Here is a 102,665-nt window from a genome sequence, read left to right on the forward strand (position 1 = left end):
AAACAGTGCCGGTGTGTCATTGGTTTGATATTTTCGAGCGCAATGCCGATGCATATGGATTAAGTGAGAAACAGAAATATGTGCAAGCGCGCGGAAAAATGGTAAAGACAGCGCAATTATTCCTTGAATCTATGTGCATTAATACATATCACGAAATGAAAGAAGCACTGTTAGCTGAATTTCAAAAAACACTAAGCAGCGCTGAAGTACATAAGATGTTAAGTGAGCGCAAAAAAAAGAGAGACGAATATGTTTTAAATATGAAAAAAATTGCTGTTCTGGGTCATGTGGAAGTAGAATCAGTTATTCGATATATAGTTGATGGTCTATATATCAAAAACGAATACAAATTTGGTTTTTACAGCTGTAAAACATACCAAGAGCTCAGAGAGAAATATGAAATATTCGAGCGGGTAGGAGAAAGCAACAAACATGAGAAGCACCAGTTTAAGGGTAACGAGAAAAACATTGGCAGTTTTAAAATAACACATTGTTTTAATTGTGGTTCAACACAGCATAAACGTGCACAATGTAAAGAAGAAGTAAAATGTTTCAAATGCAATGGCAATGGCCATATGGCAAAAGAATGTACAACTATAAAATATAGTGTCAACCTAATAACCTGCGAGAGGCGAAATAAGTTGATCAAAATTAATAATAAAACCGTTAAGTGCTTAATTGATACTGGTGCCGATGTATCGCTGCTACGAAAGAGCGTATATAATGAAGAATTTAGCGGGTGTACACTACAAAAAAGTGGCGCTGAACTAATTGGTTTGGGCAAGGCGGCTACTGCAGTTATAGGCGAGTTCCAGGCACAAGTCAAAATCGACGAGTTGCAGACGGTACACACATTCTTGGTAGTAGCAGATGCTAGTATAAATGTGGATGTAATTGCTGGATTCGACTTGCTGCAAAAATTTACAGTCACGCTACAGGCGGAGGGATACAAATTTTCACCGGCTACAGAGAACGACAGCGCAAAGCATAACATTTACAATGTGATAGAGAGTAATGCGGAGCAGCAATATAAACCAGCAGTAATACAGATGATTAACTATAAGCCGTTGAAGTCTCCGATTAAGTTGAATATTAGACCAAGCTGCAATGACGAAACACTCTGCGAGCATCCTATTGGACTATCAGCACCTGAACGAAAAGCAGTACAAAACTACCTGGAAATGAATGCTGCATTAAGTGTGAACAACTTAATTGAGGACGATAAGAAATGCTCAATGAATGAAACCTATGATGATAAACAGTTAAAAGAATTACGAGTGAATCATAATACAGATGATTTTTCTGAAAGGAAGATTGATATTTTGACCTTAAAAGATAATGATGTCTTGAATGAGAAAGATGGTGACACGTTGATTAACCTTAATATGATTGATGATGAACATTATTGTAAAAATGTGCACAATAAAAAACTAGATCCGATTAATGATGGCTATGATGTATATAAAGAACAGTATGATCAATTCAGTTATTCTACTGATCGTAATATTTTAGAAAAATCTGACAAGGATTTCGATGGTAAGAAAGGAAAGAAAAAGAATTTTGTGATCAACGAAAAGTTAGTACATGAGCAAGGGCATCGTAAAAAATTATTGGATATTAAAACAAAGTTAACTGGAGAATATTTGGAAACTTTAGATGATATCCTGAAACTGGTTGAGAGCGAAGTTATATCAAATTACGACAAAGATCGGCAAGAGTTGAGAGCAAAAGCTAAAGATGGAATAATAGCAGCACAGAATGCGTACAAAAAGCAGTTTGATAGCAAACGGAAACAAGAAAATGTGTATAACCTAGGCGATTTGATAGCGATAAAGAGAACACAGTTTGTGGCTGGACGAAAACTAGCCAGCGAATACGTGGGTCCTTATAAAGTGACTAAAGTGAAACGCAACGGAAGATACGAGGTGGAAAAAGCAGCAAATACCGAAGGTCCTAACAACACGTCAACCAGTTGTGACAACATGAAATTATGGAGATATATCATTAACGAAGAAGATTTATTGTCATCAGAGTCTGATGACGATGTGCAGGATGGCCGAGTGTAAGTTATATATGAGAGTCCAGCAGTGGTAAAGCAGTCAAGTATAAGTCGGTTAAGCAGTAATGGCAGTAGTAGTGAGGTCAGCAGTCAGCAGTGAGCAGTCAGTGGTCGGCAGTTGAGAAGTACGGTCGTGTGCGTTTGTAGTTGGCGATTATCTTTTACATTTCATAGTTTTATTATTTTTATTGTTGGCGTGTGTGTGAATTATATTATATTGACTATTTAAACTTACCTTTTACATATATAATAAACTTATCTTTTACATATATAATAAACTTACCTTTTACATATATGGTAAAGTTAAGCATTTAAATAGCATTACTCACGCTAAAAAAGGTGTGCTCTCTCGCGTCTACATTGTTAAGTCCTTATCTTTAAGTAGAATGGGGAAATAATCAAACTTTAGATCAATAAGAAAGGCCTGGAGACCTCCAGTATGTTCTCTTAATTGGGCTATAAGAGTAATGGCTAAAATTTTTAGAAAAATTGAGATTAATCTTCCAACTGATACAGCAGTGATATATATAAGATCAATACTGATACAACGGGGATGGGGATATAATAACCTGTAGACAACACTAGAGTGTTGGGGAGACACTTTTGGTGGAATTTTTGAACCAAGTTCTCAAACCAGGTTTGTTCAATATCAGGACTTACTACAACGATGGTCTGCTTCATAAAGAAGCAGAAACCGTGAATCTCATTTTGAATATGGTGCAGTGCGTGTTCTGAGCAAGGGCATTTGAACCCAAAATAGGCAGGTGGAAGAACTCTATTCTCTGAAAAGAAGGACTTTAGCTTGTTAGCTAAAAATGTTTCATAGAGTTTGCTAGAAGAATAGAATAAATGAAGAAATATATTTAAATAAATGAATAATATCTTATTTATTTACTATTTAAGTACATATTTTGTTTACTAGTCAATATTGATTTCATTATAATAAAATAAATAAAAATATTTAAAACCACCACCATGCACCATTCGTTACTTGAATGTGCCAGTTTTAAACGTAGCAGCAAATATTCACACACACACCCAGCACAATAAAAAGGTTGATGCTCGCGGCATAGTCATTAATTTGCAGTGCAATGCAAGTTAATCACACTTGTGCGTATGTGCATGCAATAAACGAAATGAAAGTGCTTTTTCATATAAATAGAGGACGAATTTGTATGGAATATCATTTAGCGTCAGCACACCGAATTCGATAGACACCTGCACTATTGCTACATTTCTAGGAAATTTTTACACCAAAGGCGTTTTGACACCACAGGCTGGATAAATTATAGATTAGTACTTTATAACGCTACTGGCATTTTGAATCTAAAGGCTAGAAACGTTTAGATTTTCGTAGCATATTGGATAATGTTGGGAAAACGGTTCCATTGCGCGCATATGTCAGTCTGTTGTAAGTGCAGTTTTTCTACTAGCTTTCGCTAGTCCTTTTTTATGACACATAGACGTGTGCGGATCTGGGTTGCAATAATGATTCGAGTCGATGTTGGCTCCTAGGATAGTACGTACATCTAACACACTGGAATCATGCTTTCCGTCTATCACAACGTGATCAATTTGAGATCTTGTGTTTTGATCAGGTGACAGCTGCAGTGAAATCAATCAGCCTTTTTTAATTTTCAGAAGTTTTTGTATGGAGGCTGAATTTTCCGACAGCAACACCAAAGATACTTTTTTACCCATCTTTGCGTTGAACTTTTCTACAACGATTTTGATGTCATGATGAGGACAGCGTTCATATGCTTGTTCAAGCTGTTCCGCCAGTTGGAAAGGTGCCTCTTTCCAACTGGCGGAAGCCCTTAATAAATTTAAGGCTGACATCACCGACATACAGGAAATGCGGTGGACAGGACAAGGCTGCTCCAAAAGAGGAAACTGTGATGTATACTACAGCTGCCATGCGATTAGGTATGAATTTGGGTGCGATTTCGTAAGTAGCAAGAGACTATCAAAATCAATCGCCGACAGAAGGACGGGACGATTAAACAAAATATACCTTCTACGCGAGACTCAAGGAAATTTATGACCGCAATCCCCCTACGACATTAAAATCAAGGACATTAATGCAAAGGTTGGAAGAGAAAAAGTCTTTGGTCTAACTGTCGGAAAATCAAATTCCAACAATGGTCTGAGGCTAATTGATTTTACTTCGGCGCGAAATATGGTAGTATGTAGGACCAGATTCTCACACCGTGATATTCATTAGGCAACGGGGCTATTTCCTGATCAATTAAACAAAACAAGATTGATCATTTCGTGATTGACGCAAGGCACGTTATATGTGTGATGGACGTACGTTCATTTCGTGGTCCAAATATCGTCTCAGATCACTACTTTGTTGCGTTCAAGGTACGTATGCCGGTTTGTACCGCCAACAACCTACGCTCCCGTATGCAGGAAAAACTAGACGATATCAAGCTGCGATTACGAGAGACAGCGAAAGTCTTCGCCGCACAACTATTTAGCCGATTACACAACTGACCCTCCCGTCCCGATAATGCCGATAGACAATGGGAAACGCAAACTGTGCGTGAACAATATCAGCAGATGAGGAAGGTAGAGAGGCGTCTATTCAGACGGAATAAACGAGTTTAAGAAAGGCGCAAGCGAGAGAAAATCTAGGTGTGTAGAAGCAGGAATGATGCCCGTAAACGACCATTTGAGTCATTGATGCTTTAAGCCTGGTGCATCAACCTGTAAGGACGAAAATGGTAGTCTGGTTAGAGATACACAGAATGTACTGAAAGTATGGAAGAAAAATTTCTCCAAACTACTATCTGGCGATAATAACATAATTTCCGCCTGTGCAGAAATTCTCTTTGTGTCCCCAATTGAAAATGATGACGTTGAAATTCCAACACCTAACCATTACGAAGTCCGTATTGCTATACAGCTACTTAAGAACAAGAAAGTGGCAGGTGCAGATGGCCTTCCTTCGGAATTATTCAAGACCGGCAGCGATATGCTGATAGGGTGCTTGCATTAGCTTATCTGCAGAATATTGGCAGATGAAAGTATGCCCAGCTATGGGAATCTCAGTAATTCGTGGGCTCTTGAAAAAAGGTGACCCGACGATTTTCGCCAACTATTCCGGGATCAGTCTAATACCTGCTGCGTATAAGGTATTTTCAACTGTACTGTGTGAAAGGTTGAAGCCACATGCCAACTCACTGACCTTGTCGTTTTGCCATTGATTAGATATTTACACTGCGATAAATCCTGGAAAAGCCCACGAACATTGCCCCATAAGGGATCGCGTTTACGCTACAATGTCTGAGCTCGGTATCCCTGTAAAGTTAATACGACTCTGCAGAATGACGTTGAGCAATACCCTTAGCTCTATCAAGGTAGGATCGAGTCAGTCCGAACCTTTTGATATTGTGCGAGAATTCAGACAGGGTAATTCCTTACGATGTGATATTTTCAATATCTTCATGGAAGTGATTAGGGGCAGGGCAGGTATTCATCGTAGTGAAACAGTATTTTACAAATGTGTCCAACTCCTTGCTTACGCCGGCGACATTTACATCATTGGGCGTAGCAAGCGTGATATTACAGCTGTTTTTGCTGCTATCGAAAAAGAATTTGCAAGAATTAGCTTACTGGTAGCTCGGACGCCGAGTTAGGGCTGGCGATCATACTTTTGAATCTGGAAAAAATTTCATTTACCATTTACCTCAGACGAAAAATCACCATCGCTAATAGGTGTTCGTATGGGCTCAATAGGCAATTGGGATGTATAACTTTCTCTCGACAAAAGAAACTTACGCTCTATAGGTCCCTCATCCACTCTGTGCTTCTGTATGGCGTAGAAGCATGGACGTTATCACAGAATGATGAAGAGGCGCTGGTGGTGATTACCTCATACGAATAAACTACGAGCTGTACGAGCGTTACCACGACATTGATATAATTCAGCGGTTCAACATCCAGCGGCTTCGCTGGCTTGGTCATGTCGTGGGAATGGATAAAGATGCTCCATCGAAAAAGATGTTTCAAGCAGTAGTTGAGGGAAGAAGACGTAGAGGTAGACCGTGTCTTCGGTAGAGTGATCAAGTCGGGGGATCACTAACTGAACTTGATGTACAAGACTGAAGGCGCACGTGCAACAGAGGTGCCTGGGGAGAAATGCTGTATCAGGCTGAAATTCGGTAACGGGTTGTTATGGGCCAATAAGTAAGTAAGTTAAAACCAAATTTCTCAACTTCCGGCTTACCGTAAATTCGACTCCGAATTCGTACGTTGGTGCATGACAGCTTAAGTAAATGGCAAAATGTTCTCGCTTAGAGCATCCTTGTCCTGTTCATCGCATTTTCTGGAGGGCGTAATGACAGCCTTATATTTCTTCAGGACATTACCCAGCTGATTAGATACACCTTCTCTGTAAAGAGTTTGAGCATTCCAGGTGTTTATTTTTAAATTGTGTTCCTTATAACGTTTGCGATTGTCGTCATTGGTAAATCGTTTTCTTATCCATTGCTGGTTCTTCGTTTTCTTTGGAGTTGTGGTATTACATGGTAGGTTTCGCACAACTTCATATATCCAATAAGAGGATTTGACTGCACACATAAGTTCAATACGCACGGATGATTGAAGCTATTCAGAGGGGCTACGTGGAGACTATCTGTCAACTTGGAGGGAAGAATGACAAGGATCGCTTGCATTTACTATGTTAAATACAATAGACACTTTACCTTGTACGTTCACTGCATTCATAAAACATTGACATACAATTGGCATTGTTGGCTTTAAAGGACGTTATATACGAACTAAATAATCAAATGAGCGGTATAGTACAAAAAGTGGAATCTCTGTAGACGGAAAATCAAACGCTCAAACTAGAAATCGAGCTACTAAAAAATGAATGAGCGGCGGACCGCAAGGAACTAAACAAATTGGTTAAAAAAAGTAAATACTGGAACGTTATATTTAATGGTTTTCAAAGAAATTGAACTACAAAGAGTCAGGTAGAGCATTTATTCGTTGAAAAATGGAGGTTCCGAATATATCAATCCGCGAAACACGTATATTATACAAAAAAGAGGACAAAGTTCGTGTAGTTGCGGAAATGGAGACTGCAGATATGGCCATAAATACACTTAAAAATGATACTAAACTAGCAGGAACCAAGATTTTTACTGAGAAAGATCTCAGCACAGAAAAACTAGAACAGAAAAATCAATGACATGCACATTTATAAAGATTTTGAATACGTTGGTAGTTGAAATGAAGATAAGAAACGAACATGTTATACCGCTATATCTCATCTGTAATAAATGGGCTGCAGATTACGAAGAGTTGTACGACACCATTATTCAATTGAAACCAGAAAACGTGATGATCGTAGGAGATCTAAATGCCCGCATAGGCAGCAGCCAAACGTTAACGGAATGTATATATACAGCTAGTGGATATGCAAATACTCCTTGAAGTGCGAATGACAAAACAATAGATCAAAACGACAAAAAACTCATTGAGCTATGTGAGTCTTTTAACTTAACAGTACTTAATGGTAGAACACGAAGCGACACAGAAGGCAGCTACACTTATTATAAAGCTCAGGCTGCATCAACCATCGATTTCTGCTGGATAACTGGCAAATGGGAACACTATGTAACTGATTTCCTAGTCCAAAATGAATCTTTCTCCAATCACATGCCTCTATGCATCAACATCAACATGCAAAATGTTCAATGTGTGGATGAATTACAACTCTTACCCAAGCTAAGATGGAGAGAACAACATGCGACAAGATACAGGGAGAAGCTGGGCAGGATCACTGATCAACATGTAAGCGCTGTCGATCAAATACAAACTGATGATCTGCTGCAATGTATCACGAAAGCAGATGTACTTTATGCAGACACCTACCAGCACAATACCTCGTCAACCCTGGTTTGATAGTGAATGTGGGGAAGCACGCAGAAAATCGCTGAAATTCCTAACGCTGATGAGGAAAACATCATCAGATGTTTTCAAAATAAATTATCATGCAGCAAATAAAGCTTTCAAAGAGATATATAAACGGAAACATCAGAAATACTTTAAGCATCTAGAGGTAGTTGTAAATGAAGTTACAGACAGTAAAGATTTTTGGGCTCTAGTCAGAAAACTAAATGGATCAAAGTCATACAAACCTATTAAGGTGGATATATTAGTATACTGACTAGCTATTACAAAGGTATACTATATGAAAAAGTGTCGGTAGTACAACATAATTTCGCGTTGCCCAACTCTGCTGTACAAGAACTGGATCTTGAAATAAGCACAATCGAAGTAATGGCCGCTATAAAGCGAAGTAAAGACAGAAAAGCACCAGGTGTAGACAGAGTACCGGCAGAATTTTTAAAAAATGCCACAACGAATTTCGTAAATTATTTGACAGCTGCCTACAATAATAACGTTCCTGATAGTTTCAATAAAAACATTATATTTCCCATATTTAAAAAAGGCGATGTAAGCGACCCATCTAATTACAGAGGTATCTCTTTTCTAAATGTAACCAACTGGGTGGAAACATATCACTTACTGAGCGAATATCAGGCAGGTTTTAGGAAATCATACTCTACCGTAGACAGTATTTCTGTGCTGACGTCAATTGCAAAGGAGCTCCTCCAAAGTAAACGCAAATTATATATATTTTTAGTAGATTTCAAGGCGGGTTTTGACACCATCGATAGGCGTAGGCTCTTTCTGAAATTAAGTGATATTGGCATCTCAACGAAAATGTTAGGTGTAATTCAAAGCTTATATATCAAAAACTAAACTGCGGTTTGGGATAGTAAATATCTATCAGTCTGGTTTGAGTCAAATCGTGATGTCAAACAAGGTTGTCTTCTAAGTCCACTACTTTTTGCGCTGTATGTAGATAACATATCGGGTATTTTGCCTGGTGGAGTTTGTTTAGGTTCACAATGTTTTAAAGTATTAATGTATGCGGACGATATTCTTGTGAAAGACATCAGAGGTAGAAAAGCAAGGACCGATAGTTGGAACTTAAATGGGGTAGAACTAGAGGTAGTAAATGAATTTAAATATTTGGGAGTACTAATGACGTCGAATATGAATTTAGCAAATCACAGTCGACAATTAATCTCTCTATCTATTTCATTTACTTTTTGTTAGGATCATTGTATTATAAAAACATATCTGTAATAGCGATAAATTAAAAAACTTTTAAGGCCCAGTTAGACGGTAGGTAACGTAAGAAATTAATTCAAAGCGAAATGCACAACCAACCAAACCTGCGTATTTGATTGGAACGATATAAACAAAAGTGGCGAACTTAGACACAAAATGGAAAAATCAAATTCAATTAGATTTTGAAGTTAAGCACATTTAAAAATTGTGCTCAGTTGCTTGCGAAACCTTGATGAGGGTGAGTGCGTTGCAATAATGTGCGGATTATGTTTATTACAACTAGAGTTGATAAAAAATTAAGAACTCTGGTTTGATTGAGGTTTAATATAAAACTCAAAATGATTATTTTCCTTATAATACAATTAAAATTATAGAAAATAATAATGTTTTGTTTGTTTTATTTTCAATTTAAACATATGAAAGATAATGTCATTAACAATTTGTCTTCAATTTTAAATAAAATAATTTCGTGATTATTTTGACATTTTATTATTTTAACATTTTGAAAATATTTTGTTTACAAGTTCAAATGTCTAAGACCACCTTAATTTAAAGCAAAATTTTCATTTCGTTTCTCCTTAATTTCCTACCTTACCTACCGTCTAACTGGGTCTTTACTTACTTAATATATTTATGTATAATAAATATAAAATAATAATATATAATATATTATAATATATATATTATATATATAATATAATATTTGTAATATATTAATGATATATAATATATTATATAATAATTATATAATATTTTTATAAGTATATAAATTTTAATTTCAACAAATAATCGCAAATGGTCAACTATAACATGAGTGACAGTGAATGTGTCAAACACGCAATAGTGGGAATTGGAATTAGCGGGAAACGTCTGGTTGGCATTCGTTGCGTTGAGCTGTTCACCATAATATTCTCTATTAAAAATTTTATATACGTTTATTTTTGTAGTATTACTATATCATCATTAAAAGTTATATTAAAATATATTTTTAAGCAATAGCTTTAAAGCTAATTAACTTTTCTTTGCCACTGCTGCGTTTAATGCGGCAATAGCTGCTGTTATGATTTCTTTTTGCACCAATATCTTGTACTTTCTGTTATTTTCGTATTCAAATGAAATTGTGCAATTAGATACGATAGCGATTAACAGCTGTTAATGTTTTCCCTGCGAAATCAATAGCATAAATCAACTTATAACCACGAATTAAAATGGATAAAACTTTTTTTGAACTACTTTTGTGCAATAATATCAAAAATCGTTAAAACTGTCTTTTGTTCTATCATTTAAATATCTTTCGAAAGACGTTTAACAATATGCGTTTTCGATGACTCGCTAAGCGAGACATTGGCATCACTGTTGCAATTTGTCAAGTGTTATGTTTTGGCAGATAAAAAATCTTGCGTATGTGCACATTATGCAAACATATTACATTTTTTATAAAAATAAATAATTAATTAAATTAAATTAAATTGAAAATAAAAATGAGTACAGAATTAAAAGGAATGGCAAAAATGTTGAAAATTTAAAACTTTGAAATTTTTCCTTTTTTTCCAATTTTCATATATATAAAATTTTTGAACTTTGTTTGAATTTTTGTTTATATATAATTTTTGACATATATATATATGTCAAATTCGTTGGAATTTTCAATGAAAGTTCATAATAGTTCGTTTAATGCGTTGGTAACACTTTTTTTTTTACTGGCTGTAGTGTGTGGCTAGTATACCTAGATAGAGAAAATTGTATTATCGTTAGTATAGGCCAGCAACTTGCTATTTTTTGCCATACTTTTGAGCCACCGAAAACGCCTGATCTTTGCTAAAATTGTCCTGTAAGTATGTAACAACAATTGTATGACATTTTCTTCCATTCTTATATCAATTAATTCGATTTATTGGAATAATATTAGGCCTTTTCGGTGGCTCGCAAGTACGGCAAAAAATGCATGTTGGCCTATGTTGGCCACGCGAGTCATTGGCATCACTGTTGCAATCTGTCAAATGTTTTGTTTTGACAAACAGCAGATCTTGTATATGTGCATATAAATCAAATATATATTTATAAAAATATTATAAAATTAAAATGAACACGGAATTAAAAGGAATGGTAAGAATATTGGAAATTTAAAAATAAAACACTAAGATAAGTAAATTTTTGTAGGTACTGTCGATGTTGGGAGAAGGAAGCAACGTTTTGCAGTGGCCGAGGGATGCAAGTTGTTTCACGGATTTTTTTAAATGTTATGAATGCCGCAACAACCTCCTCTGAAGATTCTCTTCCTTTCGTGTCAAGTAGCCTCTAGAAAACAATTCGTTTCCTTTGTGGTCCATAGTTTGCGTGTATTTCTATAAAAAATTTTTTAGAAAAACTTCAAAAATTATGTTTGTTTATTAATTTTACGTATGTAAACTACAAATTAAATGAAATAAAATAAATGTTACTTGGGAATAACTAACATAATAAAAAATTCAATGTGCTTAATACTTACGATTTCTCCATTCTTATTATTTCTTCATTACTTTTCAAGATTTTTCAAATTTTTGAATTCTGTTTGAATTTTTATTTCCTCAATTTTTGACATTTGATTGCACTATTCGTTGGAATTTTCAATGAAGGTTCACAATAGTTCGCTTATTGCGTTGGTAACATTTTTTTTTTTACTGGCCGATGTCGTTGGCCAGCATAACTATGCTGGCCGAGGTAGAGAAAATAGTGTTGTTGTTTTGCATACATTGCGGCCAGTATAGGCCTGCATAGGCCAACAACTTGCTGTTTTTTGCCGTACTTGCGAGCCACCGAATACGCCTATTAATTATTGCAATTAATGCTGCAGACTGATCAGACTATAATGCCATATGTTGATGTAGATACTGTTAATTGAAATGAGTAATGGAGTTTAAACAGACTACTGCTCTCAGTGAAAAAAACAGAATCCGTTCCTGTACAAGTGTTCTTTGACCAATATAATCCACCATATGCTTGTTTTTGTTTACGTAACAATCATAACTTATAACATACCTGTACAAAAGAGATAACAGCCCAGAGTTAAAAACAAGTGTTCTGCTTCATAAAACCGTGGCAACATATCAACATCAGTGTGTTGTGTTTTCTGTTGGAGTGCAAAGTTCATAATTGTTATTGAGTTCAATTTCGTAAAAATGATAAAAGCAGGCTTAAACAGGAATCTTTTAAAAAATTCGACAATAAAGGATTATTATAGAAATATTTTGAGGTAAGTTAATAAATGAAACAAGTGTAGAAGAAGATAGAAATTAATGTTAATGAAAATTAACATGGACTTCTTTACTAAAATAGTTGGAGGTCATATAAAATGATTTATATTTTTACTGGCAGGTATTAAGAAATTTTTTTATTTTGTAATATTGCAATTATTAATTAAAATTTGATGTAAATAAAATAGTTGCTCGGACGGACAGACGGAGTCAACTCTTTCGGATATGATAAATCATAATTAGGATTAACATGTAAACATTACTATATGTGAACTATTTATGTTAATTGAAGGAAATTAGAAGTCCACAAGCGATGACACATAATGGTTAATATGTAATAAATAATCTTGTACGCGTTTGCGAAGGACCACGTATATTGTATATATATATATATTGACTCGGAACTTATGTTCAATTAATTTATTTCACTGTAATCCTAGCGATAATGGCTCCGTTGTCTGCTTATAATAAATATGATATTAATAACAGTTTTGCAAGCTTTTACAGAGAAGCGAACACTGACTCCAAAATTGTATACATATTTTTCTTTAACTTTCACCATTGTTTAGTTTACGTTTTATATTCAACAATAGACGATTTGAAAGTTTGCACTAGTTACCACATTAAATTATATGAAAACATACATATAGAACAATTATATAACATAATTTATTACTGATTATTTTTAGATGCCAGGCTTCCACATTGCCGAAAGCGAAGCCAAGTGCAGAACCAAAAGTTGAAAATACTTCGTTTATGGCTAATATATTTAGAGGAAATTTAGTTTCTACGCAAGTATTTCCATATCCCGATGTCCTCACAATAGAGCAAAAAGAATTAACAGCAAGCTTGATTAATCCATTTGAAAAGTTTTTCTCTGTAAGTTTTTTTTAAGTTTTATAAATATTGAATTAAAATAAATTCATTGTATTTTGTAGTTGATTTTTTATTTTACATTAAAAAAAAATATCACTTTCATATATATACTATTCAAAATTCTTTCTGTTAGTATATAAGATCATTAAGTTTTAACTGCATATTTCAAATATTGAAAATTAACTTTAAGTATATAAAACATGCAAAATATATATACGGGGTAATACTGCTCTCTGCGCAGATTGCTTAAAGAAGCATTTTCTACTTTTAAATTCTTATTTGAACTGTTGTCAGTTAAATTATTTATTCGCTTAGATACAATATTAGCATAATGCATAATATAATAATACGAATAATATGTAATACTTTATTTCAGGATGTTAACAACGCTGCTGTTAATGATGCAAATTCTCAAATTGAGGAAAATACTCTTGAAAAATTATGGGAATTAGGTGCGTTTGGAATACAAGTTCCAAATGATTACGGTGGACTTGGCCTAAATAATACTCAATATGCACGTTTGTGTGAAATTGTTGGTGCTAATGACTTAGGTTTAGGAATTACTATCGGTGCACATCAAAGCATTGGGTTTAAGGGTATTTTACTATTTGGAACAGATGCGCAAAAGGAAAAATATTTACCAAAAGTATCAACTGAAAAAGTCTATGCTGCATTTGCATTAACAGAACCAAGTTCTGGATCTGATGCGAATTCTATAAGATGTCGTGCCGTGAAAAGTGCTGATGGAAAATATTTTATTTTAAATGGTTCAAAAATTTGGATTTCAAATGGAGGTATTGCGGATATAATGACCGTTTTTGCACAGACAGAACAAACTGATCCTAAAACTGGCAAAACGGTGGATAAGGCAAGTTAAAAAAAGTACAAAATTATTTGACAATTAGTTTTCAGTTTTTTGCATTTCAAGTTAGAGATTCTAAGAAAATTTTTAGAAAAAATTTTTGAAAACAACTACAAGTTTTTACTATTATTAAAAAATTAATAGTTTTATATGAATATTAAACGATTATTTTAAAATTTAATAAAAAGATATATCACAAATACGTTGTCCGACGCTAGGTCATTCCTTATACTTTTTTAAATATTTATATTTAAATGACATGATTAGATTAACCTTGTGATCATCATGCCCTTCATTTAAATGATAAATAACTACATAAAGATATCTGTTTTTTATATAACATATTCGAATAATTTCAGCCTTCTAATGAATGTATTATCCACATTTTTCATTTTCTTATAGGTCACCGCTTTTATAGTCGAAAGGTCTTTTGGTGGCGTAACTAATGGACCTCCAGAGAAAAAAATGGGCATAAAAGCTTCAAACACAGCTGAAGTTTATTTCGAAGATGTAAAAATTCCAATAGAAAATGTGTTAGGAAAGGAAGGAGAAGGTTTTAAAGTGGCAATGAATATATTAAATAATGGAAGATTTGGAATGGGAGCAACATTATCTGGTACTATGAAAATTTGCATTCAGAAAGCGACGGAACATGCTAATAATAGAGTTCAATTTGGTAATAAAATAAAAAATTATGAAGCTATTAAAGAAAAGTTAGCCCAAATGAGTATGGTACAATACGCTACTGAATCGATGGCTTATGCAATATCACAAAATATGGATGACGGAAGTGAAAATTATCATTTAGAAGCTGCTATATCAAAAGTATTTGCATCTGAATCAGCTTGGTTTGTTTGTGATGAAGCTATACAAATTTTAGGCGGAATGGGTTTTATGAAAGACACAGGTTTAGAACGTGTTATGCGTGACTTAAGAATTTTCCGAATTTTTGAAGGAACTAATGATATACTTCGTCTTTTTGTTGCTTTGACTGGTATTCAATATTCTGGATCTCATCTTAAAGAATTACAAAAGGCTTTAAAAAATCCAACTAATAATTTGGGTCTTCTTTTTAAAGAAGTGACGCGACGTGCATCAGCTTCTGTTGGCTTAAGATCAACTGATTTAAGCCCATATGTTATTAATGAACTACAACCTTATGCCAAAAAAACAGCCTTGTGTATTGATTTATTTGGCGAGGCCGTTGAATCACTTCTAATTAAGCACGGTAAGGATATTATTCACCAACAATATGTGTTGAAGAGATTGGCTGATGCTGCAATAGATATCTATGCAATGGTTGTAACGCTGTCTCGTTCTAGTAGGGCTGTATTATTAGGATATGATTCAGCACAACATGAAGTTATGTTAACAAAAGCATGGTGTATGCAGGTAATTTATTTTTTTACATCTAAAGTAGATTACTAAAAATATAACAAATCTAAATGTAGATTAGATCTGCCGTAAAAGTTTTGTGCAATAGTTTTTGCAAAATGTAAAACATTAGAAAAAAACGGAAATACTATATAAAATTATTTTTTCTAGTCAATTTAATTTTTATTTTCCATTTCAGGCTTCTGAACGTTGTGAAAATAATCTCAAAAAAACATCTTCGAGTACGCAAATGGAACTAAATTCAAAAATGACAATAATTGCGAACGAAATTTTCGAAAATAATGGAGTAAAAGCAACTCATGTTCTTGATAAATTTTAATAGTTGAATTTAAACGTTAATATGATAAGTGTATATTAAAAATAGATAGATAATAGTTTTTAATAGTCAATTGTTTATTTTTTTATAATACATATGTATGATATATATTCATTTCTTACTAACCATGTATACAATAACAAAAGTTTTTTAAATAAAATAAGTTCTTATGAATCAAATGTACCTTCAAACCATAGTTCCCATTGTTGTTATTAAAAGTTTTTTGTTCTAAGCAAAATTTTAGCGCACAAATATAAATATATAATATTATATGCATTTTTGACCTATGTTATCGAAACTATAAAAGGACTCAGCAAGAGCTGTCTTGGCGGAATTGAACTCAGGTATACTTTAGGCTAAACAGATACGCATAATTATATTAATTTTCAACATATACTCCAACTGCCGTTCTTGTCCTCTTGATATTGATCTATATCAATTGATGCTCTATTGATCTTTTGCTTAGTCTCATTAAAGTAGTTCGGTTTCTTCGTCTCAGCCAGGCTAGATTTATTTAAATTTCACTAAATTGGTATTCCAAATATTCGGAATAAAATATTAAACAATATAACTCGTATTAATATGCAGTACACTAACAATTTTAAAATTAATATTATATGTATTATCAATGCGAGGTAAAGTTTTAATCAAACTTATTTAATAACCACCTATAATAGTGTTAATGTTTTAAGCTTTTTACTGCAACATTGGACCAATTTCCGTCAATTTTGATGGAAATGCTATTGAGCAACTCGAATTTTTACCTCCTGCAGTTAGATTTACAGCCTACCCAATGGAATTAGCTACTCATGGTTGTTTTAAGACAGAAGAGATTGAACATCATGTAGGAAAACACCACTCTTGAGAAATGCTTCAAACATACCTTCATTATTTCCTTTTAAAAGAAAGGACAGAAATACGGACAAGGATGTTCATTGTGAAAAAGTTGATAAGTTAATTGGCAGCAAATATAAGATAAAAAAATAAACAAATTAATAAAAACAAATAAAAACTTTCTTATCAATGGTTTGAAATCACACTTTTTGAATTTTAACACGTTTTTGTTAGAGACCCTGATAGCTAGAAGAAATATGAATTGAAGACATCAGCAATCCAAAAAAAAAAAAAGATAAAGTATAATACTTCTGTGGTATATGCGAATAATTTAATAAAATTTTATTCTGATAAAATTCCTTTTTTACAATTTGTTATACGTATATGCAATATAGTTTAAAATTTTTACTAATAACTTAAAATGGACACATAAATAGACAAAATCAAATGACATATAAGTAAATTAATTAATTTTTTACGCTAACAAAATTTTATTTCAGAAAAAGTTTTTCTCTAATAATTTCAGAAGTATATTTATTTACTTACATATCTTTAAAGAATTTAAAACCAATAAATAATATAATACAAAATTAACTCATAACGAATTAAAATAAAGAACTTTTTCAAATTGCATTAAACAATTAAATTTATATTGTGACGTCACGATTAAATTCTTAAACAGAAAATAAGAAGACGTAATGACATTGACCTCAAGATCAAGTTAAGAAACCTTACCCTATACATTGAATTAAGACAATTAACTGATATAAAAAAGATTCAGATTTTAAAAGTTTTTACCAACCTGACCTTAGCGATATTTAATTGATCTCAGGTCAAAGTTTGACAAATTAAGACTAACTTTCCCACACCTTCCATCCTACCCCATCTATGCGTCTGCAACAACAGAATTAGTATATTAAAATTAAAGTAAATTTAAAATTATTAATTAATTTAATAGAGAATTTTAGAGTTTTTCTACTGAATACTGAAATTTCTAATGCACTGCGGGACTCCAATGTTTGATTTTAATATTTTCACTGAGTATTTTGAAGAATTCTAACATCAGAAGTACTAACGTAACCCATCAACAAGATAATATAGATAACATTGGTTTTATAATGTTGGTATATAAAAATATTTATATAACAACTTGCTGATAATGAGCAAGGACTTGCTGATAATGAGCAAGGACTTGCTGATAATGAGCAAGGACTTGCTGATAATGAGCAAGGACTTGCTGATAATGAGCAAGGACTTGCTGATAATGAGCAAGGACTTGCTGACAATGAGCAAGGACTTGCTGACAATGAGCAAGGACTTGCTGACAATGAGCAAGGACTTGCTGACAATGAGCAAGGACTTGCTGATAATAAGAGAGTGCAACTTTAAGGATTAAAGCTTGTAGTTTTTTGACATTAATATGTGCTTGCCTGCCTATGTTAATGTCTAGGTATTTTATATTATCTGTTTGTGAGATGGAAACGTTATTTAACTAATTTTTTTTCAACTATTCATATAACACTTAAGGTATTAACTATTGAAACAACAGCTACATACACATATATTAACTTAATAATTGTAATTGATTGTTTTTATAAAATTTTATCACTACGAAGAAATATTTTCTACAAACAAAAAGTAAATTTAATAGTGGTCATTACGAATTGTTATTGTAACGAGTTCTAGAAATTATGATTCTTGTCCATCTATGTCCTACTTAATTGAATTTATATTAATTAAGAATAAAATTCTATCACTTATTGCAGATAGTTTATTATATACATTTGTTGTATATATTTAACATACAATAAATATGGAATACAAACATTTTAAACATTTGTTGTTATTGAATCTCTCAACACAAATAAGTATGTATGTATATTACAAAGCGCGAAATAAAAATACCTAACTCAATCAAACACAAAGATTTCGTTAAGAAATCGAAATAAGACGAAAGCTTTGGTTTTGCTTAAAAATTTTTGAAGGAAACCTATTTTTAATTTCTTTTTTGGGCTACTGCAACTACTTGATGTTGTAAGCACTTAATTTTAATTGAATATTGAAATAATAATTACCAAATAAATCAATCTTTGCATTGAAATTAAATCAAAAACCAGATTTATAGTACCAATTAATTTTTTTATATTTTGCACCGAATTAGTTTTGAAACGTTAAAACTAAACATGCACTTCTCTTAGATTTTATTTAATGCTTTTATTGTTCTTATATTTTTATATACATTAAAAGTTGCTAGAAGCTGAACTATGTGGTATTTGTTACACTGAAAAAATAAATTTTTTCACTCTACCGAGCATTATTTATTGGTAAATTTGTATTGTGTGCTTCGTAGTCCATTACTTCTTTATATATAAGTTCTTTCCATTGTTCTACTGAGTGTTCTCTTTCGTCTACGCTATGATCGTATGGCTCAGGTGCAGGCTAAAAAAAAAATTTATTATTTAAATATTAAATAATTTAACATGTTTTTGGTTTAATAAATTTTAACTAAAATACTATTTGTTCCTCTTATTAAAATGTTATTAAAATGTGTAGTAAGTAAAATAAATCAAATTTTACTCATTTCACTTTTTAAAAGTAATATTTTAATTATTGACTTTTTGTGAATAACTAAAAAACTATTTGTTTTTAATTTTTTGTATATTGTATATAGTTATTTTATATTTAACAAATAAAATACAAATTTTATATGCAAAAAGAAAGAAACAATAATTGTCTTACTAAATATCTGAAAAATTGTTTAAAATATAAAAATAAAAACAAAATACATTAACATTATTTGAAGATATAATTCTAGACCTACCGCATTAACTTCTTCAGCATCATACCAAACGTTAATATAGCTATGAAGAAGTGCTTCTTCTACTGAGATACGTTGCTCTGGATCTATAACAAGCATACGGCTTAAAAGATCTCTTGCTTCAGAAGCTTTTCGTCTGCTTTGTTCATTATTATCGCTAGGAAATAAAACATCCGGAAATAGCCTATCAAACGAATAACCAGAATATCGTGGTCTGTTCTCAACATAATTACGTACTGTTGGCTGCAGGCGTTGCATAAACGATGTGGATGGTGTACCCAATTGTTCTATAAAAAAAAAATTTATACTTTATATCACAAGAGCCGAATTTACAAAAAAAAAACTGATTTACCTATAATCTTATTCCACTGATCAATATGATCGGTGCCAGGAAATAGAACGCCACCACGTATCATTTCACCCATAATACATCCTACTGACCAAATATCAACATTTTCGGTATACCCCATTCCTAAAATAACTTCAGGAGCACGATAGTATCGCGTTACTACATATGGCGTCATCATAAAAGTTGTTCCAGCAGTACGTGCCAGACCAAAGTCTAGTATTTTGAGAGTACAATCTGCTTTAACGACAATATTCGATGGCTTCAAATCCTAGTAAAAATAAAACAGAGTATTATATTTTAAAAATTGAATAAAATAAGTGCTGTTTGCTTTAACTTCTATTTCAAACTCAATACATCCACTCAGGTAGCGTTTAGGGGAAAAACAACAAATATTGATGATAATGATATTATGATATCATTTAAATTTTTTTATAATACTTACCGATATCAATCACGACTTAACCTTTAATATATTAAAGGTGTGTTAATTATAAAAAAAATTATAATAAAAATTATAAAAAATATTTGGAGACTCTATGCTCCACTAAGTAAATAAGTAATTACAAAAAAAAAAAATAAAACATCCGTCAAAAAAACTTATTAAAAGAATAAAAATATGCCAGAGGTAGGCTTGGACTATGAATGTCCAAAGAAAGCATATAATTTGTTCACAATTTTTAAAAACTTTTTATAAAAGAGTTTTCTCTTTAGATAATGGTAGTATCCAAATAATATATTGAAATAAAAATTTGATCGAAATGTTAATCACAAGTGCTAAAAAAAAGTGGATAACCCTATATAAAGACTTCGTCTGACTCAGACTTTGTCTTCCACATGCTATGTCCGAGATATAATTACTCTTTTTTAGGTATGTTTGTAACCAATTTTGAAGTCTAACTAAGTCTGTGTAAAATCTAAATTTTTTAATTTTGAGTTAGACATGAATGTAAGTTTGAGACCAACTTTTCTGACTATTCCTGAGTTTTCATCTCTTTTTATAAAATTTATATTGTATATTAATAAACTATTTTAACAAGTAACAAATGTATTACTTGTAATTGTAATTGTAATTGTAATTGTAATTATAACATACTATAATAAACTTATTCTTTAACTTTAAAATTATAATAGGTAATAAGTATTTAATTTCTCAATAAATATACAATAAAATTAAAAAAAGGGCACTATATTAATTTATACATAACTTGTTATTTCATTTTATTTTTTAAAGTAGAAAATTTCTAAGCATACGAAAACTTCCGGTATTGACAAAAATACTGAATAATGAAGGGCACGGGTATACTGAGAACAAATCTGATTGTGTAGATAAAAATCTTAACAAGATCGAAGACAAAGTCTGACCGTATGTCATCAGTTTCGTGCACAAAAAATCCAAAATTTTTTGTCTAAAAATTATGATCGTTTGGACATCTACATATATGATGCAGTTATTCCAGTTACACAGAATAACTGAATTACATAAAATTCATTGGAAATTTTATGTGATATATTTACTTAAGTCTTTTTTATAACTTTAATGTTTAGTTATATAAAGTAGTACAATTATAAAGTATTAGTTATTAATAACATGACTGCATTACAAGTTAAAAATTAAGGGCAACTTTAAATTCTTTTTTATCTAGTTATGCTCAAATATGAAAATATAGTGTGATTACATTTACAAATATACAAATTCAATGGTTAAATTAAATGAGAGATGTGAGATGATATGAAATATATTTCAATCATCTAGTTTAAAAACTGAATTAGTCACTTCTTTTTTGTGATCTATACCATGTATACGTACATATATATTCATATATATAGGTATATTAAATATTTATGAGTTATGAAGACTAATCTAATTCAATTCGGTTAGTTAATATTGATTAATTTGATATAATATGTACGCCCAATAACAAAATTATTCAATGTCTATACAAAAGGTTCTTTCAGCAGCTCGCAAGTGTGGCAAAAAACAGCAAGTTGCTGACCTGTAGTCGCTAAGCAAGATAATGGCATCACTGTTGCAATGTGTCAAATATTAGGTCTGTTCCATGAGCTACTCATAGTAACTTCGAGTAACCCTGTGTATACACAAGTGCGTTCCACTAGCATATTTCCGAGTAAAAGAGAGCCTCTGAGAGAGTGTAAAATCTCTGTTGAAATTTGAAAATACTAAACAAACTTTTGTTGTACATTTTATTTGAAGTAAAATTTATGTGATGTGTGAATCAGCTGTTTGGATTTGAATTTAAATTTTTGTATTGTTTATTTGCGCGGCACAGGTGTTCTAAACAGATTTTACACAAAGCTGCGGCTCGTTTATGTTACTTTCTCACTTCGTTTTCTCGAACGATTTTTTGACAAATACTTCGAGTAACTAATTGTCAAAAGTGAGAAAATCGGCCGAGAAAACGAAGTGAGAAAGTCACATAAACGAGTCGCTGTTCCATGAAAATCTGTGTAAAGAGCATAATTTGGTACTTTATTTATATTACGCACTTAATTGGTACTTTGCTTGTGTTTTACTTGACTTTTACTACGAATAGCTCGTGGAACAGACCTATTATATTTTGGCAAATAGCAAATCTTGCATATTTCCACAATTATCAAATTTGTGAAACTTTTTAATTTTGTTTGCATTTTTATTTATAAATTTTTGAGATTTGATTCGAATATTCGTTGAAATTTCCAATGAACGTCCACAAAAATTCGCTTATTGCGTTAGTAACATTTCTTTTCTTTAGTGGCTAAAATGTTTGCAACTATAGACTAGCAACTTGCTGTTTTTTGTGAAACTTACGAGCTTCTGAAAGCACCTAGAAATAAACAGTATTAGATCTTTTATATTAACTAAATTATAAAACATAGATTGTGCACAAATATTAACGATGGTTCATATAAATTACTAGGAGATAATATTTGAATATAATACAGGTACATATATTGCAATACAAACCGGTTGCTAGAATTATATTCTTTTAATAAAACTTTAATAGCCGTTTTTGTAAATGCAACGTAAAAATATAGTTTTTATTTCTAGACAATACCCACCCTGTGAATTATTCCAGCAGAATGTAAATGTTTAATTCCACAAAGCATTTGATAAAGCAAGTATGACATTCTGTCATGATCTAAATCCATTTGGATTACTTGACATAAATTTGCGTCCATTAATTCCATCACAAGATAAACATCTTGAAACTCTTCCAAATTACGCTGAGGTGTAAATGCATTAAGTAATCCAATTATCTAAAAACATATTCATTTAGTATATATAATTCAGTTTAAATTTTTAATTATTTACATTTTTATGATTTACTAATTTCATAAGCTTAAACTCTCTGTAAGCTCTTTTTGCATGTGTTACATTTTGGAATGGTCGCGATAACTTCTTAATTGCTACATTTTGTTCTGTGACGGTATCGTAAGCGGCACTAAAATAATTGAAAAGAATTTTAAAAAATTATATTACAAGAGTTACACAGAAGTCATGGCAAATAAGTTTAACTAATCCACTTCTTAGATATATATGATATTAGTTCGATGAACAATCGCGTTTACAGTGCCTAGTATTGTTTCAACATTCTGCTTAATCCTAACATTAATGGAATCCTATTTAAGGTAAAAATTTGTTGAGAACTGATGTTGTTCATTTATTCTGCATTGACAACAATTCGGTTTCAAGTGACCATACACACATACATACATTTCGGCTTTTCTTAAATTTTTTTATTAACGACTACTGCAATTTAATTTGTTTTATATTCAATAATTGTTTTAGTTAATGATTCGCTGACAACGATATTAAGTGCTTACGTCAACTTATGTCATATCGTGTTCAAAATTTAAACAGTTACCATTGAAAAAATCTTGATTTGTCTTGATATCTTGAATCCTGAATTTCTCTAGAATAAAATTACACACAATTTACATATATATTAATATTACTTATATTATATTAGGGATACTCATCTTAACAGATAAATGCCTTATAACCCTTAAAAACATATAAATTTATCTGCATGATAAATGAAGTGTCAAATTTTGTACGAAAAATAATTGCACACACTTAATAAATTTACATATAAACTTTACGGAATAAAATTATATCATATAAATTTATTTGTTGTCACTACAGAGTCACATTCCAACTCAAGCAAATCATTTACAAAAATATCTTTGCAAATAGTTTTTAGTTTTGACTTTAGCTCAATTTAGCTATTTTATTTTATAATTTATTAATAGCGACACAGTTGATCAACGAAGTTTGCACAAATATTTAAAACTGCAATGATATTGGCTAAAATATAATGCTGTTGAACATTGCATTTTGTACTGTCCTAATTATTGCTAATATAAATAGTGCTATTATACAGCAGATTGACAAATTTACACAAATATTTTACTAAGTGCGTTCATATAAGCATGTACGTAGTAAACGCATAAAATTATACTTTTGATAAATTTATATGCTTGGATAAGTATCCCTATTATAATAATATATATTTACACATATACATAAATATACAATATATTCAAAAATGAGAATATATCATTGCAAGACTTGACTTTTACTAATCTCTTCACATGCCAAAAGTCTATAACTACATAGTTAACGGATCGTATTTCGATTGTAGGTTTAGCTGTTTCGAACAGTCACTCTACATTTATTTTAACACGAAAATGTAACAATACTTAAAACTTGATTTAATAATTAATAGCTTAAGACTGCCTTATCGTAAAGCAAACCCAACTTTTTTAAAAGGTAAAATGCATGTAGTGAAAGAACTGTAAGACTTGCTCTTGAGAACTGTAAGATTCTTGAGCCGTGACCGTTTTACTTTACATTTTTACAAGTTTTTAAGTTAGTTTTAAGCTTCTTTTGTATATAAAATCAAGAATATTAAAAAATTTCGAAAAAATTGTTTTTTAAAAAACGTCCAAAATACATGAAAAATAGTTTCCTACTTTGAAGGGCATTGCGGCTACGCGTTAAAATTAGTTTGTTTTCAAAATATTTTCCACATTTTTTTTTTTTATATTGATGCACTAGAAAATGATATAGCCAATAGGATCAGAGAAAAATTTTTCCCTATACAACTAAGAGTTACTGTAATGTAATTCATCGTATAAAGGCAGTTGCTGCACAATTATATATCAAATCAAATAAAAAAATATCTGGTTAAAAAATAATAATATATTAAGAAAAAGCATCACTTGTATAACGTACTGGATTCGCTATTTTTCTGGATATCATCTTAATATAAAATAAATTGTTCACTCTATGTTTACACAGATTAGTAAGATTTTTTTAAAAATCGAAAAGTAAGAAAACAGACGTAGCTAACAGCTTTCAAGCTAGATGACAAAGACACAATATATGTGAACGCATATCACTTAACTCTAAATACACTAAAAATGTGTCAAGTTATGGGTATTTAGGATATTTTTAAAAAAGTTCTGATCAGCATCTTTTGTTTTCTATCAAAATTAATAAAATGCTTAAGCAAAGTGTAAATAAATACTAATAATTTTCACTAATTCACGTATAATAAATTTACACATAAGGAATATATGTATGTATGTGTAGTTTATCATTTAATGGTGAAAAAGTAAAAGTATTTTTTTTTCTATATAAGCTATAAAGTCGTTATATTATATCCAGAGAAGATTTAAACTGTTACCATGTTTTATAGTGTATTTTCTCCATTGGAACGTATTTAAAATGAAAGCAATATTATATAAACGAATATGTGCGACAGAAGGCAACTTAAAATATTATTTTACTTACCACACTATTCCTTGAGCACCTGAACCAATAGGCTTCAAATTTTGATACCGATTCAAAATAGTAAATTTTGTATCTCCCACCTCGACGGTGTATAGAGGATAACGGGAACTCATTGTAGTTATATTATCGTTATAATTATATAAAATATATCATGTTGCCCTGAAATTAAAAATATTATAGATATTATTCTTTAGAAAATAAATTGAAATCATATATACATACAACACTTAAATAATAATATAAAGTATTTAATCAAAACAAATATATTTACTTATTTTTAAAATAAGAAGACTTGATTTTATATAAAAAGATAAATTATCACATGTTATTGTTATAACGATGTGTGTCTTGACGTCGTGACGATAGATCCAGTCCGTCTCACAGGAGACAGGACGCTTGTGAGCTGAAAAGTAGGCTCATTAAAAATGTTTAAAACTCACTGACTATAACGCATTTGTGGGTCAATACACCCCAAGGTCGAACCGGAGAGCCAATTTGTCGTTTTAATAAAATGGGTAATGTAAATGAGCAATAGCTTCATTTTTTTCCTAACAAATATAGGATTGTGTAGAAATGAATACACGACATTAAAATTGACCTATCCTATGGAGCGAAAGTGCAAAAGTCATTATATACTTATATCTCGAAAACCGCTAAGTAAATTTATTATTTTTTAAAAATAAATGTTTGAGAAATCCCTAAAAGAGGTGAATTTAATGAAAAAATAGATAATTGCATTATGTTTGCATTTTGTTTACTGTGTTCCAAGTAAACAGAACTTTTGTGAGGTAACAAAAAAAAAAATAAACAATTAAGAAAAGTTTACGTACTTTTACATACGTACCAGTTTTGCAAAAAACTGCAAAGAAATAAATTCAAAAGTTTCATAATTCAACAAAAGTATAATTACTAACTAAAAAGTCTACTAATAGGTCTATCACAAAGTCACATAAAACAAAATTAACGAGAAGAGCTATTTTCTTCAATGTTAAAGTTTTAAATCAACTTGCTTAACATTAATATTAAAGACGAAACTGCATCTGCATACTAATCGACTGCTAAAACATTCTCACTAAATTTGGATAAAATAATCGAAGAAGGAGATCACACTCGTGATTAAGGCCTGATTAGAGACGAAATTGGTCTATTTTGGAAAAAAAAAGCGCAACAGAACTTCGCACCAGAAAATCGCACCAACTGCTTGCGGTTTAAAGACAGCTAAAGATCATGTAAATTTGACTGTAATGTGTCGGGAAAACGAATGTTAAAACCATTGCTTATTAATCGTCTTTAAAGACTACGATCAATTAAAATCGTGAACTTCAGTAAATTCACTTCATTGGATTGCAATCAAAAATGCCAGTGTATGCACTGGAATTCTGTATTTATTGAATTGTTTGGAAAGTGTTTCAATTTGGATATTTTAAACTTAATTAAAAACATTCTTAATCTAAAGTTGTTTTGATCTTAAATAGTCATCATTATTTTAACCCATCAAAACTTGCAATTTTGTTACTTGCCTCCTAATATCCTTATTTTTAGCACTAGACTAAGTATTACGTAAAGTTGATCTTTCAACGCATTTTGCACAAACTGAATAATGAAAAGCTAACAGTCGTTAATGCGTGAAAAAAAAATTTTAAATTATGGATTTTATTAATCATATTAAATTAGCTACGATTGAATAAAAATGATCAACTTTTATTGCATTTCCAGCATGCATTTATTATGGTGTTCATCATTCAGAATCTTTTAAGTGGCTTTAGCCGTAATTTTTTTTGTTTCAGAGTAGGAAAAAAACAACACTAACTCTGGTTGAAGGAAATTGACAGCACTTTTAAAATATGTTGAATGCTTTTGTTTGACATATGTTATTTGTTGTGTTGTATACAGTATGACATGATACGAAAGACTTGAATTTTGCATTATATTTTCAATGAACATTCACAATAGACTTTAGCCTTAAATTATATTGTAAGTAAAATCTAACTCTAAGAAGTTTAAGAGCATTATTGTTGCTTCATATGTTTTCTTTCGTAAGTTGCGAGTATTTTTATGCAAGTCTGAAAGAAAAACATGAATTTGTTGTATGTAATAGATTAAATAAAGACGAAATAATAGAGATTGCTCTTACGACAAACTATTCTAAAGAGAGTTCTGATAACGATGAAAAAAAATAATGCTAGAGAAAACAAACAGACTAAAATAAATTTAAATGATTATTTAAATTATTTTTAACAATTGTTTAGTTTTGATAACAATCATCAAGATTTAAATTAATATAATATATTTTTTTAACACAAATTTTTTGGGAAAATGTTTCTCGTGTAAATAATAATTTTGTGTATTCATAAATTCAAAATAAATTAATTCTAATGAAAACAAACAGAATAAAAAAATAAATTTAAATGAATATAAATTATTTTTAACCACTTTTTAGATTTAGTACCAGTCAAGAATTCAATTAATACAATACATTCTTTTACATATATTTTTTTTAACACAAATCTTTTATGAAAGTATATGTCATGTAAAAGCAGAATTAGGTGTATTTTTGAGAATTTTGAGAGCATTCCCATTATGGAACAAATGCGGCATTCAAAGTCCCAATCATATAGGCCACAACCAACAAATGCGATAAACCATAAAAAGACAGCTACAATGTACCAAACTTTAACTTTGTAATCATAACTTTCACTCAGATGACTAGCAATATACAATCACTTGCGAAAAATTATAAATACAAAAAACATAGATATATTCTCGTAGTCTACATTGGGCCATCACATCGTGAGTAATCTTTTCTCTTTACCGCTATGGACGTTGGTTCTTACGTTACTAATGATTTTTTGATTAACATAGAATTAACATAGAATATTTAAAGTCGAAAAAATTGATAAAAAACTGTTTAGAATGTTAGAACTTTATAAAACCACTAAGTTAAAAAAAACAATATATTGTATACTTACTTAGGGACTTTTAAACGTTTTAAAAGGAGGTATATTGTATGTAACAGATCTGCATATAACAACTATTTTGAGAATATTATGCAAAGTTAGATCTAGGAAGAGAAAGACTTAATAATAACTTTAATAACGTAACAGTTATATTGAAACGTAACACAATTGAAATCGAAAATAAATACATTATACACATACACCTCAGCAAAAAGAACAGAATACATTAATCACAACCCATCGTGTTTGCACGATATCATTAAAGCAATAAAAAATTTACATTAAAACAGCAAATTACACAATAGTTTCTAAAAGTAGAAAACTTTACTATCTGACTGATTATAAGGTATCTAAATTATAATACCAGCAATATTATCGCGGTATTACTCTTCATTCAATCCAGTGTTTTCTAACATATTTTTAATCAGTTTACGAAATGGTTTCAAAGCCAACAGATATTGCACTAATCACATTAACACCTCAGTCATTGCCGTCGAGCAGATTTGAGGATGATAGACTACATTATATCTAGTTTTCATCGATGATACCATTGCCTACAACAAATTGATTAATAAAATTTAGAGAACCCGTAGAAATATAAATATGTTTATTGAAAATTGATTATTCAAACACTGGCAAAGAAGCACACAATTGAACTTCACCAAACACCTTGAAATTTTTGAATACACTGTCGATGTATGCCGCTTTACGTCAATGGAATACTAAACCATGAAGAATAAAATCGACGACATAAATGCAGAGTACAATAAGGCTTCAAAGAAAAATTATGAAAATAAATGCGTTAAATTCAAGCAATTTTAATGGACATAAAAATTAGATCAATACATCAGTTTCTCTATCTAAAATAATTTATTATAATACAAACATTATATAATATCTAGCTAAATATCAAATAATAATAATAATAGTAATATTTTAATTAAGTCTGTGCGTTGCTGTAAATGTATAAAATCCAAATAGTTACCGTTACTTATTGGATAATAAGTGAAAATTATAATCCTCATATTGTTTAGTGAATTGAATGTTTCAAACCTTAACTGATGTCAGTTATTAATTATTAAGTGAAAATTATAATTCTCATTTCATTTAGTGAGTTAAAGTTATATAAACTTCAAACCATTATAGTAGTTTGTGAGTTGGAAAATGTTAATATAAAGTTGTACGTTCTCAGTCAGTTAAAAGATACTAGAATTTATTCTACAATTTATTTGTCTGTATACTGTAATATGCCTTTTAATACCTTGTAATAGATTCACAAGCTATATATATTGGTTTAGCGCATAAGACGATAGCATCATTTAAAATAATGTGGTATTGTTGTTTTAAAGTATAGCAAGCTTTCGCCTAAACTTAAGTACTCTTCACAGATAGTTATTGAGAATTCACTAATAAAAATTGCAGAGATTTAATGTGAAATTGCATGATAGCTATATCCAATCTAAAGTGCTCCAAATATAAATAACATAATGTTCAGTTTATATAGTAATTATTGATATGGTCTTTGATTTTGATCACTTCGAGAGAGTGACAAGGTTTGGTCAAAAAACTTAACCACGTATTCAGTAAAGTTGTAAAACAATACACGTTGGAATGTGCATCTTCTCTCCTTCAATTTCTCTTATTTAAAGTCGTAAAATTTAACTATTTAATCTTATTGTCATGAAAAAAACAAAAAAAAATATAAGCAAAACATTTAATTCATTACATATATCATCACATATATATATTACTTTGTTGAAATACTTCAAATTAGATTTCATTACTGTGTAATACAATAATAAGAATCAGCTGATGTTTCACTTTATACCGACAAACTGTCAGACTTGATATCTTGAAGTGAAGGAGTTAGCTTTGCGTTTATGTAAGAAAAGAATGTAAATGTACTTTTTTGCCAAAACTTGCTAATACAGTGATCCAGAAGGTGTTAGTTACGACAATCACACTTCAAATTGCTTCTTCATTCAAAATATTCGCCAAATTAGAACCTTAGCGACTATTATCTGCTCACGTGTATGAATTTTTACGCCAACAATAAAGTTGTATTAAGTTTTGGAATTATTGTGTTTCTGTTAAGGAAGATAATATTGATAAATACAATAAATTAATAAAGGGGGAAAAAAAACTGTCCCTTTTTTATTTTTAATTAGACTATTGGTTTCACATTTAAACTAATAATTCAATTAAATTTACTATTGTAATTCTTCATGCTCCAATATCATTGACAATACAATATTACGGAGAGAAACATACTATAATCGAATCACTTTAATTTGGAACGTTGATTCTGTATTACCTGTTCTTCATATTACATCAATAGATCTGATGTAATGTAAGGTAACAGGCAGCATTAAAAAGGCGGTATTGTTATAAAACATTTGCCAGTTGAAAAAAAAAATCTGAACATAATAATTCACATTATTTATATATTTGAATATATTACATTATGTTTTTATATTTAATAAGTAAATGAAGGTGATTTTTTTAAATCTTATTACTATAAGAATCACGTCTTTTTTCGTATCTCTTTTTTACAAATAAAATTTTGTGTTTCTTCTTCCAGTATCAATATTATCTTATTTTATAAATGTTGTTATTGAAAGGGAGTGGTCCGGTACTAAACACTTTTGAGACAATACTTTATATATTGCATAATAGACAATAAGTTATTACATACAGTTTTAAAATACTTAAATAAATAAATAAACATATTTAATTGAGTTAATTGTTAGCTCCCTTTATACATATAACTGTTTCAAAATTTAATATACTAATTTTAATAACATTATTATTTAAAAATCATTATTTTCAAATTAAATATATACAGAAATACTTCGCTCCTTTGAACTTTATCAATATTAAAAAGTCAGACAAGTTGAATTTATATTCCAAAAAGGTTAAATTAGAAATGTCTAAAATTTACAGAGAGTAAAATTTTGTTACCCGACCAGCAGCATTATTTAAGGGGTTGTAAACCAAAAAAAATATATTTCGAAGTATTTAAAATTTTTTAATCTTAAATATTTGCAATTATTAATATCAGTAAAATTAATGGTTTAAACCTAGTATGTAAAGTTTATATAAATAGTAGTGTTCCTTTTTGGATATATAAAAAATGATTAAGATGAATATGTTCCTAACCACTAAATCCAAATATAAATGCATATACATACATGCATTAGATATTTACATACATATTTGTAAACTATGTCTATATATAATATATATATATATTTATATACATTTATATGTCTGTAAATGTAAGATTATATAGAAGTACATATAATTAAAATATATTTACTTTTTATGAAATTAAGTCTAAATTTTTATTGTTTTTTTAAATATATTTTTTATGTCATCCTTTCTTGGAGGTTATATGAGGACGTTTTATTAGATATAAGGACACACACATTATTTTTATTAATATATTAGATTTAAAACTTTATATCTTAAATAATCGGTAATGTAATAACAGCAAATTTTGTCTTTATGCTTCACCAGAATTAGTTTTACTATTGCAAAAAATAAATTTTAAAAACTTTTTTAATGTCGATAGCTCATACAAAATGATTTATATTCCACCGTATACTGAGACTACGTATTGAAAAATGAACTTAACAGGGTTGTGATGTCGACGCTCTTCGCGCATATGAAACTAAAATTTTGTAAGTTGGATGAATTTTTCTATTTGACAGAGATTCTCATAAGTATATGTACATAGAAGTATATATATGCATTTTTAACATTTTCATATATTTTGAAGCGGCTTTTCATTTTATTTTCAAATAATTTTTAATATATCACAAACTTTGCCATATTAAGAACACACAAACAACCTATTTTACTAAATTATGTACTTTTAACACCTGGACAAATCGATACCGATGACAGCTATTCCTTGAAAAGAACGAGTTATATCTAATAAATCAAAAGATTGTAACCATTTATTTGAAATGAAATAATACTTTTCTTTTAGTTAAAATATTTTGCAACCCCTGTTTATATACACAATTTATATATATTACCTTTGCAAGGTATATATATTTTAAGTGACGGCTAAACGATTACTTTATTTTACTAAAACAATGCTTTGATGCAAAACCATTTCCTTTTGCAGATACTATAAATTCTGCAAAGTTTATAATTTTTTAAATAACACTAAATTACAATTTTTTTCACTATAAACACATTGTAAATGAGTAAGACTATTGGTCTCTACACAATGATGCAAAACAGTTTTATGTCAACTTGGAGTTGCCAAGCAAAATAAAATGAGTTTATCCTAATAGACGACAAACCTGATTGAAGTACAATTGTACAAATTTGGAATTGAAACATATAGAATATTCATATTTAAAATTTTTAATTTTTTATGAATTTTTTTTGTTTAAAAAGTAAACGCAATATAAAATGTTTGCTACATGTGTTTTTAAATTTTTAAAAATTTGTGAATGACATATACATATAATTGTCTGGGAAGATTTGATGAAGTTTTCTTTTTCCAAATTAAACCAAGTTTAAATTGAAAGGATTGGTTGGTAATAGATACGATCTCAGATATGATCAGATACGATCTGTTTGATGCGTTACTTTTAGAAACAATAGGAACTAATTAGCTATTGGTTAATGCGTTACTTTGGAAGTGTCTTATTATTTCCTAATATATACAATCTGTGCAAATTTGCAGTTTATTTCGACAATTCCACGTACCATTCAGATACTTTATTTCATTTTAACACTCTGAGAGAGTCTTTTATTGGAACAGAAAAAAGATTATATTTGTACCTTTGAGAGAGTAATATAATCACAATATTATTTAGGTTAATTATCAAAATTATTTTCGCACATGAGTTCAGAACTTTATGTTAAGAAGGATGCAAACCGTAATAATATTTACTGTATATTATGTTCTATGACCATATTAATTTAAAAACTATCATATCCATTATTAGAAATCGAAACAATAGTGCAAAAACCGCGCGATAGACAGAATCTTGTGTAGCGCTTAGGTTGTCGAATTTCCCGATTTGTTTAAAACAAATATTCCCATCATGTATTATTTTATTTATCACTGAAATATGGTTTTCAAATTTCTTCTTTTTGCTTCACGACTCTGGATATGGATCAGAGAGCAGCAACAATTCATAATTTTATTACTCAGAGTACACCCATAAAAAACCAAATTTAAATGCGTATAAATGTTTTTCTCACACACTATTTATATGCATTTACAGTTTCATAAAAATGCGTATACATTTCTAAGTAGAGTAGCGTAAATGGCAAATGATTCATGAATCATAGCATATACTCAGGTGAGTTTGAATATACTCATCGAAAATGAGCAATGCAATGCTCCAATTAAAATGCCAAATAAGTATATCTGCAGATGAGTATCGTAACTCTTAGGAAAGATCTTCAAGGTAAATTTTCCCAAATCCACTTAAGGATCCATTTTGCAAAAAGGATTCAGTCCTAATCAAACACTAATTCGAAACCGAGGCTGTCTCATGTTTTCAAACAGCTAAAACTCAAGGGAACTGCACATATCTGACTGAGTCGGATTATGCTTCAGCATTCGTCCCGCCAGACGATTTTAGACCAAACTCTGATAAACACATATTTTGTTCTTCAACAAACGAACAGTAAGAAGACTCTAAGAAATAAGGCCAAATCCTGATGTATATAAAGGAAAATGTGCTTTCAAATTCACAGCTTTTACAATAATGTACAAAGCCATTACCAGCAATAAATAAAGTTTTGTATTCGTAAAATAAAAAATTTGGGGTGTGTATACAGTTGTTATATAGTGTAGAAATTTGGAAAACTTAACAATACATTACTTTATATCTAGACTAACTTCAAAAATGTGAAGTGCGTAAGTCGCAGGGGCACTTGGATCGCGTCCCACTATGTTTTACTTTACCGACTATCAATTGACAATTACATTAAACAAACGGCTACCCTTAGTGTACTAAGACTTATTTGGCATTCGATTTGGCTAAAATATTACAATATTCTATCAATTTGTCCAAGTATCGGTTGTAATGAATTAGATTTAATTAGATTAGATGACCTCATCTATACTTTAATAGTAACTTTGCTGCCCGAAGTACTGCAAAAGAAATTTGAGAAATAGGATTTATTATATCGTAAGAAACCATAACGATTTGTTATGACGAGTTGAAGATGGAAAAAAATACGAGAGCTGGAATACACTCCATCGATTTACAATTGCTTTACAATTCTTATCACCTTTGCAATTTTACTTCAATAATTCAGGCAGACGTTTTCGTCATTCAAAGAGCCTATTCTCTCACTATAAACATAGACATTTCGATAAATAGACAATTTTCAAAGGCACTCCATTCTGATATTACCCAATTACATAATTGGCTAATATTGAAAATAGATATGCATTGCATGTAGTTTAAACTAAAGTACAACTTACCACATATTTTAAAAAAGATAGTTGGTAAAAATACTAAATAATTTCGTAACCTAAATAACTCGCTCATGGAACACCATATATCTAGTTTAAGCCAAGTCGATTTGTAAATACATAGACGAAAAATGATCTTGTCTAAAATATGGATCCAGAATCCATAATGAAATATGTTTTATAAAATATGTTCTATCTATAACTTGAATAAAATCAAAACCTTGCAGCACTTTATGGGATTTTATGTTGTACTCCACAAAATAGGATTCAGATATCTTAGAGCAAGATTTTGAAATTAAATAGATATTACTGATCAAAAACAGAAATAATTGTTGACTAGCATATTTTAATAAACTTTGTTAAAAAATCGTTATAGTACGGAAATTTGTTATTCTTTTAGTTTAATTCTTAGTTTACTGAATTTTAATTTTAATCTCTAAATTTTTATTTTTTTTTGCTCTCTTTTAATTTTTTACATTTTTAATCAAATTGTATTTTTTCACTTTATATAAGTGTAATATATATTTAAATTAATAATGAGAAAAAAAATAAACTATCTAATTATATATTCTTTGGGTTTCAATCACATTGTCTACATGTGAAATAAAATAAGTTATTAATGACAATTTTATCTTCAGAAACATACCATTGTAGGTTGTTTGAGTATTGCCGATATAGCATTTTTATAGGTATATTTACAGTAATGATTAAAGCCAACAACGGTTTTAAACATTCGTGAGATATGGTCTTATATATAAAGAATTATGTGAAATGCAGATTCTGTTGTTTCAGGATTATTATTCATCACTAATTACATACAATAATTTATCGACCAAAAATCTTTATAACTTATATTTTTCTCCAATTTGAAATCTTACACTTATTAAAAGAAACTTATTAAAAAAATCTTGTACTTATCAATATAATTTAAAACTCTTTAATTAATATAAAACGATTAATTAAACGCACAAAATTCAACTAAATAGTGGCACATGCCAAATTGTGTAACGAAAACAACAACAACAACGCCATATATTTTTCATTTTCTAGCATGGAGCACCTTCTTGTAAGCAGTGCATGAGGTCTCATGAGCCTTAGTTCGTACTCTTGCTTACGAACGTGAAGCAATTTATAACTTTATGGTGGCTCTTGCTCATGACCGTGAGCTCTGCAATTGGGCTCGCTCGTAAACATGACCAATCGTATGAAAAGAGTTTCTTGTCTACTCATGAGCTGTGAGCACAATGAGCATAAAAGATCCGCTCATGGGTACGCAAATACGAACTCTGTTTTCAACCCTTATAATTTTTTATTACTTATTGAAAAATGATCATTTTTAGGATACGTAGGATTGAGTACTTACTTAGGATACGTATATTGTTATTATTTGTGTGTAAAACTTTTACAATTTTTTATTAATAGAAAGAAAAATGTGTAAAGAATCAGAGCCTTTTTCACTTCTTTATATGATATCAAAAAAATATATATCTAAGTTTTTCAATAAAATTTACCTACTAATAGCAAAATGTTAAAGGTTTACAAAAAACAAAAATTTCTTATTAGCAGTCTATGTTTTATACGCACTCTATGTTATATTTCGAGTCTCAGAAATTACTGACAAATTATGCAAAATATGACCATCAACAAACCTTATATATTTTTACAAAAATCCAGTAAGTGACAATATAACGACATTTATTATATTATAAATATTTAATTTGCTTGTATTTCAAATTTAAAGCAAACTGCGAATAATAAATTGTATTTATTAATGAAATTTCTACTAATAAATTTAAGGTAAGAGGAACAACCATATTTCCAGAACTTAATACAAATCATTATAAAGTTGACGATAGTATAAAATTGACTAATTCCGTATTGATTAATAAACTTCAACTTTCTAACCGTTTAAATTAGTTAAACAAAATAAGTCTGAGGAATATAATCTATCTCCAATCAATAAACTATATATCTATAAATTTATTAATTAATCTATAAATTTATAATATGTTCTTGTTAAAACAATTCCTATACGATCAATAGAAAAATCAACCATAAATAATTTTAAATCAACTTGACACAATTTAATCTACATAAAATTCCTTCAATTTTAGAAAATCTATGTAATAAATGTATAATTAAATCTGGATCAAGAAAATAAAATAAGAGAAAATTAAAAAAGTAATATATAAAATAATAATTTATAATAATTGTATGGGAGCTGAAACCCGCACACGTATTACTTAATATATATTAAGTACAATTTAGCAATAGTAATAAATTAACTAATAGTTAAGATTGTACTTCTCATATCCATTAAAGGATGTTATTAAAAAAAAAATTTACACAATTATTCAAAAAATAAAAATTTAAATTTCCTTATTTTTCATATAGATAAAAAATTCTTAATAACATCTGCAAAAACGCAAACAAAATACAAAATAATAAATAAATCCCAACTTGAAAACGTTCAGATTGGTGTCCTCATTCTAAAATGAATAAACTTGGAATATATCTATCTCCAAAATATTAAAAAAATAGAAAAAATATTAATTTTGGAAAATGTTAAAATCAAAAAAATTAATATAAAAATTACCTTAACTGTAAATAGATTGTTATAATTTTTAGATATATTAATTTTTTATTTAACTATAAATATAAATATTACTATTTATTATTATAAATATTTATTACTATAAATATTATTATTACTATAAATATTATATACCTAAAATCTTATTAAAATTAATCCATAAGAAATTATATCATATTCTAAAAAACAAGAATATAAAAAAAATAGAATAAATAAAAAAAATATGTTGTAAACTATTTAAAATATATTATTAAAAAGACAAAAAAAGGGAATAAAAATTTAACAAAAAAAATACATTTTAAATTTGTAAAATTCTAAACAATTGAAAATAATCATAAACAGGATTATCAAAATAATCTCTAGCCACACGGGTCGATACGCAGATCTTAGCTTTTGAGGAATACATAAATTAATCAGTGTGAAGGGTGGGACTCTGCAGAAACCCCCCAGCTATCAAAAAGTAAAAGTGCCCAGATGTACTAATTCGGAAAAGACTGAATGCGTATGAGAACAGTCTTATACGTTTTTATGATTGCTTTTTACTTGCTAAGTATTGAAATTATGACTATTTGCAGTTCTTTGGAAATAATAATAATAATTCTGCAAAATCTATAGTATTTTCATAATTTTATACGAACAAAAAAAAGTTTCATACGTGCTGTGAGAATCGAATTTATGTAACGAACATAAATTTTTGTTAAACTTTTATGGAATATGTATCAGAAGTAATACTGGAATAAGAAGATTTTAGTTTTTTGCATCGGTTCTAAATTGAAAACTGAATTCCTTTTCGGGTTATTACTCTATAACTTACATACTTAATGCATTTACTTTTGATTTGTTAGACCCATGTTAAGAAGAGTGTCACGGGCACGTCAAAATCAAAATTGTTGTTGCTTTCAATGCAAATTAAGACACTGAGAGTGAGAGAAAAAACATATGTCGGTTTAAATTTGGTCATGAGAGCCGAGGCTATCTGTGCTTCGTCACTCAGTCAAGTCCGTGTTGTATGTATGTATATATGTATATATTTCCTTTAAAATTTAGGCACAGCCAAAAGTAATAATAAAAATATGTTACGAAATTGACAAACTCATGTGACACTCACTATAACAAGCATTTTCGTCATAGCCCGAAAGAGTCAATTTTGATGTGCCCGTGACACTTTTTATAACATGGATCTTAAGTGCAAAATATTCGAAAACTTAAAAATGTGATTTATATTTTATTTATTCTTTATACATGCTTATGTATAGTTATTTTTTTATATTTTAATGAACTCATTAAATTCAGTAAAAATATATTTTACATTTGAATTTTTACAATATTATATACGTTGGACGGACAGACGGTTTTAATACCTTTTCGATTATTTCCTATATATTGTATTTATTTTTAAAAGTACGATATCTTAACTACATTAATTGTAATATGTATATTTATGTCAATAAATATCTTATAAGTAAACGTTGTAAATATAAGATAAGAATAATAAGTTCTACTACCATTATAAGGTGTATAAAATAATAAAATACAAATAATTAAGATCAATAAAAAATTGCTAAAAAATTATAAAGTGGAATTAATTGCTTGTTAAACACACTTTTTACAAACTTAATACATTAAGTATAAATATTTTTACTTATTATTAAATATTGTTCATATAGTTTTGTATTTATATCTTGAAAAAAAACCTCTTACGTTTTGACTCAAAAATTTAAAATTTTCTTCTTTGTTCTCTCTTATATTAAAGAAGAATTATTGCAGAAATTTTAATTTTATCATACAAATTGCTTTAATTGCCTATCAATTTTCATTAAATTAAATTTAAATCATTAAATAATCAATAAATTTACAATAAATTCCGAAACAAATTTTTTGAAAGATTAAACTCAGTTTGGATATCTGGAATATACTTATCCCTCTTAACGCAATTTTTGAAACTTCTGTCACTACACAAGTATAACGTCTTCAATAAATGCATAGGTTAATAATTATATGGTGTTTCCATTGGCAAATCATATTATTTTAAGAATGGCTTTAATGAGAAAGGAAAGTGAAGTCGATTCTGTGGTCAATAAGATATCGATATATCCAAAAGACATCGTATTAGAGAAGCACTGGAACGAAAGGTTACCAACATAGAGTAATGATGTTGGTGACCTATCAAAGGTGAAGTTAGTCTGATGGCGCTCATTTTTCCCTTAAGTTATTCAAAAATTCACTCTGGCTGTATTCATTGGTTTCGTCAATGCAGAAATATTTGTTATATAATGTCTATATTATCTTTATTTGGCCGCTCCGAAGTGGGGCCAACAAAATACAGGTCTTGATAATAAAGTCTCTTATTTGTACGCAAAGCGAAGACGATACTTTCTTATTTTAACAGACTAACGGTTTCTACTTATCTAATAAGCAGCAGAAAAATATGTCCCCAAAGCATTGAAAGTTTCGACGGATGTTCTAGCCATCTGTCAAAAGGTGCCTGTGAACAGCAATTTAAATAAAATAAAAAAATTTTACAAATTTGAAAATTTTAAAAAAGAAATATTTTAAAAAGATGCAAAAATTGTGTGAAATAAATATTTAAAAAAAATACAGAAAATTTTTATGAGAACACGAAGAAAGTATGATTAAATAGCACATTTCAATTTTAACTTGTTAGTTTATTGTAAAAGGATACGACGAAATTTCCTATATTGTTGTCATTATTTTTAATATACTATTCGTTTTAATTTCAAATTTTTAATTAATATTTAAATTTATGTAAAATTTAGTTTACCTTAAATATTGCGCACATACGTAAGACTTGTTAATTGTGAAAATATAATATTTGACAGCTTGCAATAGTGATGGTAATATGTCAGCAAGAGACTTTAGTAAGAGACTTGTTGTTTTTTTGGTATTGCAACTGATTGAAATGGTGTCTTGTTTTGTTTGTTTACTTTTGCTGTTTGGCAATTGATTAAGATTGCACACATCACAGAGATATTCCGCTGCGTGTTACCAAAAGTATTTCCCCTTTTTTAACATTTAACAAAATTATGATGTCAAAGATTCACGTTAGCAAGCAAATGCTTTGGAATATTTTGAAGTATATAAGAAAATGTATTCCCCAGCAGAAGTAATGGTAACATTTTTTTATATATATATGGAAGATTAGTAAAGATTGTAAGATTAGTTTACAATTATAGGTTCACTTTTCTGCTTCTTACTTCAGCAAATGTTTTCAATTACTTATAATGTTATGCGACCTTTTGCCACCTTTTGACAGATGGCTAGAACATCCGTCGAAACTTTCAATGCGGGACTACAACAGAACGCTTTTCGCTTTGGGGACATATTTTTCTGCTGCTTATTAGATAAGTAGAAACCGTTAGTCTGTTAAAATAAGAAAGTATCAGATAGTAGGAGATTTGCATTCCAATTAACTTTCATTTTCTAAGTATTTTATCTTTTACTCTATTTATAAAGTTTATACTGGTAAAATTACGGGATCATCCCTATTATTTTAATGGATATAACTAATAAATACACAAAAGTAACAAAATTTAACCACAAACTACAAACATAGTTTTATTAAGTTGTCACAATAAAATTTCTTTTTTTTTTAATTTTGCACTCTTTATATTTTCTAACCACATTAAGAGAGTAAAAAAATATAAGAGCGTTTAAATAAAGTTTACATTTCAAAAATAAAGCGTAAACTGAACTTCTAAGTTTTAAGTTCTGATTTTTAATCAAGTTTAAGCTTTCAGTGAGAAAGCTTATTTTAATTTTTGTAAAGAAAATGATATTTCTATTAGTTTTAAACATTATTTAATTATTTATTAACAAATATTATCATCAATGGAAAGAATTTAGTATTCAAATAATATAACAAAGGTGATGGTAATAAAATATTTCAGTATATATGCACTCTCAAGCAATGTCAGGCTTATACATTTCGCTATTCGAATTATTAAAATCAATGTTGTTATTGAATTTATTTACCTAACTGTTTGTTTAATATGAGCTTAAAATATAATATTTTCTTGTTTTTTATGTGCATCACATGTTACAATACGTCAGCAAAATATTGTGCACAAATAGAGCAAGAATCACTTACCGTTATCCTTGGACAGGCATATAATCCCCGATACATGAGTATTGTCCACCCGGGAATTTCATATGCGACAAATTCAGCAACGGGTAATAAAAGATCATACGAAATACCTTTTTATGCAGATGAAGACGTAGTATCAACGGGAGATTTTCCAGCATGGGAAACTAATCACTTCAGTTATTATGAAAAGAAATCAGACTACTCTTCCAGCACATTTAAACGGAATATTTCTCCTGACAAAACGTCGAGTCAAACCCAAGATAGCAAATCTAGACCATGGCAATGTACATCGAAAATAAAATGGATTGATTTAGGACTTTCATTTTTTCCTAGGTATATCAGATCCGTAGAATGCATTTCAAAAAAGTGCTGGTATGGACATTATATATGCAAACCTAAATCATTTTCTATTAAAGTACTTCGTAAAAAAGATGACTCTTGCATACGAGTAAGTGAAAAATTAATGACTATGACGTCTCAGACATTTGACAATGATTTTGCTGATCTCTGGATTTGGGAAGAAATCGCCATAAATTTTTGTTGTGAATGTGTTATGATTTATTAAAAATTGTAATCATAAAAGAGTAAAAATTCTAAATGTTACTTTTTGTATTGCATTTAAATTATTTTATAATGTTTAACAAATTCCAAATAAAACTTTAAATTTAGATCAAATTAATTGTTTGTATTACGTTAAATGTAAACTAAATTTTATTCCAACAAATATTGAATACCATTTAAACTAAATTACAAAAAATACAAAAACAGATTATATTCTTAAATCTTCGTTTAAATATCAATATAGATCTATCTTTAGTTACTGTTTAAAATATTTGTTTGAAAAACCTAATTTCAATAAATTTTCAAAATTCTTTCAACTATTTGGACTATAATTATCAGACTGATTTTTGTTGGTTTGAAGTTTTTAACTTATTAAGTATTTAATATATACTGTTTCTTCACGTTAAGAAATGTTTTTAGTATGTAACAAATCTGTTTCTTATATGGACCTTATACCATATTTATATATGCATGTGCTATATTTATAGGCAAAATCGAAAGTGCTTACTACACCAAAAACGCGCACAATTATTTCGCTATGTTCAATAATTTCAAAAAACCTAAAAGTAAACATTTTCAGTTAACATTAATAATTGTATATTAACTTACTTCTCAATTATAATAAAATATTTACTACTTACGAATTTGGTCCTTAAGAGTACCAGCGTAAAGTAAAGAGGAAATGGCAGTGTTGACAGTGACCAACGTCCGCATGCGGTCTAAAGTCACTTCGTAAAGTCTTGTATTTATTAAAAGTATTTTTCTCTAGAAAAAATTTTTTTTATCTAATTAATTTAATTAACTCTCTTTTAAAATACCTATATAAATAGTATGTATACATATATAAAACTCATAGGCTCGTAGACAAAACAAAGTATGCACTCAAACTTCCATAATTCAAAGTACCATTTTGCAAAGAAAAGGTTTGACTTATGGAGACTTCAAGTTAGAGAATTTTTTTATTTTCGAAAAAAGCTAGAATCATATTTAAGAATATATATATTTATTTGAAATCAAACACAGCACAGAAGTTATAGTGAAGTGAAACATTCAGAAATTAGGGTTTGGGATTTCAATTTCTTTTCTTTTTTTCAGTAAAAAAAGATTCAAATTTATTCCAAGCCTTATAGTGATCAACATTTGGAGTATCATTCATTTGGAATTAAAAATTCAAAATTTTGAAGGAATCTTTTACTTCATTCTTGGAAGGCTAACGAACAATTTCATCCACCAAACCCTTATCATCACTTTCCGTTGCACTTAGAATCGGATCCACTAATTTAGATCTATAGTACTTAATAATATTGTCATTTGTAGGAAAGCTTGATGAACAAAATTCATTGTCAAGACAATATAATCGTTAAGAGTAGCATTCAAGTTATAGAAAATTCGAGTTATGGAAGTTTGACTGTAATTATATTTTATGTTTTGTTTAAAAATGGGTGTTCTTTTATTCAATAGGTTTAGCATTTAACAAATAAAGTGTATCAAGAAGTAGAAAAAATGATCTGGCTACTTAAAATTGTCGATGATTGTGATATTATAAGGGTGTTAGAGTAAGATTACTTAATATTAATTCTAGAGCACACAGTAGGTTTTCTTTTTAATCAAAAACGTAATTTGTGTTTATAAATCTCAGCAAACATTAGGATATTGTAGAAATAAATTTGAATTGGCTTTAACATTTTTCTCTGAAACAAAATGGAAGAGGAGAATGAAAACAGTAAAAAGGATATTCTTGATGATGTCATCGAATGAGTAAATGACTTGAAAAATAAGTCTGATAAGCAGTACTGAATGTATATGAACTTTTGAGTTTATTGTGGAAATACACATATGATACAAAGTCTCACTATGTGTAAACAATTTAAAAACCCTATTGCAATCGGCCAAAGTGAACTGAAGTACCAAAATACAGATTTGAAGAAAACGTAATTACAAATATGTATCTCAATTCAAACAAAAAAAAAAAATTCCAGACATATGCATTAATAAGGCTATGGTAATGCGGAACAGATTCGTATTTTAACACAATATATGCTGATATATTTGATATATGCTGAAATTTGACTGAAAATGGTCAATTATTATTTTGAACTTGGTTTTAATTATGACAATTACTTATAATTTGATTAGCAAGAATATATTCCTGCTTACCTTGTACTTATTGCATTATACATCTCATTAAACAATGAATCAGAGTTGGAATCTACAATTAATTAGAGAAACTTAATATCTATATATTGCCAATTATATTATAAAAATGGTGTACAAGAAAAAAAGAGATGACTTTATATTTTATAATTTATTTTTGTACTAAAAACATAATGTCGATGACATTTAGCTCCATCTATAATGAGCATAAGCTCTATTCTTTTCGCATTGGATGTGCAAATCATTTTTTCTCTTTACAACTCTTCCTGTGCCATGAGCGGCATCTATCACTTCCCAAGCAAGTTTACGAGGCAAATGAATCTTTCTATCTTTTTCTCGTGCTGCTTCCAATAACCATTTCATTGCTAGAAAATATGATGTTTTTTCGGAAACTGGTATAGGAACCTGATATTTGACTCCACCTCTTTTTATGGCTGTCAATTGTAGTATGGGTCGACAATTTTCAATAGCTGTTATCAAAAGCTTTTCTGGATCCGTAATAATTTTTAGCTTTTCATCAGCAGAAGCGATGTGAAAACGTTCTAACTGCATTCTTTTAATATTTTCCATACTTTGCTCAAGCAAATTTCTAGCCAATTCTTTGTTGCCACCCTTGGTTATATAATTTACCATTTTCTTCACAATTGGATGATAATATATGGAATCTGACTCGTCATTTTTCGCCGGTTTTGTAGGTGTGTGATTTAATTTATACAACTCTTCGGGGCTCAATTCTTTCTGTCTGTTTTTCATTACCGAATCAACATATCCTGGTGGAAAAACCGACATGCGGCGATATAAACAGTTGGTGGAACTAAATAGACATTTAACAGTATTAAAAAAATAGGATATTATGCATTATTATACCTGAATAATTTGCATTCTAAAATCGTTCGAATCATTTTAATAACAATTTAACTCAATTTAAACTTTTTTTTTCAAAGTTTTTCGAAGTTGGTGAAGACTTTTATGTCAGAACAAAACAAAACAATACAAAACAGGATGCTTCATAAACGTAACAATTTACCATGTGCCTTTGGTAAATTTATTAAACACGTATACAGCAAACATGTCAAACATGATTTAATATTTTTGTAACATAAGTTCATAAAATACACAGAATTTACAATGAAATATGCTGCAGATTATTTCTGAAGCACAGAATACTAAGAAGAAATTATTTTAAAATATACAAACAAAAAAATATAATATGTTATATTATGACAATAATTATATCATGAATTATTTAATACCTGAAATATTTACCCTGCAACTTAATCTGAATTAAATATATAATCGGTTAAATAGATGATAGCATGTGTTATACAGTAATAATTTTTAAATTTACGCCTATTAGTAGTTTTTTACAAAATGATTGACAGTAACTGAAATTTTAGTTGCACGCTAATTAATTATCTGAGCAATAGGAGTTAATAATAGTTAGTTATACCGCTTTCGATTAATAAATCTGGGGAAGCTTTTTTAATCGAGATTCTTTTTGAATACAATTTTCAGTATCGATTCGTAAATCTCGAGCAGAATGTATAACGCTTAAAATTACTTTATAACACTAGATATATGGCTAAAGAAGCCAGATTAATGTCAAATTTACAATTGTTTTATATGACTTGACATATAAAGAGTGATTTCATTCAACAGAAGCTCACTAACATGATTACAAAAATATTACATTGTTATAAAAAAGTTCTCTTTGAATAACAAAATTTGACAGATTGAGAGTAAATCTGGATTAACACCAGATTTACCAACCGAAATCACCATTAGGTAATAAAAGTTAATAATAATTAGTAAAGTGCCAATAGTTAACAGTTAATATTATAATAACTAGTTTAATAATAGTTTAATATAACAAAACAGATTAATTATAATTTATAAATAAAAATATAACTAAAAAAATTAGATAAATATATAAAAAATAATTTTTTCTATTATTTATTTTGTTAGTTTTTCCATCCAGTTGTTTATAAAAACAGTTAAAACTGGTTTCATACTAAAACAAATCTTATAAATTAATATACGAAAGTATATTATCCAAGATGTTGCCTTACTTTTTATATTTTTGTAATGTGGATTTGAATTATAATAAATATTTTCTGTTACTGTTTTTGAAATAATTAACAGTTTCATCTTTCATTGTTTTGTAATATTTTAATAATATATTTTAAAACAATCTAAATAAAGTTTAAATTTATTAAAAATTTAACTTCAAATAAAGTCGAATTTATGGATGATACATATATTTTATCATTTTATTTTAATCACAAACTTATTTTGATAAATTTTTTGTTTATTTTTAACTTTTATATATCAAAAACTCATATTTTTAATTTTTTAATGATATAAATTTATAATTAAATATATATTTCTATATAATATATATACTTAAATATTTAATTTTATTTATTTTCGTACATTCCAGGAGTGGAAATAATCCTCTCATCCAATATAGCACACTAGACAGTATAAGTGTACTAGTAGAGAGGAGTGGAGGTTGGCAATATTATTTGCAATCACTCAGAAATGGAATTGGTTGTCAATTCCTCTGATGCATATAAGATAGCAGGGGATGATAGCATCTTCCCAGCCCTATTATAATTACAAGCTGTTGATATCATAACCTGCCTAAAGTGTAATTTTGTTTTTAATTTTTAAGTTGAAATTATTTTGAAGTCGGTTTTATTTTTTTATAAGAATATTAACTTTTATTTCAAGCGTTAATTTTTGTATATTTCTATAAGTATTTTCCAAATTCGCTTTTGCCTTCATCAAGAGAATTTCTGATATATTATATTAGTTATATTATTATATAATATTAGTAATTCTACGGAAACTACGGAAACAACCAGTCTTGATATTAACGAAGGCAATATCATTCTTCGACTGAAGGAAAGACTTGGTCCAAGAATGGAATGAGGTATAAATCAATCAGTTTTGCTTTGGAAACTGACTGCGACTGGATCATGGACTACAAGAGAACCGCAGTGTGCTTTGTTTGAAAAGTACATTGAGCTCATCGACTATACTGTAACTAATTCAACTGCGAAACGTCGCGATTTCCCTAGAGGTAGGCATTCAGTTTCTGTGCGGTGGTGAGCCACTTGCTGACGATTGCAAGTGATGAATGAAGAGTGGAGATAAAAAATGTGATGACTACAAATCGAAATTCTATAGAACTGCATATTTTTATTTAACAATCTAGAAATGTTGAATCTTGTTAAAAATTCGTTTCATAAAAAAAAAGTTACACATATTTTATATATGCATTTCATATAAACGTGTTAAATGTTAAGTATAAATATATATTAAATATATTTATAAGCGTATGAACCCCTTGTTTTTGTATTCGGCAAAATAAATTCTATTAAAAGATTGATTTATTATGATAGATATATTATACATGTGGATGTATTTCTTTAATTTATCGTTATCTGTTTCTAAACATATCACTATCCTGATGTCTAAGTTCCATTGCGCTATGAAATTTAAATTATGTTAAAAAAGGATAAGAGTAAGATCAAATATATTTACGATCTTAAAATATATTTTAATTTATTGCACTATTATATATACAGTGCGTAATAAAAATAAATAAAAAAGAATTGCTATTTAACATAATTTTTATTAAAGCTTGTATATGAAGCCATTTCCCGAACTTGTTTAAGAAAATTATTAAATATTTGATTCATTTACGATTCAATTTTATTAATTTGATTAAAATCATTAAAATGGAGGCATATAGTTACAAAAAAAAGTTAATAGTTAGTGTGATATTTTAGGGAAAGTTAAAATATCATCAGAAATCATGGTAAAGATCCAAACCAACTTTCAGCCTTACCGGCGTCTTATCGCCGTCGAATATGTAATGTAGGTGGCAGCATTAAGTGTCGAAAAAATTGTATATAAACTTTCTTTATAATATGGACAATTTAAGGGAAATGTGAAATATTATTAAAAATCATGGTGAAGGCCCAAACCACCATTCAGCCTTACCTGCGATTTGCCGACCTCGAATATGTAGCTTCTGTGTCAGCATTAAGTGTCAACATGATGGTTTAACAGCTTAAATCATCCAATGTTGTTTGGATTGAGTATAATAATCCAACGATCTGACTGAACCAAAATTTTGTATCAGAGCGTTCTCCTAATCACAGCGCTGTAAAGGCAACAGCTGAACAACCCCTTATGATCCCGCATATGCTCAGTTTTTGAACTTGGTTGAATACGGCCGACGTACAAATGATAATTTGACGTCCAAATCAGAATCCACTTGATTCTTGATGAATTGTGTGGTTACTATTAACTAAAATGTGATGTGGTGCTCATAGAGCGTAAATAAGTATTTACCTTTACTATAAGTGTTGTATTTATAATTCTCACATTTCTATATATAGTGTAAGTGTATATCTCGCTATAATGATTGAGCGCAATAAAAAATCTGTTTTTTCTTACTAGAGACTTTTTTAACAAGAAGTAAATACAACGGCAATTCTAAAAAAAACAGTAAAATTGATGTAATATACAATTTTAGTTCAATTTATTTCCAATTATTTTTGTTAATAAAATTAAATTTTTTCAATAATCCAATTTTGGAATACAAATCCAAAGTGATGAATAATCTGAACATTATACGTTTTATTATTCTGGATCACCACTCCATTTCTATATCATAAAAAAGACAAGAATAGTGACGATGTCCTTAACGGTATGTTTAATAAATAATTTTTTTATGCTACCTTATTTTATATTTTAGTCATATATCACATGTAAGGTTGTAATTTTTATTTTTTGTTTAAGTTTTTCGTCTTTTATTTTTGAATCCATGGTAGTCATATACTGTGACTGTATATTTAAGGATTGTTTGCTAATCCTAATTAAAGAGAGAGAGAAATACAACCGTTACATTTATATTTTAAAGCGCATGACTACAAAAACTGTTATATGTATAAAAGTGAAATCAGTAAATTATTATCTATACATTTTCATATGTATATTTTTATTTCTTCTTTCCGACTTTCGCGAGAATTTTTAAAATAATTTGTTCCGATAAGTGTTTTTAAAATGCATCGGATATTGTATAAAATAATAATTGTTCTTATAGGTAAAAATAAAACGTTTAATTTAAAAAGCTGTTGCCTATTTTTATTAAATAATTTCGTGCATGGCTTGAAAATAGCAAAAACATGAAAAGCTTTTTTTTTAGATTGTTTATTAATTGAAATATAAAAGTCCTGAAGACTTAAAGTAATATTGCTTTGTGGTGTAGACAAAGTTATACTTTAATAAAAGGCTTTATATCCGGGTTCTATAAATAATATTGTTTTGAGACATTGTGTCAATTATAAATATATACATAAGTGATATGAATAAAAATGCCAAGAATTGCTTACAACCACTCTGTGATGTTAAAAATATTTTTTTCAAGCAATATTTGCATATATTTATGTTATTATGTATTTTTGTACGAAACCTTCCTTATACATTTACATAAAAATTTTAATTTTATTTTATTAATTTACCCTAATTTATTGGAAACGCGACTTGAAGTTTATAAAGGTAGGTCAGGAAATTACAATAAAAGTGCTTCTATTTTCACTTTTATCTAAAAAAGGGTAGCAAAAACAAAGACTCATATCGAATAGTTTGATTTATTTAAATCTTTATTTATTTTAATTTATTATATTGCCCTTTTTGGGTGCATATTTATTCTGCTTTCAATCTCTGAGAAATCTTATTCATTGAAATTTTATTAGTAAAAATTTTTTAAAAACGAAATTTTTTTTCAAAACAGTATTATTTAACAATCAACCAATTAGTCCGTTTCAAAAATATAATTATTATTAAAAATATTGGTCATCAAAACAATCAATTGTTAGCAGAAACCCTAAAAACTCATTTGCTATTATTCGCTATCAGTCATACGCCATACACAGACAGATAAAATAAAAAACAGACAAACATATGGACATCGCTCAACCGATTCGTCTTCACGTGCTGACCAAAAATATACGTGAGATTAATGTCTAATAGATCTTTTTGACCACATTTAAGCAGTGCTGATAAATTCACTTGCACAGAGACTATTTTGTAGCAGACCTGGAATATTTATTAAAAATTATGAGAATTTATTAAGATTTTTATAGTTGGCACATGAATTGAATCAACTGAACTGATGTTATTAAATTATTTATAAATATCAAGGTTCTATATTTGATAAGATTAAGGTTTTATATATATACATATAAAATCTTTACAATTATTACTAAATTCAATTATTCAAAGCTTTATTAATCAACTCTAAATAAGTCTGTGTTAAGGGTATTTAAGCTTTAGTGTAGTTAAGGATTAATATTAATATTAAATATAATAGATTATAATAGAATATAATAGACAACTTATATTCACAAAATATTGATCTCGCTCGTGCGAATCGTGGAGTAACATTAGCATGACTTTCTCAGTATTACGTTCCTAGATAAGGTTCTATACATAAGAAAGAACAAATCATTCAACAAATAATGCCTCTACAAACAGAATAGTATTGAAATTTAACAATTAAAAATAAAAATATATTTAATTAATTCAATTATACCACAGTTGGTTTATGATTTCGTTTTAATATAAACACAGCAAATGAATTGTTTTTAAAAACTTTCATAGCAAAAGTAACAAAACGCCAGAAAAATATGTGTGCGAACATAAAAGTCAAGTACGGCTTAGGGTCAGTTAGTTAAGTTGACCTGACTCTGAGTTCCAAATTTAACAGGACACGATTTCCATTCCTTGTACTTGAAGTCTCAAAAAACTATTTACGATTAAATAATACAAGAATTATTTCTAAGACCACTGATAATGGGAAATAGCTGTATGGTCAGCCAAAAGTTCAATTACTTAAAATAATATAAAAATGAATTAAAGTTGTTTGACTATTGGTTTGACCAATTATATGCTATTTATAAATAAATGTATTATATTAAATTATTGTATATAAATAAATAATTTTCATAGAAAGCAACTACAAACATGATGGTCGACGCTCATTTAATCTCCTTTATAATATTACTTTAACAGCTGGTGGTGTATTATAAATTTTTCAGTCATTGTAATTATATTACATATATTTAAATCAATTTTTAATTTTTTGCTTAATTATAGTTTTATTATTATTATTACATTTAAGACCAGAAAACATTTTAAATTAAAGGTCCAAATTGTATACTATTAGCATTTATAACGCAAATCCTGTGACAAATCTTATAGCGATGTTTGTGTTCCTATTTTAAAGTAAGAATCTCAGAAGAATGTCTCAGCTTTTAGAATAGAAATTTTGAAAATAAAGTTTGAATATTTTTCGAAACGAGTTGGTAAACTGAGTACTTCGGATAAAGTTTTTTAATTTTTTATAATAGTATTTAGTAGTAATTTGGTATGTAATGAATGTAGACACAATGTAGAAACGCATTTATGGATTTTCACTTAGAGTATTGGAAACTGTGTGTCGATTAAATGTTTTTGCAAGAAATTTCCAATATATATTAATATATTTCAAAAGATTAGGATGCTAAATATTGTAATACATATTTTACATGTATTGATATTCAAATCTAGGTTGATGGAAAATTTTCTTTTGAACATTTTTTTTACTAATATATAAGTGTTAATTAAACGTTGCTTTCAAAGTGCATATTAAAATAGAAGTAGATATATTAAAATTTAATATCTTTCTATATATTTCTTCTTCTATTTATTTTCATGTGATTTCTCCTATGTAGTTTGTTACAGAGGAATAGAAAGCCAATACATAAATCTGGATCACCTACAAAGAGTATACAATTATTCTGATATTATAGCAAAGGAAGTGATAGAATTTGGTGTCACATCTGCAACAAATGATAAATCAATTAAATTTAGCAAAGCATTGGATAGAGGACCTTATTTTGATACATCCGCAACAAGAAATGTGACTTCACTTGTTGGAAAAACTGCCCACCTTAACTGCCGAATAAAAAATTTAGGAAACAAAACTGTAAGTTAATTTTAACTCCGAATATATATAATTAAATTAGAATTTAATATACACAACTTCAAGAACTTATTATTGTCAGTACGAACACCAAAAAATTGATTTTAAGCGTTGAAGACTTTGCAAGATATTAGCTCGAATTATAGTGCAATCTCCAGCTGAATAATATTTTTGTATCTAAAAATCCAAAAACTTTTTGAATCCAAAATTTTTTAAAATTCCGATAACTTCTGTTATGATCTATCCGTTACATGGGAGTTTAGCATTATGTTATGCAAATAGCATATGACCTACGTATGATACAGTTTACTTTTGAAACTCTGTCATCAAATTATCACAGAAGTTACATAAAAGCTAAGAGTTTTTTACCAGTGTATTTTTCCGAAATTATAATAATTAAATATCTTGGTTACAATGTATATTATTTTAAAAACATAAATCGATCTGTTTAATATTGAGAAAATTTTCAATATTAAAAAAACTGTTTTCTTTGAAAATGCATTAACTATATTTTAATTTATAAATTTATTCCAAACAATAATTGTGTAATATTAATCTTAAATTAATAAAAAATAAACATGGGAGATATTGAATTTATTGGGTAGTAACTATCACAATTATAAACTTTTAATTATCAGTATGTACCAGTATTAGATAATATAAAATTATGTACATATATAAATGTATTAATTTTTTATTTTATTTAAAAATATCTTTATGTAATATACATATGTATTTACATATAAGTATATATTTTACATTATATTAATAAATATCTTAATTTATATAGGTATCATGGATAAGACATCGAGATTTACATCTACTCACTGTAGGCGAAAGTACTTATACATCTGATCAACGGTTTTCGTCCATGTATAATAAATTAACTGAAGATTGGTCATTACAAGTAAGATTCGTTCTTAATAATAATTTTAAAATATTGAATTCAAAAGATTTTCACAATTAGCTTTTTTGAGTATTCGAAAATTTTATTATTATTATTATTTAAATTGATTAAAACCTAAACTCAGCTGATGTGTAACAAAACTCAAAATAAGTATTAAACGTTATTTGTGTATTTACTTATAAGTACTTCTACTTTTAGATAAAATTTCCACAAATTAGAGACTCTGGAGTTTATGAGTGTCAAGTTTCAACATCGCCCCCAGTTGGATATACAATGGTTTTTTCCGTTGTCGGTAAGTTTTATGTATGTATACAAAGATAATCACATATTATTTGGGCTTAACGTCAGTGTGTGACATGTACTGGAAGTCAAAACAAAACAAAAAACACATAAAATATCTATATATGATTTAAGCAGGCTTGCTTTAGTAAGTTTGAACAGAGCGATTCAAACAGAGCGATGTATAACAGTCATTGAAGGTATTTTGGAACAAATGGTTAAAATTGATTCCCGATTAGGTACACTGTCTTGCAGATCAGCCACATTCTAACAAAAATGTGCGCTTCTATCATAACTCTCTCTGTTATTTTTAATTTTCTTTTATGTGTCTTCTTTATTTTTTTCCTTCGTTAAAAAAATGGTAAAATATCATAATTTGTTTTTTATTTTTTAAATAATAAAACTAAAAACTTATATTTAATAGCTGAAAAATATTAAAAATTCGCCTAAAATCTGGAATTATTAGTCCACTCTTTCGTTTTTTTTTATTTGATTTTAATTATAATTTTGTATCAATCATACTTGTGCAAGTCGGAAGTGGTTTCAATAGAGAAACATCAAAGTTTTAGTCAGTCAAGTACATTATCCGAACTAAATCCAATTAAAAACATTTAGAAAAATCTCCACCAATCGCACCAATCTTATGCTGGAGAATGCATGTTTAAATATATGATAGAGCTAAAAAATTTTTTAGTTAATCAATATACTTAAATCCTTTTTCTCAGGTTTCAAAAAAAATTAATTTAATGCCAAATATTTAGTTTGGATCACTAATACGCCATGTGATCATTTGTATTTTTTTTTCTTAAAAAGTGCAGAATTGCTTCCTAAAATTTAGGTTTTTTGATAACACTTGGTATTATAAGTTTGTAATTATTTTATATTTTAGATAATGGGTATTTTATATTGTAAATGTGTGTTAAATTTTTTTTTTGACTTTATATGTGCGGAAAGCAATTGACTGCTTCAGAAACTTCGGTGTAATTTTTGTGATACCTACCTATTTGTTTAAAAGGGCTTATTAATTTTAATTCATAAGAGAAAATATTTTTGCATTATTGATTTCTAGTTTAAGGATTTTTGTTACAGCAACAGTTTTTATTTTGGAATGAATTTATTTATTTTATTTTTAGAACCTGTAACAAGTATTCCAGGTGGTCCCGAGTTATACATTGACACGGGCTCAACTGTCAATCTTACCTGTGTAGTAAAACATTTACCCGATCCACCAACCACCGTTCATTGGACCCATAATAATGAAGTAAGTATTATATTAAAAAAAGTTGTTCTATATAAAGAAATATAAACATTATTAACATACCTTTTTCTTTTAATTCTGTCAATATAAGTTTTACCGTTAGATCACCTTTAGATAAATTTTAGATAAAAACCTTTAAATAAAAATTTTAACACAGCGATAAGTGATCTCTTATCATTTCATTAGAAATTTTAACGAATATATTAAATATATGTCAAAAGTTTGTAAATAAAAACTCAAACAAAATTAAAAAGTTTTTATTTAAAAATTTTGGAAAAGTTTTTGAAATGAAATTTTTTAATAATTAATTATTTTAATGAACAAATATTTTGAATAATAAATTTGTTTTTTAATGAGCTAATTTGTCAGCAGTTAAATAAAACAATTTTTAAAAAATTTTTTTTGGTTTTTCAAAAATTTTATTTAAAGCGATATTTCGACTACTATTAATACAATATTAATACAATGTAACAATATTTTAGTATATATCACAAAGGAACGATTATAAAATACATTAACAGTGAATTTTTTTTTGCATAACTTCAAGAAACACTTTAGTTTCTTACCTACCAAATTGTTGGAAAGATATTTGTTTTTTATATGAAATGCTTTTTTATAGCACTAAAATTTCAAAAATGTTGTATAGTGCATACATTTGTTTTTCCGGTACTGTTTTTAATTTTTATATAACGTGTATCTAAAAATAAAATTTTTTTGGAATTTACGGATTCCACGCCTGTCCAAACAGCCAACATTTTGGCTTAGAAAATACTGTAGTGCGTAATTGTTTGTCAGGTTTTATGCCGTCACTCTGCTTCTATTGTTATTCGAGTAATTATTATTGTTCTATATTAAAACAAGAAAAAAAAATAAAATTAATACAATTATTTTATAATTTAACAGATAATTTCTCTTGATTAAGTATTAACATTATTTCTGTTTATTAAGGAAATAAATTATGATTCTCCACGTGGTGGTGTGTCTGTTATAACTGAAAAGGGTGATATAACAACATCATATTTACTAATTCAACGTGCTACAGTTTCCGACTCTGGAAGATATTCGTGTTTACCATCTAACGCTAATTCAAAATCCGTTAATGTACATATACTCAATGGTAAGTATTAAAAATCTTCAACATTGCTATTTTAAATATTTAATTAAGATATTGAAAACTTATTACTGCTATTACTTAACAGAATGTTTTAATATAAACTAAATTAAAAATAAATCTGTTACACTTTCAGGGGAACATCCAGCAGCGGTTCAACGCGCGGGATTTTTTAATTTACATAGTTGTAATATTTTTATTGTATATATATGTTGTCTTTTAAATTTAATATAAAATGTAAATATAAACTTATATAAAATCTATTGACATAGTCTAGCAATAAAAATTAATTTTGCGAATAATCAAATCATCTAAGACTTTTTAATTAAAACAAAACTTACCATAGTTTTTTTGAAATGTAATTATTACAATAAAATTTTATTTTTAAGTAATTGAATTTATTAGTTTATAAGTCTGTACATAAAATAAAATAACTTTCATCATTTTTTCACACATTCTCCAAAATTATAAATTTTTAATTTTGCTAGATTTTTAGCGTATATTTTAAGTATAGTGGTCTTAACTACACCATATTGGTACCTACGTATGCATACTTTTTTCTTAAGTTGAAAACATGATAATGTCAACGTACTATTCTATAACTCCAAAGAAATTTGAAATACCCCAAAACAGAATAGACTAAGAGATATCCCCGAGGTATTGAAGAAGGGGGCGCCCAGAAACTTAAGCCTGGTTCTGACCAACCCTGGACATAGATGCAGCAGATGTTCTTGGATAACTGGTAGACACGTATAGAAGGAAATACCACAGAGTAGGTCAAGCCTAGCTTCATGCCGTTGTATGGTCTAGTGCCCTTTAAAGACAGGTAATAACCTAGATATCTCTGATTTGCTCCTATGGAATAAGTCAGAGGTTTTACATTTGGAATAGATTGGCCATATTGCCCTTCATCTGACTGCTGAGGTAGCGAGGGCCCACTATTTGCTTTCGTAAAAAAGAGTCATAAATCAACCTACGACCGTAGTTAGCAGGCCCTGTTGAAATAGAGGTATCAGTAGAAAAGGCACCCAGTCTAGCAAGCTTCTCTCCGCGCTCATTTCCTACAATATTAGAATGCCCGGAAACTAGAGTTACTTTGGACCTCTTACTTAGTGTATGAATAAATTCTTTGCATTCTTGCACTAATCTGAATGATATACAAACCGCTGATAAGGTTTTAATGGCTGCCTGACTATCAATAAGAATACAGACCTCCTTTCCGCGAAAGTTCATTCTTGAAGCAATAGCTCATGAACTAGGATGACGAAAATTTTTGCATGAAATATTAAGGTGGAATCTGTAAGATGGAATGATTTGCTAATCATTTGGTCCGTAGAAAAGATTCCGGATCCAATGCCTTTATCCATCTTAGACTCGTCGGTGTAGATCGTTATCTTTCCTAGAGTTGTAAGCAGTTCTTCCCTTCCTCCCAATCCCCTTTTAAAGGAGTTATAGTGGAAAATTTATTGTCGAAGGACATAGGTCCTGTAAGCAAGGACATTGGTAGTTCGATTCTATATTCTCATCTATTAGAAAGATTGAAGGAACATTATCATGTCCGAACACGACCGTGCGTCAACAGTTTAAATCTTTAAGCCTCTGTGCGCTGAGAGTGGCTACTTGTTTGATATAGATATCAATAGGTTACAAGTGAAGTATTATATTGAATGCACTGGTAGGGCATGATCTCAGAGCCCCCATTGCGATCACACAAACAGATCTGGTTAGCCTTAAAACAATGTATTGTTTATTCAGCCACCATATTAGACATTCGTATGTTAAAATTTGCCGAACGCAGTGTAAAGCCAGAAAATCACTTTTAGCTGCAATCGCATGAACCATACATCCACTTGTACACATAGAATACCACATATGCTTTTCGATTTCTTTCGTCGATGTTAGCATTCCAGTTAGCTTTGTGTTAAGAATTATTCATAAGTACTTGACCTTGTGCGACAGAGTTTGAAATTTTATATCTGCTGGAAAACAGTAGCCACTCTGTCTTAAAAAGGTTTACGCCTACGTCATACACCCTCCATGATATTACTTAGAACCGAAGGAAACATACCTGTTACCAAAAGGATAACATCATCCACATAGCCCACTGCTTTGACTCCTCCTGGTTCGATTGGTGTACATCTCTTGATACATTCCTTATGCTTAGATTACCCATCTCTGCAACAGTTACTATCTCCGTAGAAAAGATTCCGGATCCAATGCCTTTATCCATCTTAGACTCGTCGGTGTAGATCGTTATCTTTCCTAGAGTTGTAAGCAGTTCTTCCCTTCCTCCCAATCCCCTTTTAAAGGAGTTATAGTGGAAAATTTATTGTCGAAGGACATAGGTCCTGTAAGCAAGGACATTGGTAGTTCGATTCTATATTCTCATCTATTAGAAAGATTGAAGGAACATTATCATGTCCGAACACGACCGTGCGTCAACAGTTTAAATCTTTAAGCCTCTGTGCGCTGAGAGTGGCTACTTGTTTGATATAGATATCAATAGGTTACAAGTGAAGTATTATATTGAATGCACTGGTAGGGCATGATCTCAGAGCCCCCATTGCGATCACACAAACAGATCTGGTTAGCCTTAAAACAATGTATTGTTTATTCAGCCACCATATTAGACATTCGTATGTTAAAATTTGCCGAACGCAGTGTAAAGCCAGAAAATCACTTTTAGCTGCAATCGCATGAACCATACATCCACTTGTACACATAGAATACCACATATGCTTTTCGATTTCTTTCGTCGATGTTAGCATTCCAGTTAGCTTTGTGTTAAGAATTATTCATAAGTACTTGACCTTGTGCGACAGAGTTTGAAATTTTATATCTGCTGGAAAACAGTAGCCACTCTGTCTTAAAAAGGTTTACGCCTACGTCATACACCCTCCATGATATTACTTAGAACCGAAGGAAACATACCTGTTACCAAAAGGATAACATCATCCACATAGCCCACTGCTTTGACTCCTCCTGGTTCGATTGGTGTACATCTCTTGATACATTCCTTATGCTTAGATTACCCATCTCTGCAACAGTTACTATCTTATGTAGTGCCGTTTCTGTGGCCTTCCTTTTGGGGTAACCATGCTCAGCTTTCGATAGGTTTGCAAAAATAGGTGCGGATCTAATATAAATGTCGATCAGTCTTTCCATAGTCTTAAGTAAGAATGAAGTAAAGCTGATGGGTCTATACTCCTGTGACCTGCTCTATCTGCCTTTGAAATAAATGCTACTCTAACTGGTTTCCAAACGCTGGAGAGATGGTTGAGTGAAAGGCAGCTACAGAAAATCGTAGAGAGCCAATTTACACCCACATCTTCCAGAGATTGTAACATAATTGGGTAGACCCCATCGGAACCAGGACTTTTGCACGGGAGGAAGGAATCGCCTGTACAGTTTCAACAGAGTTGGCTGAACGATACGGTGATACCTTCGTAGGATCGTCGGAAGGGCCGGGAAAATGGGTATCTACTGATTGTGAAAGATATTCAGTTAAGGATTTAACTTTCATCTGAATTATTAATGAGGGAGCGGCAAGAATGAACATTTGCTAACAGTTTGGCTAATTTGGCCGATTCCTTAGTACCTTCAATTTGCTGACAATACGAATTTGTTGGCACTTTCTTGAAATCCCATAGCATGTTTTTGTAAGTCCTAAAATAATCATTATATGGAGTCCCAATCTTGGTACAATAGCTAACGTTAAAAGCTTTTCGCGCATTCTTGCGGAGCTAGAGACCTTCTCGTTTCACCATCGTGGCCTGCATTTCTCCGCATAAGAGCGAGAGCACGATACTTTAAAGGAAGATGAAATGTGAGTAATTGAGTTGACCCTACTCTCTAATTTCCTAATCGAGTTAATTGGAGCGGGATCCTGTTGATCTTGATATTGAGCAATGCACTAAAAGTATTCCAGTTTGCTTTCCTGGGATTACGTTGAAACTGTTTATATACTATGGTAATATTTATCACAAACATGATGTATCTGTGATCAGAGAAGGAGTTCTTGGCTGAGACTCTCCAATTATTAATATCCAAATAACGGGAAGTCCAACAAAGAGTGATATCAATAACATCTTCCCTACCTACATGATTACCCTTATTAGGAAAATCGAAGGTAGGAATGTTACCCTTATTATAAATTCCAAGTTCAAGTTTCAAGAATTTATATCATAAACATAATCATACTCCTTATCCGTTAAGATAGGTACGGCGGACCCGACAAAAATTAGACGAATGAAGTGACCACCACAACAACGTTCCGTACCATGCTTAGACCAAACTTAATCCTCAAGGCGGTCACATATTGGAGAGGCTCCGCAAAAACACAGTCAGACAGACCCTTTGACTGCAAACCTAACTCCTGTAAGTACGGATCGCGTAACACTTCCGAGTTAAGGGGACCTTTATACCATGATTAAAAAAGCATTGAGTGGTGCACAGCTATTGAAGATATAAGGACACTCACCTAATTCTTTCTGATCTTAGTTGAGTACCGCCCTAATAACGTACATGATGGGAATACTGCGTGACCCATTTCCAGGCGGCTTTTATAAAATGTTTACTTTTTCACTGCTTTATTGTTTGCATATGCTCAAAACATATCATATCAATACTACAGAATTTAAACTTATTTATGTGTTTTGCAAGCTTAAAATTAGTTGTAAAATATTTTTAATTTGCACATACACCATAATTCGATAAACCTACTGCCCACATTTTATTAATGAAAGTACATTAATATAACGTCACTTCATTGGGTCATGTCATTGTATTATTTACTCTAGTTACATATTTAGATGAAACAGTATCTTGGAATTAAGCAGTATTCAGTGTCAATTGAAATAGCATTAAAGTTAAATGTTTTTATGTTGCTTTTAACATATAACAACCTTTTAAATATTTCCCACATATTAAAACTAAATTCATAGCTGGGAAAAGTTCATTAATAAATGCGTAAATTAATGCATATTAATACATTAATTTAAATCGAAAACATTTTACTATATTCTATATAATTTAATTATAATAATTAAATTGTAATATGTACTTATATATATCGGCAAGTATTCACATATCTAAATATTTGTCATAATAAATAGTTAAAAATATTTACAGAGCAGTCCTAGAAAAGAACACAACATAAGTGTGATGTAATCACACCTACTTAATACGTGCAATAAAAATATTATTAATAAACAATTTTATTCAGAGAATTCTTTTCTCAATCTTAAAATCGAAATGTCTTATTCTTTATAAGATCTTTTCTGCATGAGTCTTTTTTTTCAACTGTAACTTTGTCCAACATATGATTTGATTGATATGGTAGTATGGGCTGCCAGAAAATTCGTTTTAAATTTAATTTTTCAATCAGTTGCACAAGGTTTTTTAAAAAATGGAATAATGCAACTCCAATGGAGGATAAGTTTTGATATCAACAAGGCTGACGTATTTACTGTGATATGTGCAGCATTAGCACTGCGAGGCATTATTTCCCTTCAGCCTTACTCTGGAAAAGGAACACCTCCGATGTATGGTGATTATGAAGCTCAAAGACATTGGCAAGAAATAACGATAAATTTAAATCCAACGAATTGGTACACAAATTCGAGTAAAAATGATATGCAATATTGGGGCTTAGATTACCCGCCGTTGACTGCATTCCATAGTCACATATTAGGAAGAATAGCGAAACACGTCAACGAAAGTTTTGTTGAACTTAAAACATCACGTGGATTTGAGTCAAATGAACACAAAAGTTTTATGCGTCTCAGTGTTTTATGGGCAGATTTAATAATCTATATACCTGCAATATTATCACTTGGATTTGCCATAACAAATACATTAAAAGACAAATTATTTTTAGCTTGTTTTTTTGTGCTTTCTTTAAATCCAGCTCAAATTCTTATTGACAATGGACACTTCCAATATAACAATATATCACTTGGACTAACGGCTTTCGCGATATATTTTATTTTAAAAGGAAAACACTGCTTAGCTGCTTTTTGTTTTACACTCGCTTTAAATTACAAACAAATGGAACTTTATCATTCTATACCCTTTTTCGTATATTTATTAAAGGTTTCTTTTTCGCAAAACAGGTAAATTATTGTTTGTTAACATTTTATTCAAAATAATGTTTGCTTAATATATTTAAGGCCATACACATAAAGTACATAAACCATTTGGCAACTATTTAAAGCCTACACAATTTCAAAATAATAGATTGTGGTACAAAAAAAAACTTATCCCTATTAATAAATGGTATAATATTATATATATATATATATTCCACAATTGTATGTTTGTAAGTTCACCTATATAACTCAATTTTTTTTTCTGGAGAACGATATACATACATAACTTCACTACTCTGATACTATTGAATTACTCTATAAAAAACAATGCCTGACTATGATATATGAAATGGTAGTGATTTTTGTGAGCCGACCCTATTAAGATGGCAAATTATATTCATCTAGTCACGGATGGAGTTCAACATTTTCTTTCATCCTTTTTCTCATTACCACTTTACAGCGTGGTGAGAGTTATGAAGATTTTGTCATTATTTTATATGTACTTATGCGCCACGTCAGGGCCATTTGAGTTGTTACAAAACAGTAATTCAAAATAATATTTTTTCAATATTCTAAAATATTGATATATATTTCATGTTAATTTATTTAAAAAAAAATTAAATTGAGAAGAATTTAATATATTAAATAAACTTTTTGTATTTTGAATGCATGCATATATTCTCACATTTAAGGGGCATAGCATCTTTGGTTTCTATTTAATTTATTCGTTTTTTACATATTATACATGGAGAATGTACTTTTTTGTTAATTATTTACAACTGGATAAATGTGAGTTCTCTATATTCTTCTGCGTATACTGGATTCTTAACCTATAACCTGTTAGATTTATAGAATTGATTTACTAACAGATATAGGCAGGCTAATAAAAAAATTATTTTTTAAATTTGCATAAATATCATGTACACAAAAAACATTAAAACCATTATATTGTAACAAAAATATTTAAAAATTGGTATTACAAATTACTTACAGTTTTAAAAATAAAATAATAACTTTTATAAAAATTGCTGTTACCGTGTTGGCAACGTTTGTTATATTATGGCTTCCATGGATATATTCTATAAATTCAGTCTTGACTGTTTTACGAAGATTATTTCCACTTGCTCGAGGAGTTTTCGAAGACAAAGTAGCTAACTTTTGGTGCTCATTGCATACATTTTTGAAATTAAAGTAAGTTAATATTGATATGTAATATACAATTTTAAAAATATTTAAAACAGATTGAAAAAAATTTTTGATTTCAATCTTAAGGTGAAAAATTAAGCGTATTTGTTAAACATGAACTTAATTTTAAATCTCTTGTAAAAGTTTTTAATGCAGAAAATTGACAACAATTCTAATTTAAATATTGTTTCAAATTATTTTGCCTATAGTCAAATATCCGATATCAGTAGCCCTGTCTGCGTTAACAATCGCCAAGTGATAATATCCACTAAAGAGCGTTCATAATTCTATGGAACATTTTATTCGAAATTGTTTTCGAATAAAGAAGTTATTATTTTTTAATTTGCTATTAAAAACGTGTAAATTATGTCCTTATACACACAAGATCTATTAAGATCTATTGTTTTATTGAAGTGGTGAGGTTTCACACTAATCACACACTCAATTCATCTCTCTCATAATCCATACATTTGTCTTATAATCCTTTTCTATTTTCTGCTCGAAAGATCATTTTGGGTTATAACAAGCGCACAAATTTTAGAAAGAAAACGAAAACTCAAATCTATTTAACCAAAATTACTTCGTTATAACATCGTATTTTATTTCATAAAATATCAATTTCATATATAATTGTAATTCCTGTACACAAAATTTAATACCTTTAAGAACAAAAAAAAATATCGTTCCCCCTACGATTTTTCTATAAGCGATTGTTTTATAATTGTTGTGCATTTTCTACATTAAAGGCTGTAACCAAAGAGTATGTCTCATAATAATTAAAATTTCATTTAAAATGTTTTTATATTAATTTTATATATATTTTTTTAGAAACTATATTTCTAACCAGGGAATGGCTGCATTATGTTTTATTGCAACTCTTATAGCCACATTACCAGCTAATGCGATGCTTTTTGTAACCAAAACAAAAACCACATTTTTTCTTTCTTTAACAAATACAGCTTTGGCGTTTTTCTTATTTTCCTTTCAAGTAAATAATTTATTTATTTTCATAAATATTATTAATACTATAATTTGAAAATGTCTTGCAGGTTCATGAAAAATCTATATTATTGGTAACACTTCCAGCAACGTGCTTATTTACTTACAAACCACATACAGTAATTTGGTTCCTGGAAACTGCAACATTTAGCATGTTTCCGTTATTAATACGAGATGGTCTAACAATACCATATTTTGCAATATTTTTAGTATTTTTCATTCCTTTAAAACAAATATGTCTAAATGATTATATGTTACCACAAAGAGAAAACAAAAAAATTAAATTTATTTTAAATTTATCTACAGGTTATATTCTTATTATATCCCTTGCTGCTGTATTAATTTCTCCTCCACAAAAATATCCATTTATTTGGTCTTTAATAATCTCCTTTATTAGTTTTTGCCATTTTTTCATATTCTTTATTTATTGCATATTTTTACAATATAAACACACCAAAGGAGTAACGTCAATTCAAAGTAACAAACAACATTATTCGTAATATGGCTATGAAATTTTTTAGTAAATTTACAATATTTTTAAAGTCTTGTATTAAAAAAATTAAATGTAATATAAATAAATTTATATTTTTTTATACAATGCACAAACGTTTGTCTATTTAATAACGGTTTATGTAAATAATGTTTGAATTGTGATTTTATAAATATAAAAATAAATAAAACTGTAATGAGTTATAAAACTAGAATATAGAATAAAATAAAAAAATAATCTTTCTGTTATAAAAAAGAGAAATATGTGCTGGTGTATTTTTATTTTATAACGTCATTACACTCGTATTGCAGTCCATTGTTATTTTTTTTTCTATCTTTCTCTCTCTCTCTATTATAAAAATAGTAATATAAGGAAAAATTGAGAATAATAGAAAACGAAAACGTGTAGAACATTTATCAGAGAGAAAAATTCAATAAAACGTGAACAGCAACGTGATTTATGCCAATAAAAAAAATTAAACGGCAATGTTTAATGTTGGTACTGCATGAAAAAAAAAAACGTTATATTTATACGTACTCTTTCATAATTAACAATATGTAAGCGCTTTTAACAGTCTCTCGAAGAGATATAAAATTTTTTAAGAGCCTTGAAAGTAGAACAAAATTAGATGTCTCTTCTAGAGAATTTTAAAAGCACATACATATAGATTGTTAAATATGAAAGAGTACGTATGAATATAATGGGGATTGATGAGCAAAATTCGAAGGGCGTAGAGCCTCTATTTTCTAAAACAGAAAAAAACTTAGAAACCCTAATGAAAATGTAGCTTAAAATATGTTAAATTTTGAAGTTGAGTTCAAAATTTTTTGTATAATATACACAAATATCATCCAAGAGATAGCAGATCAGTAAATGCAGAACTAATCATCAATAGTCGTTGGTGAATTTAAAACAAATTTTAAACAAAAAATTTATTTATTTATATATATATATATATATGAAACACGCCATAAAGTCTGCTCCATAAGGTCTAAACGTTGCTTGCTGCCTTCGTATTTTGAATATATCAACATTTTAGAGAGGTAAAAACATGAGTAAGGTCCCTCATTTCTTCGTAGGGAAGAAAGCATGAAAGAGTTCAAATCCCCCATTTCTCCTTAGCGAAGAAAACATAAATGAAGTTGAATTCCGTCGAGAGCTTTACACTGGTATACTGGCGTTACATGTTCTTAAAGTTATCTTATGTATTGTTATTTACTTCTTCATATGTCACCGCGTAACATATTCAGGAAAGGCATACAATTAGGAGTATTGCAACAACAAATATTTTAGTTCAAAGATAATGACGGTATAGCCACTTGTTTAGCAATTTCTTTTACAGTTAAGTTTCTCATAATGTTACTTATCTTATGTGACATTTTTCACGACACACAAATTTGAGTTCAATTTACAGTGTTTTCATCCCATCGAGCTTGCAAGATTCCATCCCTTCAGGTAGGCAAAATTTGACCTAATTAAGCTTACACTCCACATCTCTAGTCTTATAATTTCTTATTCGCTCATCTTATCTTTCAATTTACATACCAACCTCTTCTAACAAAATAAATATATAATTACAATTAAATCAAATTTTTTTTTGTAACCATTAGATGGAATTTAAAAAAATTTATTAATGTCAATATAAATACATAAGACTCTGATTCAAATTGGTGTATTGCTTTTGTCTGCATCTTAAAGTAAAATTTTATGCATCATCTTCTTCATTAAATAGTACATTTTGTGCATATTGCGCAAATAACAAATTGTACGATGGAAAATTACAACATTGCATATCTGTACGTTTCCAACTCTTAACTTTTGTGTATTCCAAATCAAGATCCTTAATAGTAGCATAGGCTTCTGAAGTCTAAAAGTATAAACATATAATGCATCATGAAGTCTCAATGTTCAAAATATAATTTTTAATTAATAACCTATTGTTCAATTGTTTTTATAGATAACTACTAAAACGTATTTATTCCTTCCTGCATCATGAAAGTGTATATATTTTGTTGTATAAAATATTTCTTAAAAAATATCAATTTTATACATTATTTGCAATACTTGAAAATATGATATATAAATTAAAAAAATAAAAACAAAATTTTTTTCTTATAAGATACATTACCTTATTTGCAAAAACGGTTACAATAAACTTCGACGGCTTAAATGTCTTAATCACCCGGTTGATTAGGTCTGTATAATTACTTAGTGCTACATTGCTTTCAAAGCTCACATACGAGAAGTCTTTTTCAGGTGTAATATGAATCGTCATATATTCGCCCTAAAATATATGTAATTTTTTATATGAAAAACGTGCAATTAAAAAAGATACTTTATATATAATTATTTTATATAAAAAAAAACCGGTTGTGGCGATCTCTTTTTTAACAAATTATTTTAGTAATACTTAGTACTTATTTTTAATCAAATATTTTGAAAATTAATTTTATGATAAAAAAATGATTTTTCTTAGATTTGAAAGAAGTTTGAAAGAAGAATTTGAAAGGTCTTCATTGTGTGCATTAAGCTTTACCACTCAATGTCAACCAAACTATTTCCACCCAATTGTTCCCCAAATTTTATTTAACGAATACTGTAAATTATGTTAGTTAATTAATATTAAGTAGAAAAATAATTTTTGTAACGCTAAAAAAACGTTTTGAAGGAATCGTCGCAAATCGAGTAAGAATGTATCTAATTCTGAATGAGCTCGACGAAATGAGTTCATTAAGCACTGTTCCCGTTTGTCCAAGTTAAAATTCGTCCTTTAGTTTTTGTGCTATTCGAATAAAACTTCGCACGCATATTTTTTTAAAATGGACTAAAATCACATCACTATATACGATATAGCTGCCATATAAACTAAACAATCGGAAATGAGTTTATTCCATTTATAATAAACATATTTAAATAAAATATGACACAAAACGAACTTATATTCACATAAGAAAATATTCAAAATTTAATTCATATTGATTCAGATTTAAATATAGCTGTTATATAAACTGTGGATTTCAACACATATATGTTAAAAAAAACTTTTTTATTTTTTAATGTTAATTTTTTCTTGCCGAGAATGACGCGTCTTATGATGTAAAAAAAACTATTTAAAATTTAGAAGGGTTCGAATAAATAATGAAAATTTAATAACAAAAAGTTAAGTTAATTTATTGAGTATTGTCAAGTATTCATCATCAGTGGTCTCAGGAATTATTCGAATTTTTCAATTAGTTTATAGTCCGTTTGTAATTTGTTTAGACTGGAGTGCCAGGCTTAAAACTCGTGCCTGTGAAATTAGAAGCGATGACTAATCGTGTTTTTCCACAAATAGATCCACAAATTTTCAATGCTCAAATTCCAAATTTTTATCAATTTTTTATTTTTTAATTGACACTTACCAAAACACGTTCCATACTTTTATTCTTTTTGCAGAGACGTCTGTTATGCATATTTTTACTCGCTATATTTAACCTGCTTTTTTTGGGTGCAATTTTACAAGCAAACAAGCTATGCATACAAATTGACTAATAAACTAATTAGAAAATTCCAATATTTCCTAAGACCACTGATGAAGAGTACTTGGCAATACTCGAAACAGCGTTGTATGGTCAGTCAAATTTCAATAAACTAACTAACATTTTTGTTGTTGTTTTTTCATTTTTTATTCGAATCCTTCTGACTTTTTATCTTTTGTTCTATAAACTTTAAATTTGGAATTTAAACATAATATATAAACTGCAACCGGTTTAGTAATATCGAATTGATCGACTTAGATTTAGTTATGATCGAAAAGATTATTAAAGCTAGAGCCAAATGTTTCTAACTTCAATAGCTAACGATATAACAGAGTGAACAAACAATTTTTACTTTCAGGGCCAAACTTTTAATTTTTGAAAGAAAAGTAGTCATTGGGGGCCAGATCTAGTAAAATTCAATTAAAAAATTTTAGTTATGTTGACAACGTAAGTGGGAGTCTGTATATTCTCTTAGTGGAACAACACACTTTTACTTGCAAATATTCTCTTAGTGGAGAACAACTCTTTTTTACTTTGCAAATAACCACCAATGGGAAATATAAATTATTAACATAAAATAATTAAACAGTTAATAAACAAAAATTTCATTATTCTAATTTATAATCTAATATTACTTACATTATTTCGTATTCCATTCATTGAGTACCCGCAAGGTTCGAACAATAAATCGTCAATTAACATATCTGGAATAATTTGATCAATTTTCGAATTCTAAAAAAAATTGTATTATAATACATTAAATTAGTAACAAATTACACATTACAACACATCAGTAAAAAACCAAACCTGAAAAATACAAAAGTAAAATTGCAAATATTTATTATTTCTCATGCAAACAAGTAAAAATTTGTTAGAAAGTAGTTTCTGCAATTACATAGATTCAGAGAAGTATCTAAGAAGCGTTATTTCAGGTTAACTTATATTTATATAGTTTACAAAATACTTAAACAGATACTAACTGAAAAGGAACTATAACAGCCAATTAATTTTTATACTTACTCAGCTTTTAGCAAAAAACTTAGAAATATCTTAGACAAAATAAATTTAGATAGCTATGTGAATGCATTAAAATGCCAATATGAAACCCCTAAGTCAGAAATATACAAAGTTCAACAATCCTGCAAAGTTCAATCTCCCAACAAAGAAGAAATGCCAATTTGACATCTCGCAAAACAAAAGTATACGGTAGATTAAGGCTGTCCAAAGCACGGCACGCGGCTAATATTCGTGCGACCAAATACGCAACTTTAATTGAAGAGATGAGTGCTATTATGAGGATTAGAGCTGCGGTTTGAGTACATGAGGCTGTTTTCAATAATTGACTTATTCGCTTCACATGCTAGTTTCCTTCTTTTTATCTAGTATACTTTCATTTTCCATTTTATATTTCTGTTTTTGTCTTAACAAATATTTTATAAAAATGGAGGCATATTGGCCAATGCCTTCCTTAAAGTAATTAAAGCCATTTTTAATATTCATTTAATAGAGGAATGCTAAATCGGAAAATAATTACAGTGTTAAAGCTTTTATTAAATGTTTTTACTTGTCAGATCTTAATTGAATGAAAAACAAAATAGCTAATAACTGTTTCACATAATTAATATTGTAAAAAACACATATCTATTACATATAACGAACTCGCCAGTGAAAAGTAACTAAGAACAATTAAATCAACAGGCTCTTCAAAACAAAACTAATACTCTTGAACTAGGTAAATACGTGTCCTAAAATAATCAATCTCTAAATGTAGTAAATTTGTAGTATACTTTACCTTAAATTATTAATATAAATTATATAGTAGTAATTTTTATTTTCATTGTGTATATTAAATTTTCAAGTTCTCATTCATTTGTGAGCTATATAAAAACCGTCGAACACCCATGCAATTAAACTAAACATATTGAAAAAACTTACATGCAATAAAATACAGTAAAAATTAAATAGTAAATCTTGAAATTATTATTAAAAATAAAAATTTTAATTTTTAAAAATAAAAAATCTTACCACAGTTGCTTCAGTTGGCGTTTTAGATATCTCTTTAGTAAAAATTGACATTACTTCGGCGTCTAAGTTTTGCATTAAAATTTCAATAGTTTGGTCCGGTTCCGCTATTTCTTTTATTGGTTCTACATTATTCAATAAAGGCTTTGTAAATGTGTATAAGTACCAACATTCACTATTAATTGAACCAAGGCAGTAAGAGCGCCCATCAGCAAATATTGAATCCAAAATGGCTACTTCTTCACAAAATCCACGATGAGGGTACAGCTATAAAAAAATTAGATTTTATGATCGTTTAAATATTTGAATAAAAATTAATTTTAAAATGTTGCTTAAAAGAAAATATATTTATATTATAATTTAGTATTGAAATTTAATAATTAAAAATAAATATATAATTAATTAATTTAATAATTCTACAGCTGGTTTATAATTTCGTTGTAATAACAAAATTAACAAAACTCCAAAAAAATTTGCGAATATAAAAGTCAAGTATGTCAAGAGCGCTGACTCTGAGGTTCAAATTTGGTAAGACATGAGTTCGATTCCTGGTACGAATAATTAAGAATAATTAAATACAAGAATTATTTCCAAGATCACTGATGATGGGTATTTGGCAATACTAGAAACAGTTGTATGGTCAGCCAAAAATTCAATTAATTAAAATAATATAAAAATAAATTTTTGTTGTTGTATTTCACTACTTTTCGAAAAACCTCTTTATAATTTAGTTTGTCAAAATAATTAACATAGGAATAAGAGGATTTGATAACTATGGGGCTTAAAAATGTTACTACACTTATATCAATAAGAGCTCGCTGAATCAAATATCCTATATATAATTCACTTAACCAAAGAAAGCGTATTTTAAAAATATACAAACCACTAGGTTCAAATCAAATCAATTTTTTAAAAATTTTTCATTTATGCTATTAAATTTTCATACTTATTTTGATATGTATATACAAACAAATATAAGATATATATTTGATATATATATACCTATATAAGACAATACGTTTAAAATTATAACAATTACGAAGTTATTTAACTTCAAACATAAAGTGTGACCCTATGTAAAGCAATATAACATGCTCTTCCTATCAACGGGACTTTTTAATATATTTTTCTGTAGTAATTTTAAATATATGTACAATAATTTAAAATAAATATATAAATAAAATTAATATTATTACTCAAGGATATACCTGTTTTTCTGGTCTTGTAAAATTTTTTCTGGAATAAAATAAATCAGCGATCTCATCGTATCCATATCGATGTGCAATTTCAAGCAATCCTTTTAAGCAGTGTAATGGCGTCGTTGTTCCGCATGTTTTAAGTATCCACTTTTTTTTAAAAATAAACATACTACTTTCACTGAAAAAAAAACACAAACGTATAAGAAATGGCAAAATTTTTTTCGTATTTATCGTAAAGTAATTGGAACTTTTATTACCGTTTGGAAAGCTTATGAAACAAACTTCAAAAGTTTAATAGCAAGTAAACAAACGAACTGAAGGTTTAAATTTTATTATTTATTGAGGTGTAAAGATTTTGTTTTTAACAATTTTATAACAAATTATTATTTTTAAATAATTTTACAAATACTTAATCAGCTGTATATGCTCATTATATATATGCTTATATTAAATGTAACTAAGTATAGGGCACTTAAAATTAATCAGTTCAATTAATTGCCATATAGCCGTTTAATATCCCATTTGTTCAAATTCATTTATTTTGGAATTGTATTTAATTTATTTACTTAATACATAGGAATTGACCATGATAAGATTTAATCGTTTTTATACTGATAAGACAATAAAACTAATTATAAAAAACACTTTTTTTATAAATTAGCAGATTTCGAAAAGTATATAATAAAAAAATACAATTAATTATTAATAATTACCTTAAAACATATGCGTCAATATGATCATTTCTGCTACAACTAATTATTTCGCATTTAACTTTTTTTAATAATTCTTCCCATACTATTCTGAAATGATATATAACCAAAAAATTTTGTATCAAATGTGATCAAAAATAGTAACAAAAAAATTAGTTTTACTTTTAATTAATTGTACATACATACATATATATATATATATATCTTTTAAGATATTAAATAATGTAAATTTTTTAATTATTGGTAGCAGGTAGATAATGTTAAAATTTTAAGCCTGACTTAAAATAAAATAAGTGGCATCGAATTAATTCTTAGTCAGTAAATTATTTATTAACGAATATAACGTAACTATATTAGTTTGATCTATATAATTTTTTTTAAAATCTAGTTATAATAAAATTTTGTTAATAAATTCTTAGATTTTTTTTAAAAGTGTATGACTTGTTTCATTACAAAAAATCAATGTTATATTTATATGACATCAAAGCAAAAATATAAATAAGAAGTATGTAACATGAATGCTAAGTAATTTTATTACAAAATTTTTAGAATAAGTCAATTTTATATGCAGAAGCAGTATTAAAGATTTGCATAAGTACTACATCACATTTGTAATTTGAAAAAAAAAAATTATATACACGAAAAAAATTCTTACGAGGAAACGTCACGCAAATCGGCATCCTTGTTCGGACTGTCACAAAAAGATATTTCCAAAAGTTTTTCCACACCTTCGAAATAATGATCCTTGCACACTTCAACAACCTCGGCCATGCTGTTACCGGTACTAGCAATGTTATGTTATGTTCATCCCATCAAAACACAGCAACTCATCTGATAAAAGCCCATGTGTCAATTGTAAGTCATAAGCTTTTTTAGAAGCTTACAGTATCATTCACGTTTTATAGCACATGATATTACATCATGCTTTCATTCAAACAAATTAAATAAGAATTACTTTAAGCAAAAGTGGAACAATTTACAAAATAGTTTAAATACAAATAATAATAAGAAATTATTATACTAAAATAATTGTATAATTCTTAATTTATAATATTTTTGTTTATAAAATATATAAACGTTCAAACACAAAATCATTAGTTTTCATACAAAATTTTTTTATGTAATACTCATTAGTATTTAAAATGGTTATATATGCTTAAAATTACAAAATTAAAACATATTTATTTAGACATATATTTTCGACGGTAAATATAAATATCCCACATAAATTTTTATTTAAAAGAGTTGAAAAGTTTGAAACGTATTATAAGAACGAAAATTTACATTAAATTTCCGTCTACATAAATATACATTGGATACATCATTTTGGTACAAACATTATAATGATCTAAAAAAATAACATCACAACACAGTTTTATCTATTTTACACACAACATAACTGATATCATCCCAAGCACCTAATAAAACACTTACTGATAATAAATATTGGAGATATCTGAAATAAAGTTCATTTAATAAATATTTATTATATTTATTATAAACTACTTACCAAAACCCACCACATGAAACTTATTACAGCATAAACTATTAACATAACCAAGTGATCTGCAATTACATTGAAATAAAATTTAAAAAAAAAATATATAATTAATTAAATGAATAATACACTTACTTTATTTATTTATGAATTCATTCATTTTTTATGTTTAATAAGTTAATATGTATTAAATTAAAATTAATTAAATTAATATTTATTAAACTAAATTAAAAATTATAAAAAGAAGCACTGAATGTATTTTAAAACACATTTTACAATAACCAAAACATGGCAGCAGAATAGCGAAATAAGAAAAAAGAACTGCCAACAATATTCGCCGTAAAGAAAAATCTGAGAGAAGACGAAGTATATATGCTGGGTATCGCGCACAAGATGAAACAAAAAAAATATAGAACAGTAAAAGTAAACAAGAATTGAGTGAGATCAGCTGTAAATAAAATGATACGCTACGAAAAAGCTCGGTCGGTTGGGTATTAAAGACGCGCATTTATGTTCAGACAGTGACTTGTAAAATATTTACTAAGGTACATACACCTGGGGATTACAAGTTCAAATTTGCACTAGTTGCACATAGAAAATTTCGATATAAAGAAATAATTTATACGAAGGAATATCTTTCATGTAAAATTATTGCACTGCGATCGGCTGTAGTACGTCTACTGCAAATGAAATAATTTTTAATTAAAACACATATCAGACAGAGGCGAGGCATCGAATGGTTCAGAGTGTTCACTGAACACCTTAACAAAGCTTCCTTTTTTCATTAGGTAAATAATGTCACTATTTTGCTACTTAACATTTTTTATGATAGCTTTTCCAAACAGATTAACATAAACACAAAACGCCAATACAAACAAAATCACACATACATATGTTAGTTACACCCAACATTACTTATAATTAATAAAAGAGAAAACACATTCCTCTTAAAATATACTAAGGTTTGTGGCAGCACCAAAAAATATAAATAAAAGAACTGTCAACAAGGCACAAAGGAGACAACAATAGCCGCAGTTCCCGCCAGTAGTAGTTTGGAAAAAGACAAAGCAGCACGTGAATAAGACGTAAAAACATAAATCTTAACTTTAAGAATATTTTATAATAACTAAGTATAAGAAATAAATAAACTTATCCATTACCAATACGGAGTGTTAAATTAACTTATCCATTACCAATACGGAGTGTTAAATTCGAAATAAACCCCAACATAAAAAACCACTACATTGGTGACCAAGCCGACGTCGAATATATAAAAAAAAAATGGCTACTCAAGAGCAAAAGATAACCGAAGACACTAACCCAATCAATGAAAACGCAACAATCACTGCAATAAAGCTGCCGATGCCAACATTAATAAAAAACAACATTGACCTTTGGTTTATTCAGTTGGACTACTGGTTCCAAGTCAACAACATAAAGGGCGATACTCAAAAGTTTGGCACAGTTATCGCAGCATTGGATGGATCGCTGTTAGAACAGATTTATAACACAATACAGAATCCACCAGCAACTCAGAAGTACGAAGCTATCAAGCAAGCAATAATAAAAAACTTTGCGGATAGTGAACAAAAACGCATACAAAAATTAGTTAGTGGTTTACAGCTTGGGGATAAAAAGCCATCCCATCTTTTAAGCGAATTGCAACGTATTAGTGGAAGCAAACAAGACGAACAATTACTGAAAGGGTTATGGTTACAACGTCTTCCTGTAGAAGTACAGACATGTCTAGCCACAATTCAAGTGGAACTACCTAAGATGGCGGAATTGGCAGACAACATAACCGAAACAATCCGTATAAACTCAACAATGCAAGGAACTTACGTCAATGCAGCTAACGTCCCTGCAGCAGCTCATATTCAACGTGATGCACAAATCGAACAACTTCAACGAGAAGTGACCAGACTGACGAAAATGGTCTCGAAATTATCAACCGAACACCGCTCAAGAACAAATCAACGTTCACGTTCAACATCCAGAAACCGGCAATGTCATGATGATAGTGAAGAAAAGACCAGTACAAATTGTTGGTATCATAGAACATATGGGTCAAATGCAAAAAATTGCAAGCAGCCATGCACATATGGCACAAAAAACTAAAACCGACTTCGTCTACGGCGGCAGAGGAAGTTGTAAACGAAACATCTACAAGACTGTTCGTCTATGACAATAAGACAAAAAAATCATTCCTAATAGACACGGGTGCAGATGTTTCACTTATTGCCGCCAAACAAAAAAATTCAAATACAAACAATAAGAACGAAAGAATACTCTACGCAGCAAATGGTTCTACGATCAAAACATTTGGAGAAATAGAGATAACTCTAGCTCTTGGCTTACGAAGAAATTTCACATGGCCATTTATTATCGCAGATGTAAACACTTCAATCATCGGTGCAGATTTTTTAAATCATTTCGGATTAATAGTAGACATAAAAATGAAACGATTGATCGACACATCAACAAAGATTTTCTCAGCCGCAAGTGAACGTAAGGTAAATGCGCAAAAAATATCAACTGTGAACACATCTTGCAAAATTGCAGATCTACTAAAAGAATACATCGACATCACTAAACCAACACCGACAAATCGCCAGGTGACAAAAGTCACTCACCACATATTAACAAAAGGTCCACCAATATGTGAGAGACCACGTAGGTTACCTCCAGACAAGCTAGCAGCAGCAAAAGAAGAATTCCAAAACTTAGTCACAGCCGGAATATGCCGTCCATCAAGCAGCAATTGGGCTAGCCCCTTACATATGGTAAAAAAACCAGACGGTAGTTGGAGACCTTGCGGAGATTACCGTCGCTTAAATGCAATCACCATCCCAGATCGTTACCCAGTTCCTCACATACATGATTTTGCACACATGTTATATAACCAAAAAGTTTTTTCAACCATCGACCTGATTAAGGCATATCACCAGATACCAGTTGAACCGGGGGATATTCCAAAAACGGCGATCATAACTCCATTTGGATTATTTGAATTTACTAACATGACATTCGGACTTTGCAATGCAGGTCAAACATTTCAACGCTTCATTCACGAAGTATTACGAGATCTCGAATTCGCCTTTGCCTATATTGACGACGTCATTATTGCATCAGCAAACGAGGAAGAGCACAGGCAACACTTGCAACAAGTATTCGAACGATTCAGAAAACATGGTTTAATAATAAACGTATCAAAATGCGTTTTTGCTCAAAACACAGTAAAATTTCTTGGTTATCTCATCAGTGAAAAGGGCATTCAACCTCTACCAGATCGAGTGAAGAGCATCAGCGAGTACCCGCTTCCAACAAAAACAAAAGAATTAAGAAGATTTCTAGCATTACTTAACTTTTATCGCAGGTTCGTACCAAACGCTGTAGATTCTCAAACTGCACTTCAACAAATGATAAAAGGAAACAAGAAGAACGACAACACACCGTTATGCTGGACCGAAGTGAACAAAACAATCTTCCAAAAATGTAAAGATGAACTAACAAACTCGACACTACTTGTTCATCCGTCAAAAACTGCTACGCTTGCATTACAAGTAGACGCCTCGGATAAAGCTCTCGGCGCAGTTCTTCATCAAGTGACAGACAGCACGTTCCAACCACTCGGTTTTTTCTCTAAACGATTAACAGATACACAAAAACGATACAGCACATACGATCGTGAGTTGTTAGCCGCATATCAGGGCATAAAACATTTTCGACATATGTTAGAAGGTCGTGAATTCGTATTAATAACTGACCACAAGCCACTCACGTTCGCATTCCAGCAAAAGTCCGACAAGGCTTCACCACGTCAAGTCCGACAGCTTGATTATATAGGTCAATTTACAACGAATATCGTTCATGTCAGCGGAAAAGACAACATCCCAGCAGATTTTCTCTCGCGGATAGATAGTATTAGCATCCCAAAAATCGACTACGATTGTATAATTGGATTACAACGATGTTGCCCACAACTACAAGATATCAAAAACAACAATTCCATCGAAATCAAACTTTTATCTTTACCAACAATATCAGATAAAATTTATTGCGAAGTTTCAACTGGGCGAATTCGTCCTTACATTCCGCAGAAATACCGGCTACATATCTTTAAAGCTACGCATGGGTTGTCTCATCCCAGCATTCGGGGCACAACAAAAATGATAGCTGAAAAATTTTTCTGGCCTTCTATAAATGCTGATATCAGAAACTGGACCCGACAATGTATCCCATGCCAACGTTCTAAAGTGCAACGTCACAACCGTTCACCTATTTGTCAATATGAACTCGCTGAACACAGATTCGAACATATAAACATAGATATCGTCGGCCCGCTACCACCATCAAACAACTGCACATATATATTAACCATCATCGACCGTTTCAGCCGATGGCCAGAAGCAATTCCGATCCCAGATCAAACAGCGGAAACCATCGCAAACGCACTGATTACTCAATGGATCGCACGTTTTGGCGTACCCTTACGTATCACAACAGACCAAGGAAGACAATTTGAATCTTCATTGTTCAACCAACTAGCTGAAGTTATCGGTTGCAAACACTTACGAACTACGAGTTACCATCCTCAAAGTAACGGAATGGTGGAACGATTTCACCGCACATTAAAAGCAGCCTTAATGTGCCACCAAACAACTTCTTGGACAGAAGTTTTACCAATAGTATTGTTAGGTCTACGCACGACTTTTAAACCAGACATTGGAGCTTCTGCTGCTGAAATGCTATATGGCCAAACTCTACGTTTACCGGGCGAAATAGTAAGCAACCCTAGCCACAGAAATATAAATCAACACGATTTCATAACCAAGCTAAGAGAACAAATGCAGAGCGTCAAGGCAACGTTGGTATCGCATCATATAGATCGAGGCTACCACATCCAACCGGCTCTAAGCTCAGCCACGCATGTATTTATACGAAATGACAAGGTAAAACCACCATTGACGCAACCTTACGATGGTCCTTACCAAATACTAGAGCGAAATGACAAGACGTTTAGAATACTGATCGAAAACAAAGAACAAACAGTTAGCATAGATCGTCTTAAAGCTGCTTTCATATGTCCCGATACAGACATTGACATCCACAACAAATCAATGGTATACCACACTCCAAACAACGTTAATGGCGACCAGTCTGTGCGACCAAATACAACAGCTAACCTGACAAAATCAGGACGCAACGTTCGCTTTCCAACCAAATTTAGTGACTCCATCACTTAGGGGGGAGTACTGTGGCAGCACCAAAAAATATAAATAAAAGAACTGTCAACAAGGCACAAAGGAGACAACAATAGCCGCAGTTCCCGCCAGTAGTAGTTTGGAAAAAGACAAAGCAGCACGTGAATAAGACGTAAAAACATAAATCTTAACTTTAAGAATATTTTATAATAACTAAGTATAAGAAATAAATAAACTTATCCATTACCAATACGGAGTGTTAAATTAACTTATCCATTACCAATACGGAGTGTTAAATTCGAAATAAACCCCAACATAACAAACCACTACAGGTTCAAAATAAAAACTACACCGCGCTGCTTACAAAGCATTCAAATGAAATAACATTCACATTGGGATTATGTTCAATATTGAATAAACACAAAACATACAAACAAATATAAAAATAAAAGAGAAAACAAGCCCCGCAAAATATGTACGTAAAATAATCATAACTCTTAAATTAATGCGTGCAAGCAGTTCTATAAAAAAAATTAACCTCCAATGTTATGCAAAGTAAATACAAAAGAGAAAAGATGTGACTGAGCGAAAATCGCTTTACATTTGACGAGAGGTTCACTCGACCAATTTGAACTGCAAATTCATACAAAGCGTGCAAATACAATCAAAGTCACGGTTGCCGTTTTATATGGGCAAATGGTTCAATAAAAAAATTGAACCACTCATAGTAAATACAAAGTAAAAGAGTAAATGAACGCATGAGAGTTTGTTACTCTTATGTAGAGGTTGGAAATAAACCAAAAATAAAGTCATTATTGCAATTTTATACTAGCAAATGGTAAAAATAAAGAAAAAAACTAAAGAAATTTGAAGTGAAAAATAATATTTAGAAATGAATTAATGTGTGATTAAAGATTTGATTCAAATATCTTTTTTTAAACGGTCTTCTGAAAAAGAGGTGTTAATTCATAAAATGAATAGACCAACTCCAGATATAAAGAATTTGGTACCTGATGTAAAAATGTCGAAATTTGTGGTATGTCGCCGTTTTCCTACAGCTATTTACCATTAAAACCAGTGGATCACAGGCTGCGAACGTTTAAATAAATTGTTTTGTTGGTCTTGTACGCTATTTGCTTGTGGAAAGGACAAAATTCAGGAGTAGGGGGAATACGTTATAGTTGGAATTCTGTTTTGATCAAATTGTGAACACCTTTCCAAAAAGCTGATGCCTCGCTACTGATATCAGAATATATTCACACGAAGGAAAAGCTTAAATTTTAAATTAGAGCACTGCGATCGGCTGTAGTACGCCTACTGCAAGTAAAATAATTTTTTTTTAATTACAACACAAAGGAATATATCCATATCAGGATATATTCAAATGAAGGAATAGCGTTACCGCCAGCTGTAATACGTCTACTGTAATCGATATAATTCCAAGTTAAATACCAAAGAATATTTCCATATCAGGATCTATTCAACCGAAGGCATAGTAAACAAAAAGAATACTTCAAGATAAAAAAAATGTATTCAAACAAAAACTTATCTCAATACGATCGTTTGTTGTATGTATTCAAATAACAGCTTTGAAGAAAACACAATCAGTACAAGATCTACACCAGGACATCCAAGACAACTATTCTACTTCGGATCGATTGGTATTCATCATAGTCAGTGACGACGCGTGCCCTATCTGGAAGGGTGTGCGGACCTTCTACAATGTTGTTTTTACGTGAGCCGCTTAAATTAAAATTGATCAATTGAAACATATTAGATGTTTCATTAAGAATATTTATATTACATTAGGCAACAATATATTCACATTATAATATATATAATTTCATTAACAAAACAACATATTAAATAAATTAAATTAATAATTTTTATATATATATAAGATTAATATTATATCAATATGGAATAAACACAACTTTTCACGTACTTCTTATAACATCAAACCAATTTTTTCAAACAATAGAGTTTGTACTCAGAACCATATATGTTTATGCAGTGATCAAACAAAATCGAACACACTTGCAACGTATAAATGTGCGGCCAACTTTTCCGCACATATTCTTTGGAATTGTTAAATTGCTAAAAAGTTATGTCTTCCGATATTTTTCATATCATGATATTCATTGTTTGTGTTATATATTTTAGTATATCCAAACTTTCTAACGTCATATGAGTGTATTTTTCTCTAAGTATATATATGTCGATTAAGTGTTGTGCTGAAGCAGTTATTTTTTTCTCTTTCACTATGTCTGCTTTGTGTTATTTTATTCTTCTCCCCGAAGTTCTTATTTTGTACCAATGTAAATATTTTCATAACTTTCATCTACATTACTGGAACTCTTGTCCTCATAAACAAAAACAAACAAATGATTATTGCTGTACCTTGTTGCGTTGGTCAAAACAGTAAAAAGCGTCAGAATTTGCACATATTAGATATTTTAGATTGTCACAAAAACAAAAACCCACCATAGTAGTAGCACAAGTAAGAAATTGACAATTGTGATATAACTCTTTGCATAATATGCCTTTTGGTCATGCTCACAAGGAGACTAAAATTGAAGTTTAAAGTGTCCATTTGTCATTTGTATGTATATAGAGCATGGTCCTTAAAAAAAATTAAAATAATTTTTGATGCATTTTACTTGAAGAACACTAAAATAGCAACAGAAACATATAGCTTTTGGACACTTTATTGTAAGTTAGTAAATATTGTATTAAATTGTATTTCTTTTTTTTTTACGGTAGGTGGAAAGCTTCAAAACCCACGGTGTGATACTTAAATCCACTAAAACAATTTCTAAGGAATGATTGTGGAAGATTGCAGCCGCGTTTAGCGGATTCAACCTCATTCCTGTAATTAAAGGTAGAAAGGAAATAGTATTTAGCAAGCTAAATTTATCAAAGCCGAAGATAAATGTATTCAGTTAGTGGAGGAGGGGGTGGTGTTTACGCGAGGGGGTCTAGTAAATAGTAGTCTCTGTACTTGGTATCATGGAAGACAGGATTATAGACCGAAGTAAGTGGAGAAAAGCTAACTCTTCTTCAAGATAGTGGATACGGAATTGGGGGAGAGGTTCTGGCTTGTGTCTTATAGCCTGAAGCAGCAGACTATAATAGGCGCCTCTTTACCTTCTTTATCTCATCGTCGCAGCAGTAGTTGACGACACTTCTTGTCGTACAATAGTTTCGTCGCGAGGACTTTGGAAACCAAGGACATCTTCCGCAGTTTTAAGTAGGAAGTGGGAGGTTTATCTCTATTGTCTACTGACATTATGGAGACGGGAGGGTCAGTTGTTTAATCGGCTACAGAGTTCACCGGTGAAGACTTCGGCTGCCTCTCGCGATCGCGTACGTACTGGAGCGTACGTTGTTGACAATACTAAGCTGTATGCGTACCTTAGCTGCGACAAGGTAATGGACTGACTCGATATTTAAACCACTAAATGAACATATGTCCAGTACACTTGAAGCGAAGTGATCAATCTGGTTTAGTGTTGATTGATCGGGAGATAGCCAAGTTGCTTATGAATATCGCTGTGTGGGAATCTGGTGCTAGATACTACCATATTTCTCGCCGCAGCGAAATCAATTAACCTCAGACCGTTGTTGGTGGTTGATTCATTGACGCTAAATTTTCCGACAGTTAAACCAAAAATTTCTTCTGATCCGACAATCTCGATAAAATCCCCGAGAACGATCTTGTGTCCTATACATTACGTCCTATATTTGTCTTTCCGTTTAATAAAATACTTAAGTGGAGAACCATATAGAATAATCAATAAAGAACACAAAACACAACCCAATCTGGTCAAATTAGATTTGGTCAATCAAACCCCTACCAATAATCACCCGACCATGGGTGTCTTTGAATAATGGGGACTCCATTCTTATACCGGGTGGAAGCCAATTAGATCGCCCTGACGCTTAGAGTCCCGCAATCGTGCCAAGTGGCAAAGTCAGCTCTTGTTCCTCTGCTAGCACACTAGTTAAATCAAAATGTCCGCACGTTCCACAAGAAAATATCACCAAACCTAAACATTCATGTACAGGAATACAGGGCATCAACTTCTAACCGACTAATATTAAATCGACCGCTTCTACCTATGCTTAAGAACGATGAAGGTCGACTTAGCCGGTTAAACAAACCATGCCATCCGCAGCTGTCAAGTATCCCAAGCGGGAAATTCTTAGACCACATAGCTTCAAATCCTAAAATGAAAATTTGACTGAGGTCATTATTGACAATGACTGCACCATCTTTCTAACGGTGGTCATTGCCCAACACTTTAGCTCTTCACTAAACTGGCGTGAGGAGTCTAGCAAAAGGGGCAACATTAAACTGATCACCTGGTCAGATTAATGCTCTGCAGTTTTCACAGGATGGCAATCCAAAAGGTCGAAGTAGCCTGGCCTGGTGCGCAACCCATCGACGATTAATGTGAGGCTCTCGTCGTTCTTAACGTGTTCTTTTACGTCTATTTTAATATCGCAAGTGATCAAATACAATTTCGGACCGGTCAGCTTTAAGGTATACAAAAGCAATGCCCAAATTGTTTGGCATCAACCCTCAGATGCAACCTCTGAATCAAGTTCCTACAACAGTACTGCGCCCGTCGATGATCCGAATAAAAATCTGACTGAAAAAGAAAAGCTGATCCTGCTGATTCAAGAAACTTGGGTTATTAAATACTGGGTTTCCGGATTGAACCGAGGTGGGTACCGGACATTATCGCTGAAGGTCAAGGTCAAAGCAGATATTGTATTCTAGGAAAAAATAACATTAATATTCTTTCACCCTATAGGTTCAGTGATAATGACATCAAGTACGACGGCAAGGCTCTCTGAACTCACTCGACATACATGGCGCAGAATGACGCCGCCTCACTACAACAGGATTCTATAAAGATTCTGACAACAGAGGCTAACAATGCACAACATAAGATGTTGAACAGCATTGATGCCAAAAAAGCAATGACTCTGTGTTTTTGATTTCATTCTTGCAAGTAATTGGATATTTGATAATATAGGTTGTGAATCGACCTTCGTGATCTCAGAAAGATCACAGATTAAACATCACTCTAATCAGGAAACATTTTTTGCACATATTAACTAAGTGGTCCGTATCACAACACTACTCCATTGCAGACTATAGATGCCTAATATTTGGTATTGATCTGACGAAGAATAGGTCATCGAATTCAATCGACAGAAAACGCACTGACTGGTGTATTATTCGACTTACGCTAGAGTTCAGTTCGGAGCTGGCTCCTCTTGTTATTCGTAACTTTTCCGACATCGATCAGGCGGTCGATCTCCTAACCGCTGCACACACGTCTGCTACTAATGCAGCCTGCAAGCCCTACAAATTTCGTAGCATAATCAGACAACCTATATGAAATCCAACAGATCTTCACGGACCTTTATAAAATTTGCAGAAATACTTCATTGCCAAAAAGGGCATATTGGAGAAATTTTTGTGGTAGCATAGACATAATAGACATAGACATTTATTGCCTTTCCAGATATAAATCTAGACATAAGTTTGGTGAAATTGTTTGAGTTACTACTCAAATTCAAGATTATCACCTCCGATATCGAAAGTGTTAAATCACTCAAAGCGGTTTTATGGAATAAAGCGGTGAGCACACTTACAAACAATTGAAATAATTTGGATGCAGTATTATAGCTTATGCAAATCACAATGCTATTGCTGCATCGGGTAAATTTTCGCGGATATTATCTAATGTTATTAACATTCAGTCTTCACTGTGACAGAATGGTGTAGTGAATTCGGTCCCAGAGATAACCTTACAAAAACGAAACTTATATTTTTCACTAGAAGGCATAAAACTCCCTCAGCAGGAGGAAGTAGAACGAGTAATAGCTTACGCTAGTAGACATCTTACGCTAGTAGAAATAGTTATCGTCTTGGTATTCCACTTCACAATCCCCTTGTGGTATGCGATGGTAATTCTTGACGAGGAATCTTCTTTTACGTTGTTTGTAATCCGTTCCACTTCATGTGCAATAATCAGTTACTGACCGATTATCTGCTCAAACGTTGACTTTAATAAGTATATGCCCCGTATTTATTAAAAAAATGATCTCTGTCCCTTGTTATTAATTTTTTATTTTCTTAACGAAAGATTATATTTTTTAAACAAATTATGTTGAATTTGCAGAATGTAAGCAAAACAACAAACTATACAAACAACAAATTACAATTATACAAAAAGATCAAATTTATCTACTTTGATGAATTACAATACTTTTATTTATTATAATAAATGTGTGTCAGATTGAAAGGGCTGTAACATTTAGACAATAAATATTACTATTTGTAATAGGGAATGTATATGTATGGGGAAAGTTTCTTTCTTCCCTTTTTGGAAGGGGATGTTTTCGATAAGTAGTAATGGGTGACTAAAAGTAATTTTTGTGCAAGTGGTTATTGTAACCACAATTGTAGAGCGACATTATGAAGGAAACCGTCCTTCTTTACTGAAATCCACAGTATTTATGTAGGTCTGCTTATATATTGCAAACATAAACTGAAATGTACAAGTTATATTTTTTTGATACAATACAATATGTACAAATATGTTAAGAAGTGTTCTCACTATGTGATACAAAAATAAAACTTTAATTTTTATAAAACGCAAAAACAAGCGAAAAAATAATATTTTTTAAAATTATTATTCATTTTATATTAGCCGTAATTTTTTCTTTCAGAGTTGTAAAAAAACAGCATTAAACCTGGTTAAAATAAATTGGCATCACAAAATATTTCAAATGCTTTTTAACATGTTTTTTTGTTGTGTTGTATATAATTGAATATACAAAAATTGTACACTAAAAATTAATTAATTCAAATAAAAGAAAACAAAATGAGTATTAGAAGAGAAATGGCAAGCATTTTTATGTTGTATAGTTAAATTAATTTATTTATTTATATATTTAAATTTATTAATAAAGGAAAAGCTTGTATGATTTTAACGGATGACGGGAATTTTGCAACATATTTAAAGTAAACATTTACAATATGGTAGACTGATTTTTGAATTTTGTCGCACTAAAACCAGAGTTCGACTATTTACCAATTGCTTGTTTTTGACTATGAAACAAAATGAAATAAGCAAAATGAAAATGTAACAACAAATATGCAAAATATTTTCATTGTTATTGTCTCCATATTAAGTACACTAAAAAGTAACCATGTCTTACATTAGTATTAATATTATTGTAAATTATTATTACTTATGTTTTAAATATTTTAAAATGGTTTAATTATTTGTGTATAAATCTAATTTAAATTAAAATTTTTAGCAATTAATTTAGAGAAAAGTCTTTTTTTTCATCTTTAATATGTACAAAAATTTGTTTAACAGAATGCATTGAAAACATAATGTATTAATGCCTGTAACTCATGTTTGCCGAAATAAACTGGGTTTTATTTTTATTTTGACAACTCTGTATTTATTGGAATTCATATGTAAGCACGTATATTCATTTATGTATAAAGCAAACATAATAATATTAGGTGACGATTGCACGAGAAATCTTCAGTGTGTTTATATTTAAAGAAATGAACTTTATATATTATTTAAAGTAAATTTAAAAAGGCTGTGAGTTCAATTTGTAATAATTATTATAATTTAGATTCGGTTTGGAAGATGTACGATGCTCTAAATGAAACAAGTGTAAGTATTGATGAAAAAAGTATGTTTATTGTTAAACATTATATAAAAATAAAATAATAATTAACTCAGCAGTGATCGCCATAATATAATATTGTTAAATTAAATATCATAGAATATTTCTATTGAAAGCAATCGTTTTTTTTCCGAAAAAACTGAAACTTGCAATAGCGAATTTAATATAAAGAATAATGAATAAATAAATTAGATTGTTTTAAAAACTTATATAGTTTAATACGTGAATAACTTAATGTTGGATTTTACGAAAGTTTAACACAAAATACAAAAATTGGAGGTCATTAGACATGTTTTAATGATATAAAATGTTTAAATATAAGATTCCCTGGATGTCTTATGCTATCATGTGTTTTCAAAAAATTCCACATAACACGGATACCATCTATAAAAAAAGTAAAAGTGAGAAAGGATTTGACTTACAAGAAAAAATTAAACAGTTTCATTAATATCATGGAATCAAACAATAAAAAAAAATAACTAGTTTCACAACTAAACATTAAATATGCAAATTTATTGTATGATTGCTAAAATATTGGGTATTTCATTCTGATAATTCATGCGTTATAAAATACACATGCAAATCTGTATAAAAATGGTTGATTATTAGTAAAATTAAACGTTTTCAATAACAATGCATAATCGGATGCGTAGGAGGATCAGCAGAAGGATTAGTACAAATAAAAAATTATTGTTATTGTCAGGGGATGTAGCACTGCGAACGTTGGGTCTATTGTGCCCCCTTCTGGATTTAGAGTGGGTCTCTAAGCCCTGTTGCGTCAATAAGCAGTAGTATAGACCCTACTTTACAGAGTTTTATTGCTTCTTCCATATTACAAATAAATAAGTAAATTGCTTTTATTTATAACGTATGAATACTAGTATTAATTAAATTTTACAGATTTAGCACAAAAGGAGTTGAACGCTATTTCATATCGTTAATTTAGCTTTAAATGATCACATATATTAGAATCATCTAATAATATTAAGATGTCATCATACACTTAAGAAGGACAATAATTTAATTTATTAAAAGTCATATTAGTCAAGGGAATCAAAGTGCAAGAACATATAGATTGCTTTTAAAATGAAATATTCAATTCATCAAATTCCATTAAGAATCGTTATACTTATAACATGACCATATATGGAATTTTAAGACTATGTTAATGCGAATGAAAACATCTGCACTATTATCAGAAATTGTTGATTCATGCACAATATTCTGTAGAATGTTAAATGATAGTTTATATACAAATATAAACAGTATATTATAAACTCTGTGGCTTCCACTATTCAAACATTGTTTAAATTTAATGTAGTTTTTCTTGGCTTTTCTAAGCATGAATTTTTGTTTATAGTAGTTTTAATTCAATGTCTGTACATTTTAGAATATCAAATTTTATGAGTTTATTTGAAATAAATTATTCCTGTTACTCATTTTTATATTATACATTTGTTGTTTTTTAGATTATATAGTTTGTTTATATTCTTAGATTAATATGTAGACGGATTAATGTTCATAACAATATATGTATGTATAGTATTTGTCATTCAAATGAGTAATAATTTAATATGAAATGTCAACCTCTCTATAATGCTATTTTCAAACATATTAATTATTTCCATTAAAAATTCCATTAAATTCCGATATTTGGAAAATATTTATGTTGCATATCATCTTCTTCTTTTAATTTGGCACCACAGTCCTGTGTGAATCTTGGCCTTCCTCACGTTCTGGCTCCAACTGTCCCAAGCTTCTGCTACTCTTTTCCAGTTCAGTACTTCAATTGTTCTTGCATCATCATACACGTTCTCATACCATCTTGTTCTTGTCTTCTACTTCGGTGCCTGGTTGTCATCGGCTTTACGTTGTATATGCTGCTCGGTTTCTCTCCTTGAAAAAGTTCTGCATCAATCTGTATGGGGCCATAGATTTAGTGAACTATTTTTCTTTCGAAAACTTTTAAAGCTTCTTCGTCCGCCTTCGTCATTGTCCATGTTTCTGAGTGACAAGTAGCTACAGGACTTATTTTATTGTATTGTATATTCATAACTTACTTTCTTTAGAAAGTAATCTTGATTTCATTAAGTCTAAATATTTGTAAAAACATCTGCTTATATTCTATTTCTTATTGCGATTCTGCCATCATTATTGGCCATGTTGCGATGTATCACATCTTTTTTAAATATGAACATGCCAATATATTAAATTATTTAATTTGAACTGTCTAATTAACTAATCTAAGTTCATTTACATAGGGTTGGTTTTAAAAGTTAATCGCAAAATAAGCACTTATATTTAGCAATCAAACACTAGAATTTTAGTATAAATAATAGTTATGCTCTAAAAGCTATATAATGATGTAATGTTTTGCCAATATCATTAACATAATATGAGTGTTCAAACGGTGATTGGTTGTTGTTGTAGGGGCCTGTGTTTGTGTTATCTTTTTTGGAAATGTTGAACGGCACATTATCGTCGGCTCGTCGGCCCGTTCGATAAAATTGGTACTTTATAAAAATTAATGGTTCCAAAGATTTTTAGAATAAGTTTTTAAATCAATATCAACCGCATTTATGCGTGAATGATAACTGATTAGCATATAGCATATATTCTGTCTGAATGAATCAGAATATTAATATACGGGGAAGATGTCGTTCTTCCTGGGAGTTATTAGGTGGGGGCCTATTGAGAACTTTATTATTTACTTATTCTTATTAGTTTAAAGCTTTAAAGGCCATTGTGAGATAAATGTAACTTGAAATGCACTTAAATTTTTTAACGTAAACGCCATTATAATTTGATTAGAAATCTGTTTTAAAAACGAATTTAAGTATTATCTAAACATATCCACTATCTCATCTCAATATACAGTGACGAACATAATTTTTGACACAGCATATTAAGCTTTAACACTGTTTTTATCCCGTTAACAAAGCGATTTTTAATTAACAAACATTTTTTTTAGATAAAATGCTCAAATTCATATTATTTCATTATATTATCTCTTATATTTGATTTCTTAAAATCAAAAAACCAAAAAAAGTACTATATTAGGCTCAACAAAATTATTGGCACATCTTATGAAAAAATAAAAAAAATTATTTAAGGTAACAATTAATATTTAGTGGCCAAATTCGTTTGTTGAATAATAGCTTCTAGTCATATTGTCATCAAGGAAACCAATATTTGTGTTGTTTCTGGTCACTTAACGCTTAAGGAGAGCAAATAAATGTTTTTTTATATAGTTTTATACAAATTGTTTGATGTATGTATTTACTGAATTAAAATATGTGGATTTATTTTTCTAGCAGTTGCTTTGTTTATCGGATGAATAGTAACATATATTTACAATTATAATTGTTTGGCAAATCATGCAAAAATCTAAGTTCAAATAACATTTGTTAATCATGAAAATTTAATATCAAAATAAGTGCTCCATAAAAAATACGAAATCTGCCTATTGACTTAGTTAATAAAGAAAAATTTAGAGCAAGAAAAATATAATGGTATAAATCTACATAATGTACAACACGTTGTCGACTTTATAATTCATTACGCGGTGTTTTGTTTAAAACGTATATCCATTATTGCATAACTTTTGCTCTGGATTAAACAGATATAGCAAACTCCGCTAATAAAAAATGCAGATAAGGTTGATTAATTCACAATTTAACTTTTCTACATGTTCTGCCCTTCAATTTCATTAGTTTTGGTCAAAATATATCAATTTCTATTTGCAAGTAAAGCTAAATAAAACGCAAATAATAGCCGAGTAATAACTCAATATCACTAAATATATTCTTGATAAATCCTATGAACTGATTCTAGAATAAACGTGCCCGTCGCTGTTGAGAATAGTAAACAACATTTGATGTTTATTTTGGCGAGTAGCTTTAAAACAATTACCTAGTCGACTTAACCCTACTAACTATTCCCTCGGGTCTCGTGGTTTAAACACCTACTTATCAATTTTGTTGCTCTAAAAGTAAATGAAACATACTTATAACAGATTTCAAAAAATTTTTAGTTCAATGCATTGTTTAGATATTGCCATTAGATTTAAAATACATCATTCAAATGTCCTCCATGAGACGTTTTACAGTACTAGATACTTTAAAGTTAAGTTTCAATGATTTGTCGCCTCATAATTGGCAACAGATTGACCATAACTAATGTTCATTTTCAAAGCATTAAAAATTTCAAGACTGTACGTATAAACACGATCCCACAAAAAAAAATGTCCAGTGGGTGACAAATCGCATGATCTTTATGGTCAAGGGCCAATTAACGTCATTAAAAACTAAAATTAAACGTCGTAAAAATTACTTGCGCAATAAAGCGAAAATAGAACGCCATGTATTGCTTGTGGCTAAAGTGATTGAAGTACGAAATTTGTGTCTCATCTTCCTGATTTTTAAAAAAGTACGGACGCATCACTGCTACTGGTCAAATGCCACACCATATAGCACTGTTTTGTGAATGCAAAGATCTTTCGACAGTTACTTCTGAATGTTTACTACTTTAAATGCGATCATTATTCTACGCGTTGAGTTGTAAGTCAGCTTCAATAATTGTGTTATTCGAATTTTATAAAGATAAAGATGCAATACCAAATGCGAAAGACCCTATAATATACCATAAAATAGACCCATTGCTGTCTGTGTCGTGTAATAGACACATTGCTGTGCGTGCCGACAAACTGAAATTTTTTCCGACACTATCACTAACAACAGCAACATTTTCAACTGAGTGGGCGTTTCGATGATGTCAAGGCCTCACATATCCTATATCTTTAAAGAATTTTTTGCCTATACTGCGCTTAAATGGAGGATTATGTCGATCATAATCTCCTCGTTTTGCTCAAAATGTACGGACTGCAAAATCACAATTTTTGTTGTCGATAAACTATCCCTTTTATAATTCCTATTTTTGTTTGTGAGATGAAACAATAATGTAAATCAGTTGAATATTTATATTTTATTGATATTATTGGTGTTTAATTTAATTGTGTACAAAGACTTTATTTTCATAAAATAAAAAAATTTAAGTCTGTATCAAAAATATTAAGAACGCTTTCTCTTTATAAAGCAAAGAGAAAAGCAATTGCCCTCACGTCACGAAATTTTTGTTGCTTTCAATTCAAAAAGAAATGAGCTGTTAGTGTCAAATTTTTTTCATTTCATTTTGCATTGAAAGCAATAACAATTGCTGTGGCGTGACTGCAATCATAACATGACCTAAACTGTGACTAAATTGAAGAAAATAGTAAATTAATAAGTAAATCAATAGGGTCACTAGATGTCGTAAATTGAAATCCATTATTTATATACTTATGATTGGGTTACGCTAGATGGCGTCAAAAAGATGAAATTTCGTAATTGGTTCATTTAGTTTTGTTTAAGCGCGCATCAAAAATGGACACCAACTAAAAGCAAATACGCCATATTTTACAGTTTTTCTTTAATAAATGCAAAAACGCAAGTCAGGCGGCTGAAAGTATAAATAATGTTTATGATCCTGATACTGTAACAGCCAATAATGCGCTGGTTTGATTTTGGTTTCGTCAATTCCGTTCCGGTAATTTCGATGTCAAAGATGCACCACTCACTGAGGGGTCGATTGACGAAAATGTCAATAAAATTATGGGAATTGTCAAATTCGACCTGCTGTTGTCATGTAAGCATTGTAAGATTGCCCAAGAGCTTTAGATTGCATAAAATACCGTTTGGAATCATTTGAATGACACTGGATACATAAAGAATCTTAATGTATGAGTGCGACATGAATGTCAAATCTCATCTGCGAATCGCTGCTGAATCGCGACAAAAGCGACCCATTTCTGAAGCGGTTGGTGACTGGTGATCACCACTGAAAAATGGTCGTGGTCAAATAGCGGTGAGCCGGCTGAAATGGTGGACAAGCCAGGATTGACGGCCAGGACCTATTTGCTTATGTATTTGGTGGGATTAGCAGAGAATCATTTACGATGACCTTCCTCATCGCTCTCCTAACGCAAAAGAATGCTTTAACGCGGAATTCGGAACTCTTACCTCGGAACGGTACTATCCACAATTCGACTTGTACTGTCTGAAGGGAGCAATGGTCCATAAATGGTCAGCTTTGGGCAAAAGGTGAGGAATTGTGTTTCATCAGGACAAGAGTAGGCCACACACATCGATAATGAGTCTTTAAAAGCTCTGGGAGCTTGGTTGAGAAGTTTTTATGCATCCACTTTATAGTTCAGACCTTACACGTATTGGTCACCGTTTGTTCCTGTTCATGGCAAAAGATTTTTCTTGCAAAAAATTCGCTTCAAAGAAGGCTTGCGAAAATCAAATGTCTTAATTTTTTACCAATAGGGACGAGGACTTTTATGAGGGAAGGATAATGAAATTAGCTTCAAAATGGCAAAAAGTTGTGTAACAAAACGGCGCATATTTAACCTAAATCTGATTACTCTATGATAAATAAACCTTCAGTTTTATGCAAAAATAATGGATTATTTTTACTACACCTTTTATAAAACAACAAGTTTAAAAGCTTTTAAAAAAAACTATTTATTACTCCTAATAAGAAAATTTATTATTGTTCAAAACTTCTAACACCAAAAATGTCACTTTGTATGTATTTTTTCTTTATTTTTTCTTTATTTAATGAATGGTTCCATGAAATTTGCGAACATTTATATTTTCCTATGTTGAACAGATTCATTTTTTGAAATTTTTGACATTTTATATGTACTTTAAGCACGCAACTACAAATTATTTGACGTGATAAATGCAGTGCCAAAAAAAAATCTCTTGAAAAATTTAATGTAATACATTTCAATTTGCACAAAAAGTTAAGATGCCTTATTTATATTTAAATTTTCTTGAAATTTAAAAAATAATTCAAAACATAAAATGAAATAAATATTTAATTCCAGATAAATATTTTTTAATTGCTAAAACAGATTTATAAAAATACTTTTTCTTTGTGTAAAAATTAATTACAAACTAAAAAATACTATTTGTTTTAATTAATATAAATTTTTAAACACCATAAAAGTGTAGGAATTAGTCACATTTTATTAATAAAATATATATTTTATATAAAGTTTAACGGAACAAATATTATTTTAGTTGTTTTCAATGGAAAAATATAATCTTGTGCAATACCAATATGTCAATTATAATTATATAAGATTAAATTTCTAATTAAAACAAACAAAACTGTTAAATATGTTAAATAAAAGTAATGCACTCTCAGAATTTGTTTATGTTTTGTAATATTTACTATTGTTTTCTTTTTCTGTTTTGTTGTTTATTTCATGACTAGTCTACCCATTAAATTCTGATTGTTAAGAAATCGTTCAGGTTTGACAATTGTAAAGTGTAAACACAATATTACGTATCAAATTCATATAAAGTAACCACACATAGCACAAGATACGATTATTTAGTGTTTGTGATTCTGGCAACACTAATATGAACTTCGATTATTCGATAAATTTCTTGGCTTGGTTTTATCACTCAAATTTGTTATAGTTTTGTTGACGAATCCGCGTCTGTTTCTACGCAATATGTAAGACTTGATTAAAAAATAATTTAGAAAACTAACATTGGTTGTATTGCTCTTGCATTAATAATTTTTCATAGTTTTTGTTTATATACATTTAAAGATATATTTTAAATCTGAAAATTGCTTTATATTTTAAAAGTTTTCGAAGAACAAATGGAACTCGGAAAAAAAAAGAGGTAAATTGTATGAAGCTTACATAAAATCCGGTTTTAAAAGACATTTTCAATATTTCAAACAATTAATGTGCAATATTTATATAAGTTAAATTCAACTGACTAATTAAAAATTTGAGATTTTAGTGGAATACTAGTGATATTTAATTAAAAATTTGTTTAATTTATTTATACATGTGAGTGTAAAATTTTCTTCCACCCATTAAAACCGTTGAACGGTGTGAAAAAATGTTATTTCAAGGATTTATGTGAACAAATGAAATAAATGAAAGTTACATGAAAATGTTAAGATAATTATTAATTATGTGATTCATGGACGAAATAATATATTTGTTATAAAATTAAGCAACGGCAGTTTTTTAATTTTGTGTGAAAATTGTATAATTGTAAAGGATATTGGAATAAAGCATGGATTTTTTAATTAATGATATATATATCTTAAATTGAAATTCTCCAATTAATTATTAATAATTCAGAAGTTATTGTTTAATAATAATTAAAATTGAATATTGTGACTTCCAAAAATAAAAATTAAAAAAAATAATTGCTAACTTATAAATAACATATTTTACCGTCTATCGGACAAGCTGGCTGGTTCGCTTAGTTGAAGAAAATTGAAACTCATTATCCTTTTTTTTTGTTTTTTTTTTTTTTTTTTTCAAATTCTTTATATTTAGCCTTTGTTTTTGTGGAAAATTATTTCTGTTCTTTTTATTTATAAATGAAAATTGTGTATTGGAATATATAAAGGACTGAACTGGAAAAATGCCGTTAAATAAAATATTAACAATTTTTGAAAAATGTATATAAATTGTATTTTTTTTATTTATTCAGGATTTCATATTCATATAACTTATAATGCTTTAATTATTAATGTGTTGCAAAATGTGTTATATTGAGCTTACGAAAAATATAATTCTAATTTAACCTGACTAAAATTTAAATTCTAATTAAAATTTTTTTTTCTATTTTTTAGGTATAAGGGTGGTCGGACGCCTGCGATAAGGTCTAGTGAAAGAAGGCGGCCACAAAATACTTCATCAGGGTCTTCATTATCTCCTCGTGTCGTTCTGTCTCGTTTAGAACCTAGAGATTTCGAACGTCTTAGATTGTCATATAAAGTCGCTGTTATTGACCAAAGAAGAACTCGTAGCTGCCGTGGTATGAACATGGGTCAAAAAATAAGCGGTGGTGTAAAAACAGTTAGTCGGAATGACTCTCAAACTCCATTTAAACCAATTATACCACGCGAATTAGCAGCAGATTTCATAAAACCAGCTCGCATAGATATTCTTTTAGATATGCCCCCAGCAAGTAAAGAAATACAATTAAGACATTCGTGGAATTCGGAAGATCGATCATTAAATATATTTGTAAAAGAGGATGACAAACTTACATTCCACAGACATCCTGTTGCGCAGAGTACAGATTGTATACGTGGCAAAGTTGGTTTAACTAAAGGTCTGCATATATGGGAAATATTTTGGCCCACTAGACAACGAGGTACTCACGCTGTGGTTGGTGTAGCTACTTCTGATGCACCTTTACATTCTGTTGGCTATCAAAGTTTGGTCGGTTCTTCAGATCAAAGCTGGGGGTGGGATTTAGGAAGAAATAAATTGTACCATGACTCTAAAAACTGTGCTGGAATAACTTACCCGGCAATACTCAAAAATGATGAAGCTTTCTTAGTCCCAGATAAATTTTTAGTAGCACTCGATATGGACGAAGGAACTTTAAGCTTTATAGTTGATCAACAGTATCTTGGAATAGCATTTAGAGGGTTAAAGGGAAAGAAATTATACCCTGTTGTTTCTGCCGTGTGGGGTCACTGTGAAATTACAATGCGGTACATCGGAGGTTTAGATCGTAAGTTTAAAAACTAAATTGCAATTACGAATAATATATATTTAACATATTTTATTTAAATTTTAAAGCTGAACCCTTGCCTTTAATGGACTTATGTAGGAGAACAATACGCCAAACGATTGGACGCGTCAACCTCGAAGACCGCGTTCAACAGTTGCAACTCCCCCAGTCAATGAAAACATACCTTTTGTATAAAAACCGTAGATAATAGTTCAGTATAATATAATAAGATGAACTAGTTTTTTCAAAATTGAAAAAATCATTAAGCACTATAGGCATTTAAGTCGATATATTTTAAACAGGAATACAAAACATTACACTACTTTAATTTATACCATAGTTTTAATTTTAATTTCATTTTCATGTAATGTAAAAACCTTATGGTTAGTTGGAAAAATTTTATTCATGTAAACCATTTGACAAACATTTTGTAAAAATCGAAACGGATAAAATAGTTATAATCCTAATAAAAACAATAGAAACGACATAATATTTTTAAATAAAATAACTTCCATTTAAATAAGTTAATAAAATCGTCACAAATTTAGTAAATTAAGTATCACTTCAAGATCATTAAGGCCGTGCAATAATTTGTGGCTATTATTGGAAACATTTTATTTACGGTAAAAAAATCATTATTTTAAGTTAAAGAATTGTAGCTTACTTGTAATATTGGTCTTCTTTGCAGATATATGAATATAATATATATTTATATATAAATATTTTTTAATATACATATATTTATTTATATGTATATATAATATAATTTTTTTATACTTAACTATAAATTTTCTTTGTATTCCAATATATGATGTACTTATATCGTATTATTTTTATAATTGTAAATCTCCTATTTTAATTAATTAAATAAACCAAATTAGTTATACCGCACACTGACGTCATTTAGTTTGCAATTTAGAAGATTCTCAGCCAAAAATTCAAAAATCGTTTAAAGGCACTCTTAAATGCGTGCACAAGACATATATAAAAGATCTGGCATATATTGTTGAATTGATATGAGTTACGCACGGATATTTTTACAATTATGTTATATAAATTTCTTTAAACTTACCGATTTTATTTATATAAATATATATAGTTAAAATTTATAAAAATACAAGATCGGATTTGTAATTACAATACTTAATAAATAAAAAGATAATAAATCTTTACCTACAATGACCGTTTCAAACATTTTGTTTGTAAGTTTACAACCACAACAACAGCCACACAACCCAGCACAGAAATCGTTTTTGTTTAGTCTATTAAAAACTAATATGCCCTGCTTGTGACTTTTTTGCTTTTCAAAAAAAAGTTACATAGATAAATAAAGTTTATTTATGTATTCAAAATATAACAGTTATTTTCCAGTTTTTTTAAGCAAAAATAGTTCAACTGAATGGAATATGTAAGAGAAGTTTTCAACAAATTGTCGAATATTGCATTAGTGTTGTAGTATAGTGTAGCTTAATTGTGAAGCTAAATACTTGTGGAGAAAAGTAATGAAACAGCTAGCTTTAGCGCGAATTCTAACTAAGTCGATCGGCAATTGCATGCTGCACGAATATAAATCTGCTCCTTACTTCTGTCAGCGCGTGTATGTGCAAGTCAACCACAATCAATGCTCTGTTAGAATAATCGTGTCCTGTCCATCAATAATTCAGGACGGTGAACCAAGATCAAATAGTTTTTAAGATTTTTACCCAGTTAGATAGAGATTTTCCTAAAAAAATTTGTTTTATAATATCAAAATTATGTTAAATGATAAATTATATATTGCACATTATTTATATAGAACATTTTAAATAAATAACCAAATAAAAACAACAGTAACAGTAATTGTTCAAAACAGTTATTATAGTCTTTAAATGGCTATTGGACTATGATGGTGGTTGAGATAAATCAGACAGTTAATTATCACAAAGCAATATAACTGTTGATGTAAAATTGGGCTGCATAAACCATTGTTGTACGATTCCCAACCTGAAGCATGTCAGGTCATGCTGACGCTTGCCTTGAGAGCTTGCACGATGGCCGGGTGCACAGTTAGCAGGATTGAATGTCGCTGGACTGATTTATAGCTGCGCAAAGACACCGACATTGTACATACACAGTGTAGCAAAGTAAAAAAATTGTTCTCGCGATTACTTCATATTCCTCACACTAGTTATCGCTGCTATCACAAATATGTGGTACAATATTTGTCAGTTCTGCATCTTTTGACCTTTTTTTCGAGTTTAGAGAGTTCTAATAGCTTTTCACAAGCATTTTTCAACTCACACGGAAAACAGGCTGTGGTAGTGGACTATCTTGAGTTTATACATTTCAATACAGTGTACGGTGATCTGGCCTTTTTCAAAATAGTCCATGAGCAAAAATTCATGTACATCCCAAAATACGAATACTATAACCCTGCCAGCTGTCTGTTGCGCTTTGGCCACTTTGAGAAATTATCGCCAGTTTCCATCCACTCAGCTCTCAGTCGACTGTTAATTCGATTCTGGTGGTGATAAAGTGGTGAATTCAAGCTTCTTCCATTCTTATATAGCAATTAAAAAGATAATTTTTATTTGATTGGAACAGCTTTTTCATAGAGAAATATTCATGTACTATTCTTATATGTTGTAAGAATAGTACACCGACTCGGCAGACACCTACACTACCGCTAAGTCTGCCTAGGAAATTATAACGCCAACGGTAGAACCATCACACCATTAGCTTAAAACGCAAACGGTATTTTGATACCGAAGGCTGAAGCCTTTGTATCTCCGAAGCTTATCGCGCCACCGCTGTTTTGTGATCACAGGCTGAAACCTTTGTATCCCCGTAGTTTACGACGTCACCGGTATTCTGATACCACGGATAGCAACTTTTGCATTTGTTTACCTTTAAATTATGACGGCTCCAGTATTTTCATAGTTTTAGTACACTCTATGACGGCTTCATTCAAATTTTTCATTCATATTTTTAGTACACTCTATGAATCCATATGCAGATCACCATTTTAGTCCTTCCAGGTTGATACTTCAGACTCAAAGCCTTGAGTCAGATGGTTGATTTTTCAGCAAATCTTGCGAGCATCATTTCTGTTTCTACACACCTCGATTTTCTTTGCTTCGCCCTTCTTGAATTCGTTTTTTCCGTCTGATGAAGTACCTTTCTTTCTTTCTCATTTCTTAAAATTGTTCGTTCACGGCTCACATAGCTGCTACCTGCAGGGTCCTTTTATAAGTCGCGTTCTCAATCGGTTAGAAAGTTGATCGTCGAAAACTCCAATTTTCTCTGTGTACGAGAACGTGTGTTTGTAGCGGTACTACACTGTTTCATTACTTTGGCTGCGAGTCTCGGAAAGAATGTATTTTTAGTCTAGTCGTCCTTTTCCAATGTCGGTGCGTTTGCGCAAATTAGAGCAACGTTAAAGAATTTTTCCTTGATACGGATAGCAGTAAGTTCGAAAGTTTACTGATATTACAAAATCTTTGAGTTATCCATTGATTTTGAATATGAAAATAATTTGCGGATTTTTGACGTTTAATTGACGCTTAATAAAGATGATTAAAACCGTAGGTTCACCTTATATGGAGTTCGCTACTGAGCTGGACTTAAGTCAAGAATAAAAATTTACCTACATAGTCTGCAAGATTCAAAGTGATCTGAGGCTTTAATAGGTTTTAGTTTCTTCATTCCGAAAGAGTAACGGCAGCTGGATCATCTGATGAAAGTTTCACAAAGCACTGATCGATTCGATATTATTTTGTTCAGTGATTATTGTGATTCGCTTTTCTTGCTTCTGGCGACTCTTAGTTGTTAAATAGCTGTTCGAACTTAACTTTAACTCCTTCCGCAAAAAGGAGGGATAGAATTAAAAAGTGTTTTAACATAAAACTAAGTATAAGATAAGAGTAAGACATGGTTGATGGAAGGTTGGAATGACAGAATTCAGTGCTTTGCATTGTCAAACTCTTGTGAGTGACCCTACTGGAAACAAGGATTCCATCTAGATAAATCTTAATAATTATTGTCATGGGCTTATTCATAACTAGAGCTCTCGTTCTTTGCACGAATTCATTACTATTCCCTTCTACAAGGCTAAGTAGGCTTCTCTGACTACAAGATTATTTGATATGTTAATACATGAAGCGCAAACAAAGTGCAAATAACTTAATGTCCTTTTCCCCCGTCTAATTGGTGCACCAACGCCCTTAAATATGTAAAACAGATACAGTTGGTGCGCATTTTTATCTTCCGCGTTGGTATAGGGTTTCTTCAGCCTTCCCGCAGTGGAAAAATATTAGTTACAATCGTTTTATAACAAAAAAGGATCGAATGCCTGTATGGAACGTTTCTGCTTAATTGTCTGTTTGTCGGTCATGTATGTTATCTGCACGATTATAATAAAATAACATTGTCGTTACATGGTGTTCAAGTTCTTATCAATCATGTTGTTGGACGTAAAAATTCTCAGTTGCTTTTATCATTTTTTGTCAGGTATAATAAAATGGTAAACAAGTCAATTTTTCCAAAACAGTTTTTAGCCCTTATATGCAAAAAAAGAATCACTATAATTTTATTGACAATCAAATAAAATTCATTTAAAAGGAAACAAAATTAAGCAATTTTAGCATCGTCTAGAATCGCAATATCACGGGTCTTGCAGTCAACAACCTAAGGTAAACCTCTTTATATATTATAATATAAATCTTAGTATATGCCAACATAGACCTATATGCTGTGTAAATACACAGCATTTTGCGCGCAAAGGTGTCTATTGGTTACCTTTGCATCTGTATCGTTTAGCACTATTTTACTTAAGAAGTAAATTTCTATTAACCACAATTAGAACTTTGATGTCCTAAGACTGCTATTATGCTTAAATAATCCGTAACATAGACTAGAAGATCAATAGATGAAGTTGACCAACGTCGAAAAAGGTAATGACTCCCTCTCTATGTAAAGGTAATCCAATCTGACAGTGCTTTGAATCTGGGTAAGTCAAAGACAGAGATTGACCAGCAAGGGTGACCCGACCTATAATCATGCATGAATATCGGAAGCCACGCTTCATGGGAAGTGAGTGTATAGAAGGGTATCTAAAGTTTCCTTGCTAAAGTTGGCCCATTACCTATTTTGAGCCCCGATACAATTAAGAGTTTTGTATGCGGAGTTGAGAGTTTTGCGTAATCGATTAGACCCAAAAAAGTTTCTATGTTGTTGCAGAAATTTTCCCAAGCCACCATTCAAATCCAGGCCAAAAGTTATATATCCGTGGTCCGAAAAGGGGCAGTCTTGTGATACCGTATCTGTATCTGGTAGATACTGAGAAACTGTGAGGAGTGTTCTCTAACGAGTTCACTGGCGATATTAGCAATAATCAAATTACCTAAATGAAATCAAAATGACACCCACCTTGCTCATTGGTGTCGAAGCTGCCCCAATCTTGTAATGCTCATTGGCATTATCGGATCTTTTTGCTGTTTGCCTCAGATGTCAGCAGCTTTAGGGAGTCCTGCGGTGGTGTTGCACCGCGGGCATGTACTATGTAAGGTAAGACTATCCAAAGAGCCTTGCCGTCGTGTTCAATAATCATGATTCTTTTGACATTGTCAATGAATCCAGGGAGTAAAAAGCATTGATATTATATTTTACTAGAATACAACATCTGGGCTTACCTTGACCTTCTACAAATGCTATGTGGTATCCGTTTGTACTCAGTCCGCAAACCCGATTGTTAACAATTTAAACCAACAACCAGTAACTTGTTGCCGGGCGACTTGGGAGTCGCTTTTTTAAACTCTCAGGGTCCGACCTGAAGCCATGGTTTATTACCCCATTTCGGGCTTGAAGGGGGCGAGAGATTGTTCGTTAAGAACGATATAGTCGCCTTTGGGATCGCTGACATTTGCAACCTTTCAGTTGTGGATGATCGTTGTTGCTTGCTTTGAGGAGTGAGGGCATTTCCTGAGACGAGGTGACCTCCAAAGGAATCCAAACTTTTGAGCAGAAGCGCCGTGGTATAGTATCCTTGGAAATAGCTTTCAGCTGCGTGTCGGACCAGAGTTCCCCAAGTTTACCAATCGCTATTTTGTAAATATCAGCGGAGCGTTGATCGGAATAAGCGATTACTTTTATATTAACCTGGTATCAGCCAACATCGCGACAACTAAATGAGAGACCAGGATGAAGAGCCATGAATTTCAGTAGACTTTCAGTGTCTGTCGATTGCAGCAAAAGTCAGGCTCTATTTCATGATCTCACTAAGAGATCTGGAGGGGTGAGAATTTAAAGTTCCAAG

General features: G+C 30.0%; 8 protein-coding genes across 12 annotated transcripts; 5 read left to right on the forward strand and 3 right to left on the reverse strand.

Annotated features, from left to right (window-relative positions):
* The first annotated feature begins 12,258 nt into the window (after positions 1 to 12,258).
* LOC119687575 (very long-chain specific acyl-CoA dehydrogenase, mitochondrial) lies at positions 12,259 to 15,969 on the forward strand. The gene is made up of 5 exons (XM_038101933.1): positions 12,259 to 12,449; positions 13,140 to 13,329; positions 13,703 to 14,194; positions 14,591 to 15,580; positions 15,762 to 15,969. Exons 1-5 carry the CDS (start codon positions 12,376 to 12,378, stop codon positions 15,900 to 15,902), a joined length of 1,887 nt encoding a protein of 628 aa, XP_037957861.1. The 5' UTR covers positions 12,259 to 12,375; the 3' UTR covers positions 15,903 to 15,969.
* Positions 15,970 to 18,867: 2,898 nt separating this feature from the next.
* On the reverse strand, positions 18,868 to 32,901 carry LOC119687936 (stress-activated protein kinase JNK). Of its 2 annotated transcripts, none has more exons than XM_038102497.1 (7): positions 32,698 to 32,901; positions 25,698 to 25,856; positions 23,211 to 23,340; positions 22,958 to 23,155; positions 19,904 to 20,168; positions 19,555 to 19,838; positions 18,868 to 19,172 (listed from the first exon to the last, which is right to left on the reverse strand). In XM_038102497.1, the coding sequence occupies exons 2-7, from the start codon at positions 25,808 to 25,810 to the stop codon at positions 19,038 to 19,040; spliced, it is 1,125 nt and encodes a 374-aa protein (XP_037958425.1). In that variant the 5' UTR covers positions 25,811 to 25,856; positions 32,698 to 32,901; the 3' UTR covers positions 18,868 to 19,037. The 2 variants fall into 2 exon arrangements, with proteins under 2 accessions (XP_037958425.1, XP_037958426.1); XM_038102498.1 differs by lacking the exon at positions 32,698 to 32,901 and adding an exon at positions 28,667 to 28,733.
* Positions 32,902 to 41,548: 8,647 nt separating this feature from the next.
* Positions 41,549 to 42,388, forward strand: LOC119661856 (protein trunk). 2 transcript variants are annotated; one of them, XM_038071361.1, is made up of 2 exons: positions 41,549 to 41,589; positions 41,776 to 42,388. In XM_038071361.1, exon 2 carries the CDS (start codon positions 41,847 to 41,849, stop codon positions 42,372 to 42,374), a length of 528 nt encoding a protein of 175 aa, XP_037927289.1. In that variant the 5' UTR covers positions 41,549 to 41,589; positions 41,776 to 41,846; the 3' UTR covers positions 42,375 to 42,388. The 2 variants fall into 2 exon arrangements, with proteins under 2 accessions (XP_037927289.1, XP_037927290.1); XM_038071362.1 differs by having other exon boundaries at positions 41,557 to 41,595.
* A 2,260-nt stretch (positions 42,389 to 44,648) lies between these two features.
* On the reverse strand, positions 44,649 to 45,644 carry LOC119688342 (28S ribosomal protein S7, mitochondrial). The gene is made up of 2 exons (XM_038103020.1): positions 45,392 to 45,644; positions 44,649 to 45,338 (listed from the first exon to the last, which is right to left on the reverse strand). Exons 1-2 carry the CDS (start codon positions 45,424 to 45,426, stop codon positions 44,711 to 44,713), a joined length of 663 nt encoding a protein of 220 aa, XP_037958948.1. The 5' UTR covers positions 45,427 to 45,644; the 3' UTR covers positions 44,649 to 44,710.
* Positions 45,645 to 49,235: 3,591 nt separating this feature from the next.
* On the forward strand, positions 49,236 to 56,354 carry LOC119688540 (hemicentin-1-like). Its single transcript, XM_038103214.1, has 9 exons — positions 49,236 to 49,247; positions 49,296 to 49,308; positions 49,611 to 49,643; positions 52,315 to 52,568; positions 53,356 to 53,472; positions 53,671 to 53,764; positions 54,885 to 55,012; positions 55,958 to 56,126; positions 56,257 to 56,354. Exons 1-9 carry the CDS (start codon positions 49,236 to 49,238, stop codon positions 56,352 to 56,354), a joined length of 918 nt encoding a protein of 305 aa, XP_037959142.1.
* A 5,096-nt stretch (positions 56,355 to 61,450) lies between these two features.
* LOC119689244 (probable dolichyl pyrophosphate Man9GlcNAc2 alpha-1,3-glucosyltransferase) lies at positions 61,451 to 64,994 on the forward strand. Of its 2 annotated transcripts, XM_038104032.1 has the most exons (4): positions 61,452 to 62,233; positions 63,203 to 63,400; positions 64,223 to 64,382; positions 64,444 to 64,994. In XM_038104032.1, the coding sequence occupies exons 1-4, from the start codon at positions 61,455 to 61,457 to the stop codon at positions 64,891 to 64,893; spliced, it is 1,587 nt and encodes a 528-aa protein (XP_037959960.1). In that variant the 5' UTR covers positions 61,452 to 61,454; the 3' UTR covers positions 64,894 to 64,994. The 2 variants fall into 2 exon arrangements, with proteins under 2 accessions (XP_037959961.1, XP_037959960.1); XM_038104033.1 differs by lacking the exon at positions 63,203 to 63,400 and having other exon boundaries at positions 61,451 to 62,233.
* A 1,502-nt stretch (positions 64,995 to 66,496) lies between these two features.
* On the reverse strand, positions 66,497 to 73,167 carry LOC119690107 (S-adenosylmethionine decarboxylase proenzyme). The gene is made up of 7 exons (XM_038105096.1): positions 72,988 to 73,167; positions 72,336 to 72,422; positions 71,632 to 71,800; positions 70,427 to 70,690; positions 69,041 to 69,133; positions 67,012 to 67,167; positions 66,497 to 66,750 (listed from the first exon to the last, which is right to left on the reverse strand). The coding sequence occupies exons 1-7, from the start codon at positions 73,101 to 73,103 to the stop codon at positions 66,589 to 66,591; spliced, it is 1,047 nt and encodes a 348-aa protein (XP_037961024.1). The 5' UTR covers positions 73,104 to 73,167; the 3' UTR covers positions 66,497 to 66,588.
* Positions 73,168 to 86,554: 13,387 nt separating this feature from the next.
* On the forward strand, positions 86,555 to 96,675 carry LOC119689009 (protein gustavus). 2 transcript variants are annotated; one of them, XM_038103732.1, is made up of 3 exons: positions 86,555 to 86,752; positions 95,481 to 96,373; positions 96,442 to 96,675. In XM_038103732.1, exons 1-3 carry the CDS (start codon positions 86,742 to 86,744, stop codon positions 96,579 to 96,581), a joined length of 1,044 nt encoding a protein of 347 aa, XP_037959660.1. In that variant the 5' UTR covers positions 86,555 to 86,741; the 3' UTR covers positions 96,582 to 96,675. The 2 variants fall into 2 exon arrangements, with proteins under 2 accessions (XP_037959660.1, XP_037959659.1); XM_038103731.1 differs by lacking the exon at positions 86,555 to 86,752 and adding an exon at positions 94,350 to 94,507.
* Positions 96,676 to 102,665: the final 5,990 nt, after the last annotated feature.

Source organism: Teleopsis dalmanni, chromosome X, assembly GCF_002237135.1.
Source record: "Teleopsis dalmanni isolate 2A chromosome X, ASM223713v2, whole genome shotgun sequence".
Taxonomy (NCBI): Eukaryota; Metazoa; Arthropoda; class Insecta; order Diptera; family Diopsidae; genus Teleopsis; species Teleopsis dalmanni.

What these genes read in the sequence shown, in the direction of transcription:
- LOC119687575 (XM_038101933.1), top strand. Translation starts at nt 12,376, where the DNA reads ATGATAAAAGCAGGCTTAAACAGGAATCTTTTAAAAAATTCGACAATA. An exon ending in CTGGCAAAACGGTGGATAAG is followed by an intron (nt 14,195 to 14,590) that starts GCAAGTTAAAAA and finishes ATTTTCTTATAG; the next exon opens with GTCACCGCTTTTATAGTCGA. An exon ending in CAAAAGCATGGTGTATGCAG is followed by an intron (nt 15,581 to 15,761) that starts GTAATTTATTTT and finishes TTTCCATTTCAG; the next exon opens with GCTTCTGAACGTTGTGAAAA.
- LOC119687936 (XM_038102497.1), bottom strand. Translation starts at nt 25,810, where the DNA reads ATGAGTTCCCGTTATCCTCTATACACCGTCGAGGTGGGAGATACAAAA. An exon ending in AATTAGTAAATCATAAAAAT is followed by an intron (nt 23,156 to 23,210) that starts GTAAATAATTAA and finishes ATATGTTTTTAG; the next exon opens with ATAATTGGATTACTTAATGC. An exon ending in CTGCTGGAATAATTCACAGG is followed by an intron (nt 20,169 to 22,957) that starts GTGGGTATTGTC and finishes TATTTTTACTAG; the next exon opens with GATTTGAAGCCATCGAATAT.
- LOC119661856 (XM_038071361.1), top strand. Translation starts at nt 41,847, where the DNA reads ATGAGTATTGTCCACCCGGGAATTTCATATGCGACAAATTCAGCAACG.
- LOC119688342 (XM_038103020.1), bottom strand. Translation starts at nt 45,426, where the DNA reads ATGATTCGAACGATTTTAGAATGCAAATTATTCAG. An exon ending in TTAGAATGCAAATTATTCAG is followed by an intron (nt 45,339 to 45,391) that starts GTATAATAATGC and finishes ATGTCTATTTAG; the next exon opens with TTCCACCAACTGTTTATATC.
- LOC119688540 (XM_038103214.1), top strand. An exon ending in AATGGTTTTTTCCGTTGTCG is followed by an intron (nt 53,765 to 54,884) that starts GTAAGTTTTATG and finishes TTTTATTTTTAG; the next exon opens with AACCTGTAACAAGTATTCCA. An exon ending in ATTGGACCCATAATAATGAA is followed by an intron (nt 55,013 to 55,957) that starts GTAAGTATTATA and finishes CTGTTTATTAAG; the next exon opens with GAAATAAATTATGATTCTCC.
- LOC119689244 (XM_038104032.1), top strand. Translation starts at nt 61,455, where the DNA reads ATGGTAGTATGGGCTGCCAGAAAATTCGTTTTAAATTTAATTTTTCAA. An exon ending in GTTTCTTTTTCGCAAAACAG is followed by an intron (nt 62,234 to 63,202) that starts GTAAATTATTGT and finishes AATTACTTACAG; the next exon opens with TTTTAAAAATAAAATAATAA. An exon ending in CATACATTTTTGAAATTAAA is followed by an intron (nt 63,401 to 64,222) that starts GTAAGTTAATAT and finishes ATATTTTTTTAG; the next exon opens with AAACTATATTTCTAACCAGG.
- LOC119690107 (XM_038105096.1), bottom strand. Translation starts at nt 73,103, where the DNA reads ATGGCCGAGGTTGTTGAAGTGTGCAAGGATCATTATTTCGAAGGTGTG. An exon ending in ATTGACGCATATGTTTTAAG is followed by an intron (nt 71,801 to 72,335) that starts GTAATTATTAAT and finishes TTTTTTTTTCAG; the next exon opens with TGAAAGTAGTATGTTTATTT. An exon ending in TAACCGTTTTTGCAAATAAG is followed by an intron (nt 66,751 to 67,011) that starts GTAATGTATCTT and finishes TTATACTTTTAG; the next exon opens with ACTTCAGAAGCCTATGCTAC.
- LOC119689009 (XM_038103731.1), top strand. Translation starts at nt 94,485, where the DNA reads ATGGAACTCGGAAAAAAAAAGAG. An exon ending in GAACTCGGAAAAAAAAAGAG is followed by an intron (nt 94,508 to 95,480) that starts GTAAATTGTATG and finishes TCTATTTTTTAG; the next exon opens with GTATAAGGGTGGTCGGACGC. An exon ending in GTACATCGGAGGTTTAGATC is followed by an intron (nt 96,374 to 96,441) that starts GTAAGTTTAAAA and finishes TAAATTTTAAAG; the next exon opens with CTGAACCCTTGCCTTTAATG.